A 144,179-nucleotide genomic window follows, 5' to 3' on the forward strand; every position below is an offset into this window, starting at 1 on the left:
TTCAAATGCTTAGGCACATGAAATTTTGACTAAATCCTAAATATATAAATATAATATGTAAGGTAAGGGAGTTAGAGAAGGCGAGGTTTAGAAAAAGAATGAAACAGGCACTTTTAATGAGGCGAGAAGGGGCAGCAGTCAGATTAGTGAGCTGCTGCACTAACCTAAGAAATGAGTAAGTATGTATAGGCATGTATGTCAAAAGTTACTGTCTTAAGGGGGCCTGTTCTTCTCCAAGGTTGTTCGAAGTAGTTATCTCTTAAACGGCTGGGGCAAGGAATTTTGGAGATCGGCCAGAGGCTGGACCAGCTGGGAGCTGGGTGTAATCAACCTTAATGTCCATTTTTTTCTTTGGGTGAGAGAGTTCTTTGTTTGCATAGAATGGTGGGGAGGACCTGGAGGGGAGTTTTTAACTCCAGGCTATTTTGAGCCATGTAACTTTCTTTCATTCCAAACCCTAAGGAATATATAGAAAAAGAGAAAGAGAGGTGGGTGCCGTTAATGTTCAGGGCTTCTTCATGCTGATAAATGAGGGTGAGAGATTTGTGGTCTGAGAGGAAGGAGGTCTAAGGCCCACAGTGTTGATTTTTTTATTTTAGCCATCAGGGTCTCAAGCAAAAGAACAGTCTTGACTTAGTCTCGGGAAATGGCTGAGATTCTGTCTTGGAGGAATCTCTGGAAAAGATTAAACAAACAAGGGCCAAAGGTGAGTCACAGAATGATAAAAATGAATGGTCCAAGAAGGGGTAAAAGTTATAAAAGGTTTTCTGTAGTCAGAGGGTGGAGATGTAATCTTCAATGTAATCTTCAATGTAATCTTCAATCTTCAATGCTTAACATGGATCTTTGAGGACTCAAGACCCAGATATCTGTTAGAAGTTGTTCCAGGAATAATTGTACCCATGAAACCAACAGGCTCATTCATTGCCAGCTGGGGCCAGTGAAAACTGTGAGAATTTTAGAGGTGTAGGGCCTATGTGAGAAACTTGATAAGTATTAGTCTGGCAAGCATTTTTATCATTTGGGCTGTATAACCTTTTTTAACCAGGTGATGTGTACCCAAGGGGTGATTTCTTTTAATCTTGTAGAGGTAGGGGTCAGCAGAATTACCATGTAGGGTCTTGGCCATTTTGGGGTTAGATCTGTGTGGGATTGAACTGTCATATAGACTTTGTCTCCAAAAGGGATAGGTATGGAAAACTGGGGTGTGGTCGAGGGAGTAAGTTATCCACATGTTGCTAAAGGGCATCTTGTATCTGGGCAAGTAAAGGAAAAAGAAGGTGGGAAGGCAGTTTGGGGCTGTCCTGGGAGGGGGGAAGACCCAAAAGTATTATGGGCCTCTCATACATGGCCTCAAATGGACTGATATTTAAGGTTTTGTTGTTGTTGTTGTTTGTTTGTTAAGCCCTGGACCTTTAAGAGGGCTAAAGGGAGGAGTTTAGTTCAGTCTTGATGAAGTTCAATCATTAATTTGGTCAGAGTTTCTTTTAGGACTCTTTGCCTTTTTCAACCGTACCAGAAGACCAGGTATGATAACGAATGTGAAACCTCCAAGGAACCTGAAGCCCTCATGCAATATTCTGGGTGATTTGGGATGTGAATTTGGGCCCACTGTCAGACTGGAGAGAGAAAGGCATTCCAAACCTTGGGAAGATTTCAGTAAGAATAAGCTGAGCCACAGTAGAGGCTCGTTTGTTAGTAGCCAGGAAAACTTCAATCTGTCTAGAAAATGTATCTACAAAGACTAGGAGAAATTTAACCCTTTTTACGGGTGGCATGTGGGTGAAATCAACCTGCCAGCCTTTTGTGGGAAGATGTCTGTGAATTTGTTGGGTAGGGAAAGGAGGGGGTGAATGTTAGAATTAGGATTTGTCCTTTGAGAAACGGTATAAGTTTGGGTCAGATTATTTAAATAAGTCACATCACCTTAGTTTAATAAAGTTCTGAAGGAAAGCCTTAAGTACTATTGTAGAGGGGTGGAAAAGGGAATGTAAATATGAAAGTAATGTGTGGATGTTAGGCTCACCAGTTTGGGCTATAGTAAAGACAGGACTCCTCTCGGCTGCTTTGGCACTGTTGCAGCCTGGCACTCTCGGCCACCGCCCCTGACCTTGGATGTGGGGTAGCTCCTCTCGGCCATTCCTGCGCCATCACAGCCTGGCACTCTCGGCCGCTGCCCCTGACCTCGGACGTGGGGTAGCTCCTCTTGGCCGCCACCCCTCGGGTATGGGGTCTAAGGTCAGGGGCGGTGGTCAGGAGGAGCTACCCCACATCTAAGGAGCGGTTGCTGTGTGGGCGCAAGAGGGCCTAGAGGAGCTATTCCACGTTCAAGGTCAGGAGGGGCAGCGGTAAGGAGATACCCCTCATCCAAGGTAAGGAACAGCGGCTGCACTTTGCTGGAACAGTAGTGAAGAGATACCCCATGTCCAAGGTAAGAGAAACCCAAGTAAGATGGTAGCTGTTGCAAGAGGGCATCAGAGGGCAGACACACTGAAACCATAATAACAGAAAACTAGTTAGTCTGATCACACTGGGACCACGGCCTTGTCTAATTCAAGGAAACTAAGCCATGCCCAGTGGGGCTACCCAAGATGGGCGGGTCATGGTGGAAAGGTCTGACAGAATGTGGTCCACTGGAGAAGGGAATGGCAAACCACTTCAGTATTCTTGCCTTGAGAACCCCATGAACAGTATGAAAAGACAAAATGATAGGATACTGAAAGAGGAACTCCCCAGGTCAGTAGGTGCCCAATATGCTACTGGAGATCAGTGGAGAAATAACTCCAGAAAGAATGAAGGGATGGAGCCAAAGCAAAAACAATACCCAGTTGTATATGTGACTGGAGAGAGAAGAAAGGTCCGATGCTGTAAAGAGCAATATTGCATAGGAACCTAGAATGTCAGGTCCATGAATCAAGGCAAATTGGAAGTGCTCAAACAGGAGATGCCAAGAGTGAACATTGACATTCTAGGAATCAGCGAACTAAGATGGACTGGAATGGGTGAATTTAACTAAGATGACCATTATATCTACTACTGTGGGCAGGAATCCCTCAGAAGAAATGGAGTAGTCATCATGGTCAACAAAAGAGTCCAAAATGCAGTACTTGGATGCAATCTCAAAAATGACAAAATGATCTCTGTTCATTTCCAAGGCAAACCATTCAATATCACAGTAATCCAAGTCTATGCCCCAACCAGTAATGCTGAAGAAGCTGAAGTGGAATGGTTCTAATGAAGACCTACAAGACCTTTGAGAACTAACACACCCCCAAAATGTCCTTTTCATTATAGGGGACTGGAATGTAAAAGTAGGAAGTCAAGAAACACCTGGAGTAACAGGCACATTTGGCCTTGGAATACGGAATGAAGCAGGGCAAAGGCTAATAGAATTTTGCCAAGAGAACACACTGGTCATAGCAAACACCCTCTTCCAACAACACAAGAGAAGACTCTACACATGGATGTCACCAGGCAACACCGAAATCAGATTGATGGAGAAGCTCTATACAGTCAGCAAAAACAAGACCGGGAGCTGACTGTGGCTCAGATCATGAGATCTTTATTGCCAAATTCAAATTTAAATTGAAGAAAATAGGGAAAACGACTAGACCATTCAGGTATGACCTAAATCAAATCCCTTATCATTATACAGTGGAAGTGAGAAATAGATTTATGGGACTAGATCTGATAGATAGAGTGCCTGATGAACTATGGACTGAGGTTGGTGACATTGTACAGGAGAAAGGAATCAAGACCATCCCCATGGAAAAGAAATGCAAAAAAGCAAAATGGCTATCTGGGGAGGCCTTACAAATAGCTGTGAAAAGAAGAGAAGCAAAAAACAAAGGAGAAAAGGAAAGATATACACATCTGAATGCAGAGTTCCAAGGAAGAGCAAGAAGAAATAAGAAAGCCTTCCTCAGCGATCAATGCAAAGAAACAGAGGACAATAACAGAATGGGAAAGACTAGAGATCTCTTCAAGAAAATCAGAGATACCAAGGGAACATTTCATGCCAAGATGGGCTCAATAAAGGACAGAAATGTTATGGACCTAAGAGAAGCAGAAGATATTAAGAAGAGGTGGCAAGAATACACAGAAGAACTGTACAAAAAAGATCTTCATGACCCAGATAATCACGATGGTGTGATCACTCACCTAGAGCCAGACATCTTGGAATATGAAGTCAAGTGGGCCTTAGAAAGCATCACTACGAACAAAGCTAGTGGAGGTGATGGAATTCCAGTTGAGCTATTCCAAATCCTGAAAGATGATGCTGTGAAAGTGCTGCACTCAATTTGCCAGCAAATTTGGAAAACTCAGCAGTGGCCACAGGACTGGAAAAGGTCAGTTTTCATTCCAATCCCAAATAAAGGCAATGCCAAAGAATGCTCAAACTACCACACAATTGCACTCATCTCACACGCGAATAAAGTAATGGTTAAAATTATCCAAGCCAGGCTTCAGCAATATGCGAACTCTGAACTTCCTGATGTTCAAGCTGGTTTTAGAAAAGGCAGAGTAACCAGAGATCAAATTGCCAACATCTGCTGGATCATGGAAAAAGCGAGAGAGTTCCAGAAAAACATCTATTTCTGCTTTATTGACTATGCCGAAGCCTTTGACTGTGTGGATCACAATAAACTGTGGAAAATTCTGAAAGAGATGGGAATACCAGACCACCTGACCTGCCTCTTGAGAAACCTATATGCAGGTTAGGATGCAACAGTTAGAACTGGACATGGAACAACAGACTGATTCCAAATAGGAATAGGAGTACAATGAGGCTGTATATTGTCACCCTGCTTATTTAACTTATATGCAGAGTACACCATGAGAAACGCTGGACTGGAAGAAGCACAAGCTGGAATCAAGATTGCCGGGAGAAATATCAACAACCTCAGACATGCAGATGACACCACCCTTATGGCAGAATGTGAAGAGGAACTAAAAAGCCTCTTGATGAAAGTGAAAGAGGAGAGTGAAAAGGTTGGCTTAAAGCTCAGCATTCAGAAAATGAAGATCATGGCATCTGGTCCCATCACTTCATGGGAAATAGATGGGGAAACAGTGGAAACAGTGTCAGACTCCAGTTTTCTGGACTCCAAAATCACTGCAGATGGTGATTGTAGCCATGAAATTAAAAGACGCTTAATCCTTGGAAGAAAAGTTATGTCCAACCTAGATAGCATATTGAAAAGCAGAGACATTAGTTTGCCAACAACGTTCTGTCTAGTCAAGGCTATGGTTTCTCCAGTGGTCATGTATGGATGTGAGAGTGGGATTGTGAAGAAAGCTGAGCGCAGAAGAATTGATGCTTTTACTGTGGTGTTGGAAAAGACTCTTGAGAGTCCCTTGGCCTGAAAGGAGTTCCAACCAGTCTGTTCTAAAGGAGATCAGCCCTGGGTGTTCTTTGGAAGGAACAATGCTAAAGCTGAAACTGCACTACTTTGGCTACCTCATGTGAAGAGTTGACTCACTGGAAAAACTCTAATGCTGGGAGGGATTAGGCACTGGAAGAAAAGGGGACGACAGAGGGTGAGATGGCTGGATGGCATCACCGACTCGATGGACATGAGTTTGAGTGATCTCCGGGAGATGGTGATGGACAGGGAGGCCTGGCATGCTGCGATTCATGGGGTTGCAAAGAGTCAGACACAATTGAGCAACTGAACTGAACTGAATTGAAAGACAAGACTAACAGAGGCAGCTTGTCGTTTTGTTTCTTGATTTGTTATATTGTTATAAAAGGAGATAGGACTATGTCACTGATGTCTCCAACAATGTATTATAGCTGCTTGTTTTGGGAGCTGAGCCTCATGGAGGAGTTCAGAAATAAAAGAAGCACTGAGAGTAGGTTTGTCCTTTTGAGTGAGCAATCTCTTATTTTTCCAGGTTGTAGTGTTAGAATGTAATATGTTATAGATATATTTGGAGTCAGTGTAAATGTTTATCTTTTGGTCTTTTGCTAGGGTCAAAGCTTGTGTAAGATTTATCAGTTCAGCCTGTTGTGAGGATGTGTGAGTTGGGAGTGTGGCTGACTTGATGAGTCGAGGGAGGATAACTTTATTGGGCTGTCTCTGAACTATAGCATATCCAGCCCCAATGGGGCTTGTTTTGGGGCATTGTCATCTATGAACCAGAATGGGACTTTGGGGTCAGTAATGGGCTGATCAGTTGTATGTTTAAAGGGATTAAGTGTCATATCTAAGGTCTGAACACAGTCATGAAATAGGTGTTCTGTTTCTGGATCTGGTGTAGGGAGTAAGCTAGCAGAATTAAGAGGTTTACAAGGCATAAAAGAAAGGGCTGAGTTGATGAAGTGTGTGTGGAGGATTTGTAGTCAAACAGGAGTCAGAGAAAAGAAAACCCAATGAGAGAGTAAATCTTTGAAGGTATAAGGTAAGCATACATTTAGAGGAGCATTTGGGGTTAGTTTTTGTGCTTCAGGTATTAAAGAGGGTGGTTGCAGCTATGTAGGAGAGGGTCTGTTGTAGAAGACGTTGGTAATAAGCTGGCGGGTTTAAGGGGAGAGCAGAGGGAGAATGAGAGCTGAGGGTCGAGGAGAAAGGTATGTAGGACCTGTACCCTGAAAGGGGGAAGGGAGAGGAAAGCCCGATGTGATAGTAAGTCTTGGAAGGTGTGTGGGGCATGTCTAAAGAGTTTATTTGCTTCAGGTATGAGGGCTGCGACAGCAGCCATGGCCTGTATGTAGGGAGGCCACTCCTTGGTGACCATGTCAAGCTGTTTTGTCAGATAGATCCAGGTTTCTCTGGCCTGCCCGCTGACATAGAAGTCCCAGGGCCTGTCCTTGGTTGGAATGGGCAAAGAAAAAGAATGGTCTGGTGTGATCTGGCAGGTGGAGAGTTGGCACTCAGAGGAGGCTCTGGATGAGCTGACGAATAGGATTGGCCAGCGAGGAAGGGTTAAAGAGAGGCTCATCCAGACATCTTTTAGTTGCCTCATAGAGCAGTTTTGTAATGAGGGAGAAGTTAGGGATCCAGATATGGAAAAAGTTTAGGAGGCCAAAGATAGACAGGAGTTCTCTTTTTGTTTTTGAAAGTGTACAGTTAATTAAGGCCTGGATTTTATCTAGGGGAATAGTTCTTTGTTGGTGGGATATGGAGACCCCCAGGTGGGTGACGTTTGTCTGTACTATTTGGGCTTTGGATCAGGATACCCAATAACCCCAGGATCCCAGGGCCCCAAGGAGTTTGGCAATATGTTGGAGGCAGAGTTTGGGGGTTGGGCAACAAAAGAGAAGGTCATCTACATATTGAAGATTACTTGGGGCTAGGTCAAGTGTTTGTAGGTCCTTTTGTAAAGCCTGTCCAAAAAAGTGGGGGCTGTCTCTGAACACCTCGGGGAGAACTGTCCATGTTGGTTGTTGGGAAACATGAGATTTGGGGTCTTGTCAGGTGAAGGCGAAAAGGGGTTGGGAGAGGGGGTGGAGGGGGGATGGTGAAAAAGGCATCTTTGAGATCTAATACCGTGAAGTGGGTTACAGTAGGGGGTATGGAGGACAGAAGGGTGTAAGGGTTAGGGACTACTGGGAATGTTGGTGTAATAGCCTCATTGATTTTTCACAGATCTTGGACCAATCTCTAAGAGTTTGATCTCTTTCTTACTGCAGAATAGGGGTGTTGTGTGGTGAATGGGTATGAATTAAGACAGAGGCTTGAAGAAGATGGTCTATGATAGGCTTAAGTCCCTTGTGGGCCTCCAGGATGAGAGAGTACTGTTGTGGGGTGATTATAGTCGAGGGGTCTTTCAGGGCAATGTGGACTGGGGGATGATGTTTGGCTATGGATGGGTGATCAGTGTCCCTGACTTGGGGGTCTAAGGCGGGTAGATCCAAGGGAAGGTAGGGGTGAGGTGTAGGTGTCATCTGCATGTAGAATATAGAGACTGTATCGAGGGGAAGTATGGTAATAAAGACCCCCAATTTGGATAACAAATCTCTCTCTAGGAATGTCACTAGGCACTTAGGCATTATGAGGAATGAGTGTATGAGGGTCAATTTTTTTTTTTTTAATTGACAGAGTAATGGAGGGCTGATTTTTGGCCTTAAGGGAGTCTTGAGTTGGGCCAGAGTAGGAAGTTAAGAGAGAGAGAAAGCGGCTCCAGTGTCTACTATAAAATAGGTCTTTTTTCTGACCATTACCCCATCTACCTTAAGTTCCAAGCTCGTGTCCGGGACACTGACTGGGGGGCTGGAACCTGGGTCCCATCATTGGAACAACTCTCCTAGGGTTGGGCTGGGGTTTTGGGGAGAAGTGGGGATCTCTCCAGGGGCACCAGGGCTTCCCTGTGGACATTTCACTCTCCAGGTCTGGGAGGTGTGGACCTCCCCAGGGGTGTCAGGGCGTCTCTGGAGACAGTCCACCTTTTAGTGTCTCCACTGACCGCAGGGTGGGCATGCTTTTGTCGGGGGCCACAAGTTCGGACATGTCTTTGTCCAGTATTCTGACTGGTTGCATCGGAAATAGGGTCCGTGGAGGGGCAGGGGGGTCTTAAGTTTCAGTCTGGGATGACTTGGGCTGGGCTGATCTTAACTGCTGCAGCCAAAAAGGCATATTTAGCTTTTCTCTCACAGCCTTTTCCTCTCTTAGCCTCTTCCTCTCTATTATTGAATTTCTTGAAGGCTATTTTTAGAAGGTCTTTTTGCGGAGTTGGGGGGGTGGTGTCTCAGGGCCCTTCTCTAACTGGCATAGTTTTTGGTGAATATCAGGGGCTGACTGGCTTATGAACTGGACATGTAGGTACAGAAGTCTGACAGGGGTGGAAATATCTACATTAGTATATTTTTGGACTGCCTCAGTAAGCCATGAAAGAAATAGGGCAGGATTTTTATCTTTTTTTTTTTTTTTGAGTCATTTTCTAATCTTATTGTAGTTAACATGAATGTGAGAGCTTTTTAGCATTTCATTTAGTAAACAGGTGATCATATGATGCAGGTACCAGATGTTGGCATTGCCTGCTTGATATGTCCACCATGACTCAGTTAAAGGGACTGTATCATCAGTCACCAGATTAGTCTTATTTTGATTATGGAGCTGATCAGTATGAGTCCAGGCTGCCTGTCATATCCATTTTTTTTTCCATCAGGGGTTAAAGTGGCATTTAGGATGCAATAAAGATCATTCTAGGTTAAATTATATGTTTGTGTAAGGCGGAGGAATTTTTTCTATATCTAGTAGGATTTTTTGAAAAGGATCTAAATTTTTCTTCAATTTAGCTCATATCAGAAATTGAGAAAGGCACATGAACCCATGTAGGGCCCTCTGGTCTCGCTATCTCTACGAGAGGAAATGTGTTTGCTTTGGGTCCTAGCCAATGCAGGTGGGGTAGAAATCTCTTTTGGGGTTGGAGTCATCACTTTCTGTTTTGGAGGAGGAAGGGCTAGAGGATAGGGTCTCGTCTCTGGAAGCTTTTTTGGGGGGATGGTAGAGAGAAGGCTCATCTGTCTGGTCAAAATTGGGGGCTAAGGGTTTAGGGGGCCTTTTAGGGGCTTTAGATTTGGATTCTTTTGTAATGGAGGGGGAGAGAGAGCAGAGGAGGATTTGATAGGTAGAACAGTCGTTTTAAGCGGTTAGCTTTGAGTTCAGTGAGTAAGAATAGTTTGAGATTTTTGAGAATACAGTCCAGAGGGGAATCTTTTGGGACAGATTGGCCAGACCCCATAAGTGAAAGGCAAGCAGAGGCTCCTACTGGGAGCTCAAGTCGTCACCCATAGTCGCAATACGAGTAATGAGAAGTGAGCACTGTGTTGAGGTGGAGCATCTCCCACCATCGCCTACAGAGTGGCCCTAGGCCTGGCGTCTCTGGGATCCAGAGAAGACTGGGTTCTAGGGCACCTCTAGAACACTGTCTGGATCTTACCGTAACCTAGGGGCTGGTTCGAGTAGAATATTGCATGTAGAGTGGTCGAATGGCAAAAGGCCTCTGTCCTGGAGTTAGTTGGTCTTGTGGAAAAGAAAGCATAGAGAAAAAAGGAAGAGAGAGAGAGAGAGAGAGAGAGAGAGGACAATATTTTTCGGGTTACGTGGAAAACCAATAAAGCCCTTACACAGGACTTGTACCTCTCATGAAGGCACAGGGCATCCTCTCGAGGGCGGGAAAGTGAGCTTGGCAGGGTTGCACACCCTGAAGAGCTGGCTGTGGAGAACAAGAAGGAACCTCAACCTCCCAGGTTTCGGCACCAAAAATATAAGGTAAGGGAGTTAGAGAAGGCGAGGTTCAGAAAAAGAATGAGACCAGCACTTTACAGGAACAGGTCACCTTTAATGAGGCGAGAAGGGGCAGAAGTCAGATTAGTGAGGTGCTGCACTAACCTAAGAAATGAGTAAGTATATACAGGCATGTATGTGGAAAGTTACTGTCTTAAGGGGGCCTGTTCTTCTCCAAGGTTGTTTGGAGTAGTTATCTCTTAAACGGCTGGGGCAAGGAATTTTGGAGATTGGCCAGAGGCTGGGCCAGCTGGGAGCTGGGCATAATTAACCTTAATGTCCATTTTTTCCTTCGGGAGAGAGAGTCCTTTGTTTTGCACAGAATGGTGGGGAGGACCTGGAGGGGAGTTTTAACTCCAGGCTATTTTGAGCCATGTAACTTTCCTTCATAATAGACATTAAAATATGACTGTAAATATATAGAAAATACAGCATGTCAAATACCCATTTAATTAATCTCCACTATTAACTACTAACTATAGAAATACTTCTCAGTTATGAAAGTATGAATTAACTGGATGTTATTAAACTGCAGACTCTGTTTCAGTCTGGGGTGGGGCCTGGGCATCTGCTTTTCTATCAAGTTCCCAAGTGATGCAGATGCTGCTCATGCCAACTGCTCTTTGATAATGGACTAAAGAGTCTACTGAGTGCTGTGAAAGCAAATATAGGCCATCATAAAAGCATATGAAGAAAATGTGACACAATTATCCGTATACTCACTGCACTGGATTTTGCATCATAGATAACACACAGATGTAGGCTTGATTCCAAGTGGATTGGATGTTTTGGTTTCATGCCATTCTTCTAGGAGACTAATAAATTGCACTAAAACAGGATGGATGAAACAAGCCCTCCCAAGAGGACACTGAGGTATAGAAAATGGGAGTTTGAGAACCGAAAAGACCCGGTTTACAGTTCTGGTTCTGTTTACTAACTAGTGGCTTAGGGCAAGCCACGTGTGTTTTCTGAACTCTGATTTTTATCTCCAAAGTGGAAATGATAATACCAGCTAACTGAGTGCTTCTGGGTTCCAGGCACAGATCTAAGTATTTTAAATGTATTACCTCATTTCATCTAAATAACTGTATGTGGTAGGTACTATTACAATGTCCATTTTATAGATTAAGAAATTTATCATTACCATCTTTCTAAATTCCATATATATGCGTTAGTATACTGTATTGGTGTTTGTCCTTCTGGCCTACTTCACTCTGTATAATAGGCTCCAGCTTCATCCACCTCACCAGAACTGATTCAAATGTATTCTTTTTAATGGCTGAGTAATACTCCATCGTGTATATGTACCACAGCTTTCTTATCCATTCATCTGCCGATGGACATCTAGGTTGCTTCCATGTCCCGGCTATTATAAACAGTGCTGCGATGAACATTGGGGTACACGTGTCTCTTTCCCTTCTGGTTTCCTCAGTGTGTATGCCCAGCAGTGGGACTGCTGGATCATAAGGCAGTTCTATTTCCAGTTTTCCAAGGAATCTCCACACTGTTCTCCATAGTGGCCGTACTAGTTTGCATTCCCACCAACAGTGCAAGAGGGCTCCCCCCTCTCCACACCCTCTCCAGCACTTACTACTTGCAGACTCTTGGATCGCAGCCATTCCGACCGGTGTGAAATGGTATCTCACAGTGGCTCCGATCTGCATCTCTCTGACAATGAGTGATGCTGAGCATCCTTTCATGTGTTTGTCAGCCATCTGCATGTCTTCCTCGGAGAAATGTCCATTCAGATCCCTGGCCCATTCTTTGATTGGGTCACCTACCTTTCTGGAGTTGAGCTGGAGGAGCTGCCCGTATATTCTTGAGATTAGCTGTTTGTCGGTTGCTTCATTTGCCACTATTTTCTCCCATTCTGAAGGCTGTCTTCTCACCTTGCTAATAGTTTCCTTTGATGTGCAGAAGCTTTTAAGTTTAATTAGGTCCCATTTGTTTATTTTTGCCCTTATTTCCAACATCCTGGGAGGTGGGTCATAGAGGATCCTGCTGTGATGTATGTCAGAGAGTGCCCTGCCTATGCTCTCCTCCAGGAGCTCTATAGTTTCTGGTCCTACACTGAGATCTTCAATCCAACAATGGAATTTAGAAATATGGTAACAATAACCCTGTATACGAGACAGCAAAAGAGACACTGATGTATAGAACAGGCTTATGGACTCTGTGGGAGAGGGAGAGGGTGGCAAGATTTGGGAGAATGGCATTGAAACATGTGAAATGTCATGTATGAAATGAGATGCCAGTCCAGGTTCAATGCACGATGCTGGATGCTTGGGAATGGTGCACTGGGACGACCCAGAGGGATGGTATGGGGAGGGAGGAGGGAGGAGGGTTCAGGATGGATTTTCTTTTAAAAATTTAGAAAAAAAAAAAAAGAATTACAAAATATTGGTCTTTTGAGACTGTTTTCTTATACCTAGCATAATGTTTGTAACACGTATTAGAATTGTGTTCCTTTTATTGTCAAATAACATTCCATTGTATGGATATAATCACTTTATTAATTCATTTATCAGTTTATGGGCATTTGGGTTGTTTCCACTTTTTGGCCACTATGAATAATGCTACTATAAACATACTTGTACAAAAAAAAAAAAAAACATCCTGTGATAAACCTTAATGGAAAATAATATAAAAAAGAATGCATAAATATGTATAACTGAATCACTCTGCTGTATACCAGAAATGAACACAACATTGTAAATCAGCTTACTTCAATGAAGAAAAAATAAAGAATAAAAAAATGTCAAAAAAAAAAAGAAATTTAAGGACAGAGAAGTGAAGTAAAATTTAGCTCAAAATCACAATTCCTAGTATGTGGTATAAGTCCCATTCAATATAAGTCTAGCAGTTTAATTCCATGGCCCACTCCTAACGACTATGCCATGTTGCCCCTACAGGGCTGCTGGCAGCATCAGAATGAATTAATCACTGAGCCACACAAGCTCAGTTCCTTTCCCCAAACTCATCACTCATAAAAATCACTAGTGGAATTTCCTCCACATGGATGAAAGCAAAGGCGGGAAGAGAACAAATGTTCTTCTCCAAAAATAAGATCTACCTTTAATCTCTAGCTAAAATTACGTAAGTAACATTTATTATACAACTATCTTGTTTGAAAATCTCCAAAGGACCTACCATACTACTTTCTGCTACCAATTGCTGCTGCTGCTAAGTCGCTTCAGTCATGTCCGACTCTGTGCGACCCCATAGACGGCAGCCCACCAGGCTCCCCCATCCCTGGGATTCTCCAGGCAAGAATACTGGAGTGGGTTGCCATTTCCTTCTCCAATGCAAGAAAGTGAAAAGTGAAAGTGAAGTCGTTCAGTCATGTCCGACTCTTAGCGACCCCATGGACTGCAGCCCACCAGGCTCCTCCATCCATGGGATTTTCCAAGCAAGAGTACTGGAGTGGGGTGCCATTGCCTTCTCCGCTGCTACCAATTAGTCAGGCATTAATCATAAACAATCAAGAGATATAACTGATCCTGGCAGGGTACAAAATGCTAGCAGGAAAAAAATTTGTCTACTATTATACATAAAAAAATATTATATATAAATATATATATATATATATATATGATATAAAAATTTAAAATTTAGAAAGGAGCATCTGTTAGTAAAATCTTTTATACAGAGGGACTATTAAAAGTGACATTTAATATTTTTAACATTATTCAGTTCAGTTCACTCAGTTGTGTCCGACTCTTTGCAACCCCATGGACTGCAGCATGCCAGGCTTCCCTGTCCATCACCAACTCCTGAAGCTTGCTCAAACTCATGTCCATCAAGTCAGTGATTCTATCCAACCATCTCATCCTCTGTCATCCCCTTGTCCTCTTGCCTTCTCTTCCAGCATCAGGGTCTTTTCCAATGAGTCAGTTCTTCATATCAGATGGCCAAAGCACTGGGGCTTCAGCTTCAGCATCAGTCCTTCCAATGAATATTAAGGACTGATTTCCTTTAGGATTGACTTATTTGATCTCCTTGCTCTCCAAAGGACTCTCAAGAGTCTTCTCCAACACCACAGTTCAAAACCATCAATTCTTCAGCGCTCAGCTTTCTTTATGGTCCAACACTCACATCCATACATGACTATTGGATAAACCATAGCTCTGCCTATATGGACCTTTGTTGGTAAAGTAATGTCTCTACATTTTAATATGCTGTCTAGGTTGGTCATAGCTTTTATTCCAAGGAGCAGGCACCTTTTAATTTCATGGCTGCAGTCACCATTTGCAGTGATTTTGGAGCCCAGGAAAACATTACTACAAAATGTTTTTTAAGTTTTTATAAATAGCTATGAATTTTTGAAAAACATTCATATTAATAGCATCATATAAATGTTTATACCAGTATAAAACAGTAAAAAAAAAAAGTTGGTAAATAAGAGTCTCTAAAAAATATAACAGACTGGTTCCAAATAGGAAAAGGAGTACATCAAGGTTGTATATTGTCACCCTGCTTATTTAACTTATATGCAGAGAACATCATGAGCAACACTGGGCTGGAAGAAACACAAGCTGGAATCAAGATTGCTGGGAGAAATATCAATAACCTCAGATATGCAGATGACACTACCCTTATGGCAGAAAGTGAAGAGGAACTAAAAAGCCTCTTGATGAAAGTGAAAGTGGAGAGTGAAAAAGTTGGCTTAAAGCTCACATTCATAAAACGAAGATCATGGCATCCGGTCCCATCACTATATGGGAAATAGATGGAGAAACAGTGGAAACAGTGTCAGACTTTATTTTTTTGGGCTCCAAAATCACTGCAGATGGTGACTGCAGCCATGAAATTAAAAGACACTTACTCATTGGAAGGAAAGTTATGACCAACCTAGATAGCATATTCAAAAGCAGAGACATTACTTTGCCAACAAAGGTCCATCTAGTCAAGGCTATGGTTTTTCCTGTGGTCATGTATGGATGTGAGAGTTGGACTATGAAGAAGGCTGAGCACTGAAGAACTGATGCTTTTGAACTCTGCTGTTGGAGAAGACTCTTGAGAGTCCCTTGGACTGCAAGGAGATCCATCCAGTCCATTCTGAAGATCAGCCCTGGGATTTCTTTGGAAGGAATGATGCTAAAGCTGAAACTCCAGTACTTTGGCCACCTCATGCGAAGAGTTGACTCATTGGAAAAGACTGTGATGCTGGGAGGGATTGGGGGCAGGAGGATAAGGGGATGACAGAGGATGAGATGGCTGGATGGCATCACTGACTCGATGGATGTGAGTCTGAGTGAACTCTAGGAGTTGGTGATGGACAGGGAGGCCTGGCATGCTGCGATTCATGGGGTTGCAAAGAGTTGGACCCGACTGAGCAACCGAACTGAACTGATTGCTTTGCTAGGCAAAGGCGACCACAGTGATCTAATGCCCTCAAAACTGTGTGTCTTGACCCGGAGGGGTTAGTGAGGAGCTTTATACTAATGGTTCAGAGAGGAGGGCATGATCAGCTCATGGATATTCTTTTGATTGCTGGTGGTATGGTAATTAATAGTCAGCATTATCAACCTGGTTCCAACTGGTCTGGGGTCTGTGTTTTTGGGCAGCACACAGTTTCAGTATCTGCAAAATAGCTCAAAGATATTATGTGAATCCCTTCAAAGGGAACCAGGACCCTGCCCCAAGGTTGCACTATTGTTTATTTACTGCTCCTCTCTTGTTGCCCATCCCCACCCTCCCATGATTAGCAACTGTTTGAACCTACCCTTTGAGATTTAGGGAAGGTCATATAGGCTGAATGAAGCCTATTTCTTGAAAATAAGAAACGGGGGACACAGAAAGGCTTTTGTGCCCAGGAGCCAACAGCAAAAGAGCTATTATTATCAGACATTAGGCTTTAAGGTTTCTGGGACCTGAAAGAGTTAATTGCTTTCTAAACCCCTTAACACTGATTGCTCCTCTTCCCTCACTTTCAATTGCTTTCTGTAGGGAACTTGAACAAGAAAAGGCTGCTGATTCTCATTCTGCATACAAGGCAGGTTTTTCCTGAAAGAAGACTGCAGCATTTTCTCATTAGGAATTCAAGGCCACATCTCTCTGCAGCCTCACAGTTAGAACTCATCTTTTTGAGCAATCAATTTGTGAGACATCTTGAAAGGCACAAGTCCAGATATAGTTACTCATTTTGTAGGTATTGGGGTGGGGATTGTTGCACTTTTTGTTTGTCTATCTGTCTGTCTTTGGGAGAAAAGTAAAGAAGGAACCAAACTGCCTTTAGGTTTAGAGAAAAGTAAAACATCTATATTAATTCAGTGTGCGGGGGTGGTATTGTCTTATGGGAAATACACACACAACACACCACCTCTCCTTTCCCTAAGCCCATTCTCTGTCCACAGCATGAGTGAATCATCCAGCATCATCGTTACTGCCTGCACAATAAATAGCAATAAACTGGGTCTCCTCTGTCACTGCCAGCAACACTGGACTCAAGTGCTCTCTCGTGGCCTGCCACTTGCTGAGAAGGCAGCACAGTTGAATGACCCTGACATTTGTTTTTTACCATTATTGCATGTTCCATTTCAACATCTTTTCACAGAGCTTCTTGAAAAACAGTGCACTTCAACTTGTGCTGTGCTTACATTTCAGCTTGTACTGATGAAGTAAATTAACCATGCATAGCCCTCCTTTCTCTCTCTCTTTTTGTTTTTCTTAGATGTGTGTCTTGTGTATGTGTGTGGGTGACTTAAGAATTAAAAGAGCCCTCTTTTCCCTGACGTTTTTAATCAAAAACTACTTTCCTGGCTCTAACTCATTTTTTATATATGATCATTCCCGTTTATCCCTTCCTCCATCTGTAAGCTCATATAAAACAGTTGAAGCAGTTAATTTAAAAAGATTTCTGAACTTGGACGTCATCAAGTGGGGATTAACCCTGAGGGAGCTCTGGGCCTAACAGAAGGCCTAACCAGAAGCCTGACACCACCCATCTCCACAGGCAAGGAGGTATGACCAGAGAATGCTCCTAGCAACCTCAGTTTTCACAGCACTTGCAGTCATTATGTCTCGACCTCCTCCACCTCTCACTGGGTGAGCCCATCAGATCATGTGACTCCTGTATGTATAACATATAAATAAGGGCAAGGAGGAGTTGGTTCGACATTTCGTGGATGTTGGGCGTGTGAGAGGATCCTGGAGTGCCAGGTGGAAGGGAACAAACTGGGAAAAGTTAGCTTAGGTTGTATGGATTTGTACCTCCGCATTTCTAACCTAAGATCTCTAAATGTATCATGATTCCTATCCATTGGACTGTAAAGTTTATGTAGGTAATCCTGGAAATAAAGGTAACGAGTCTGAATTGGAGCGAGCTTTTGACAATTATCGTCCACTCTGAAGGGTCTGGGTTGCTTGGAACCCTCCCAGCTTTGCTTTTGTTGAGTTTGAAGATCCCCACGATGTAGCTGATGCTGTCTGAGAACTAGATGGGGGAAAACTGTGTGGCTGCCCAGTGAAGTATAACTGTTGAATGGTGGAAAGAGGAGTCAAAATCATGGCCTACCTCCTTCTTAGGGTCACCACCTTTGAGATTATTATCAGAGGAGGAGTCCTCCACCTTGGACGCAGATCTCCAAGATGGAGAAGCTTCTCCCACTGCTGGAGCAGATCCTTTTCTAGAGATGGGATAAGAGAGAGATACAGTCATCAAGACAGTATGGTACTGGCACAAAGACAGAAATATAGATCAATGGAATAAAATAGAAAGCCCAGAGAAAAATCCACACACCTGTGGATACCTTATCTTTGACAAAGAAGGCAAGAATATACAACAGAGAAAAGACAATCTCTTTAACAAATGGTGCTGGGAAAACTGGTCAGCCACTTGTAAAAGAATGAAACTAGAACACTTTCTAACACCATACATGAAAATAAACTTAAAATGGATTAAAGATCTAAATATAATACCAGAAACCATAAAAATCCTAGAGAGGACATAGGCAAAACACTCTCTGATATAAATTACAGCAGGGTCCTCTATGATCCTCCTCCCAGAGTAATGGAAATAAAAGCAAAAATAAACAAATGGGACCTAATTAAACTTAAAAGTCTTTGCACAACAAAGGAAACTATAAGCAATGTGAAAAGACAGCCTTCAGAATAGGAGAAAATAATAGTAAGTGAAGCAACTGAAAAAAAATTAATTTCAAAAATATGCAAGAAGCACATGCAGCTCAATTCCAGAAAAATAAATGGCCCAATCAAAAAGTGGGCCAAAGAACTAAACAGACCTTTCTCCAAAGAAGACATACAGATAGCTAACAAACACACGAAAAGATGCTCAACACCATGCGTTATCAGAGAAATGCAAATCAAAACCACAATGAAGTACCATCTCACCCCAGTCAGAATAGTTGCTATCAAAAAGTCTACACACGATAAATGCTGGAGAGGGTGCAGAGAAAAGGGAACCCTCTTACACTGTTGTTGGGAATGCAAACTAGTACAACCACTATGGAGAACAGTATAAAGATTCCTTAAAAAACTGGAAATAGAACTGCCATATGACCCAGCAATCCCACTGCTTGGCATACACACCAAGGAAATGGGAATTGAAAGAGACACGTGTACGCCAATACTCACTGCAGCACTGTTTACAATAGCTAGGACATGGAAGCAACCTAGATGTCCATCTGCAGACAAATGGATAAGAAAGCTGTGGTACACAAAAAAGAAAACTACACACCAATATCACTGATGAACATAGATGCAAAAATTCTTAATAAAATTCTAACAATCAGAATCCAACAACACATTAAAAAGATCATACACCATGACCAAGTGGGCTTTATCCCAGGGATGCAAGGATTCTTCAATATCCGTAAATCAATTAATGTGATACACTACATTAACAAATTGAAAAATAAAAGCCATATGATTATTTCAATAGATGCAGAGAAAGTCTTTGACAAAATTCAACATCTATTTATGATAAAAACTCTGCAGAAAGTAGGAATAGAAGGAACATACCTCAACATAATAAAAACTATATATGACAAACCTACAGCAAATTTTATCCTCAATGGTGAAAAAATAAAAGCATTTCCCCTAAAGTCAAGAACAAAACAAGGGTGCCCACTTTCACCACTGCTATTCAACATAGTTTTGACAACAGCAATCAGAGCAGAAAAAGAAATAAAAGGAATCCAAATTGGAAAAGAAGAAGTAAAACTCTCACTATTTGCAGATGACATGATCCTCTACATAGAAAACCCTAAAGACTCCACCAGAAGATTACTAGAGCTAATCAATGAATATAGTAAAGTTGCAGGATATAAAATCAACACACAGAAATCCCTTGCATTCCTATACACTAATAATGAGAAAATAGAAAGATAAATTAAGGAAACAATTCCATTCACCATTGCAAAGAAAAGAATAAAATACTTAGGAATATATCTACCTAAAAAAACTAAAGACCTATTTATAGAAAACTATAAAACACTGGTGAAAGAAATCAAAGAGGACATTAATAGGTGGAGAAATATACCATGTTCATGGATCAGAAGAAGTAATATAGTGGAAATGAGCATACTACCCAAAGCAATCTACAGATTCAATGCAATCCCCATCAAGATACCAATGGTATTTTTCACAGAGCTAGAACAAACAATTTCAGAATTTGTATGGAAATACAAAAAACCTTGAATAGCCAAAGCAATCTAAAGAAAGGAGAATGGAACTGGAGGAATCAACCTGCCTGACTTCAGGCTCTACTACAAAGACACAGTCATCAAGACACTATGGTACTGGCACAAAGACAGAAATATGGATCAATGGAACAAAATAGAAAGCCCAGAGATAAACCCACGCACCTATGGACACCTTATCTTTGACAAAGGAGGCAAAATATACAATGGAGAAAAGACAGTCTCTTTAACAAGTGGTGCTGGGAAAATTGGTCAACTGTTTGTAAAAGAATGAAACTAGAACACTTCCTAACACCATACACAAAAATAAACTAAAAATGGATTAAAGATCTAAATGTAACACCAGAAACTGTAAAACTCCTAGAGGAGAACATAGGCAAAACACTCCAACATAAATCACAGCAGGATCCTCTATGACGCACGTCCCAGAATATTGGAAATAAAAGCAAAAATAAACAAATGGGACCTAGCTAAAATTAAAAGCTTCTACACAACAAAGGAACTATAAGCAAGGTGAAAAGACAGCCTTCAGAATGGGAGAAAATAATAGCAAATGAAGCAAAGGACAAATAATTAATCTCAAAAATATACAAGCAACTCCTGCAGCTCAATTCCAGAAAAATAAATGACCCAATCAAAAAATGGGCCAAAGAACTAAACAGACATTTCTCCAAAGACATACAGATGGCTAACAAACACATGGAAAGATGCTCAACATCACTCATTATCAGAGACATGCAAATCAAAACCACAATGAGGTACCATTTCACGGCAGTCAGAATGGCTGCTATCCAAAAGTCTACAAGAAATAAATGCTGGAGAGGGTGTGGAGAAAAGGGAAACCTCTTACCCTCTTACACTGTTGGTGGGAATGCAAACTAGTACAGCTACTACGGAGAACAGTGTGGAGATTCCTATCTGGAAATAGAACTGCCTTATGACCCAGAAATCCCACTGCTGGGCATACACACCGAGGAAACCAGAATTGAAAGAGACACGTGTACCTCAATGTTCATCGCAGCACTGTTTATAATAGCCAGGACATGGAAGCAACCTAGATGTCCATCAGCAGACGAATGGTTAAGAAAGCTGTGGTACATATACACAATGTAGTATTACTCAGCCATTAAAAAGAATACATTTGAGTCAGTTATAATGAGGTGGATGAAACTGGAGCATATTATACAGAGTGAAGTAACCCAGAAAGAAAAACACCAACACAGTATACTAACGCATATATATGGAATTTAGAAAGCTGGTAATGATAACCCTGTATGCGAGACAGCAAAAGAGACACAGATGTATATAACAGTGTTTTGGCCTCTGTGGAAGAGGGAGAGAGTGGGATGATTTGGGAGAATGGCATTGAAATATGTATAATATCATATAAAAAATGAATCACCAGTTCAGGTTCGATGCAGGATACAGGATGCTTGGGGCTGGTGCACTGGGATGACCCAGAGGGATGGTATGGGGAGGGAGGTGGGAGGGGTGTTTAGGATGGGGACCACATGTACACCCGTGGTGGATTCCTGTTGATGTATGGCAAAACCAATACAATCAGATCAGATCAGTTGCTCAGTCATGTCCGACTCTTTGTGACCCCATGAATCACAGCATGCCAGGCCTCCCTGTCCATCACCAACTCCCGGAGTTCACTCAGACTCACGTCCATTGAGTCAGTGATGCCATCCAGCCATCTCATCCTCTGTCGTCACCTTCTCCTCCTGCCCCCAATCCCTTCCAGCATCAGAGTCTTTTCCAATGAGTCAACTTTTCGCATGAGGTGGCCAAAGTACTGCAGTATCAGCTTTAGCATCATTCCTTCCAAAGTAATCCCAGGGTTGATCTCCTTCAGAATGGACTGGTTGGATCTCCTTGCAGTCCAAGGGACTCTCAACAGTCTTCTCCAACACCACAGTTCAAAAGCATCAATTCTTTGGCGCTCAGTCTTCTTCACAGTCCAACTCTCACATCCATACATGACCACAGGAAAAACCATAGCCTTGACTAGATGCACCTTTGTTGGCAAAGTAATGTCTCTGCTTTTGAATATGCTATCTAGGTTGGTCATAACTTTCCTTCCAAGGAGTAAGTGTCTTTTAATTTCATGGCTGCACTCACCATCTGTAGTGATTTTGGAGCCCAGAAAAATAAAGTCTGACACTGTTTGTTGCAAAGTAATTAGCCTCCTAGTAAAATAAATAAATTTAAATGTGAATTTCAGATAAGGAACAAATGATTTTTTGTTAAATTTAAATTTATTTATTTTAATTAGAGGCTAATTACTTTATTTAAAATAAAAATAAATAAATAAAATGAAAAGAGAAAAAAGAATGCTGTGGTATATATACACAATGGAATTTTCTCAGCTATTAAAAAGAATGCATTTGAATCAGTTCTAATGAGGTCAATGAAACTGGAGCTTATTATCCAGAGTGAAATAAGTCAGAAAGAAAAACACCAATACAGCATATTAATGTATATATATGGAATTTAGAAAGATGGCAACAAATACTCTATATGTGAGACAGCAAAAGAGACATAGATATAAAGAGCAGACTTTTGGACTCAGTGGGAGAAGGCAAGGATGGGATGATTTGAGAGAATAGCATTGCAACATATAATATTACCAATGTGAAATAGATCACTAGTCTAAGGTCAATGCATGAAATAGGGCACTCAAAGCTGGTGCACTGGGACAACCCTGAGGGATGGAATGTGGAGGCATGTGAGAGAGCATTCAGGATGGGGACACATGTGCACCCATGGCTGATTCATGTCAATGTTTGGCTAAAACCACTACAATATTGTAAAGTAATTAGCCTCCGATTAAAATTAATTAATTAATTAAAAAATAGAGAGATCACTGTCCCAGAAGAGAATTCATAAGCCATCCCAATCTTTCTCTAGGTCTTGTAGCCAATCTAGGTCAAATGAAAAGAGATAGAAGACCAGTTTTCAAGAGGAGTGGTGTATAGGAAATAACTTAATTTGACAGAAAATCCAACTTTTGTTTGAGACATCACAGGTTTGGTGCATTTAAAAAAAAATTAGCTGTTCACATGTGTTTGTCTGTTGGAACAGTGACACATCAAGGTATACTTCTCTATGGTTTGAAATGGATCATATGAGGCATATAATATCAAGAACTGTTATTTTACAACATATCCTTAAGCAAAATTGAATTGTCTTAGAATTTTAGCCTGGCATAAAGTGATAATAAACCTCTATCTCCAACTCAGCTAAAGTGTGATGCTTAATATTATGGAAACAAAAAGTAGCAAAAATTGTGAGACTTTTTGATAGCTGGGATATGGTATGCAGCTTCAGTGAAGCAAGCAGTCTTTAAAAGCTGCTGTGAACACAGAGCCAGCAGGTAAAAATTAAAACTGCACCCTTAAGCTAGGTTAGAGGTTGAAAAATTCTACTAGTCTTTTCACTGGATCAAAGGTTGTCCCGTTGGTGTAGAATCTAAGAAGTTTTTAGAAAGCTAGTTTGCTTTAGGTCTTAAGTTCCTTCTGTGATTGCTGTATATGAATACACAGCTCTTTGTGACATTCTTTATTTAAGCATTTGAGACTACTCAAGTTACCAAACGTCCTGCGAATTTAAAGGTATATTATAGAGCAGAACTCTGAGTTACTGTGCAATATTTTTTTCATGCTGTCATTTGTAATATGCTTTGTGAGAATTCTTGGGATTAAATTTTTGGTTACAAAAGTAAATAAAAATATTTCCTGTTCCCTTTCACAGTGCCAGACACTGTACTTGGCACTGATAATTCAAAGAAGGCAGAGATCTACTCCTTGCCTTAAAGGAGCTTATACTTTAGGAAAACGGGTTGCCATCTCTTAGCTAGCGTAATACCATGGAATCAGTGAAATTGGTTATCTTGAAGTCATTTAGAGATAGGGACATCAAGAGGAACACATCATAATGCTTACTTTTAACTCAGGAGATAAACACCAACTCTATCCAATAATATACAATTTTCAAAAATTGAATTGGCCTTGTTATAATAAGATAAGCCAGAAACAGCCAAAGTGTTGTTTGTTTGACTAGAATCTCAAACAATTCTTATTCCATGCCAGTAGTGTTTATTTTCATTTATCTCAAATAATAGAGTGAAAGAATGAAGTTATAGAACACATTTGGATGTCATTAGAAAGATTTGACCCAACTCAGTGTTTAATTGTTAGGAAGCTCATTTTCCAACTGTAATGGGAATGTGTTGCTATTCATAGGTAGATAGACAGAGATAGAGATAGAGATACAGATGTCATAGATGGTTCAGAGTATTTCCAGTTGGATGAGTGGGATGGAGGTTGGATAGAGGTACATGGATAATCTACTTGTGCCCAATTCCCCTTGTAATCAAAAACAGATATGTTTGCTTAAAGATAGCTGGTTGGTATGACTATGAGTCACAGAAAAGATCACTTGGTCATCAGGAAAATAAATTGAACAGCTCTCTAGAACTGGATCTGTATAAAAAAATAAATTATGTGATAGTGAAATTTGATAGAGCCCTTCTTGTGCATGCTCAGTCTTTTCAGTCATGTCCAACTCTTTGCAACCCTCCAGGCTCCTCTATCCATAAGATGCTCCAAGCAAGAATACAGGAGTGGGTTGCCATGCCCTCCTCCAGGTGATCTTCCTGATCTAGGGATCAAACCTGCATCTCCTGTTTACTGCATTACAGGTGGATTCTTTATGCACTGAGCCACCTGGGAAGCCATAGCCCATCTTACCATTTTAAAAATATTTGCCAGACTTTTTATTTGTCTTAGATATCAAGTGCCTTCCTGCTACACTTACTGCTCTTCTATTCCAGAAAAAGAAAGCATCAAATATATTAATAATTACCAATAAAGTTCTCTTTATCAAATATTCTTAGTAGTCTCCTCAAAAATAATTGCACTTCAAAAGAAGACTTTTGAGGGGGAATAATGTTTAACATGATGCCTTTCATATCACACCATGCAGCTGGTCATAAGTCTTTAGGTTAGTCCTTATAAGCTCATTAACTCTGAGTTTTAACCAGCAGATATTTAGGAAGTGCTGCAAAGTCTGTACTAGTCCCTAGTTATCTAAGCCCAAATAGAATACAAATGAGTTCGTGGATGTAAATTCTCCTTGCCTCATTAGCACCTCATAGAAGCACACCATATAGTTTATGGTCATGAAGAATGCAGACCTGGCCATTTCAGAATAATCTGAGACAGTCCTTGAGGAGAACTAAGGGTCCTTAACTTTTTAATGGCTAAAGTATTATTATTTTTTTCTTGCTTGACTGTTTTCCTTTCTTTCTGCATTTTCTCATTTCTCTGATTAAATTTATTCTTTGAAGTTTTTCTACATACAAAAGGCAGGCAAAGGGCATGGATGGAGGTCTATTCTGGGAAGACCTCATAGGGTCCTGCTTGGCTACATATATATATATATATATATATATATATATATATATATACATACATACATATGTATAAACACACAAACACATAAGCCAAAAGTTCAAAATAATACTTATTACTTGAGATGTACTCTTACATCTTCAATTCTCCTTTATTCTATTTAAAAATGAAAACAAATTGCCATGATCCACTAAATTGATTAATAAGCAGTTAAGCCCATATTTGTTTAAAAAAAAAAAAAAGCACACACTATTACTGATACAATGTAATTCCACCTCATACCAATTTCCTTGATCTCTTTCTTAATGGGTCTTTCTTGAAATCTACAGCAAAACCACTGCTTACCAAACATCCTAACTAGAAACTGGAGGTGAGTCCTTAACTATTTGACTACCTGACTTGTTACTAGGGGATAAGAAGAACAAAAAGCAGCATTGTTTATTATCAGGTTAATTGTCACAGGTTTACTTCACCCCACATTCTATAGCATTATTAGAGACTACAATCTGATTTTTTACTATCTTAGTAAGAAAATACACAATCCAAAGCTATTGTCTACTTTTTAATCCTTGAGGTATAATTTATTTAAAATATAATTTGCTCCTTAAAAATGCACATTTCAATGAGTTTTGACAAATGTATGCAGTCATATAATCAAAATCATAATCAAGCTATAAACTATGTCCATTATCCCAGAAAGTTTCCTTATGCTTCTTTGTAGTAAATTTCTAGGTTCTGGAAGCTACTCAGCTATTTTTTTTTGTTTGTTTCTATAATTTTGCTTTTTCTAGAATCTCATATATAGAGTCATACATTATGCAGTCATTTGTCTAGCTTGTGTCATAGCATAATTCTTTTAAGATTCATTAATATCATTGCATGTTATTGCTGACAAGTAGTATATTGTATGTATATAACTCAATTCTATTAATCCATTATCCATTACCTATTGATGGACAGCTGAGCTGTTTCTAATTTATGGCTATTATGAATAATACTGCTATGAACATTCATATAAGGTCTTGGAATAGACATATATTTTTCTCTTGTGTAATTACCTAGGAGTGCAATGGCTAGATCATATGATAGGTGTATGGCTAACAATTTAAGAAACTGCCTAAGTGTTTATTACAGTGGATGTACCATTTTTCACTCACAGTAGCAGGGAAGAAGGACTCTAATTACTACACATTCCTGCCAAAACTTGCCATTTCCAGTCTTTTTAATTTAGTCATTCTAGTTGTGCATAGTTCTATCTCATTGGAATTTTTGTCTTATTTTCATAGTAGTAGCTGAGAAAGAAAATTAATTAACTATTTATACTACAATTGTCGTGTTTAAATTATCAGAAATACTTATTCCAGTTCAAGAGATAGCCAGACGACAGAACACACTGCTAAAATGTCCTTCCAAATTGTTCTCTCCTTATGATACAAGGTTCTGAAGCCCTAAAGATACATTGATTTTCAATGCATTTTTTGAAAACTTCAATATTATATCTTAAATGTATTGTAGGAGTACAACTAAAGCCTTCAACCTGCTATTTTAGGAGGTTTGTTGTTTCTTTTAATATCTGACGAGTTTAAGCATATGAAGAAGGAATAGATCACAAACTTTAGTCTCAAGGAATTAAAACAAAGCTACAATAACAAAACAGAAAAGCAAAATTAGAACCTAATAATTCTGTTTTATGATTAAAATATTGCCTAAACTGAGAAGGTTTAGGATTGGCAGGATTGTGAAAATGAGATTGGAAGGGAAGGGAAGCAAAAGGTCAAAATGGTGCTTGATCTTAAATGGCATGCCAAGGAGCCACAATATTAAATGACTTTTGTCTGCATGTGTGTGTATGCATACTACCTCATGTGTTGCTCTCCATATATTTCTCCAATACTTCCTTTACCCATTTAATAGATACTAATTTAGTAAAATCTTCTATTGAAAATAAAGATGTGGTATATACATGTTACAGAATATTACTCAACATGAAAAAGAATGAAATAATTGGAGAAGGCAATGGCACCCCACTCCAGTACTCTTGCCTGGAAAATCCCATGGACAGAGGAGCCTGGAAGGCTGCAGTCCATGGGGTTGCTGAGGGTTGGACACGATTGAGTGACTTCAGTTTCACTTTTCACTTTCATGCATTGGAGAAGGAAATGGCAACCCACTCCAGTGTTCTTGCCTGGAGAATCCCAGGGATAGGGGAGCCTGGTGGGCTGTCTTCTGTGGGGTCGCACATACTACCTCATGTGTTGCTCTCCATATATTTCTCCATTACTTCCTTTACCCATCTAATAGATACTAATTTAGTAAAATCTTCTATTGAAAATAAATGAGATGTGGTATATATATATTACAGAATATTACTCAACATAAAAAAGAATGAAATAATACCATTTGCAGCAAGATGGAAGGACCCAGAAATTATCATAAATAAGCCAAACAGAGAAAGGCAAATATCATACGATATCACTTAAATGATAAATAAAAAAAACATACAAATGAGCTTATTACAAAACAAAAATAGACCCACAGATATAGTATACAAACTTGTGGTTACCAAAGAGGATAGATTGGGGAGGAGGGATATTAGGAGTTCAGGGCTATGTATACACTACTATATATTAAATAAACAACAAAGGCCTACTGTACAGCACAGAGAACTATACTAAATATTTTGGAATAACCTATAATGGAAGACAATCTGAAAAAGAAGATAGGTATATGTGTATGTATGTATGGAACAAAAGAGTGGTTCCAAATAGAAAAAGGAGTACATCAAGGCTGTATATTATCACCCTGCTTATTTAACTTATATGCAGAGTACATCATGAGAAACACTGGACTGGAAGAAGCACAAGCTGGAATCAAGATTGCCGGGAGAAATATCAATAACCTCAGATATGCAGATGACACCACCCTTATGGCAAAAAGTGAAGAGGAACTAAAAAGCCTCTTGATGAAAGTGAAAGTGGAGAGTGAAAAAGTTGGCTTAAAGAGCAACATTCAGAAAATGAAGATCATGGCATCCAGTCCCATCACTTCATGGGAAACAGATGGGGAAACAGTGGAAACAGTGTCAGACTATTTGGGGGGCTCCAAAATCACTGCAGATGGTGACTGCAGCCATGAAATTAAAAGACGCTTACTCTTTGGAAGAAAAGTTATGACCAACCTAGATAGCATATTGAAAAGCAGAGACATTACTTGCCAAAAAAGGTCCGTCTAGTCAAAGCTATGTTTTTTCCTGTGGTCATGTATGGATGTGAGAGTTGGACTGTGAAGAAAGCTGAGCGCTGAAGAATTGATGCTTTTGAACTGTGGTGTTGGAGAAGACTGTTGAGAGTCCCTTGGACTGCAAGGAGATCCAACCACTCCATTCTGAAGGAGATCAGCCCTGGGATTTCTTTGGAAGGAATGATGCTAAAGCTGAAACTGCAGTACTTTGGCCACCTCATGTGAAGAGTTGACTCATTGGAAAAGAGTCTGATGCTGGGAGGGATTGGGGGAAGGAGGAGAGGGACGACCGAGGATGAGATGGCTGGATGGCATCACTGACTCGATGGACGTGAGTCTGAATGAACTCCGGGAGTTGGTGATGGACAGGGAGGCCTGGCGTGCTGCAATTCATGGGGTCACAAATAGTCAGACACGACTGAGCGACTGAACTGAACTGAACTGCTATCTAGCTCAAGCATTTTAACAAAACTCTTCAACATCTTTCAAAGATATGGGTAATACTGAATTATTCATCAAGTCATGTTTTCAGCATTTTGGGGTAAGATGTCAGCTGTCTTCGTATCAAACAGTGTTTCTGCATCTATATCCTATCACACTCCCTCTATTATCTGCTGCAATGTTTTAAGTATCCATGACATATTTCAGTAATATCCTTAACTCAGTCTCAGAAAAAGAGGAGCTTGATCCAATGATTCTGTAAACCTGGCATCAGTCACCACTAGAGGCTGCAGAATACTTTCCTTAACTAAAGTTTTTCTTTATTCTATATTCATGTGTTCCCTATGTGCTATTTTAAGATGCATCTGCCATCCATTTTCTGTTTCTAAATTGATTTTATCTGTGTGTATGTCTTCCCAACTTAGAGTTAGCAGCTTGACATGAATAAATCGAAGGAAGCATCAATGCAAATGTTTTTTTCTTCCTCCTATATCTCCTTATGCCTGCATATGTGGCACACACCATACCACTGTCTAATTATGTGAACCCTCCTTGACAACTGCTCCTCTCATTTCATCAGAATCTTCCTTCATAGTGTCCCCCTTGTCCAAATGATTTCAAACTGCACAGAAACTCGACACTAAATTTAGATACATGTGCTTTTACAAAGGCAAAACAAATAAGACAGACAAACAAATAAAACTCTGAAATTTAGGTAATTAAGGAGAAATTTTAGAATATTTTTTCTTTGAAAATTTTTAAATAGTATTGCTTCCATTCTTTCAGAGAACTGATATAATAAATGGCCAGAAATAAAAATCATGACTGTAAACCTACATCAATTTCAGGTGGTAATTGATTTTAACAAATACCTTTCATAACTTGCTGCTCTTAAAGCATATTTTTATTCATGCTCACATAGCTGCAAAAAGAGCAGAACTGATTTACCTCTTTCAAATGATTAAAGTTTGATGCAGGATTTGATGTTGATGCAGAGTTAAGAAACTCTGCTTGTTATGGGGTCTCAACACTCCAGGTGGTTGCATTCTAATGTATCAATCAGAAAAATATGAAATTAGTTGGTAAGCTAAGCAGAAAACTGATAAATAACTAAAATAGGGAGGTTTGTATTTATATGGCATAGTGAGCAAAATAATTGTCTTTGCAACTGGGTATGTAAAACAAATGAAGTAAAAGCTTGAGTCCAACAGAGCAAAAGGTTTATTGTGTGTGTGTGTGTAAACAGTGTTAAAAGCAAGAAAAGAAGAAAAGAAAAACCTATAGATTGATGCTAAGAGGAAATGGTTTGAGGAGAATTATTCCATGAGGGAAGATTCAGGGAACAGAATTTGATAATCCACTAAGTCTCCTATTGTTCATCAAGATGAAAGCAATATTTGAGAAAAGGGATATGGGAGGAAAAAATCATTCAGAATGTCCCACTTCTACCTTCTCCAGGTGTAGATCTGAGGTATGTTTACATACAAAAGGTTAGATTCAGAAGCAAAGCACAATACAGTAGGAGGATAAGTAAACACATGGAATATCTTACCCAAAAGGAAAGGTATGCTTTTAGATAATGCCTTCTAGTTCTTCATCCTCATTTCAGAAATCAAGAAATAAACTCTTAAAAAACTAAAAATAGAGCTACCATATGATCCAGCAATCCTACTCCTGGGCATACAGCCAGAGAAAAAATGTAATTCACAAAGGCACATGCACCCCAAATGTTCATTGTGTAGCTGCTTACAATAGCTAAGTCATGGAAGCAACATAAATATTCACTGATATATAAATGGATAAAGAAGATATGGTACATACAGAAGCAATGGAATTATAATAGTCAGTCATAAAAAATGAAATAATGCCATTTTCAGCAACTGGATAGACCTGGAGATTATCATATTAAGGGGATATGTCAGACAAAGAAAGACAATATCATATGATATTATATATATGACATCTAAAAAAATGATACAAATGAACTTACAGTAAGTCCCCTACATACAAATGAGTTCCATTCCAAGAGCACATTCATAAATCCACTTGTTCGTAAGTCCAAGAAAGGGAGTCTAGGTACCCAACTAATACAATTGGCTATACTGTACTGTACTGTACTGTAATAGGCTTAAAATACTTTCACACAAATAACACATAAAAATGGTCACAAAAATAAAGTTTGAATCTTACAGTGCCATGAAAATTATAGTAGTACATTACAACAGCTGGCATACAGGGGCTGGCCTCAAGTTAACAGGCTAGAAGAGTTACTGACTGGAGGGGGAAGAGGAGGTAGAACATGATAGAATTGAAGAGCAATAGGAGACAAATTGCAAGCTGCAATTTCACCCGTGCCTGATGTTGATGGAGACTGACGCTGATGGAACCCATGTTTGCATCTTTGAAAGTCTGCAACTTGAAGGTTTGTAAGTAGGAAACTTACTATATTTACAGAACAGAAATGTACTCACAGACTGTGAAAACAAACTTATCATTACCAAAGAGGAAATGTGTGGGGGAGGAATAAATTAGGAGTTTAGGATTAAAATATGCACACTACTATGTATAAAATAAACAACAAGGACCTAATGTATAGTACAGGAAACTATATTTATCTTGTAATGACCTAGAACAGGGAGGAATCTGAAAAAGAATATGTACATATATAACTGAATCACTTTGCTGTATATCTGAAACATTGCAAACCAACTATGAAAGTGTAAGTTGCTCAGTCATGTCTGCCTATTTGCAACCCCATGGAATGTAGCCTGCCAGGCTCTTCTGTCCATGGAATTCTCCAAGCAAGGAAGCTTGGGGCTGGTGCACTGGGATGACCCAGAGGGTTGGTATGGGGAGGGAGGTGGGAGGGGAGTTCAGGATTGGGAACACGTGTACACCTGTGGCAGATTCATGTTGATGTATGGCAAAACCAATACAATATTGTAAAGTAAAAAAAAATTAATAAAAATAATAAAAAAAGAAAAAAAGAATACTGGAGTGGGTTGCCATTTCCTTCTCCAAGGGGCAGGGGGAAATCAACTATACTTCAACTTAAAAAAAAAAAAACAAAAAAACTTAATGTAAATCATTGGGCTCCCATCTCAGAACAACTGAATCAAAAATGTGATTGAAGGCCAACAATTGCTTTAACATGCCTTCTAGAAGATTCTGATCCATGCTAAAATTTGAAAGGAAAAAACAAACAAACAAACAAACCTGCATTAGAAAAATGAAGGAAATAATTTAAGGACTGATTGCCTTGAATGGGCAGTTATCTGCTTAAAGACTTTTATTTTTCCCTTTAATTCACATTTAATTAAAACACCATTGACCTCTGCCTGTTAAAAAATGGCTACATATTAGGAAAAGTGGATGCATCTATTGGATTGGCCCAAATGTTCACCCAGGCTTTTCCAATATTTTATGGAAAAATACTAACAAACGTTTTGGCCAACTCAATAGGCTTTTCAATAGCTGGCTTGGGATCCCTAGAAGTCTGGTCATGGCCTATCTGGAATATCAAATGACAAGAAGTTTTTGAATAAAATAGGAGGTGATATGTTTTATGATGATGGGAGAAATGTAGTAATTAATCATTTTCACTTATATAAGTAAGTTGCCTTTGATGTTTGTTTACTGCAAAGTCATATAGATGACTGACACTATGTTGGGGGAGGGAGTGAAACAAAAGAAAACCACTACTTCCATAAAGTTCACTTTCTTGTGAACCTTGGTGAAAATGTATGTTTTTCCTTCTTTTTATCTCCTTCACTATCAGTCATACTTGAAATAGGACTTGACCTCATAGCTATGGCATTGAACACACTGTGAATTCATTAAATATTTTAATGTTATGTTTGCCAAGTGTCTTTGCCTTCAAGTTACCCGCAAAGCTCCAAACGGTCATGATTGAGGTGGAGGATATCTGCTGCTAGTTGCGTATCGGCTTCAAAGTGCCAAATAATATTGTTACTGACTCCAGTAATAACCAGTTCAGTTCCGTTCAGTCACTCAGCCATGTCCGACTCTTTGCAACCCCATGAATCGCAGCATGCCAGGCCTTCCTGTCCATCACCAACTCCCAGAGTTCACCCAGACTCACGTCCATCAGGTCAGTGATGCCGTCCAGCCATCTCATCCTCGGTGATCCCCTTCTCCTTCTGCCCCCAATCCCTCCCAGCATCAGAGTCTTTTCCAATGAGTCAACTCTTCGCATGAGGTGACCAAAGTACTGGAGTTTCAGCTTTAGCATCATCCCTTCCAAAGAAATCCCAGGGCTGATCTCCTTCAGAATGGAGTGATTGGCTCTCCTAGCAGTCCAAGGGACTCTCAAGAGTCTTCTCCAACACCACAGTTCAAAAGCATCAATTCTTCGGCACTCAGCCTTCTTCACAGTCCATCTCTCACATCCATACATGACCATAGGAAAAACCATAGCCTTGACTAGACGGACCTTTTTTGGCAAGTAATGTCTCTGCTTTTCAATATGCTATCTAGGTTGGTCATAATTTTCCTTCCAAGGAGTAAGTGTCTTTTAATTTCATGGCTGCAGTCACCATCTACAGTGATTTTGGAGCCCCCCAAAATAAAGTCTGACACTGTTTCCACTGTTTCCCCATCTATTTCCCATGAAGTGATGGGACCGGATGCCATGATCTTCATTTTCTGAATGTTGCTCTTTAAGCCAAATTTTTCACTCCCACTTTCACTTTCATCAAGAGGCTTTTTAGTTCCTCTTCACTTTCTGCCAATAAGGGTGGTGTCATCTGCATATCTTAGGTTATTGATATTTCTCCTGGCAATCTTGATTCCAGCTTGTGCTTCTTCCAGTCCAGCATTTCTCATGATGTACTCTGCATATAAGTTAAATAAGCAGGGTGACAATATACAGCCTTGACGTACTCCTTTTCCTATTTGGAACCAGTCTGTTGTTCCATGTCCAGTTCTAACTGTTGCTTCCTGACCTGCATACAAATTTCTCATGAGGCAGATCAGGTGGTCTGCTATTCCCATCTCTTTCAGCATTTTCCACGGTTTATTGTGATCCACACAGTCAAAGGCTTTGGCATAGTCAATAAAGCAGAAATAGATGTTTTTCTGGAACTCTCTTGCTTTTTCCATGATCCAGCGGATGTTGGCAATTTGATCTTTGGTTCCTCTGCCTTTTCTAAAACCAGCTTGAACATCAGGAAGTTCAGGGTTCACATATTGCTGAAGCCTGCCTTGGAGAATTTTGAGCATTACTTCACTAGCGTGTGAGATGAGTGCAATTGTGCGGTAGTTTGAGCATTCTTTGGCATTCCCTTTCTTTGGAACGACAACTGACCTTTTCCAGTCCTGTGGCCACTGCTGAGTTTTCCAAATTTGCTGGCATATTGAGTGCAGCACTTTCAGAGCATCATCTTTCAGGATTTGAAATAGCTCAACTGGAATTCCATCACCTCCACTAGCTTTGTTCGTAGTGATGCTTTCTAAGGCCCACTTGACTTCACATTCCAGGATGTCTAGCTCTAGGTCAGTGATCACACCATCATGATTATCTGGGTCATGAAGGTCTTTTTTGTACAGTTCTTCTGTGTATTCTTTCCATCTTTTCTTAATATCCTCTGCTTCTGTTAAGTCCATACCATTTCTGTCCTTTATTGAGCCCATCTTTGCATGAAATATTCCCTTGGTATCTATAATTTTCTTGAAGAGATCTCTAGTCTTTCCCATTCTGTTGTTGTCCTCTATTTCTTTGCATTGATCACTGAGGAAGGCTTTCTTATCTCTTCTTCCTTTTCTTTGGAACTCTGCATTCAGATGCTTATACCTTTCCTTTTCTCCTTTGCTTTTTGCTTCTCTTCTTTTCACAGCTATTTGTAAGGCCTCCCCAGACAGCCATTTTGCTTTTTTACATTTATTTTCCGTGGGGATGGTCTTGATCCCTGTCTCCTGTACAATGTCATGAACCTCAGTCCATAGTTCATCAGGCACTCTATATATCAGATCTAGGCCCTTAAATATATTTCTCACTTCCACTGTATAATCATAAGGGATTTGATTGACGTCATAGCTGAATGGTCTAGTGGTTTTCCCTACTTTCTTCAATTTAAGTCTGAGTTTGCCAATAAGGAGTTCATGATCTGGGCTACAGTCAGCTCCTGGTCTTGTTTTTTCTGACTGTATAGAGCTTTTCCATCTTTGGCTGCAAAGAATATAATCAATCTGATTTCAGTGTTGACCATCTGGTGATGTCCATGTATAGCAACTAGCAAAGTATTTACTTTGCGTTAGGTACTAGTCTAAGTTTTTGCATTTAAAAATTCATCTGTGTCTCTTATATGTGAAACGAACCACCAGTCCAGGTTTGATGCATGATACAGGATGCTCGGGGCTGGTGCACTGGGATAACCCAGAGGGATGGTATGGGGAGGGAGGTGGAAGGTTCAGGATGGGGAACACGTGTACACCCGTGGTGGATTCATGTTGATGTATGGCAAAACCAATACAATATTGTAAAGTAATTGGCCTGCAATTAAAATAAATAAATTTATATTAAAAAAAACCCTCATCTGATTGTCACAGTAACCTGAGCCAGGTGCAATTATTAATGTTCCCATTCTACAAATTGGGATACAGAGGTACTTTGTAACTGCCAAAGTATTCACAGACTGCACGGAACCAGGATTCAGTTCTAGACCATCTCTCTTAAGAAACTGGGCTCTTAATCAATGTACTGGTGCTCCTTTTTTATGTCAAGGAGATCATTTCCTAAGAACTCTATACCAGATAAATCTTCCTGAAGTGCTTGTGACAAACAGTAGAAGTTTCCTCTGATGATGTTGAGAATAGAATGGGTAATTCCTTCTGTGAACTGTCAACCAAGTAACTAGCACTGTCTCCTTAACAGCACTGACTTTGCAACTAAAGCTATTACCTCAGTCTTGGAAGAATTCCTCACATGTTCACTCAACTTCTCTATTTTCTTTCCATCTCATAATATATACATGTAAAACCCCTTTTGTATGTGTACATGCTTCTTTTTTAGCTCTCATTCTCTCCCCAAAATTCACCATCAAACTTATCCAAATAACCTTTTGGAAGTGCTGAAATAAGGCTGTTTCTATAGCAGCAGCTTTCAAATAGCTGACTTTTTTTTTTCTTTTGCAACTGGCACAGCCTTTTAAGGTCAATCAGAAAATTAAAGCAGCTATTCATGAATATGCTGATATTTCAAGAGCCGCCTTGTTCTTTTTCTGATGAAATTCTATTAATGGATTCTAGCTAGAGGAGGACAGAGTCAAAAACTTGAAGAGAAACAGTTCTTTTAAGAAGGAATATAGCTTAGACTTCTCGAATATCAGAATTTAATGAGATTTTATTCTTCATTACAAAGACTACCAGCTTCTTAAGATCAGGAACAATAACCTATCTTTTTTTTTTTTTGTCTGGTATCTCACAGTACTAAGTGCATAGAAGTTACTCAGTAAACACTTGCTTTTTTTTTTAACACTTGCTTTTTAATTAATTAATTAATTAAAAATCAAAGATTAGGAATTCTGCTGCCAGTCAAGATTCAGTGAGTCAACTATAGTCTCTCTTTTCCACTGACTTCAACTAAGACCTCTGGGAAAACTGTAAAAAGCAACTACCAGAGGTAAATATAAAAGTATTTTTCTTCCTGTTAATTTACTTAAAAAATTGAAGTAGTTAGAATGGCCACCAAAGATGCCCATGCACTAATCCCTGGAACCTGTAAATATGGTATGTTACAGGGGAAAAGGCACAGTGCAGATGCAATTAACGTCATGACTTATGTTGAAATTAGAAGTAAGGGAAGTCAGAGAAATTTAAAGTAAGTGAGGTCTCAATGTACCACTGCTAGAGGGAGACACATGGATAGCATGAGAAAGTATGCAAGCAGCTTCTAGAAGAAAAGATCGACCTCAGCTGACAGTCAGAAAGGAAATGGGAACTCGAGAGGTCCAGATTCAAGGAAATGTACTCGGCCAACACCTGAATTTAAAGCAGATTCTCCCTCAGACTCTTCAGTAAGGAATACAGCTCTGCTGACACCTTGACTTAGGTTTTGTGAGAACTTGTACAGAGGACCCAGCTGAATGATGTTGTGCCTTTATTTCTAACCTACAGAACTGTGGAATAATAAATGAGTGCTGTTTTAAGATTTGTGGTAATTTGTTAAGGCAGCAGTGGGAAAAGAATGCATGTCTAGGTATCAGAAATGAGGTAGTTATATTAAAAAATACAGGAAAAATAGGCAAACAGGTTTGAAATCTGAGAAACTGAGAGTGGTGGTTTGAAGAATTTGAGATTGGTGGTTTGAAGAATTTTGAAGAATGTGATAGGAAAAAAGTCTATATTGCTCAAACACCCTCTCAGTAGATATATGGATGCTGCTTGTAAAGGCTCAGAAGGAAGGGAGGAAATTTCAAAGAAATTCTAAACAATTTGGAGAAAGTCCACATCACCATGAAATATGGACTGGAGAATACTACTGGTGAAGGCTAAAAAAAAAAAAGAAAGAAAGAAAGAAACATGTTCTTAGAAACTGGAGGACAATGGACCCATGTCATGCATTGGCTGACAGTTCAGTGGAATTGTCCTGCAGTGATATGGAAAGCAGAATTTGTAAATGAAAGTCTGGAAAATTAGATGTGATTTCCAAGGAAAGTGTTGAAGATGGTTTTCTCTTGATGCTTATGGTAGAATGCAAGAAAAGAGACAAATTAAAGGAAGTACTGTGAAAGAAAAAGGAATCAAGACTTAATGATTCAGGAAATTCTTAGCATACTCAGATGCCAAAATGTCAGAATATTCAGTCAGACAAAATATTCTTTGAAAACATTGAGGGCATGATTCAGATTCCCTGGAAGAAATTAGGGAGAGTCTAGGAATTTTAAGAGTATTATCTTTTAGACATCTCAGCAGAAGCCAAAAATGGAGAAGGGATCTTCTCAGAAAGATGTGTAGGCCTAACTTCTGTTTAATGAGCTGAATTTTTGTGACATCCACAGGAGACCCATAAAGTTCTTAAAATTTCATATCAGCAGAAACACTGCCAACTTAGATTGAAAAGGATAGACAGAGTACAGAATGGAAGAAGGCTGCTGAACCTTCAAAATGCTACTGGTGGTAACCAGGCTGATAAAACTACTCAGCTGCAAACATGTGTTACTTTTCATGAAAAAGAAAAGATGACTCAGAGGGCAGAGCCAAGAGACAAGAGAGAAAAACTTAGAGGGCAAATCTGAAAGCTACAGAAAATTACTTCCAGGTATTGAACAATAAGGGAGCTTGAACAGCTGGATTTCAAAACTCATTTGGACGGGTGATTCTTTTTTACAATCCAATATACCCTTTTGGAAATGTAATATCTATAATCTGCTATCATATGCCGATGCCACAAGTGTATGTTGGGAGCAGAAACTTGTTTTTTCAGTTTCACAGGTCCCCTCATGTAACAAAACTATGCCCTAGGAGTTGAACTTAATGGGTTATAGTCACAGCCTCATCCACATCTGGTTTAGATGATGAGACTGGAATTACTGAGTTGCTGAGATTTGTATGTGAGCTTTGGATTTGGAATTGATGCTATAATAGGATGAGAACTTTGAGGACCTTTGGGTGAAGTAAATATAGTTTTCAATTGGAAGGGACATGGATCTCAGTGGGCCAGAGGTACTATGGTAGACAGAATATCTTCCAAATGGTCCACAATTCTAATACCAAGAATTTATTAATATGTTACATTATGTGACAAAAAGGAATTTACAGAAGTAATTAATGTCACTACATTAAAATATAGAGATTATCTTTGATTATCTAAGTGCCTGTGTGCTAAGTCACTTCAGTCTTTGCGACCCTATGGACTGTATGTGGGCTGACAGGCTCCTCTATCTGTAGGATTCTTCAGGCAAGAATACTGGAGTGGGTTGCCATGTCCTCCTCCAGGGGATCTTCCCAAGCCAGGATTTAATCTGAGTCTCCTATGACTCCTGCGTTGCAGGCAGATTCTTTACCGCTGAGCCACCCGAGAAGCTAGATCATCTAAGTAGACCCAATGTCAGTACATGAGCCCTTAAATGCAACAATTTTCCATTTTCATTTGAAGTCAGAGATGTGACATAAGGGAATGGCAGATTTAAAGAATGAAAGGGGCTCAACTCCCTGCTGCAGAAGGGGAAAATATGGGAAGCTTGAGAAATAGCACAGGTGTCATTTATAAGCAAAGTCCTGCCCCAGCTGTCAGTCAGCAAGGAAACAAAGATCTTGGTACCACAATAGCAATTGGATATCCTTTGCAAATTAATAAATAAGTAAACAAACTCTGATCTAACCTGGTAATAAAGTACAATAATTATCACGAAGAATGTAAGTGGACAAGATCCACCCATTAAATCATGCAGCACCTCAGAGTGAGTTAAAAATAAAACTCAGTAATATGTTAAGTAGTTAGAAAATACTAGAAACAAAGAGAAATTGATGGAGACAAAATTGTAGCATGATATGTTCAACTTATCAATCTACAACAGATAATACAAATAAAAAATTAAATAACCTGGAAGAAATTAAATCAAATAAATAAGAGAATTAGCAAGCATACTTTGAAGCCTGTAACCCACTGAGATTATACCTTTTTTTCAAAATGTTTCTCTTTGTACATAAAAATTTATATTGTTACCAATAAAATGTAAATAAAGTCAACTGTGCAGAAATAACACAGGCTAACTTTTGATAACAAAACTTAAAATTAGTAATATCAAAAGAGATCAAATGCATAGAAACAAAATGATGCACTCCGAAATGATTTGGTCACATGCTATATTAAATATATCTTATTATCTTAATATTTAGAAAATATGTATGTATCCCTTACTAGTGGTCTTCCATGGTAGCTTAATTGCTAAAGAATCTGCCTGCAATGTAGGAGATCCAGTTCGATTCCTGGGTTGGAAAGATCCCCTGGAGAAGGGATAGGCTACCTCCTCCAGCATTCTTGGGCTTCTCAGACGATAAAGAATCCGCCTGCAAAGTGGGAGACCTGGGTTCTTTCCCAGGGTTGGGAAGATTCCATGAAAGAGGGCATAACAACCCACTCCATTATTCTTGGCTGGAGAACCCTATGGACAGAGGGGCCTTGTGGGCTACAGTCCATGGGGTCACAAAAAGTTGGACAAGACTGAGAGAATATGCACAGCACATCCCTCACTATACATGACATTGTTTCAAGATCTTTATTAATATGCTAACCTTTTTGTACCTCTCCATGACTCTATGTGATATTTGTGTGTATAATTATTCCTATTATAACAATTCTCACTGTATAGGAAATAATACAGGCAAAAACATTCAAAAGTAAATTATCTTTAGAGGCTTCTTTTATAGTGAGGAAAAGGAAATTACTGACTTTCCAGAAACACTCATAAGGTTGAGAACTCCAAAAATTGTGTAGGGATAAAACAAGTTCACCTGAGGCATCTCAGGTTAGAAGTGCCTGTGAATATGATAATAAAGTTATCCAACAGAGGTTTTGATATATAGTTTAAGGCTTAGGAGAAGATATTATGGCTAAAATTTTAAAGCTAGGGAACATCAGCCTCTAGTTAACTGTTGGAATACTTTACCTTGCTATGTAAAATCAATCTCTTTACCTATATGTCTATTAAAACTAGACTTTGAGCTCCTTCAGGGTAAAGACTGTCATATTCATAAATAGATGTTATACTCAAGTAGAAAGTAAAGAATCAGTTCAGTTGCTCAGTCATGTCTGACTCTTTGCAACGCCATGAACTGCAGCACACCAGGTCTCCCTGTCCATCACCAACTCCTGGAGTTTACTCAAACTCATGTCCATTAAGTCCATGATGCCATCCAACCATCTCACGATCTCACCAGTCCAGGTTTGATGCATGATACAGGATGCTTGGGGCTGGTGCACTGGGATGACCCAGTGGGATGGGATGGGGAGGGAAGTGGGTGAGGGGGTTCAGTATGGGGAACACATGTACACCCGTGGTGGATTCATGTCAGTGTATAGCAAAACCAATACAATATTGTAAATTAATTAACCTCCAATTAAAATAAATTTATATATAAAAAAAGAAGTGTAAGTTAGCACTATTCACAATAGTCAGTACATGAAAACAATCTAAATGTCCATCAATAGATGAATGGATAAAGATGTGGTAAGCATATACTAAGGAATATTATTCAGCCATAAAAAATAAAATATTGCCATTTGCAGCAATATGGATGGACCTAGAGATTCTCATACTAAGTGAAGTAAGTCATAAAGAGAAAGGCACATATCATATGATATTATTTACATGTGTAACCTAAAATATGACACAAATGAACCCATCTCTGAAACAGAAATAGAATCATGGACATAGAGAACAGACTGGTGGTTGCCAAGGAAGAGAGGGTTGGGGGATAGATGGAGTGGGAGATCGGGGCTAGCAGATGTAAACTTTTATGTAAAGAATGGATAAATAACAAGGTGCTACTGTATAGGACAGAGAACTATTTTCAATATCTTATGATAAACCATAATGGAAAAGAATCAAAAAATAAAGAAAAATAAGGATGTGCAAGTCTTATTAATTATGCCCAGTATATCTATGTATGGAAAGTGGTGTTTCCCTTTGTTCTAGTAAAAATTTGGTAAGATGCATTAGATTCTCTTTCATTTTATAAACCTTGAAAATATTATGCTAAGTGATAAAAGCCACATATTGTATAATTTCATTTATATGACATCTATAGAAACAGAAAGTATGTGGAGTCTCGAGGGTAATGGGGAGGATAGGATTTCTTTTTTGAAGTGATTAAAATGTCCTAATGCATTGTGGTTATGTTTGTATATATCTGTGAGTATACTAAACAAAACACTGAATTACACATTTTTAATATGGATTTTATGACACATGAATTATCTCAATAAGCCATTTACAAACTGAGTCGGGGAACAGATACATAGCAATGGTACACTGCATTTATTCAGACTCTCATTTGTCCAAGGGCTTTACCAGCTAATTCGATTTAATGAAAGTTATGAGGCACCTATCATATGCAAAATACTGTGTACCATCATTGCAATAGATAAAAGATGAAACAGCCTCTACTTTTCAGGAGACTACAATGAAGAAATAAAATGATTATATAATAATAAAATAATGGTGATGATGATGATGTTAGGAAGAGGAGGAAAGAAGAAGTAACATTCATTGAGTATTTGCTATGTCCCAAAAACTGTATTAAATGCTTTAAATGTTATTTTATCTAATTCTCATAGCAGTCACGGAGATAGATATTGTTGTTTTTCTGATTTTGTATCTGAGGAAACACACATAACAGGTGAACTAACTTACTTAGGGTCACATACCAAGAAATGGCAGGGTGAGAATTTTAAACTAGTACTTATCCAAGAACCAACCCTCTTAACAACCTGAGCCTGCAGATATGCAAAATATGTAATACAACATTTTATAGAACTAACACCAAAAAAAGATTTCCCTTTTATCACAGGGGATTGGAATGAAAAAGTAAGAAGTCAAGAGATACCTGGAAAACAGGCAAGTTTGGTTCTACAGTACAAAATGAAGCAGAGCAAAGGCTAACAGGGTTTTGTCAAGAGAACACGCTGGTCATAGCAAGCACCTGCTTCCAACAACACAGGAGATGACAACACTCAATATCGAAATCAGCTTGATTATGCTCTTTGTAGTCAAAGATGAAGAAACTCTATATAATCAGTAAAAATAAGACCAGGAGCTTATTGTGGCTCATATCATGAGCTCCTTATTGCAAAATTCAGGCTTAAATTGAAGAACATAGAGAAAACCATGAGGTCATTCAGGTATGACTTAAATCAAATCCTGTATGATTATAGAGTGGAGATGATGACTAGATTCATGGGATCAGATCTGGTAGACAGAGTCCCTAAAGAACTATGGACAGAGGTTTGTAACATTGTATAGGAGGCAGTGAACAACAACAACAAATCCCAAAGAAAAACAAATGCAAGAAGGCAAAGTGGTTGTCTGAGGAGGCTCTACAACTAGCGAAAGAAAGAAAAAAAGCAAAAGGCAAGGGAGACAGGGAAAGATATACCCAATTGAATGCAGAGTTCCATAGAATAGCAAGGAGAGACAAGAAGGCCAACTTAAATGAACAATGCAAAGAAACAGAGGAAAACAAAAGATTTGGGAAAGACTAGAGATCTCTTCAAGAAAATTGAAGATATCAAGAGAACATTTCATGCAAGGACCTAAAAGAAGAAGAGATTAAGAGTTGGCAAGAACACACAGAAGTACTATACAAAAAAGGTCTTAATGATCTGGATAACCACAATGGTATGATCACTCACTGAGAGCCAGAGATTTAGAGTGTGTAGTCAAGTGGGCCTTAGGAAGCATTACTACAAACAAAGCTAGTGGAAATAATGGAATTCCAACTGATATATTTCAAATCATAAAAGATGATGTTAAACTGCTGTACTCTATATGTCTGCAAATTTGGAAAACTCAGCAGGGGTCATAAGGCTGGAAAAGATCAGTTTTCATTCCAATCCCAAAGAAGGGTAATGCCAAAAAATGTTCCAACTACCATACAATTGCACTAATTTAACATTCTAGTAAGGTTATGCTCAAAATCTTTCAACCTAGGCTTCAGCAGTATGTGAAGCCAGAAATTCCAGATGTAGAAGCTGGGTTTTAAAGAGACAGAGGCACCAGACATTAAATTACCAACATTTGTTGCATAATGAAGAAATAAAGGGAAATCCAGAAAAATACTTCCTTCTGCTTCACTGACTATACTAAACCTTTGACTGTGTGGATCACAACAAACTAGAAAATTCTTATAGAGAGGGGAATACCAGACCACCTTACCTGTCTCCTGAGAAACCTGTATGCAAGTAAAGAGGCAACAGTTAGAACCAGACATGGAACAACTGACTGGTTCAAAATTGGGAAGGGAGTAAGACAAGGCTGTATATTGTCACCCTGCTTATTTAACTTATTTGCAGAGTACATCATGTGAAATGCTGGGCTGGATGAAGCACAAGCTGGAATCAAGATTTCCGGGAGAAATATTAATAACTTCAGATATGCAGAGGATACCACCCTTATGGCAGAAAACAAAGAGGAACTGAAGAGACTCTTGATGAGAGTGAAAGAGGAGAGTGAAAAAGCTGGCTGGAAACCAACATTAAAAAAACTAAGATCATGATATCTGGTCCCACCACTTCACAGCAAATAGAAGGGGAAAAATTGGAAGCAATGACAGATTTTATTTTCTTGGGCTCCAAAATCACTGCAGACAGTGACTGCAGCAATGAAATTAAAAGACTTGCTGTTGGGAAGGAAAGCTATGACAAACCTAGATAGTATATTAAAATGCAGAGACATCACTTCACTGACAAAGGTCTGTATAATCAAAGTAAAAGTGAAAGTCACTTAATCGTGTCCAACTCTTTGTGACCCCATGGACTATAAGTGTGAAATACAGGATATTTCACACTTATCAGCAATAATAACTGTTTAGGAAGTAAAACTACTTCATTATTCCTCTGATTATGGCCAAAACAATCTTCTAGTAAAGGTTTTTGGAAGGCAGTTTTAAAGCACTCATAGGAATCAGTGAAGAATAGGGATTCTATTTTTTATGTATAAGTATAGACGGTTAAAAAAAGTGATAAGGAAATATAAAGTGTGAAATAAGTGTGAAATTCGGTCCATGGAATTCTCCAGGCTAGAATACTGGAGTGGGTAGCCTTTCTCTTCTCCAGAGGATCTTCCCAACCCAGGTATAGGACCCAGGTCTCCCACATTGCAGGCGGATTCTTTACCAGCTGAGCCACAGGGAAGCCCAAGGACTGGGTAGCCTATCTATTCTCCAGCTGATCTTTCCAACCCAGGAATCAAACCAGGGTCTTCTGCATTTCAGGTGAGTTTTTTGCCAACTAAGTTACCAGGAAAGTTTATACATAATCAAAGGTATGGTTTTTCCAGTAGTCATATACAGATGTGAGAGTTGGACCATAAAGAAGGCTGAGTGCTGAAGAATTGATACTTTTGAATTGTGGTGCTGGAGAAGATTCTTGAGAGTCCCTTGGACTGCAAGGAGATCAAATCAACCAACTCTAAAGGAAATCAACCCTGAATATTTATTAGAAGGATTGAGGCTGAAGCTGAAGCTCCAATACTCTGGCCACGTCATGCAAAAAGCTGACTCATTGGAAAAGGCTCCAATATTGGGAATGATTGGAGGTAAAAGGAGAAGGGGGGAACAGAGGATGAGATGGCTAAATAGCATCATTGACTCAATGTACATAAATTTTAATCAATTCCAGGAGATGGTGGAGGACAGAGGAGCCTAGGATGCTGTAGTCCATAAACTTGCAAAAAGTCAGTCATGACTTAGTAACTGAACAACAACAAGAAAAAGATAGATTGATGTATGTGTCATAAGAATCAAAAGTGATAGAGTCATGAAGAAAGAACACGTCTTATTTGCAGCTCAAGTAGGGTTAAGAAAACTAGTTCAGCTCTGAAGTACATAGGTATCCTTGAATGTTTGACTACAATTTTCATTAGTCATGAAATAGATTCAAACCTACATCACAAATTAAATACTTCTTTTTTTCGGTAAAATAAATATGGTCAAACAGAAAATGACCACAGAACTACAATGTCAAAGGTGAATCTTTCTCAAAATAAATTTGTAATAGCCAAATAAAGTATCACAAGATACAAAACCAGAACCCCCAATTCTATTCATTCTCCTTATCTCCAATATAATCTTTATCTTCAGTCTGAGATCTTTTAATTTTTTTCTTTTTCTGCTTGCAATTACATTATTAATCTAGATTGTATTGGTTTCCCCCCATCTCTTGTCTACTTTCTTATTGACTTTCCCACTGCTTCCCATCCCACAAATTTACTTAAATATTTTGTCTAAAGCTATTCTTATGAATCACATAGCATACATTTACTAGTAACAATTGTAGTGCTTTTCACATAAGGGATAACTTATTCAGCTTTTAGTCTGTAGGCAACATATTAAATGTTCACCTAAATCTATTTAGTCTATTGTCTTCTACATATTTCCTTATCACTTTTTTTAAACCATCGTCTATACTTATACGTAAAAAATAGCATCCCTATTCTTCATTGATTCCTATGAGTGCTTTAAAACTGTCTTCCGAAAACCTTTACTAGAAGATTGTTTTGGCCATGATAAGAGGAATAATGAAGTAGTTTTACTTCCTAGGCAGTTATTATTGCTGATAAGTGTGAAATATCCTAGGCCACCCTCTTCTTCAGTCATTACATAAAAACCAATGCAAATAAAATAACATTTCCTTCTGTTATAGGATAACTGATTTACTTTTGAATCATTCTGCTGACTACATGAAGATGTGATAGAAATAAGTGAGTTATTTTATGTAAATAATGAAACAGACATTCTAGAGTTGTATGTTACTATTCAGAATACGATAGTTGATTGCTGCAGTAATGAAAAGGAAGACCCGAAATCCCAGTGGCTTGACGCATAACAGTTTATTTCTCACACTCAAAACATTCACCCCAAGTCCATCAGCTCTTCAGGGCAGGTCCCTTACAAACATAGATACAGGTTGCATCCATCTTGTAGGTACACTATTTGGAGCACACTGCTTTCAGGTCCACATGGCAGGTAAAGAGAGCTGGAGGGTCACACAAGACTTTTTACTGCACCAGTACTGAAACGACACATCACTTTTGTTTACAATCTCTCTGTAATCCTTCTGCTAGAAGTAATAAATGGCATTGCCTAACTACAAGGGGCTGGGAAGTGAATGCGAGCCCATAGATATTTGATAGTTGTTAATGTCTTTGCCACATTCTACAAATAATACATGCTTTTTAATATTTTAATAAAAAATAATTTTGGAAAACTCTATATGGATAAAAATTTCCCTTAAATATAATATTTTTATTGGCATATAGATATAGCTATATTTTAGGAAACAGCTACAGTTATGAAGCTTCAGTGTGACCTAACAAGGCATTACATTTATAATGTTCCAAGAATGTTACTGAGAGAATCTGGTGTATGCACTGAAAAAATTGGGGGAGTCAATATGTTATTTATGTACCAGATGTTTTCTATCTTTATAATAATTTTACTTGTGACTCAAGGGAGCTGACATAAAATCAGCTACTTAAAAAAATAGCTATCTATTCTCTCCTCATGCCAAAATACTTTGTACATATGACATTACAATTAGCACATCTTCTGTAATGGGTGTTTTTAGGCATCAATTTATAATTCATATTGCTCTTATATAAAATATGTAAAGCAAAAATAAATTTCAACTTATTTCAGCATAGTGGTAAACATGAATCAGCAACAAACATGAGGCAACAAACTCCAAATCTTAGTAAAATATGAAACAGACTATATTCTCCTAATTTAACTCTTATTTTAATTCAATATTAATGCTTAAGACAACAAATTTTTAAACAGCATACTAAGATTTTGGCAGTAGTTTTATGTAACAAGACATACAGTGTACTAGAGGTCTGGCACTCAACTTGCTTACAGTAAACCAGCTTCAATATGAAGGCATTAAATATTTTTTATAACCTTCTTTTTACATGCTAAATATTTTGGAAAGTATGCAGTCAAACACAGTAATGAAATTAATATAGTAAGATTAATAAATTAAAAGCTTGAAACTTGTACCCTAAGTGTAAATCATATTAAAAAAAGGATTATTGTTTATATAGAATGTCCCTGGATAATCAAAACTTAATAGTATGAAACATGCAAAACATTTCAGGATAAAGATTTATTAATAAAAAAAAATACCAGGGTCTATTTAAAATGATTCTCCTCCAAAGGGTATCAAAGTTAATTCAAATCATGTAACACTCTAACACTAAATATTATTCACTACTGTGGAAGTGGAGATAAGTTTTATAAAACTGGAGTTTTACATATACTGTAAATTGCTGTCTTTCTTGTTCATGTGAAGCAGCATACATTACAAAGTAAAAAGAATGGCTGCTGCACTAGCAAAAATAGGATGTGTAAGTATCAAAGGCACACTATTCAGCTCGCCAAAGTGATAGCAAACTCTTTCCCCCCCACAGCCCTTTCCCCATGTAAACAAAAGTTTATTAAGGAGGAAAAAAACCTAAATTTTAATCTTCAAATGTAAATATTTTGAGACATTAATGTTAAGTCCATGCTTCAAAAAGGTCAACTATTGTTGCCTGGATATTTCTGAATATATTTTAAAGATGTATCCAAATTAGATACTTTTGACATTAGATACATTGTTTGGTCAGAATTATTTATCATCTAAAACATTTAATTTAATTCTAAACATTTTAACCCCTAGTATGACGACACGATTTTAGCTCTCAGAGAAATTAGCCAGTGGAGGGAAAAACATGTAAACAAAACAAAACCCTACATTTAAGCTGCAGGCAACAATTAAGGCCCTTTCTGGCACAGTGGCATTTGACTGGCAACAAAGTCCAGGAATAATTCTACTAACACAGGGAAACTCATGCATTTTGGTAAATATGCTCTAACACTCACAGTTGAATTTTCCTATAGACCTTTCTTGATTTTTTCAACAGGTAAATCTTCCTATTTTTTTCTTGATACTATACTGATTTGTGACTTGAATCTGATTTCTTTTTCTTCTTCTTACTATGTTTTTTGTACTGTTTCTTCTTCTTCTTTTTTGCCTTTTCTGTTCCTTTTTCTTGCTCTTCACGTCTTCTCTTCTTTTTTGTTTGCATCTCTTCTTCATAATCTGATTCTGATGAGGACTCCAATGATAAAGGTTTATCCTCAGGACAAGTTTTCTTTCTTTTTTTGCTGAGATTTCTAATACACTTTTCTTTCTCTGTTTCATCCTTTGACTTCTTTTTCTTTTTTACAGATTCCTTGCTCTCTGATTCAGAATCACATGGAGAGCTTTCTGATGATTTGTATGAATGGTTCTTCTTTTTCTTTCTCTTTTTTCCTTCTTTCTTTTCCTCATCTTCAGAATCTGGGGAACTGCTTGAAGAATCAGAGCTTAATGAAGAAGAAGATGAAGACCGACAAGATTTCTTCTTTTTCTTTTTCTTTCTGTCTCTTTTTTTGGATAAACTCTCATTTCCACTTAATAATTTCTCTCTGCTTTTTTCTAGTTCCTTCTTCCAGTTCTCATTCATTTTTTCTTCAAATTCAGCTAATGCCTTGGAGCCTTTCTTTTTATTTTCTAATTGTTTCTTCACTTCTTCCCAGGTGGGCCTTGGTCGATTCAGATAATCTTGTATTGTTGGGCCTGCAGATTGAGATAGGCCCCTCCATCTGGCCATTGCTATAGGATTCATATAGGCCACCCGATTGTCCCGCTTCCCCATGGTGCCTGATGGTTCCCAGAGCAGACTCTCAGTTTCTAAAGAGAATAAAGGCAGACACCCTCCTTAAATTCTTCATCTGCTGGTATACCAAGCAGGTTTCATTCTGTGAGAGAAACAGATGGAATGATTACAAAATGCCCTTAATATAAGACAAAGTAAGCACATAAGTTTAATTGTTCACTGTTTATCACATAGTATGGTAGAAAGATTTACAAAATCTTAGACTTTGAGAAAAAATAATATATACACAAAAGTTTTACATGTTTTAGACATTGTGGTATAAATATAACATGAAGTGTTTTTCATATCTCATGTAAGGTTCTGACTGTTATCTAAATTTTAAATAACTATTTCTTTTTATATTGTATGGTACTTACCTTCCTTTTTTCTTTCTTTCATTCTGCCTTATATGGTATAATGAGAGAGAAATTTCTGTGGCCAAATTCTGTACCAGGCACACCGTCCCCATTTTAGTAGAGTGCAGCACAATCCATTCCACTCTTTGACAGAAACCTAGGAGTGATGCCTGAAAAATCCTTCTCCCTCAATTCACATATCCAATTCATTAATAAAACTTGCTGCTTAAACCCCCACAACAAAAGGTTTCATGTTTGTTCACTTCTCTTCAAATAGGCTGTCATCAAAATAGTGCAGGTACTGTCACCTGTCATTTGGATTATTAATCTCTATTAGATGCCGGGGACTGCTCAGTGTTGTGCAGTGGATTATCTTATTCAGTCTCTAGACTAGTCTAGAGGTTAGTCATAGATCAACATCCTATGAAGTTGATCCCGTCATTATCCTATTATACAAATGAAGAAACTGAAGCTTAGAGAGTTTGAGTAACTTGCATAAAGTGAAATAATAAATGGCAAATGGTAAAACCAGGATTTAAATCAAGGCAGCATGAAGCCAAACCCTGTACACTTAACACATTATATTGCCTCTTGACATCAACTTCTTGATAGCCCTATTTTTTGCCCTTATTCTCTTCCCTCTCTGTCCCACACTGAAATCAGAAGGATTTTAAAATAGTCTAGTGGCTTTATATTTTAATGAAAATCAATCCAAATTCCTATAAAGATCCAATACAATCTGTCCTGCTTATAGCTCTTACATTTCAACAGTTTTCTCAATTCTATCTTTTCCAGTTTTCTCTTGGTTTCTGGAACATGCTAAGCTTCAAGCTTAGCCACCTTAGCCAGTTTACCTTATCTTCAGATCTAAGTTTAAAGTCAGTTCCTCAGAAAGGCAACTATTAGGTTGAACTATATAAAATCACCAATTATAATAAACAAAAATAGTCAAATACTAGCAATTTCACATGGTTCAACCTTATACTATGTTGCTTCTGTATCTATCCCTTACACTCATTATTCTGTATAACAGTTTCTTGCCTCTTATATTCATAGCACTTAGAAAACTGATGATTATTTTCTTTATCTATTTGAATGTGTATTTGTGTGTGTGTGAATGCATGTGTGTGTTCACGTGCATATGCATATGTGTATTCATTTCTAAACATAAGGCCAAGAAGGGTAAAAGTCACATTTGGCCTGTCTTCTAGCCATGATGTTCCCAGTACCTTACATGGCATCTGGTCCACACTAAGTACTCAATAAATATTTGCTCAATAATAAACAAACAAATGAGTGGATTGATGGATGGGTAACTCTGTGAGAGAGGTGCATTCAGAGAAGGCTCCTGAAGTTGGTGATGCCAGTACAAGGTTCTGAAGAATAAATAGTTCACTGAGGAAATAAGGAACTGAAAGACATTCTAGGCAGAAGAAACAATACATGGCTTCTGCACAACAAAGGAAACTCTAAGCAAGGTGAAAAGACAGCCTTCAGAATGGGAGAAAATAATAGCAAATGAAGCAAAGGACAAATAATTAATCTCAAAAATATACAAGCAACTCCTGCAGCTCAATTCCAGAAAAATAAACGACCCAATCAAAAAATGGGCCAAAGAACTAAACAGACATTTATCCAAAGAAGACATACAGATGGCTAACAAACACATGGAAAGATGCTCAACATCACTCATTATCAGAGACATGCAAATCAAAACCACAATGAGGTACCATTTCACGCCAGTCAAAATGGCTGAGATCCAAAAGTCTACAAGCAATAAATGCTGGAGAGGGTGTGGAGAAAAGGGAACCCTCTTACACTGTTGGTGGGAATGCAAACTAGTACAGCCACTATGGAGAACAGTGTGGAGATTCCATAAAAAACTGGAAATAGAACTGCCTTATGATCCAGCAATCCCACTGCTGGGCATACACACGGAGGAAACCAGAATTGAAAGAGACATGTGTACCCCAACGTTCATCGTAGCACTGTTTATAATAGCCAGGACATGATGGATATCTAAACTAGATATCCATCAGCAGACGGATGGATAACAAAACTGTGGGTACATATACACAATGGAGTATTACTTGGCTTTTAAAAAGAATACATTTGACTCAGTTCTAATGAGGTGGATGAAACTGGAGCCTATTATACAGAGTGAAGTAAGCCAGAAAGAAAAACACCAATACAGTATACTAATGCATATATATGGAATTTAGAAAGATGGTAATGATAACCCTGTATGCGAGACAGCAGAAGAGACACTGATGTATAGATCAGTCTTTTGGACTCTGGGAGAGGGAGAGGGTGGGATGATTTGGGAGAATGGCATTGAAACATGTATAATATATAAGAAACGAATCACCAGTTCAGGTTCGATGCAGGATACAGGATGTTTGGGGCTAGTGCACTGGGATGACCCATAGGGATGGTACGGGGAGGGAGGTGGGAGGGGAGTTCAGGATGGGGAACACGTGTACACCCGTGGCAGATTCATGTTGATGTATGGCAAAACCAATACAATATTGAAAGTAATTAGCCCTCAATTAAAATAAATAAATTTATATTAAAAATAAATAAAGTGTAAACTTGGAAAAAAATAAAAAATAAAATTTGGATTTACCTGAAAAAAAAATACGTGAAAAAAACAAAGAGACTTGAAAGATCACCGCATTTAGTGTTAATGGAGCCTAAAGCGAAAGAGGGCAGTAGCAGGAGGTGAGGCTGCATAGGAAGTAAATAGCCTGATCGTAGAGGCCTTCTTAGATCATTTTAACATCTTAGATTTTGTTCTATATTTGTTAGGAAGCCAACACAAAGTCTGAAGGGAAAGATAAGATATGTCACGGATTTTTACATCAGTCTCCATCCTGACTTGACCCTTTAAGTCGACCTAATACACCTACCCACCATAAGCTCAATGCCACAGATTTTTACAGTTACTCTTGGTAATAGTTTCTGGATTTGATTTGTTCTGTTAACTTACTCTCCCTCCTCTTCAGTTCTCTTAAGTATTTTTGTCATTTTCCCTCTTACTGGAACCCAAAGGTCTGTCAAATATCATTGTTTCACATACTTGATCATCAAATGCCTTTAAGGATTTTAGTTCACATTCAATTGGTGGTTGTTTCCACTACTGCACACTTGAAATAGCATAATCCATTCTAATTACATTTCCTTGAAACTTAGTCTTAATATCATCTAGAAAGACAGGCAAAAACCAATTCACAAATGTTTGAATGAGATGCTGAGGTTTTAATTTCTTCTATGGAACTTATAATGAAGCTAATGGGGAGACAGTGACTATTTTAAGCAGGAGAGTGATATGATCACGTTTGAGTATTTAAAACACAATTTCTTACAGCATGAAAGATGAGCTGGAGGTAGGTAAACCTGAAGACAATGAGGTTAATTCAGGTATTCATACAGATAAGGAAAGAGTCTGAAATAAAAATAGTGGTATTATGAGTGAAAAAGGGGGAAATATGAGACATACTAAGGAGATTCTACTGCAATTAACGAGCAATTAGATACAAAGCATGAGGAAGAGAAAGGAATCTAGGGAAAGGTTCTGCCTTGTTGTAGTTCAGTCACTCAGTGTCCGACCCTTCGCAACACGATGGACTGCAGGACTGCAAGCTTCCCTATCCTTCAATATCTCCCGGTGTTTGCTCAAACTCACATCCATTGAGTTGGTGATGCTATTTAATCATCGTCCTCTGTCTCTCCCTTCTCCTCCTGCCCTCAATCTTTCCCAGCACCAGTCTTTTCCAATGAGTTGCCTCTTCACATCAGGTGGCCAAAGTATTGGAGCTTCAGCTTCAGCATCAGTCCTTCCCATGAATAGTCAGCGTTGATTTCTTTTAGAATTGACTGGTATGATCTCTTTGTAATCCAAGGGACTCTCAGCATTTCAAAAGCATCACTTCCTCGGTGGTCAGCCTTCTTTATGGTCCAACTCTCACATCTGTAACATTACAACAGGAAGAAACATAGCTTTGACTATATGGACTTTTGTCATCAAAGTGATGTCTCTGGTTTTTAACATGCTGTTTAGGTTTGTCATAGCTTTCCTTCCAAGGAGCAAAATGTCTTTAATTTCATGGCTGCAGTCACTATCCACAGTGATTTTTGAGTCCAAGAAAATAAAATCTATCATTATTTACAATTTTTCCAAATCTATTTGCCATGAAGTGATGAGACTGGATGCCATGATCTTAGTTTTCTGAATGTTGAGTTTTAAGCCAGCTTTTTCACTCTCCTCTTTCACCCTCATCAAGAGGCTCTTCAGTTCCTCTTAGCTTTCTGCCATTAGAGTGGTATCATCTGAATACTTGAGGTGGTTGATATTTCTCCCGGCAATCATGAATCCAGCTTGTGATTCATCCAGCCTGGCATTTTGCATTATATACACTGCATAATACTTAAGCAGGTAACAATACACCTGCTTAAATAATCCTTTATTTATTGAATCCTTTTCAATCCAGCCTTGAAATAATCCTTTCCCAATTTTGAACCAGCCTGTTGTTCCATGTCTGGTTCTAGTTGTTGCTTCTTTACCTGCATACAGGTTTCTCAGGAGGCAGGTAGGGTGGTCTAGTATTCCAATCTCTTTAAAAAGTTTTCCACAGTTTGTTGTGATCCACACAGTTAAAGGCTGTAGCATAGTCAATCAAGTAGACTTAGATGTTTTTTTCTGGAATCCCCTTGCTTTTTCTACGATCCAACAGATGTTACCAATTTGATCTCTGGTTCCTATGCTTTTTCTGGCTTGTGAGACAAGATAAAAGGCCAATGACTGGATAATATAGGAAATTACATAGACTTTGAGTAAAGTTCTAGGTTCAATGTTAGATTTATAAAGCTTGAAACATGTGAATGAACCTACATGTAGGAAATTGGATGTATGGGTGATAAAACTCTGGAATGTGACCTGAGTTAGAGATACAGGATTGGCAGTCACTGCGTGATGGCTAAAGTCATGAGAGAAAATTAAATAACCTTGAGGGAATATTTCATATGAAAAAAAGGTTTGAGCACTGGTTCCAAATGAAAAACACACAAGGGGCTGGCAGAGAAAGTAAAACTTACAAAGAAGACATCAGAAAATTAGCCAGAGTGGTAAGAGCTACAGCAGTATCAGAAAATAAAGTAGGGTTACAGAAAGACAGTGGGGAGAGTAACATTTCAAGGTGAGGGCAATCATCCTTAAAGGTTCATAAATTTCACTTGAGGGATTTCTAAACATTAAAATTTGAGGAAAAAACCTAAATGCTCATCAAGAACAAACAGGTTGTATGAATTATAGTACACACATACAGAAAGTTCACCAATGTAACTACTGGTTATCTCTGCATATGAGAAGGCATTATTTCCTTTTATAAGTTTTCCTATACTATTTATACTTTTTACAATGAGCAGGTATTAAGTTTAACTTTAAAAAAATCCAGAAAAAAATGATGTTATGGACAACTATACTAAGTCAAATAGGTCAAATAAGATAAAATCTGAAAATGCCCATTATATTTGACTGTGAAGAAATTATTGGTAACTTTTGCTAACACAATTTCAATTAGTTAGGGCAGAGACCAGTTGACAGAGGGTTAAAGAGTAAACTGGAGGTGAGAAATTACAGACATAGGGTATGTGTTAGTTGGTCTGTCATTTCTGACTCTTTGCAACCCCATGGAGTGCAGCCTGCCAGGCTCCTCTGTCCATGGAATTCTCCAGGCAAGAATACTTGAGTGGGTAGCCATTCCCTTTTCCAGGGGGTCTTCCTGACTCAGAGATTGAACCTGTGTTTCCTGCATTGCAGGCAGATTGTTTACCAGCTGAGCCACCAGTGAAGCCCAAAGAGAGATGAAGAATTTTCAAAAAATGATTTTTTCCTCATGTTTGTTTTTATCACAGAAGAAACTTAAACATATTTAGAGGCTGATGATGTTTAAATAGAAAGACTTTAAAGAAGACAGGAAAGAGAGGCAATAATTCTTTGTGGCAAAACCATAGAAGAAACAGAGAGGAATCAAAGGCATAGTTGGAGGATCTCCCTTCTTGAAAGAGCAGAGGAAAAGAATAAAGAGTATGGGTATAGTTTTTTTTTTTTTCTTTTGTTAGTGACAGGGAAGATGAAAGGGGGAAATTTGAAGCATTTCTCACATAAAGCCTTCATTTTCACTCAATCATACATGCCAAGATCATCTGCTACGATTGACAGGTTGAGATAGCATAGGAGTTTTGAGAACAATAGTTACAATTTGGAATAATACCAGACAAGTGTTGTGGGAGGCCTTCAGACTTGCAGAATCTGTGTGCTCTTTTCTCAGAAGATAATACTGAGAAAAAAAAAATAACAGCAACAAAGTCTCCTGCTCAAGTACTCTGTCTTAAAAGTACTGTGGCTTACTTTCTGTTTCTATTTTAGAAGAGAAACTTTATTTTCTTTATCTCTATTCATTTGTACGAAGTATGCTGATTTTGTATAAATAATGGATACAAACTGTAACAGCCTTTCTCATTATCTAAGTATTATAACAATTATCCGTTCATTCATTTTTATAGCAACTCCCATTTGATCATCTATTATGCACCAGATACTATGCTATATCCCATGGAGATTATGATCTAGTAAAGGTAAAAGTCATTATACAAATATCAAACAAGTGAGTATTAATTATAATCATGACTAGAATGATAAAGGAAAAGCACAGGACACTATGAATAATAGGTGAACTAACTTAGAATAGAAGGTCAACTCTGAGATACTAACATACAATTAACATGTAATCTGAGACCTGATGGATAAATTAGAGCTAGCCAGATGAAGGTGTGGAGAAGGCAATGGCACCCCACTCCAGTACTCTTGCCTGGAAAATCCCATGGACAGAGGAGCCTGGTAGGCTACAGTCCATGGAGTCTCTAAGAGTCGGACACGACTGAGCGAATTCACTTTCACTTTTCACTTTCATGCGTTGGAGAAGGAAATGGGAACCCACTACAGTGTTCTTGCCTGGAGAATCCCAGGGACAGGGGAGCCAGGTGGGCTGCCCTCTATGGGGTCACACAGAGTCAGACACAACTGAAGCAACTTAGCAGCAGCAGCAGCAGCAGCAGATGAAGGTGACTAAAGAGTAAAGGAGTAATAAAAGAGCCAAAGTTGACTGTATGTTCCAATCACAAGGAATATCAGATGCTAAGGCCCTAAGGTGAAAAGGAAAAGCCAAATGCAATGCATATATTCACATTACTACACTGTTGTAAACCAGATATCATATCCACTTCTCCATGTTAAAAGTGACCATTTTTCATTGAACATGCTCAGGTGAAAGTCAATATGAATTCAAATTAATTAAAAGCATATTTTAATGTTTCACAGTCTTAATTTCAATTGTCACTATCATTAAGGCTAGTTATTTTAAAGAGCTACTCTATTTTACAAATCATTTCATTCAATTTTTAATGATATATCAAACTGTAGGCAACATACTCTCTCTCACAGACATAGGAACTTCAGCTAAAAAATCTTTGCAAATAGTTGGCAATAGCTCTGAGACTTTACCCCACGTCCGACGTCAGGGATGGTGGCCAAGAGGAGCTACCCCACGTCCAAGGTCAGGGGTGGCAGCTGAGAGGAGCTACCCCACGTCCCAGGTAAGGGGCGGCGGCCGTGAGGAGCTATCCCCTGCCCAAGGCCAGGGGTGGCAGGCAGGAGGGGCTGCCCCATGCCCAAGGCCAGGTGTGGCAGTTGGGAGGAACAACCCTGCCGGGAGCCGGTGAGGCATTCCGCTCATGACAAAGGTCATGAGGAAGGAGGCTCGGCATACGCAAAGGCGGGATCGAGCCTCAGGAGTCCACCCGGATATTCTCGAGCATTTTCCCCCCAAAAAACCAGAGTCTGCCTACTTTATTGCTTTGTGCTCTCACCTCTGACTTTACTGGGGGCTGTCCCCCACCACCATCTCATTCTCTTTGTCAAAGAGTTAACTTACAGCTCCAATTAATAAAGTTCCTGGGCAATTAGGAGTGTTTAAATCCAAACCCCTCAGATGGCTCTCTAACTTGCCTGACAAGTTTACCCGGACTCCTGCAGCTATGCATACGATTGTTTACAGTCTCCCAGCCTCGAGAGGCATGGGAAGCTTAAGATATTCAAATAGCTTAGAGCCTCTCAGAGAGTTAGAAACTGTCAGAATAAGACTAGTAAAGGATTTCATTGATGAGCCAATGTTTGTTGCCAAGTTTTCACATCCCCTGAATTGTATCCTTGAATGTGTATTAATTAATATAGTTGGTATGTAGAAAAAATAAGTAGTGGCCTTGGTGTTAGTAACTTTAGACCCTTAAGGTAATAAATTATTTTCTTTGTTGTAAACCCATTACACATCCGCCCTATAGGAATGCAATTTTATCTTTGGAAGATGGCGCCAAACCTTAAAATAATAACTCTTAGAGAAAATAAGTCTTTGTTGATAAGTTCTTGTCAAGAGTCATAAAATGTTAGTAGGCCTTCTGGCCAGAAGATGATGTAAATCACCTAAACCATTTGTATACGATAAATTTGCAGGAAAGAAACCCTGGTTTTTGATAAGAATCAAAGACTGCTGACTTTGCATCCCCTATTATCCTCTATGTGTAACTTAGGGTATAAAAGCCCCTGTTAAAAATAAAGCTACGGGCCTTGTTCACCAATGCTTGGTCTCCCCATGTCATTCTTTCCTTTAACTTCCGGCTGAAGTCTCCATCTGGAGCGTGGATATCCTCTGCGACCACTTATTCGCCTGGGCTTCTAAGACCCACTCGAGAAGGTGTCTAAGGTGGGGCACCTTCCGCTATTCGAGAGGGCGCCTGCAGCCTCCGTGGTCAGAGCTAACCTGGTGTCATGGGTTATATTGATTTTCCGCGTAAACCAAGCTACTCAGCCTCTTTTCTCCACTGAATTTTCCTACTGAGCTATCCTCATTCTATTACTCTTTATATCTCTAATTACCATTTGAATAGGTCGCCGACGCCGTCTCCCCTTCGAATACCCTGGATCAGCCGGGGCTGGTCCTCGGCACAACCCCACATCCAAGGAGCCATGGCTGAATGGGAACAGGAGGGCCTAGAGGAGCCTTGACCACATTCAAGGTCAGGAGGGGCAGTGGTGAACTGATACCCCTCATCTAAGGTAAGGAGCAGTAGCTGTGCTTTGCTGGAACAGCCGTGAAGAGATACCCCAAGTCCAAAGTAAGAGAAACCCAAGTAGGATGGGAGGTGTTGCAAGAGGGCATCAGAGGCAAGACACACGGAAAACATAATCACAGAAAACTAGTCACTCTGATCACACTAGGACCACAGACTTGTCTAACTCAATGAAACGAAGCCATGCTCTGTGGGGCAACCCAAGACAGGCAGGTCATGGTGGAGAGGTCTGACAGAATGTGGTCCACTGGAGAAGGGAATGGCAAACCACTTCAGTATCCTTGCCTTGAGAACCCCATGAACATTACGAAAAAGCAAAATGATGGGATACTGAAGAGGAACTCCCCAGGTCAGTAGGTGCCCAATATGCTACTGGAGATCAGTGGAGAAATAACTCCAGAAAGAATGAAGGGATGGAGCCAAAGCAAAAACAATACCCAGCTGTGGAAGTGACTGGTGATAGAAGCAAGGTCCGATGCTGTAAAGAGCAATATTGGATAGGAACCTGGAATGTTAGGTCCATGAATCAAGGCAAATTGGAAGTGGTCAAACAAGAGATGGCAAGAGTGAACGTCAACATTCTAGGAATCAGTGAACTAAAATGGACTGGAATGGGTGAATTTAACTAAGATGACCATTATATCTACTACTGTGGGCAGGAATCCCTCAGAAGAAATGGAGTAGCCATCATGGTCAACAAAAGAGTCCAAAATGCAGTACTTGGATGCAATCTCAAAAACGACAAAATGATCTCTGTTCATTTCCAAGGCAAACCATTCAATATCACAGTAATCCAAGTCTATGCCCCAGCCAGTAATGCTGAAGAAGCTGAAGTGGAACAGTTCTATGAAGACATACAAGACCTTTGAGAACTAACACCCAAAAGAGATGTCCTTTTCATTATAGGGGACTGGAATGCAAAAGTAGGAAGTCAAGAAACACCTGGAGTAACAGGCAAATTTGGCCTTGGAATACAGAATGAAGCAGGGCAAAGGCTAATAGAGTATTGCCAAGAGAATTCACTGGTCATAGCAAACACCCTCTTCCAATGACACAAGAGAAGACTCTACACATGGACATCACCAGATGGTCAACACCTAAATCAGACTGATTATATTCTTTGCAGCCAAGGATGGGGAAGCTCTATACAGTCAACAAAAACAAGACCAGGGGCTGACTGTGGCTCAGATCATGAACTCCTTATTGCCAAATTCAGATTGAAATTGAAGAATGTAGCGAAAACCATTAGACCATTCAGGTATGACCTAAATCAAATCCCTTATGATTTTACAGTGGAAGTGAGAAATAAATGTAAGGGACTAGATCTGATAGAGTGCCTGATGAACTGTGGACTGAGGTTCATGACATTGTACAGGAGACAGGGATCAAGACCATACCCATGGAAAAGTAATGCAAAAAAGCAAAATGGCTTCCTGAAGAGGCCTTACAAATAGCTTTGAAACGAAGACAAGTGAAAAGCAAAGGGGAAAAGGAAAGATACAAGCATCTGAATGCAGATTTCCAAAGAATAGCAAGAAGAGATAAGAAAGCCTTCCTCAGCAATCAGTGCAAAGAAATAGAGGAAAACAAAAGAATGGAAAAGACTAGAGATCTCTTAAAGAAAATTAAAGATATCAAGGGAACATTTCATGCAAAGATGGGCTCGACAAAGGACAGAAATGGTATGGACCTAAGAGAAGCAGAAGATATTAAGAAGAGGTGGCAATAATACACAGAAGAACTGTATAAAAAAGATTTTCATGACCAAGATAATCACGATGGTATAATCACTCACCTAGAGCCAGACATCCTGGAATGTGAAGTCAAGTGGGCCTTAGAAAGCATCACTACTAACAAAGCTCCTGAAAGATGATGCTGTGAAAGTGCTACACTCAATATGCCAGCAAATTTGGAAAACTCTGTAGAGGCCACAGGAATGGAAAAGGTCAGTTTTCATTTCAATCTCAAAGAATGGCAATGCCAAAGAATGATCAAACTACCGCACAATTGCACTCATCTCACACACTAGGAAAGTAATGCTCAAATATCTCCAAGCCAAGCTTCAGCAGTACATGAACCGTGAACTTCCAGATCTTCAGCTGGTTTCAGAAAAGGCAGAGGAACCAGAGATCAAATTTCCAACATCCGCTGGATCATTGAAAAAAGCAAGAGAGTTCCAGAAAAACATCTATTTCTGCTTTATTGACCCTGCCAAAGCCTTTGACTGTGTGGATCACAATAAACTGTGGAAAATTCTGAAAGAGATGGGAATACCAGCCACCTGACCTGCCTCTTGAGAAACCTATATGCAGGTCAGGAAGCAACAGTTAGAACTGGACATGGAACAACAGACTGGTTCCAAATAGGAAAAGGAATACATCAAGGCTGTATATTGTCACCCTGCTTATTTAACTTATATGCAGAGTACTTCATGAGAAATGCTGGGCTGGAAGAAGCACAAGCTGGAATCAAGATTGCAGGGAGAAATATCAATAACCTCAGATATGCAGATGACACCACCCTTATGGCAGAAAGTGAAGAGGAACTAAAAAGCCTCTTGATGAAAGTGAAAGAGGAGAGTGAAAAGGTTAGCTTAAAGCTCAACATTCAGAAAATGAAGACCATGGCATCTGGTCCCATCACTTCATGGGAAATAGATGGGGAAACAGTGGAAACAGTGTCAGACTTTATTTCTTGGGGCTCCAAAATCACTGCAGATGGTGACTGCAGCCATGGCACGGGTAGGGAGGAGGGAGGGGGTTCAGGATGGGTAACGCGTGTATACCTGTGGAGGATTCATGTTGATGTATGGCAAAACCAATACAATATTGCAAACTAATTAATCTCCAATTAAAATAAATAAATTTATATTAAAAAAAATAAAATAAAAGATGCTTACTCCTTGGAAGGAACAACCTAGATAGCATATTGAAAAGCAGAGACATTACTTTGCCAACAAAGGTTCGTCTAGTCAAGGCTATGATTTTTCCAGTGGTCATGTATGGATGTGAGAGTTGGACTGTGAAGAAAGCTGAGTGCTGTAGAATTGATGATTTTGAATTATGGTGTTGGAGAAGACTCTTGAGAGTCCCTTGGACTGCAAGGATATCCAACCGGTCCATTCTAAAGGAGATCAGCCCCGGGTGTTCTTTGGAAGGGATGATGCTAAAGCTGAAACTCCAGTACTTTGGCCACCTCATGCGAATAGTTTCCTCATTGGAAAAGACTCTGATGCTGGGAGGGATTGAGGGCAGGAGGAGAAGGGACGACAGAGGATGAGATGGCTGCATGGCATCACCGACTCAATGGACGTGAGTTTGAGTGAACTCCTGGATTTGGTGATGGGACAGGGAGGCCTGGCATGCTGTGATTCATGGGGTCGAAAAGAGTCAGACACGACTGAGCCACTGAACTGAACTGAACTGAGACTTTAAAACACCCAACTCTTCTGCAAAGCTCTGGAAATTTAGATGCAGCCTCTATCAAATAAAATTAATGTTCTTTATTACCACTAGTTAATGTAAGTTTAAATATCATGCTACTGAAATAAATGCCTTGTAAACCTACTTAAAGGCTTTAAGATTACAATGAGTCTACTATATTATAAAATAATGATAATCATATGCACATATGCTAGCAAAGTGATGCTCAAATGTATCCAAGCCAGGCTTCAACAGTACATGAACTGTGAGCTTACAGATGTTCAAGATGGATTTAGAAAAGGCAGAGGAACCAGAGATCAAGTTGCCAACATCGCTGGATCATCAAAAAAGCAAGAGAGTTCCAGAAAAACATCTACTTATCCTTTATTGACAATGCCAAAGCCTTTGATTTTGTAGATCACAACAAACTGAGGAAAATTCTTAAAGAGATGGGAACACCAGACCACCTGACCTGCCTCCTGAGAAATCTGTATGCAGGTCAAAAAGCAACAGTGAGAACTGGACATGGAACAACAGACTGCTTCCAAATCCTGCAAGGAGATGTCAAGGCTATATATTGTCACTCTGCGTATTTAACGTATATGAGGAGTACATCATGAGAAATGCTGGACTGGATGAAGCACAAGCTGGAATCAAGATTGGCAGGAGAAATATCAATAACCTCAGACATGCAGATGACACCAAACTTATGAAAGAAAGCAAAGAAGAACTAAAGAGCCTCTTGAGGAAAGTGAAAGAGGAGAGTGAAAAAGTTGGCTTAAAGCTCAACATTCAGAAAACTAAGATCATGGCATCTGGTCCCATTACTTCATGGCAAATAGATGGGGAAACAGTGAAAACAGTGGCAGACTTTATTTTTGGGGCCTCCAAAATCACTGCAGATGGTGACTGCAGCCATGAAATTAAAAGACGCTTACTCCTTGGAAGGAAACTTATGAGCAACCTAGATAGCATATTAAAAAGCAGAGACACTACTTTGCCAACAAAGATCTGTCTAGTCAAAGCTATAGTTTTTCCAGTAGTCATGTACAGATGTGAGAGTTGGACTATAAAGAAAGCTGAGCGCTGAAGAATTGATGCTTTTGAACTGTGGTGTTGGAGAAGATTCTTGCGAGTCCCTTGGACTGCAAGGAGATCCAACCAGTCCATCCTAAAGGAAATCAGTCCTGAACATTCATTGGAAGGACTGATCTTGAAGCTGAAACTCCAATACTTTGGCCACCTGATGTGAAGAACTGATTCCTTTGAAAAGACCCTGATGCTGGGAAAGATTGAGGACAGCAGGAGAAGGGGATGACAGAGGATGAGATAGTTGGATTGTATCACTGACTCAACGGACATGCGTTTGAGCAAACTCCAGGTGCTGGTGATGGACAGGGAGGCCTGGTGTGCTGCAGTCCATGGGGTTGCAAAGAGTCAGACACAACTGATAATTGAACTGACTGACATGAGATATGCACATATATACATACATATATACTACCAATACCTTTAATTATCATTATATTCTGCTATTTCATACTGACTGATAATATAGTGTATTGTCAGTTTTATGGAATTCACGGGGACGTTTAATGATATTTGACAATTTCCTGAAAATACTAGTTTTAGCAAGTATATATAAAATGATATCTTTCTTCTAAGTAAAACTCAAGCAACAACACATTCTATTCTAGTTGGCAACATGACTGTTCTGAGGGAGAAACTATCCCTTATTTTGACTGGAATCAACATGATACAAAGCTGTGCTATGTTAAAAGCCTTCACTTCAGGTGAATTCCCTCTGGCATAGCTGTGTCATGGCACTTTTGTCATTCAGGGAAAAGGTGTAGAATCTGAAATACTGCCTCTTTTTCTGTCTACAGAATCGTCAAATGGCAAGGGATCAGTCTCTAATATCTTAACGATCATACCAGGAAGTTTAGAGCAGCAATAAAATATTGCAGATACAAGACATAAAATGGAAAAGAAAGGCTATGAGAGGATAAAGTTTTAAGTATAAATTTTAGCTAATTGTTTATTTTAAAGAAATGAGTACTTCACCATCTTACTTATCTTAATATAGTAATATATTTTGGATTTTATATTCAGAAAAACAAATCATTGTTATTATTTAGCTTTTATGATGATGAAGTAAAATGTTTTTTAAAACAAACTTTCTGTTTTAGAATATCTTTAGATTTATAATAAAGTTGCAAGTAAAGAATCTTTTGCATCTAGTTTTCTTATTGATAATATCTTACATTACTATGTACATTTGCCACAACTAATGAACCAATACTGACACATTCATATTAACTAAAGTCTATTCTTTATTCAAATTTCCTTAGTTTTTAAGTTAATATCCTTTTTCTGTTCCAGGAATCCATCCAGTATACCATATAACATTTAGTAATCATGTCTCCCAGGCTCTTCTAGACTGGCAGTTAGTCAGAATTTTCTTCGTTGAGAGGAGTATTGATCAGATGTTGATTTTTCAGGACACTCTTCAATTTGGGTTTGTCTGAGGTTTTTCTCATGTTTAGAATTAGACTGCAAGTTCTTGGAAGAAAGAACACAAGTCAAAAACCATTCTCACTGCATTACATTGAGGGTACACGTGAAGGTGACTTATCATTGATGTTAATGTTGATCACAAGACTGAGGTAGTGAATGTTTGCCAGCTTTTTCCACTGCAAGATCATACTCTGTTTCCATACTGCACTCTTTGAAAGGATGTCACTATGTGCAATCCACACTTAAGTAATGTAGATTTATGCTCTACCTCCTTGATGGGAAATAGCTACATAAAATATTTGAAGTTCTTTTGTATGGGAGATTTGATCACTGTATCAGTATAAATCATGAGTATTAAGTTTGTACTTTGGGCAATATTTCAATACTACTTTACTTATTTTGTTGTTGAAATTATTTCAGCATTGGCCTTCAGGGGCTCTTTTAGTTGGCTTCTGTATCCTTTTGACACACTCTTATCATTTTGTCTCCTAAATACTTCCTTACTTTCTGATTCTACAAGACACTCTAGGATTATCTTGTATATCCTCTGCATTAGCCCCCATTGGAATATTGCTGCTTCTGGACTCTTTCAGCAGACAGAGCTAGGACATAGGAAATTATTTTAATTTATTCAGTCACATACTAAGCTTGAACTAAGTACCTTGCACTTGGATGACACATATAAATTATTTGGAGATGGAACACAAAACACTGTGATTACTATAATGTGGCATCTAGGTGACATGACTGACTCATCATCAATAGAGTCCATATCATGGTTATTTCTCAACTAGTAGGAATGGCACTCTCCTGCATATATTTCTGAAAATGTTTGAAAATTCTGAGTATAGTTAAAGAAAAGAGCAAAGGCCCTCAGAAGAACAACTTTGCCCCTTTAACATTTTGCCCTAGTCAAGAAGCCATGAACAAAATAACAGACACTCTGTAGAAAACCATTTTATATATATATATATAAATATATTATAAATATATATACTATATATATTAATAATATATAATATATTTATAATATATTATTTATTATATATAGTATATAGTATTATATAATTATTATATAATATAATTATATAATGCCATTATATATTATATATAATATATAATAATATATATAATGTACATATAATATATACACACACACACACACATACACCCCCCCAAATTCAACTAAGCATTTGCCCAAAAAGTACTTATTTTGTCAGTGCACTTGATAAGTTTTGGATGCTCACTAATGACTTTCTTGAGTCTTCTTTGACAACAGATTTTGCCCTGTTGTGTGTTTAGATGTGGTAACTCATGGTTATACATACGCAACCAAAACATCCTAGGACCACTGAAAATTCAAGTTCCTCTACACAAGGGATCACCTTACATGAACCAGTGCTAACTGAATACTAGTTCCTTTCCATCTGTGTGATATTACTTCTATTAAAAATACTCCTCAAGTAAGGTTTGCCACATCTTTTCTCCCCATTGTCCCAATTTCTATTTAATAAATAAGTTTTATGTAAACCCTTGACAAGATACTTCAAGTCACAAAGCTTGTCTGTGTTTTTCAGCACTGAACATATATAATCAATTTCACTCACATCTGACCAGTCATGCAAATGGAATATAACTCATATATTAGAAGTTCAAAGTGAGATAGACTTGTGCCTTTCATTTATTCCTTATAATTTTATTTACATTTTCTGTTAAAAGTGATATATTTTATATAAGAGAATCATGAGATGCTTATTGAGGCAATGCACTGTGAATCCAAACTCAGTTGTAGTTTAAAATCTGTCAACTTTTCCCTGGATCTAGTTGTGCCAGGATACACTTGTCAGCTCTTCCAACAACATATGAAAGATAAGTCCTAAGCATAGGAAGCAAACCAAGGAAACTATTATTTCACCAGGGAACACAGTTCAAAACACATTTATTTATGCACAGCTTTAAATAGCTTTAGTTGTTTTTTCAGCTATCAATGCTTCAATTACTACCTTCTGTACTCTGCCACTGTTACATGAATTTTTTAAAGTATATTTCTAAAAACAGAATAGATAATTTGATGCAATGTGTACATATGAATATACTGGCTATAAACTAAAAGTAGCATAGCTAGGTGCATTTACATGAGTCACCTCTCATCTCACAAATGACTACATATACAAATTTCCTAAAAATTCAAAGGCCAGATCATACAGACTTGTTATAATAACTAACTTATAGATGCTTATTTGAAACAATAATGAGGAATACTGAAAAGCATTGGAAAGTGTGAAAACTTGTATTAATAATAAGTTTAGTATGCTGGACTTGCCTGATTTGTAAAACCATGTGAAATAAATAACTCGGTATTCATCTCAAGGGGGAGAAAACTTAGTTTTCAATTCCAAGAAAAACACTAAGGAAGAGTTGGCTTGATGAAGGCATATAAAGTATTTTAGGAAAATTCACTAGGCAGGCTGTTTAACTTCACTGATGCAGCAATCATCATTAGAATTCAGTATCATTATAGAGGTGAAGGACCAGTTTCCCTATTAACTTACTGAGTGCTCTCAGACAAATTACATAACCTCTCTGTGTCTCAGTTTTCAATCCTGTCACCTGTTCCCAGGTTCAAATGAAATATTTTTTGGCCATAGTCTGAAAAGTATTAAAGTCTATATAAATGTAGACTTGATATTCCTATGACTACTTCCACCAATCATGTAATAATGATTACAATTATTCAGTATTCACCACGAATGGGTGTTGTTCCAAGTGGTCTACATGGATTATCTCATTGAATTCTCACTACTTCATGAAGTAGATGCTATTATTTTCCCATCTGACAGATGAGCAAAGTCAGTCTCAGGAAGGTTAAATAATTTTTCCAATGTCTGATAGTAGTAGAGCCAATATTGGACCCCTGGAAGCCTGATTTAAAGCCTGCATTATTAAAGAATGTTATATTAATAGCATGAAAAATGGCTACAAATTCTAGCTGAGGACTCTAATGAAAATATGATGATTATTTGTAGCTATACATCTATCCCTTAAGTTCAGAAGGTCATAGGACAAATGCTCCCTTGAAAGAGCAGGAAAGTGTCTAATGTTAACAAAATTTAAATTGGTTGATGATATCAGTTTCTACAAATTGGGACAACCTGTAGCAGATGTTCTATTAATTGCCATATTAATCTAGAATTTTCAGATACATGAAGCATAAATCTTTCTTGGATGTTGGAGAATAGCTTAAACTAGTCAATGTGTTTTTATGCATAACCATGTGGTGGATACAACTAACTTTAACGATAATGAAGTAACTTGGGAAACTAGAAATGTATAGAAAACTCAAAAACACCATTTCACTCACTATTTTCATTTCTTTCTTTACCCAACCTGGTTAACAGAGTTCCTAAAATGGACTGATTTAAGTTTTCCCATCTCTCTTCACATCTGCAAGTATGGGGATGCTTAAGGAACAGTGTTAATTATAATCAGCAAAAAGCAAATGGAAACTATTCAAATCAGCCTGGATAATCTATAAATTACTAAGAGTTTCTTCCCTTTACAGTCCAGATTGTGTGTGAAAGTCGCTCAGTCATGTCACTCTTTGAGACCCCATGAACTATACGAATTCTCCAGGCCAGAATACTGGAGTGGGTAGCTTTTCCTTTCTCCAGGGGATCTTCCCAACCCAGGGATCGAACCCTGGTCTCCTGCATTGCAGGCGGATTCATTACCAGCTGAGTCACCAGAGAAGTGCACAGTCCAGATTACTTATTACCTGTCTCTGTCCCTTTGCATAGCTATTTGTGTTCCTGCCATGTATATGTAGAATGTCACTTGTAATTTCCTTTTCCCTCACTGGATTGCAGATTCCTAAAGAGTAAAGACTGTAGTACGGCCCAGATTATCATGCTCTCTATCCACTACTTTCACAGATATTCTGAGTCAAAGAATTTGCTAACCTGATATTTAACATGTCATATCAGTTATTTTTACCTATTTGTCATATCATTGCCAGCAACAGTTATCATGCAGTAGTCAAGAATATAGGAAATTTCCACACTAGGAAGTCAGCTGTTTTTACCTAGACTCCCCTGAATCTTTTTCACCCTTTGACAGACACTGAAATAATCTGCCTATATCATTGTCTGAATCAAGAACTTGAAGATCTCAGTACATTTTCTTGATTTACTTCAGACTCAGTAACTCTAGATAACTGTTTTTCTCTATTGAACAAGTCAATTCTAACCCCAAATTGCTGAACAGCACTGAATGTGAGAACACAGATTACTTATGTAATCCTTTAACTCTTCTGATAAGCAGGCCTATCAAAATTTTGTAATCTATTTGGCTGATCTACTCCAAATTGTTTTAGCATGAAATTTCTCATCTTGAAAATAAATTTGATATCCTAAAAATTAGAGAAACATCTAAAACGTGTATCTGCCTGAGAGTGCTCAGTCATGTCTGGCTCTTTGCGACTCCATGGACTGTAGCCCACTAAGCTCCTCTGTCCATGAGATTTTCCAGGCAGGAATACTGGAGTGGGTTGCCATTGCCTCCTCCAGGGAATCTTCCCAACCCAGGGATCAAACCCGAGTTTCCTGCGGCTCCTGCATTGGCAGGCAGTGGTACCACTGAGCTACCTGGGCATGCTATATGTGTACAGCATGCTGAAAAGGAAGAAAACTTGCCTTTCATCAGCTTGAATTACTGGATTATAGGTTCTATAAGGAAAAGATTTGTATGTACTGTGTTCACTACTGAAGCTCTTGAAAAACACATTAGTATAGAAACATGCTATTATATCACTTAAACCAATGAAAACCACCTTGAGGCTTTTTCACCTCAACCACTCCATGGGAACAATTTTCATTTTCTATCTTAACTTCATCAATCAGCATCAACTGACACATTGGATTACTCCCTCCCTCCTCCTTGAAACACTTACCTCAAATGGCTTCCAAGACTACAAACATTCAATTTTTCTCTCACTTTCCCAGCTGCCTTTTTCCAATCTCCTTTTCAGGTGCTTCCACTTTGACCAAAGATAAGAAATGAGATAATATTTGTTAAAGTCTTTGCATAATTTGGCAGCAAGTTTTAGGTTATAGAACTAAAACTTAAAGTAACAACAACAACAAAAAATAACCAAATTTGAAGAGGTGTGCTGACCAGAAGAAAGGGTTCTTTTATTCAGGCAAAGTAATAACTCTCATTAAAAGGTTATGATTAGCACTTTCTCACCATTATAGTTATTTATTCAATTGCAAATATCCACTATAAACAACTCCAGATTATTTGCTGCTTTTATACTTTTCCTACCTATGTATTCCTATGTTCACCTAATGTATTCCTTCCTCATTGCCTATTGATATTCCTCTACCCTGAAGGAAATCTTTGTTCTTAATCCCAATTTCTTTAAACAAAATTCTGGCCAAACACCTGGACTCCTATTTTATATTTCTATAGTGCTTTGAAAAGTATAAAGCAAATTAATAAAAGAGAAATATTGGGATACATTTTATGAAATAATTTAACAACTCCAAACAGTCTAAGGAACAAATTAATTTTTCTACCTTCTTTAGTGTCCCTAAACTTTGATGACCAATACAGACTGAAGAACATAACCATTTCTGATAGCAATAATAGCTATTATTTTAAGACGCTAAGTTAGTGTGATGCCTGTATCCATGGGAGTCTCCAGGATCTTTTCACGTTGTCTGCAAATATGTTGTGTGAGGCTTGAGTTTTGTTTTTGTTTTTTTTTCATATACTTCAACCAAAACATTGCATCACAAAAAATTGAATGTAGACATATATATGAGAATTATTAAGTCAGCATAAAAGAGATTTGAAAAATGTTAAACTAATACAACTCTGTTCATTAGATGTTTTTAATTTTGAAGATATAATTATTTTTCACACAATGTTATCTAGTTAAAATTTAATGGTCTTATTATTGGCATTTTCAAATGGATTAATATTTTAAAATTTCTGTTTAGTTTTTAATACCATACATATCAATAGCTATTATTTATCAGATATTCTTTACCACATAAACAAATGCTCTTTGGGGTTCTCAGTAATTTCTAATAGTGTAAGGGGATCCTTAAACCAAATGGTTTGAGAACTATTCCTCTAGGAAACTTTTCTCAAAATATGTCCACTGATTATCTGCATCAGAATTATTAATATCTGTGATACTTGATAATAATATAGGTTTCTGGACTCCATATAAATCCTACTAAATCATAACTTCTGGGGTCATGAACGTATTTTTAACATGACCCTCAGGTAATTATTAAGTACATTAATGTTAGAAAAATTTAATAAAGAGGTATATCGACTTTGGAGTCTGATGGATTCAAACTCTAGTTCTGCTACTTCTTGTTTGTCATCCTAACCTATACCACTTTCTGCCAACCAATTTCTTACTCTTACTTTCCCCTCACTCCCATCTCTTGAATCCTCCTCCAATTGCACATCAATTAAATACTTCCTCATTTCCAGAGTAAGATGGAAAATTTGTATGCAAGAGGTATTTAGGGGCAGCAATCTGGCTCTGAGTGAAAGTTGCTGTTGTTGTTCAGTCACAAAGTTGTGTCCAACTCTTTGCAACCCCATGAACTGCAGCACACCAGGTTTCCCACCATCTCCTGGAGTTTGCTCAAACTCATGTCCATTGAGGCAGTGATGCCATCCAATCATCTCATCCTCTATCATCCCCTTCTCTTCCTGCCCTCAATCTTTCCCAACATCAAGGTATTTTCCAGTGAGTCAGCTCTTCTCATCAGAGAAAGTTAGGGACTTAAAAGTTGCATTTTCATAGGAAGCACATTGCTTCTACTTAAGATTGTCTCACTTGGAGATGTGGAGATGATAAGAATTTGGAAGGGGGTTATACTGCCTAGGCTGTGCCTTGGCATCAACACTTACCTATTTGCTTCTGCTCTTGAACAGGGAGGACTTCAAAGGATTCTACTTTCTTTTCCTCACTTTGGGGCACACAGTACAGTGAAGATGGCAGCCATTTTGTCTTCCCTTGGTGCTGCCCCTGTCTGTTATCCTAACAAACCTTCCATCCACTTCCTCAATCCTTGCTGTGATTTGAATACACAGTTCTGACTAGAGGTCTGAAACTGATTATGATGTCATTATAACAGAAACCCAACAGAAATCATGAATTTTGCCCAGCTGTGAAAAATCGCTTTAAGAACCCCAGGCTTATTTAAATATAGCAAAATTTTTTTTTGGAAAACAGTGCAATTCAAGATAAAGTCCACTAATGCTCAAGCTCAGAATCATATAGGCTTTTTTTTTTTTTTTTTTTTTTTAATGCAGAGTCCTAGGCTTCATCCCAGGCTAAGTGTTATCAGAGTCTCTAAGTCCCACAAACGTGTAATTTTAATAATTTCCTCAGGTTATTATGGTAAAAAGTCCAAAAACCATTCCATGAGGAAATTTCAACAATAAAAATAAGAGAAACATAAGTGTATTTTGTATAACAACTTAGTTCCTTTGTTGATTGCAAATAGATAAATGATGTTACCCACATGCTTTTCCATACAGTCATAATATTTGCTTCAATTTATGTAAAACTTTATACTATTTTATCAGTGTGCCAGTTGTACCTGGATGAGGGAGGCTAATTCACACTAACTAAAGTCCATGATATCAATGTATAAATCAGATGCTCATGCATTAGTTTATAACTGGAAACATTGTAAACATAGGGTTGTTCAGTTTGATAACCAGCATCCTGAATCCATTAGATAAAACATGTAAAAAGTACAAAATTCAAAGTACATATGAACCTGAAAATCATTAAAAAATGACTCAGTAGATATTCTTAATGATTACTGCCTCAAGATTTAATTTGATCTATCTAGACATGGAACAACAGACTAGTTCCAAATAGGAAAAGGAGTAGGTCAAGGCGGTATATTGTCACCCTTCTTATTTAACTTATATGCAGAATACATCCTGAAAAACACTGGGCTGAAGGAAGCACAAGCTGTAATCAAGATTGCCGGGAGAAATATCACTAACCTCAGATATGCAGATGACACCACCCTTATGGCAGAAAGTGAAGAAGAACTAAAGAGCCTCTTGATGAAAGTGAAAGAGGAGAGTAAAAAGTTGGCTTAAAGCTCAACATTCAGAAAACTAAGGTCATGGCATCCAGTCCATCATTTCATGGCAAATAGATGGGGAAACATTGGAAATAGTGGCTGATTTTATTTTTCTGGGCTCCAAAATCACTGTAGATGGTGACTGCAGCCATGAAATTAAAAGATGCTTACTCCTGGGAAGGAAAGTTATGACCAACCTAGAAACCATATAAAAAAGCAGAGACATTACTTTGTCAACAAAGGTCTGTCTAGTCAAGGCTAGTTTTTCCAGTAGTCATGTATGGATGTGAGAGCTGGACTATAAAGAAAGCTGAGCACCGAAGAATTGGTGCTTTTGGACTTTGGTGTTGGAGAAGACTCCTGAGAGTCCCTTGGACTGCAAGGAGATCCACCCAGTCCATGCTAAAGGAGATCAGTCCTGGGTGTTCGTTGGAAGGACTGATGTTGAAGCTGAAACTCCAATACTTTGGCCACCTGATGCGAAGAGCTGACTCATTTGAGAAGACCCTGATGCTGGGAAAGATTGAGGGCAGGAGGAGAAGGAATGACAGAGGATGAGATGGTTGGATGGCATCACTGAGTTTATGGACATGGGTTTTGGTGGCCTCCAGGAGTTGGTGATGGACAGGGAGACCTGGTGTGCTGCAGTTCATGGGGTCACAAAGAGTCGGACACGATTGAGCGACTGAACTGAACTGAACTGAACCAATATCCACCATTAGGTGGGCAACTAAAGTATTCCAATCTGATAATCAGGGCACTCTCTTTCCTAGACATTGCTGGAAACATGCAGCTAGTTCTCTGATTTTCCCTAATGCATTTTTTTTTTCTTTCTGATAATTCAGTCTTCCATTAATTGATTAGATTTTACCTTTTCAATTTATGTTCACATTCTATTCATGCCTCCCCGGAACTCAACCACAACTTTTAGGTGTCCAAATTAAATTATCTACTAGAAGCAGTCCTTTGGGTTACTTTTGCAGGTGGCTTATCTTACTGTGGCTTCTAATTTTTCTCAACTTCACCTTGAATTTTTGACACCATTATACTGAAAAAGGCAAAACTATTTAGACAATTAAAAAAAAAAATCAGTGGTTTCCAGGGATGGGGCTGTGGGAGAAGGAGATGAATAGGCAGAGCACAGAGGATATGTAGAGCAGTGAAAATACTATGTATGATACTATAATGGTGTATACATGTCACCACTGTTGTTCTGTTGTTTAGTCACTGTCATATCCAACTATTTTGCAATCCCATGGACTATAGCCTGCCAGGTTTCTCTCTCCATGGGATTTCCCAGGCAAGGATACTGGAGTGGGTTGCTATTTCCTTCTCCAGGGGATCTTCCTGACCCAGGGATTGAACCCACACCTCCTACATTGGCAAGCAGATTATTTTACAATTGAGCCACTAGGGAAGCCCATATACATCACCATGCCTTTGTCCAAACCCATAGTATCTGCAATGCCAAGAGTCTACCCTAAGGTAGACTTTGGGTGATTATAATGTATCAGTGTAGGTTCATTTTTGGTAAAAACAAACGAAGAACATACAACCTGGGTCTTTTCCTGGGATGGGAAGATACCCTTGGAGAAGGAAATGGCAACCCACTCCAGTATTCTTGCCTAGAAAATTCCATGGACATAGGAGCCTGGCAGCTACAGCCCTTGGGGTTGCAAAAAGTCAGACACAACTGAGTGACTGAGCACACACACACATGAGCATGTGGAGGGCAGAGTGCAAGGAAATCTCTGTACCTTTCTCTCAATTTTATTGTAAACCTAAAACTTCTCTAAAAAATAAAGTCTTAATGTTGATGTATGGCAAAACCAATACAATATTGTAAAGTAATTAACCTCCAATTAAAATAAATAAATTTATATTAAAAAATAAAAAACAATGTTCTCTAAAAAAACACATTCCAAATGAAATTACTATAAATGATAAGTATGCCATACCATCTTTCTCAAAAGATGTTCAGTTATACTAGTATTTCCATCTTTTAGCATCTTTAATCTTTTTTTTTTTAATCTTATCTTCACTTTCTAAGGAAATGGGATGATTCCTGTTCTACCAATACAATGCAGTTCTTCTATGAGTGCTCATTCTTACCCACAGATTTTTTTTTTAATTAAATATTTTTTAAATGTATTTTTTTACAAGCTAATAATTAACACATATTTTTTGTTAAGATTGTAATCTATGATCATTTATCTACGAAATTCTTTGTTCAGGCCTTATAGATTGTGAAAATGTTTCAAAAGAGCAACTTGAGGGAAGCTAACCTTGTTGTTATTTCAAAGTTATGAAAACTCAGTATGAAACTTTTATTTTAAAAGCATGAGTTGTAAAAGGCAGAACAGTAAAATTAGTAGTAAAATGAAAGGATGTGTACTAAATTGAGAAGGATCTTGGACTTAGAAAAGGGTTGCAATGCTAAATCTTAGCTTTACTAGTTATATAACTGTAGGCTAGTCTTTTAGCCTCTGTGAATCCAGTCTTCACATTGGTAAATAAAAAAAAGTTGTCTCTAAAAAAAAAAAAAAAAAAGTTGTCTCTATTGTATGGCTTTGGGTGAAAATCAAATATAGTCTTATAAGTGAACATACTTCAAACAGTTAAATGTTACAGGCTGAAATAATTTAATATTTTTAGAGTTGTTAGTATTAAGAATTATCATGATATCATGAGGACATAAATGGAGGCCCTGTGACAAATTTTGAAATTCAGGTATATCTGAATGACATCTCTCTCTCTCTTCCTCATGCACATACACAAACAAGCACACAATGGTAAAGTTTTAGGAGGGTGCTATAAAAAATACAGACTGCTATGCAAATATTGTGCATCACATATACCCCACTTGCATACATATTATTCTTTACTCTTTTTTTTCTGTCCTGTCCCTCTTCTACCCTGCCCAATTCTAGTTACCTTTCTTTAAAGAAAATCTGATGTGGTCACTCCCTAAAATTTATTTAATTGAACTTGAATTCCTTAGTTTGGCAGAATGACCCTGATCCTGACCTGCTTCTCCAAACTCATTTCTCCTTAACTCTTCCTCTTATTTTCTTTTTTTCTTCCATGTGTCACTGAAATGCCTATGCTTCAGCAACAGAAAATACCTTACTACTTCTAAAATATATTTCCTAATTCTTTGTACAAACATTTTGTTTCCTTTGCCTAGAATACTTTTGCTTTAACCTCCAACTTTCCAGATCCTCCTAGTGGGAAACAAGTTCTTTATCCCTATGTTACTATGGCATGTTCACTAGTTACTTCAGCCAATATTTATTGAGTGTTTACTATGCACCCAGCACTGTGCTAAAAAATGCTGGTGACATTATAATATAGCCATGGTCCCTCACAGATTTTAGGAATGTTCATTTTAAATAAATAACCTACAAATAACTATATAATTATATAGTTACATATAACAAGTAGTTATAACAAATTAACTACACATACACATACGTATACACACACACACACACACACACACACACACACACACCTATGTACAAGGGCTTTCCTGGTGGCTCAACTGGTAAAGAATCCACCTGCAATGCAAGAGACCTGGATTTGATCCCTGGGTTAGAAAGATCCCTAGGAGGAGGGCATGGAAACCCACTCCAGTATTCTTGCCTGGAGAACCACCTAGGATAGAGGAGCCTGGCAGGCTGCAGTCCATGAGGTGACAAAGAGTTGGACATGACTGAGTGATGAAGCACAGCAAAACTATATATTTATAACTGTTAGAGTGCTATAAAGAAAATAGAAAGGGTTTTATAACAGCACATAACTAGTACTTAGTCAATGGGATCAGGAAGATCTCTCTCTCTGAAAGTGGGAATTAAAATAAGACCTGAAAGAAGAATAGTCATTAATCAGATAAAGAGGATGAGGATTATTAATTCAAGGCAGAAGGAAAAAATATATGAAGGTACTGAGGCACAAATGAGCTTGGTTCTTTTAAGAAACAATAGGCCAATATGACTGGAAAGTAATGATTAACAGTGATGGTGCCATGCGATGATGCTGAGGAAATGGGCAGGAGCATGATCATGAAGCTAGTGGAGGTGATGGAATACCAGTTGAGCTATTTCAAATCCTGAAAGATGATGCTGTGAAAGTGCTGCACTCAATATGCTCCCAGCAAATTTGGAAAACTCAGCAGGGGCCACAGGACTGGAAAAGGTCAGTTTTCATTGCAATCCCAAAGAAAGGGAATGCCAAAGAATGCTCAAACCACGGCACAATTGCACTCATCTCACACACTAGTAAACTAATGCTTAAAAGTCTCCAAGCCAGACTTCAGCAATACATGAACAGTGAACTTCCAGATGTTCAAGCTGGTTTTAGAAAAGGCAGAGGAACCAGTGATCAAATTGCCAACATCTGCTGGATCATCAAAAAAGCAAGAGAGTTCCAGAAAAACATCTATTTCTCCTTTACTGACTATGCCAAAGCCTTTGACTGTGTGGATCACAATAAACTGTGGAAAATTCTGAAAGAGATGGGAATACCAGAGCACCTGACCTGCCTCTTGAGAAACCTGTATGCAGGTCAGGAAGCAACAGTTAGAACTGGACATGGAACAACAGACGGGTTCCAAATAGGAAAAGGAGTACATCAAGGCTCACCCTCCTTATTTAACTTCTATGCAGTGTGAATCATGAGAAACACTGGGCTGGAGGAAGCACAAGCTGTAATCAAGACTGCTGGGAGAAATATCAATAACCTCAGATATGCAGATGACACCACCCTTATGGCAGAAAGTGAAGAGGAACTAAAGAGCCTCTTGATGAAAGTGAAAGAGGAGAGTGAAAAAGTTGGCTTAAAGCTCAACATTCAGAAAACAAAGATCATGGCATCCAGTCCCATCATTTCATGGCAAATAGATGGGCAAACAGTGGAAACAGTGTCAGACTTTGTTTTTCTGGACTCCAAAATCACTGCAGATGGTGACTGCAGCCATGAAATTAAAAGACGCTTACTCCTTGGAAGGAAACTTATGACCAACTTGGACAGCATATTAAAAAGCAGAGACATTACTTTGCCAACAAAGGTCCATCTAGTCAAGGCTATGGTTTTTCCAGTGGTCATGTATGTGAGAGTTGGACTATAAAGAAAGCTGAGCAGCGAAAAATTGATGTTTTTGAACTGTGGTGTTGGAGAAGACTCTTGAAAGTCCCTTGGACTGCAAGGAGATCCAACCAGTCCATCCTAAAGGAGATCAGTCCTGGGTGTTCATTGGAAGGACTAATGTTGAAGCTGAAACTCCAATACTTTGGCCACCTGATGTGAAGAGTTGACTCATTTGAAAAAACCCTGATGCTGGGAAAGATTTAGTGCAGGAGGTGAAGGGGATGACAGAGGAGATGGTTAGATGGCATCACCGACTCGATGGACATGGGTTTGGATGAACTCCAGGAGTTGGTGATGAACAGGGAGGCCTGGCGTGCTGCGGTTCATGGGGTCACAAATAGTCAGATACGACTGATCGACTGAACTGAACTGATCTTGAAGAACCTTATAGGCAATATTAGAGATGAACTTTGGCATAAAACTTATGGGAAGATTTCTGAATAAAGGAGAAAAGAGACCTGCTCATATTTGTATTTTAGAAAAATATGTTTTCTATTTCTCCACTATGTTGAAAATAGAATACCTGTGTCGGATCCATCTCGATATTTGGCAAAACTAATACAATATTATAAAGTTTAAAAATAAAATTAAAAAAAAAAGGTAAGACTGTAAACATGTTGAAGGAACCAGTTCTTGAGAAACTAAGCAGCATACTCGGAGAGTTGCAGATCTCAGGTTTATTACTCCAGTGGGCCCAGTGGAGTTAACACTCCAAGCTCTGAGCCCCAAAGTGATTACAGAGTTTTTATAGACAGACTGTAGTGGGAAACACTAGCTGGTAATAGGCTAGCTTAAACTAAGGGGTTTTGTGTGCATGGGAACAGTGGTCAAGATGGGGAGAATGATGCCTGACCTGGAGAGGTATGGTTAAGCAGGTTTGCAGGGGCTGGGTGACTGGAAAGAGCAGGACAAGGGTGAGTGAGATAAACTTCAGTTCCTAGTATTGCAAGTCTCCACTTTCTGAGACTACGTGACCTATGTGATCTAGACCTTGCAAGGGGCAAGCTGAGTTACAGAGGCAGAAGAGAAGGAGGTTATGTAAAATTTTACCTTTTCCTCTTCAAACAGAAGGAATGTTAATCTAGGTGGGAGATCTAGGTTAGTTGGACTAGGTTGGGGCTAAATTGCCATAGCTCTTGAATAATATACTTAACTGGGCACCACATTGTATATCAATTGAGTAACCACTGAAAATTTTATGCAGGGAAGTGACATGATCAGATTTCCATTTTTCAAAGATTACTGTTAGGTAGTTAGAATAGGAAACAGGAGTCCAAAATGGCAGTGGCTAAAAGACAAGGAAGGGAAAAGCCTGTGAAAATAGAACAAAGGAAGGTCAAAGGAAGGTCCAAGGATGTGAATGAGGACCTCACGTAGAACAAACAGCACTCCTGGCTAGCCCAATTTACATAGGGCAGGCCGGGGCGGTGCGGGGTGGGGGGGGGGGGGGTGGGGGTGGAGGGGCGGGGCGGGAGGAGGAAAAAACATAAAAAGAGGAGCCAAGGGGCCAGGGCTGTCTTTTCTCTTCGCGTGTTTGGATCTGCATGCCTTCACGCCTCGAGGATGTATTTTCCTGCTATTTTCTAAATAAAACTGAGCTGTAACATGGAGCTGTAACACTGATCTGTCTAAGAGCTATAACACGGGCTGTTCAAGACCTGAGAGCTACAACACAGTCTGTTCAAGAGCTGTGACACACTGAGGGCTTTAATGTCTGTCACTTCAAATTTTGTTGAGATGAGACAGAACTGAGGAGATTACACTCGCCTGACATTACTTTGCCCCACATGTGAAGAATTGATATTAGCTGTCTAGGAAGGAATGCAGGGTGATACACTAGGCAGTAGTCCAGGTATGATAGCTTGGAGGGGGTGGTGGCAGTAAATGGACATGGTTTGGACTAGGATGTTGACATTAGAGTAGGAGACAATTGAGCAGATATATATGAGATACTATTTTGGAGGTAGAAGCAATAGGACTTGTTGACTGATTGGATAGGGTGTAAGGGAGGACAAAAACAAATCAAGGATAACTATTAAGTATCTGAAACTTGGCAGAGAGAAGTACCACTTATTGAGATGGGGTCACTAAAGAAGATTAGTTTTAAAAGGTGGGTGAGCAAATTCATTTTTGTGCATGTTAATTTTGAGATGCCCATTAGACATCCAAATAGAGATTTTGAATAGGCAGTTAATTATATGAGTTTGGGGCTCCAAAGGGATTTACACTTGGCTGTCTACTTATACTTCAGACTCTGAAGACTTGTAGACGTGAAGTATACTTAAAGACTCTGACACAACATGGAAAATTTCTTTAGGGTAACACTAATGATTTATTCATCTATCAAATCCTGTGTATTATGTGTACCAAACACATAAGAAGTGCTTGATAGATCTGCTTATTTGAACTAAATTATGCAGTCAATTTTAGTCACTTTCATCACAACTCTAACACATAGTCAATGCTACACAAAAAGTTACCAGTAAGTTAAATGTTTTGTCTTTACAAGACAAGTGGCAGTTTGATATATTTTTTTAACGAATTAGCATTGCTCAGTAGATATTCTATCACTGGGATTTTGGAGTTAGAAGTATTTGGAACACAAATTCTCATAAAACACACACACATGTTGGAACTTCCAGGTATGGCTAAATGAGGAGGTCAGGAAATCTTTCCCTAAAGCATTATAAACCTGGACAAAATTAACAAAATAACCATTTCAGCACTCTGAAAACTGACCAAAACTATATACCCATCTGAGGAGTGTTTATTCCAAACATCTCTGACCTTGGGGTACAAAGAATGGGAATCTGTGGCATTAGGACCTGGAGCTGCTCCCATACCTTCCACCCCTCAGTTCATTCAGCACAGAGATTCTTCCAGGACTTATACACTAAAAACCACAAAACACTGCTGAGAAAAATTAAAGAATATTTAAATAAATAGATATTTCATGCCCTTAGATAGGAAGATTCAATATTACCAAGATAGTAATTCATCCTAAATTGATGGATAGACTAAATACAATGCCTATGAACGTCCCAGCTGGCTTCCTTGCAGAAACTGACATTGACAAGCTGATTGTAAATTTCAACTGGAAACACAAGGGACCAGAATAGCCAAAACAAACCTGAAAATGTGGAACAAAATTGGAGGACTCAGACTTGCTAATTTCAAAACTTAAGATAAAAACCACAGTTAATCAGACAATATGGTATTGACCCAAAGATAGGTACATGGATAAGTGGAACAGAATTCAAAGTTCAGAAATAAATTCTAAAATTTACAGTCAGTTGATTTCCCACAAAGGTACCAAGACAATTCAATGGGGGACAGTGTAGTCTTTTCAACAAACGGAGTAGGACAACTGGATATCCATATTTGAATAAAAATAGAGGGGCAATTTCCTGATGTTCCAGTGGTTAGGTGGAGAAGGCAATGGCACCCCACTCCAGTACTCTTGCCTGGAAAATCCCATGGATGGAAGAGCCTGGAAGGCTGCAGTCCATGGGGTTGCTGAGGGTCAGACACGAGTAAGTGACTTCACTTCCACTTTTCACTTTCATGCATTGGAGAAGGAAATGACAACCCACTCCAGTATTTTTTTTTTTTATTCTTTTTTTTTTTTATTTTTACTTTACTTGTTTATTATTCTTTTTTTTTTCTTTTTTCTTTTTTTTTTAAATAATTTTAAAACATGTGTTCCCCATGTGTTTGTTGGTCTTGTGAAAGAGCTCCTTCCTGTGGGAATCCAGAAACTAGCTGTATGAGCCCTGTAGGAGGCCAAGCCTAAGGCCCCCCACCCCCTACCACTATAGACAAGGCACTCAGGCAGCAGAAAGTAGCCCCTGGACCAGCCGTGGCTGTGTATCTACAAGCTGTTTATTAGATCTGTGATTTGCAAATACTTTCTACTAGTCTGTCGCTTTTAAGTTTATTTTCTTATTGGTGACTTTTGAGGAGCAGAAGTTGATAAATTCAAATTGATCAAGTTTGTCTTCTATGGGTCACACCCTCAGTATTGTATCTCTGCCCTGCTCAAGGTCATGAAAATTTTATCTTTTTTCTTCTATAAGTTACTTATTTTAGCTCTTAAATTTGGGTCTGTGATCCATTTTGAGTTAAGTTTTTATATATGGCTTAGCATGAAGCAAGGGTCTAATTTCTTTCCCTATTTTTTTTTTCTTTGAATGCACTACCTGGCTTGCAGGATCTTAGTTCCCCAGCCAGAGAAAGCACCAAGTCCTAACCGCTGCTGCTGCTGTTGCTGCTAAGTTGCTTCAGTCATGTCCGACTCTGTGTGACCCCATAGATGGCAGCCCACCAGGCTCCCCCATCCCTGGGATTCTCCAGGCAAGAATACTGGAGTGGTGAAACCACTTAGCAGCAACAGCAGCAGCAGCGGTTAGGACTTGGTGCTTTCTCTGGCTGGGGAACTAAGATCCTGCAAGCCAGGTAGTGCATTCAAAGAAAAAAAAAAAAAAAAAAACAGGGAAAGAAATTAGACCCTTGCTTCATGCTAAGCCATATATAAAAACTTAACTCAAAATGGATCACAGACCCAAATTTAAGAGCTAAAATAAGTAACTTATAGAAGAAAAAAGATAAAATTTTCATGACCTTGAGCAGGGCAGAGATACAATACTGAGGGTGTGACCCATAGAAGACAAACTTGATCAATTTGAATTTATCAACTTCTGCTCCTCAAAAGTCACCAATAAGAAAATAAACTTAAAAGCGACAGACTAGTAGAAAGTATTTGCAAATCACAGATCTAATAAACAGCTTGTAGATACACAGCCACGGCTGGTCCAGGGGCTACTTTCTGCTGCCTGAGTGCCTTGTCTATAGTGGTAGGGGGTGGGGGGCCTTAGGCTTGGCCTCCTACAGGGCTCATACAGCTAGTTTCTGGATTCCCACAGGAAGGAGCTCTTTCACAAGACCAACAAACACCACTTTTTACATGGACTAGCCCTGGAAGGGATGCTCCTGTGCAGAAAGTCCCTTTAGTCAGGGTTACTGGTAGCTTTTGGAGCACCTTATTCTGCACCAGCTTTAACTACTAGGCTCTGAATGGAGACCCCAGCACCCAGAACTTTGGCCTCTGTGGGAAGGAGTCTGCTATTCAGGCTGGGTTGTTTGGTTCTTTGAGCTTCTGTATGTTTAATTTCTGGGTTTTTTTTTTTTTTTTTTTTTTGAGAATTTGAGGAGGTAGGGGATTAAAAGAGAAAGGCATATTAAAAAAAATAATAAAATAAGCTTGTATACAGAGTATTTGAATAACACTTATGACTCAATAATTATTAGGAAGAAAAAACAAATTAAAAATAGGCAAATAATTTGATTCAACATTTTGTGAAAGAAGATATGAATGGATTAAAAGGATATGAAAAGATATGCAACATCATTAATCATTAAGTTAATTTACTCGCCAAGTCGTGTCTGACTCTTTGCATCATCAATCATTAGGGAAATGTAAATCAAAATACCAATTAGAAACTGCTACATATCCACTGCTGCTACTACTGCTGCTTGCTAAGTTGCTTCAGTTGTATTTGACTCTATGCAACCCCATAGACGGCAGCTCACCAGCCTCCCCCATCCCTGGGATTCTCCAGGCAAGAACACTGGAATAGGTTGTCATTTCCTTCTCCAATGCATGAAAGTGAAAAGTTAAAGTGAAGTCGCTCAGTCGTGTCTGACTCTTTGCGACCCCATGGCCTGCAGCCTACTAGGCTCCTCCGTCCATGGGATTTTCCAGGCAAGAGTACTGGAGTGGGGTGCCATCGCCTTCTCCAACATATCTACTAGAATGGCTAAAATAAAAAAGACAAACGGTATCAAGGTTTGAGGATGTAGAGAAAGCAGACCAACTATGCATTGTTGGTGGGAATATAACATGGTACAGACACTTTGGAAAACATTTTGACAGTTTTTTAATAAGTCAAACAAAATTTTCCCACATAATAGCCATTTTACTTTATGGCCTCTAATGAGAATAAATAAAAATATATGTCCACACAGAGGCATGTTGTCACTATTCATAGAAGCATTACCCATAAAAAGAAAATAAATGGAAAAAATGTAAATGTCCAGCACCAAGTAAATGAATGGGAGAAGGCAATGGCACCCCACTCCAGTACTGTTGCCCGGAAAATCCCATGGATGGAGGAGCCTGGTAGGCTGTGGTCCATGGGGTCGCTAAGAGTCAGACACGACTGAGTGACTTCACTTTCACTTTCCACTTTCATGCATTGGAGAAGGAAATGGCAACCCACTCCAGTGTTCTTGCCTGGAGAATCCCATGGACGGAGAAGCCTGGTAGGCTGCAGTCCATGGGGTTGCACAGAGTCAGACATGACCGAAGCGACTTGGCAGCAGCAGCAGCAGTAAATGAATGAAAAAAATGTGCTATATTTACACAATGGAATACTATTCATCACTTAAAAGGAACAAGTTGATACATGCTACAACATGAATACACCTTAAAAGTATGCTCAGTGTAAGAAGCTAGGCACAATGGACCATGTATTATAGTATTCCATTTATATTAAATGTACAGAAAAGGCAAATTTACACAGAAAGAAAACAGAAGAGTATTTGCTTAAGCCTGAGGATGGGAGAAGAGATTTACTGCTAATGGGTTTCACAGAATTTCTGGATGATGGAAAAATTTTAAAACTGAATTGTGATGATTGTTGCACAATTCTATTAATCTACTAAAATCATTGAATTATACACTGAAAAGAATAAATTTTATAGTATGCATTGAAATGTAGTATGAAAAAGTGAAAGTATTTTTGCTAGAGAATTCCATGGACAGAGGAGCCTGGCAGGCTACAGTTCATGGGGTCGCAAAGAGTCAGACATGACTGAATGACTAACATTTCCACTTTTTCACTTTTTCATACTAAATTCAAAAAAATCTGTTTTAAAAAACACAGGGATGTTTTAAATGGAAGAACTTGGTGGATTTCCTTTATGGAACCTACATGACTTTTGTTAGGCTTAACTCTATGTACTAATTTTCATAATTTCTCCATTTACACTAACACTACTTACAAAAAAATGAATCACAAGCCTGTATCTCCAGCCCCAATTGCTAATACTTTTCCCAGTTCTGGTTTCATATATCCAGTTATGTTTCTGACTACTTCCTGCTAGGAAGAAAGGCAATGCTGAACAATGTACAAACTAATGCAAAAATGCACTCATTTCACACACTAGAAAAGTAATGCTCAAAATTCTCAAAGTAAGGCTTCAACAGTACACAAACTGAACTCCAGATGTTCAAGCTGGATCTAGAAAAGGCAGAAGAACAAGAGATAAAATTGCCAACATCCACTGGATCATAGAAAATGCAAGAAAACTCCAGGAAAAACATCTACTTCTGCTTCACTGACTACACTAAAGCTTTTGATTGTGTGAATCACAACAAACTGGAAAACTCTTAAAGAGATGGGAATACCAGACCACCATACCTGCCTCCTGAGAAACCTACATGCAGGTCAAGAAGCAACAGTTAGAACTGGACATGGAACAATGGGCTGTTCAAAATTGGGAAAGAATATGTCAAGGTTGTGTATTATCACCCTGCTTATTTAATTTATATGAAGTGTACATCATGCAAAATATTGAGCTGGATGAAGCACAAGCTAGAATCAAGAATGCAGGGAGAAACATCAAAAACCTGTTATGCAGACGACACCACCCTTATGGCAGAAAGCAGAGAGCAACTAAAGAGCCTCTTGATGAAAGTGAAATATGAGAATGAAAAAGCTGGCTTAAAACTCAACATTCAAAAAGCTAAGATCATGGTATCTAGTCCCACCACTTCATGGCCAGTATGGGGAAACAATGAAAATAGTGACAGACTTTATTTTCTTGGGCTCCAAAATCACTGTAGATGATGACTACAGCAATGAAATTAAAAGATGCTTGCTCCTTGGGAGAAAAGCTATGACAAACCTAGACAGCATATGAAAAATCTAATACATCACTTTGCTGACAAAGATCCATATAGTCAAAGCTATGGTTTTTCTAGTAGTCCAATAGTCATGTATGGATGCTTGAGTTGGACCATAAAGAGGGCTAAGTGCTGAAGAATTGATGCTTTTGAACTGTGGTGCCAGAGAAGACTCTTGAGAGTCCCTTGGACAGCAAGGAGATCCAACCAATCCATCCTAAAGGAAATCAGTCCTGAATATTCATTGGAAGGACTGATGCTGAGGCTGAAACTCCAATACTTTGGCCACCTGATGTGGAGTCAATCATTGGAAAATATTCTGATCCTGGGAAAGATTGAAGGCAGGAGGAGAAGGGGATGACAGAGGTTGGGATGGTTAGATGGCATCACTGACTCAATGGACAGGAGTCTGAGCAAGCTCCAAGAGATGGTGAAGGACAGGGAAGCCTGGTGTACTACAGCCTATGGAGTCGCAGAGTCGGACATGACTGAGCAACTGAATAACAAAAACTTTCTGCTAACTCCACTTCTCTACCTCAATAAGACTTCCTTCTCAAATTTTCCATAACTATGTTATTACTGCTTTTTGTATCTTCTCATACCCTTAGTACCAATATATAACATCTCATTATGATACGTTTTACTTATTAATATAATTGCACTTTTGATAATTCATGCTTTTATTTTTTTGCTAGTAAATTAAACTGTGACCTACAAAGGCAACTTTCAATGTTTTTTTTTTCCCCTACATTCTCAAAACAATCATCACAGTGCTAAGTATAGAGAAGGTGATCATTAAATGGATGTTTCAATTTAAATTAATAATTCACATTCTTGCATTCATTTATCCTAAGTTTATGAGCACCTACTATGTGTAAGGCACTGGGTTCACTGTCATCAAGGAAGCAAATAAATATATGATACATAATCTCTCTTATGAAGGCATGTATAATCCAGCTGTGCACGTGAAGATTTAGCGATACAAGACTACCATTCAGAAAAGATGTCAAGAAGCAATGCATGATTAAGAGAAATGAGGAAACAAAATCAGTGATTCTGGGATCAGAAAAAGAGCTAAACTGGGTCTTTAAAGAGATAAAATGTTTCTTTTTATTTAAAACATAGAGAGGTTGAGAATATTTCAGGCAGTAAAAATGGACTAAGTGAGAAGGAAAGAAATTAGAATTCAAGGTTTATGTAGAGGATTGGGGAGAAAATTAAGTTTAAAAAGTTGATTAAGGTCAGAAATTGAACAGCCATGGAGGTCTAATTTAGTTTTCCAGACATAATTCTTTTAAAATAGCCATTTACTGAGCACTTAATATGTGACTGGTGGTTTACATACATACATACATAGCTGGCAATTGTTGCATGTTGGATACTGGGCATCCATTTCCTCATTCTCCTAATACTCTGATTTTCTCTTGAGAAGAATCTAATGGGACTATAACTAGAAGCCTTACCCTATTGTAGTGAAAGGGCAAACAATTAAATTGACAGTGACTGAAGTTTCAGTTTATCTTATCCTAAACCATGATTAGACTACTTTGGTTATGAGGTCCTGTGTTTTTGCCTTCCTAGGTATCCAGAGATACTTCAGTTCCTGCCTGTTTCCAGACCTGACTCACCAGTCTTCAACAGATTCTGTGAGACCTCGTTATTTTCCAATGAATTAAATTTTGAGTCAAACAGCCAGAGTTGTTTTATATTGCTTGTAACTGAAAAGTCCTAAGTGACATATTATTATTAGGAATTAGTTGGGCTTTCCTCATGGCTCAGATGGTGAAGAATCCGCTTGCCAAACAGGAGACCTGGGCTCGATCCCTGGGTCAGGAAGATTCCCTGGAGAAGGGAATGGATCTCCACTCTAGTATCCTTGCCTGGAGCATTCCATGGACAGGGGAGTCTGGCGAGCTACCGTCCATGGGGTTCCAAAGAGTTGAACATGACTGAGCAACTAACATTTTAATTCACTGTTACGAATTAGTTATGTATTATTTTCCACTTTTCATTGATAAAGAGAATGTGGATTGGTGAGATTAAGTAACATTCCAAGGCCATACTAGCAACTGGTAAATATGTGTATGATTGACTCTAATCTAATTCTAAAAAATTATTTACCAAGACTCAAACCCAAGTTTGTCTGACTTCAAAACTGTTGTTTCTTTTTTTCCCTTTACCACTCTGCCTTTCAATGAAGATTCACTGCAGAGTTTCAAGAAGGGTAGAATATGATGAAAACGGCATTTTAGAAGGGTTAGCTTCACAATAGAATATAGGCTAGAAGGGAAGGAAGAGAGCTTGAGGTAGGGAGATAGATGACAAGGATGAGGTAAATGACTCAGATGGAAAATAACAGTGGTCTGAAACAATGAAATCACAGAATGCATGAGAGTACAGAAGGGAATAGTAAATAGAATACTTTATCAGTTGTCATAGCTATATCTCTAAAATGTGCATCCTATCAGTTTATACTATTGTATAATGACTTTGGTTCTGTGGTTTTAAATTTCAATACAGTAAGCATATGTCTTTTTACTGAATTAAACAGAATCTCATAGTAAGCATATTATAAACTTAGAAGCAAATTCATATCATTTGTAGTTAAACTATATATACATCACTTGTAGAAAAAAAATGCACTTTGTCTAGTAATTTTATGATCAAGCAATATTTTATGGCTTTAAATTCTTTCAAATCATCAGAAAGCCACAGGAAGGAAAGGATGTCACAAAATCCAAACAGTTATTTGTAAGGGTTGGCCTAAGTTTTCCCCACAAAGTTAAAAATAAATGGCTCAGAAGAATGGTTAGTCTACTCATGGTCTTCACTTTCCAGGCAACCTGAGCCTCTAGAAGAATCCTTTTCTGCATTAAAAATAGCTGTACATGGGGAGAAGAGAGGAGAGCGTGAAATGTATGAGAAGAGTAACATGGAAACTTACATTACAATATATAAAATAGATAACCAACAGGAATTTGTTCTATAGCTCATGAAACTCAAACAGGGGCTCTGTTTCAACCTAGAGGGGTGGGATGGGTAGGGAGATGGGAGGGAAGTTCAAAAGGGAGGGGATATATGTATACCTATGGCTGAATCATGTTGAAGTTTGACAGAAAACAACAAAATTCTGTAAAGCAATTATCCTTCAATAAAAAATAAACTAAAAAAACAGCTGTACAAGTCAATAGGATATGAGTTTTGAAATAAGTTGAATGGAAACGATTTGAATGAAAGAAATGTATACAGATCAGGCTATATGAGCGTGGCTCAAGCAAAAGCTACTTCTTATTTTGCAAAAGCAATAATTGGGACAGTACTCAAGCTCTTTGTATAAACCTTGTTTGACTAATAAAATACAATGCAAATTTCATTTAAACAATGTTATTCATTGTCACTGCAATTTTTTTTTCTTTTTAGTTATAAAAATAATATGTGCTCATTGTTTAAATTCAAGAAGGAACATACCTCAACATAATAAAAGCTATATGTGACAATCCCACAGCAAACATTATCCTCAATGGTGAAAAATTGAAAGCATTTCCCCTAAAGTCAGGAACAAGACAAGGGTTCTCACTCTCACCATTACTATTCAACATAGTTTTGGAAGTTGTGGCCATAGCAATCAGAGCAGAAAAAGAAATAAAAGGAATACAGATTTGAAAAGAAGTATAACCCTCACTGTTTGCAGATGACATGATCCTCTACATATAAAACCCTAAAGACTTCACCAGAAAATTACTAGAGCTAATCAATGAATATAGTAAAGTTTCAGGATATAAAATTAACATGCAGAAATCCTTTGTATTCCTATACACTAAAAATGAGAAAACAGAAAGAGAAATTAAGGAAACAATTTCATTCACCATTGCAATGAAAAGAATAAAACACTTAGGAATATATCTACCTAAAGAAACAAAATACCTATATACAGAAAACTATAAAACACTGATGAAAGAAACCATAGAGGACACAAATAGATGGAGAAATATATCATGTTCAAAATGGAGAAAAGACAATATCATAACAAGTGGTGCTGGGAAAACTGGTCAACCACTTGTGAACGAATGAAACTAGAACATTCTCTAACACCATACACAAAAACAAACTCAAAATCGATTAAAGATCTAAACGTAAGATCAGAGTCCATAAAACTCCTAGAGGAAAACACAGGCAAAACACTCTCTGACATAAATCAGAGCAGGATTCTCTATGACCCACCTCTCAGAGTAGTGGAAATCAAAGCAAAAATAAACACATGGGACCTAATTAAACTTAAAAACTTTTTCACAACGAGGGAAAGTATAAACAAGGTGAAAAAACAGCCTTCAGAATGGGAGAAAATAATAGCAAATGAAGCAACTCACAAAGAATTAATCTCAAAAATATACAAGCAACACCTGCACCTCAATTCCTGAAAAATAATCGACCCAATTAAAAAATGGGCCAAAGAAATAAACAGACATTCCTCCAAAGAAGACATACAGATGGCTAGTAAACACATGAAAAGATGCTCAACATCATTCATTATTAGAGAAATAGCAATCAAAACCACAATGAGGTACCATTTTACCCCAGTCAGAATGGCTGCGATCCAAAAGTCTACAAGTGATAAATGCTGGAGAGGGTGTGGAGAAAAGGGAACCCTCTTACACTGTTGGTGGGAACGCACACTAGTAAAGCCAATATGGAGAACAGTGTGGAGATTCCTTAAAAAACTTGAAATAGAACTGCCATATGACCCAGCAAACCCACTGCTGGGCATACACACCGAGCAAACCAGAATTGAAAGAGACACATGTACCCCAATGTTCATTGCAGCACTATTTATAGTAGCCAGGACATGGAAGCAACCTAGATATCCATCAGCAGAAGAATGGATAAAAAAGCTGTGGTACATATAGACAATGGAATATTACTCAGCCATTAAAAATAATACATTTGAATCAGTTCTAATGAGGTGCATGAAACTGGAGCCTATTATACAGAGTGAAGTAAGCCAGAAAGAAAAATACCAATACAGTATACTAACACATATATATGGAATTTAGAAAAATGGTAACAATAACCCTAGATGTGAGACAGCAAAAGAGACACAGATGTATAGAACAGTGTTTTGGACTCTGTGGGAGAAGGTGAGGGTGGGATGATTTGAGAGAATAGCACTGAAACATGTATATTATCATATATGAAACAGATCGCCAGTCCAGGTTCAATGCAGGAGACATGGTGCTCAGGGCTGGTGCACTGGGATGACCCAGAGGGATGGGATGGGGAGGGATATGGGAGGGGGCTACATGATGGAAATACATGTACACCCATGGTTGATTCATGTCAATGTATGACAAAACAACTACAATATAGTAAAGTAATTAGCCTCCAATTAAAATAAATAAATTTTAAAAATTAGCAAATGAACACTTTACGTATGATTGTATATCTTTTATAGTTCCTTGAACAACTCTGAGGATAGGGGTGCTGATCCTCTGTGCAGTCAAAAATCTCGTGTATAGCTTTAGTGTGTGCCATAGTATCCACAGCTTTGCATCCTGGGGTTCAACTAACTGTGGCTTGTGTAGTACTGTGATATTTATTGAAAAATATGCATGGGTCCATGCAGCTCAAAACTGTTGTTGCAGGGTCAACTGTACTTGAGTAAAATTGTTTTAAAAAGAACTAATTTTTTTACTCAGAAAAAATCTGTCTAGAAGAACTAAGAAAAAAACCCAGTAAGTCCAAAAATAAATGAATTTGCAATGCTTGGCTTCTTAAACATCTACAACAAAAGATAATGCTAGAGCAGTTTTTATTGTGTATTGTGTTTGTATGGCAGGGGTGGTGGTAGAATTGTGTATATTATAACAGGGAAGGTATAAACAGATGTCCAAGAGTCATGTTCAACCTGAAGTAGATTCTGTGTTAACCATCTCATGTAGAACTATGAACATTTAACCCAGCAAAAGAATATCATATAACAATGGAACAGAGATCATATTACTATACAAGTAACAACTATTTCTGTTTTATTGACTATGCCAAAGCCTTTGACTGTGTGGATCACAATAAACTGGAAAATTCTTCAAGAGATGGGAATACCAGACCACCTGATCTGCCTCTTGAGAAACCTATATGCAGGTCAGGAAGCAACAGTTAGAACTGGACATGGAATAACAGACTAGTTCCAAAAAGGAAAAGGAGTACGCTAAGGCTGTATATTGTCACCCTGCTTATTTAACTTATATGCAGAGTACATCATGAGAAACGCTAGGCTGGAAGAAGCACAAGCTGGAATCAAGATTGCTGGGAGAAATATCAAAAACCTCATATATGCAGATGACACCACCCTTATGGCAGAAAGTGAAGAGGAACTAAAAAAGCCTCTTGATGAAACTGAAAGAGGAGAGTGAAAAAATTGGCTTAAAGCTCAACATTCAGAAAACAAAGATCATGGCATCTGGTCCCATCACTTCATGGGAAATAGATGGGGAAACAGTGGAAACAGTGTCAGACTTTATTTTTCTGGGCTCCAAAATCACTGCAGATGGTGACTGCCGCCATGAAATTAAAAGACACTTGCTCCTTCAAAGGAAAGTTATGACCAACCTAGATAGCATATTGAAAAGCAGAGCTATTACTTTGGCAACAAAGGTCCGTCTAGTCAAGGCTATGGTTTATCCAGTGGTCTTTTATGGATGTGAGAGTTGGACTGTGAAGAAAGCTGAGTGCCAAAGAATTGATGCTTTTGAACTGTGGTGTTGGAGAAGACTCTTGAGAGTCCTTTGGACTGCAAGGAGATCCAATCAGTCCATCCTAAAGGAGATCAGTCCTGGGTTTTCTTTGGAAGGACTGATGCTGAAGCTGAAACTCCAGTACTTTGGCCACCTCATGTGAAGAGTTGACTCATTGGAAAAGACTCTGATGCTGGCAGGGATTGGGGCCAGGAGGAGAAGCGGATGACAGAGGATTAGATGGCTGGATGGTTTCACCAACTCAATGGACATGAGTTTGAGTGAACTCAGGGAGTTGGTGATGGACAGGGAGGCCTGGCGTGCTACAATTCATGGGGTCGCAAAGAGTTGGACACGACTGAGCGACTGGACTGAACTGAATTGAATTTACAGATAGCCTTATGAAGAAAAATAGCATACTATATATTAGCACTAATACTTAAAATAGAAAAAAATATGGTATTATACATAAATTAAATTCATTATATGAATACAATATTTATTTTCTTTTAGGGACCTGCCATTATAAAATTAACTAATAGACGAAAATAAGCTACAGAAGTAAGTGTGTCTTGAGATACCTAAAGTAGTGCATGCACATCAAAAATAGACCATTGTTAGAAAAAGGCACCTAAAATCTATGGCTTGGTGTGTGTGGGGGTACTTCCAATCATAAACCAGCATAGCTCATTAATATATTATCTTTGTATGAGGTTTTTTTCACAAGTATTTTTTCTCTTTTTACTCTCCCTGTTCCATTCCAAATTTTTCTGTATTGGCATGAGTGATTAAGAAACTAATGCTTGAAAAGCATGTAAACAATGCTCTAAGTAGGTAATTTTAGAATGAAAGCTGTGGTTGAGCCTTATTTATCCAATATCATAAATTAGAAGAGAGGTATTTTCTAAAAGAGTCACAGTTGTCTTAAATCAAGGCCAAAATTATTTCACCATTAGGATTTCAACCACTGATTCGTTTTTTCTCAATTCAGCATAAAAACAAAGGAAATGAATAAGCAATTCCCAAGTGGACGATAAACATATGAAAAAGATATTCAATTTTACCACTAATCAAAGAAATACAAATGCATAATAATAAGAAATTAACTTAGAGATGTTTATTAAAATGTGAATGGTGACTATCAGCATGTTTTGAGTTATTTTAAATTTATTTTTTGGAATTCAACATACTGACTTTCTTCAATCCATATTATTTCTAGAAAATATAAAGTTATTTTAAAAACTGCCTCCTTAGTTATTTACAGATAAATTATGGAGATTGGATCAGGCTTTCCTGGTGGCTCAGATAGTAAAGAATCTGCCTACAGTGCAGGAGACCTAGGTTTGATCCCTGGGTGGGGAAGATCCTCTGGAGAAGGTAATGGCTACCCACTCCAGTATTTCTTGCCTGGAGAATTCCATGGACAGGAGACCCTGGCACACTACAGTCCATGGGGTCACAAAGAGTCAGACGTGACTGAGCACCTAACACTTTAACTAACTTTATGGAGAATGGATCAGAAAACAGAATTCAGAAATAGAACCAAATGATTTAGTTAATATAGTGAAGGTGGCACTTCAAATAAGTGTGAGATAGAAAGATTATCAAATAAGTGATACTCAAAATATTAACTAGCTAATAAAAATACATTAAAAAGTCTGAATCCCAAACTCATTGCTCACTTCAAAATACTAATTCTTGTTGGTACAAAACTTAACATGTATATTAAACCATTAAAGTACTATAAAATATAAGTTCCTTCATTAACAAAATATGTCCATCATTTTAAGGGAAAATAATAATTTGTAGAACAATATTTACAGCATAGCTTCATTGATTTACATCATTGTTTCCATAGTATATATTTTAATTAAAATTATAAAAATGAAAGGATATGCACACAGTAAGTTTTAGTCAGCATTATATCATCATCCTCTACCACATGTGCCTAGCAAATGGCAGGCACAGAAATATAATAGTTGAATGACTAAATTAATGAACTGATGCATTGTTGGTGTAATTGCAAATTGTGATAATTTTTTCTGGAGAGAAGTTTTGCACTATGTATCAAAGAGTAAAATGAACAGGCAGTTTATTTCAGGACTCTCATTTCTAGGAATTCATCATATGGCTAATTTTTAAAAGTGCATAGCGTAGGTTTCCGAGATAACTATTTTGTAACAGGAAAAATATGTGTACAAGTAGAGAGGTAGTATAAGTAGCTGCAGTACAATAGGAATCTGGTTAAATTAAGGGAAATATTTCCATGGAATATGCATCTATTTAAAAATGAGATGTTCAACCATTTACTGTGAAAGTATAGTCACAATTAATTGATAAATGAGCAGATTACAAAACACAATATGTCACATAGATAAAACATCATATGTAAACACATTTGTATATATTTACAAAGAAAATTCTGGAAGAAAATGTATCAAAATTCTAACAGTGGTTATCATTTGATTAAGATTGTGTTTGTATTATCATTGAAATTCTCTATGCTGTATTTTTCCTTACAATGCTTACATACTTTGACAATCAGGAATAAATAATAAAAGTAAATTCATTTACAAAATAGAAATAAAAGTGTTTCCTAATTTAAAAAAAAAATACAACTAAATAAGCACAAATTCTGTAATAAAAAGGAAAGATAAGGATTAATCTAACTTTAATACTTTTCCTCATTTGAAATGAATAATTCATCATATTTTATATTTTAATTTGTTACTTGTAGTCTATGAGCAAGTATAGAAAAGTGAATGTGATTAATTAGGTTATTTTCTACATTAGTATTCCAAATCACCTCTGTGGATTTTTCTGCTTCCATGGAACTAACAATATATCTTCCAATTAAAAGACTACATCTTGTGAATTTTTATTCAAATATAGATAGGTAATTCTTGTCATTCATAAAAATGGGCTAAATATGTTCCTTACCTTTCAATGAAAAGTAAACACTGGTCTTTTTGGTTGTACCAAGGGAGTCGTTCTGTTGCAGAAAAGAATCCTGTAAATAAGAATAACATATACCTGTTTTTAAACTTCATTTTGCAAAAATTTATTCATCTATTACTGGACCTGTAAATCATACTTCAGTATGGCTAGAATTTTACAATGTTAGAAGGAAACTGGTGGCAGATGACATTGTAAAGTACACCCTGACAGAGGATGCAGTTTCATCAGCACAGATTCCCCCTCCCATCCTGCTATTCGTGAAATTAAAAGCTGCTGCACGAAAGTATAGAACAAATCATCTGCTTTTAAATAATACTACCTAACATTTGAATGCCCGACTACAAGGTTGTTAAAAGCATGGAGAAGGACTACGTGGCAAATCACCAGCAAGGATGGGGTCTATTATATGTCAGCTTAAAAAGAGAAATACAGTAAAAATGGTGTAACTGACTCACGGTAACATGGGTTCGCAAACATTGTAGACGGATATAAACCAGGCTTGCCAAACATCACAGACAGCACTTATTAAAGCTGCTACGTGGAATTCAATATGCCTGCTTTCTAGCCCCTCCCCCCTTCGCCAATAAACGACTCCCACTTTTTCCCCAGTGTAAAACTACATGCTCTTAAGACATTCAGATAAAAGAAAGAGAATTAAAAAAAAAATCCATAATCATACTATCCAATGATGCCATTTGGAGCATTTTCTTCCAATTTTTTAAAAACAGCTTTTTGTCACGAGGCCCCTGACAAACCAAACGGGAATTAAGGATAAGCGGATGGGAGGATACTCCTCTTCCTTTGTTAGGAACCATGACTAGTATTTTTACCTCATATCTAAGCTTTTTTTTTTTTTTTTTGAAATTATAAATCGATAGAACTTTAAGGGGAAAAAAACGTCTTCAGTGGTGTCTGCCTCAGCAACCAAGGAGCGGCTGGAAAGGAAGGCGGAGCCTAGAGGCGGTGGTGTGCTTGCGCACTTATTGGGCTGAGGCATTGTCAATCAAGGTCAATCAAGTTTGCCCAGCAAATGAGGTGCGAGCTAAAGGCACACTGGGAACTAAATGAACTGGAGGTCTGACTGCGAGGGGAGGGGGCTCAAGATGTAAGCAGCGAAGAGATCTCGGGCTCTCGCAATGCGACATTCAGCTGCGTCACACCTCAGCCGCAGCTGCAGCTCAGAGAGGCCTTCCTTGCCTCCACCACTTTCGCCCAGGCCTCCGCTGCCGCTGCCACCTCTGGTGTAATCACCTCGGCCCAGCCGCGCCCCGCCCAGCGCTCCTGCTGCCTTCACCGCTGCCACCTCCTCAGCCCCGGCTTCCGCCGCCACCACCCAAGCATCCGTGAGTCATTTTCTACCCATCTCTGGGCACGCGGTAGTGACCACCCTAAGAGGTTTGCAGACTTGCAGAATGGCAGAAGCGGATCCTAACAGGGTCTCGGAACCTGCCGCCCAGGGGGTGGATGGAGAGATGGTAGCTATCTCGTCTAGCGATTCTGGGGACGAATCTGACAGCAGCAGTTCTAGCAGCAGCAGTAGTTGCAGAAGCAGCAGTGGCCGCAGCCCCTTCTATAGAAGTATAAATGTACCTGGGCCCTCCAGAAGTGTGTGGCGGGCTCCGTCAGGTAGAAGTTTCGTGGATCAGCTGCCTCGGGCAGTTAGAAATCGTGTGCAGGCTCTCAGAAATATTCAAGACGAATGTGACAAGGTAGACGCCCTATTCTTAGAGGCAATTCACGATCTCGAACGAAAATATGCCGAACTCAATAGGCCTCTGTACAACCGGCGATTTCAAATCATCAACGCAGAATATGAGCCCACGGAAGAAGAATGTGAATGGAATTTGGAGGATGAGGTATTCAGCAGCGATGAAGAGATGCAGGAAGACTAGTGAGATGCCTGCTTTAGAGGGTGAGGAAGAAGAGGATGACCTGGAAGCAAAACTGAGGTCAAGGGTGAAGAATATGTAACACCAAAAGAAAATTCCGAAGCAAAGACTGAAGAAAAAGCAGAATCCAAAGATGCTCTTGAGGCCAGTCCTGAAGTAAAAGAAGATCCAAAAGAAGCCCTCCAGACAAAGGCAGAAGATAAAGGGCAGACTAAAGCAGCAGAGGCTAAGACGAGGACTCCAGGAAAAGAGGCACCAAAAAGAGTTCCTGAGGTCACGCCTAAAGAAAGAGCTCTTAAAAGGGCTTGCAAAGGAAAGCCTAAAAGAGAAGATCCTAAAGGCATTCCCGACTACTGACTGACTGTGTTCAAGAATGTTGACAAGCTGGGGCCCATGATTCAGAAGTATGATGAGCCCATTCTGAACTTCCTGTCCGATGTTAGCCTGACGTTTTCAAAACCCAGCAGGCCTGTAAGTTACACATTTGAATTTTGCTTTCTACCCAATCCATACTTCAAGACTGAGGTGCTAACCAAGAGATATATAATAAAGTCAAAGCCAGATAGCAATGATCCCTTCTTCTCTTGGGGCTGGGAAATCCAAGATGGCAAAGGCTGTAAGATAGATTGGAGAAGAGGAAAGGATGTCACAGTGACAACCACCCAAAGTCACACAGCAGCTACTGGACAAGTTGAAACCCAGCTAAGAGTGGTTCCTAATGCAGAATTCTTCAATATCTTTAGCCCTCCTGAGATTCCTACTATCGGAAAGCTTGAACCACGAGAAGATGCAATCCTTGATGAAGATTTTGAAATTGGTCAAACTTTACATGATAACGTCATCCTGAAATCAATCTATTACTATACAGGAGAAGTCAACGGTGCCTATGATTTTGGTAAAGATTATGGAAACAGGAAATAACAAAAATATAAGAGGCTGCATGAAAGAATTTTCAGGAATCTCAAATTTCAAGCAGAAGTGAAACAGGTTTATATAGCCTTGAAAAAACCTTCCCTGTAATCTCAACACTAGTATTCCTCATAGTCTTGAGTTTTTGTACTTTCTTGGTAGCCTAAAATATTGTCTTAAATTGTCTTAAATCTCAGTTTATTCTATCTAGCCTGTTGTTGTGTAATATTCTTCAAAACATGTAACTTGCTGTCAGTTATCTAAAGCATGTTGTTTGGTACTACAAAGTTTTAATTTTTGTGAAATTTTTTGTTGTGTTCCTATTACAATATAGCTGTGAAAACTATCAGAATTGTTAACTAAGACAATATTTTCTTGAAATAAAACAAAGTTCCTGAAATATCAATGCAAGTGTTTTTTTTCCAGACCGGAAGACTAAGGCTTTAAACCTGCTTTGTACTAGCTGTTCCTTCATTTGCTACAGAAATACAATATTATACTCTTGAACAGCACATTGTGGAATTTGACTGCTTGAAAAAAGATTAGCATATATTTAATAATGTCCATCGAATCATGTATGATATGACTGAGCATGTTAATGTGACATAGTGATTTATAAATTTAAGTATAATGAAGTTACTGTTTACTGCTGCTGCTAAGTCGCTTCAGTCATGTCCGACTCTGTGCGACCGCATAGAGGGCAGCCCACCAGGCTGCCCCATCCCTGGGATTCTCCAGGCAAGAACACTGGAGTGGGTTGTCATTTCCTTCTCCAATGCATGAAAGTGAAAAGTGAAAGTGAAGTTGCTCCATCATGTCCTACTCTTAGCAACCCCATGGACTGCAGCCTACCAGGCTCCTCCATCCATGGGATTTTCCAGGCAAGAGTACTGGAGTGGGGTGCCATTGCCTTCTCCTACTGTTTACTACTGAGGTGTTAATATAACATAGTATTTTTTTTTAAATCTGCTAATCTTATCCTGCATAACTGTGAACTAAAGGTACTAACCACATTTTCTTTGTAATATGTTCTACTTTGCCTTTCATTGAAAATGATCACTTTATATCATTTGATATTTATTTTTCATGTTCTACTGCAACCTAAAATAAAGAAATGTCAAATAAAGTGTATCATGCTATAAAAATCTACAATATTTGCCTCATTATAAAAAACGTGTTGCTTACTATAGAAAAAGTAGGGAATCCTTAGGAAAAGGGATATTTTAAAATATATGATTATAATTAACATTTTGATGCATTTGCTAAATCTTAGGTCTTTTTTAGAGGATATACATTCAAATGATTGGAGAAAAATGGGACAGGGGAGAAGGACTAAAATAAGGGGGAGAGGAAGAGAAGGGGAAGAGGGTTGAAGTAGAGAAAGTGGGGAGGGAGAGGGAGGGTGAGGAGAGGGTGGAAGGAGAACAGAGTGGAAGAGAGAAGGATGGGAAATGAGAGGGGAGAAGGGAAGGGAGGAGGGTAGGGAGTGGAAAGAATGGGAAGAAGTGGGGATGGGGAAGGGGGGAGATTGGCAGGAGTGCCTCACCCAGAAAGGACATCAATAAAAGTTTTCACTTCCCAGAGTAGGATCTGAAATGACCCAAGCCCATCTTCCACTGTGACTTGGGAGAAGGTCTCCCTCCCTTGTGTGGTTTATTTTTCCTTTTAAGTAATATTATGCATGATCCTAAGATTTAGGTTTGAATTTATTTTAAGGAGGAGACCTCTTAAACTCAGTTTACCAGAGTGCTTTGTACTAGGCACAAAGTCACGAGCACAGCAAATAATGCTTTATTTCACATCTGCCATTTCCCCAACTGCATATATTTTCTTCAAGACCTTACAGGAAAGATGTTGCAGCAGGAGGAAGACAGGGTTTGCAAATTTCAGGGTCTCTTGCCATGAAATTACCCAATAATCTTCCCAGATCCCACCATATATAGTTTAGTATCTTGCATTTATCCCTGCTTAACAGTAGCCCATCATGTCTATGTGTTTGTTGTGTGCTCAGCTGCTTCAGTTGTGTCCGACTCTTTGTGACCCCACAGAGCAGAGCCTGCCAGGCTCCTCAGTCCACGGGATTTCCCAGGCAAGAATACTGGAGTGGTTTGCCATGCCCTCCAAGCAGTCTTCGCAACCCAGGGATTGAACTCGTGTCTCCTGCATTGCAGGCAGATTCTTTACCCCTGAGCCACTGAGAAGCCCCTTCATGTCAATAAATGTAAAAATGTTCCAACCCAGGAAATATATGTTTAACCAGTCATGCATGTTTGGATATTTAGGTTATGATATATACAAAATCAGGAAGCAAATGATTGCTTTTAGCAATAGCTGTGCTATTCTAAGAGTGCCTGTATTTTAGTTCTGAGACTTTTGCATCCATCGAGAAAATGGTGTGACAGCAGATTTACTTATAAGCCACTGCCAAATAGAAGACTAGTAAATAGCATGGACCAGGCTCACTATGGGCTACCCAGGTGGTGCAGTGATAAAGACTCTGCCTGTCAATGTAAGAGACTCAAGAGATGTGGGTTTGATCCCTGGTACAGAAAGGTCCTCTGGAGGAGGAAATAGCAACCCACTCCAGTATTCTTGCCTGGAAAATTCCATGGACAGAGGAGCCTGGTAGTCCATGGGGTCTCGTAAAGAGTTGCACATGACTGAACACACACACAGACATACACACACACAACACCTGGGTCACTGCTGCAGAGGTTCTCAAATGGGATCATATACCATGCTTGCCAGTCATCACAGATAGTAGAGCCCTTAAAATTTCTACATGGAATGCAACATCCTTATTGCAGCTTAGCACACTTACTGAAGTATTTAGCCCTTTCCTGCTCTGTATTTTCCAGTATTAAAGGAACACATACCATTATGGAATATTTGCAGAATAAAAGGAGAAATGCAGATAATAATCATTCAGAAGCACACTACAGGAAGATTGGTGTACGGAGATTGGTGTATTTTCTCCCAGTTCATCTCTTTAATTTGGTTCTACCAAAAGTTCTTTTCTCAAATCAAGTTGGGTGGGCATAAGAAACTAATTGGAAAGACAACTTACTGGTCTTTTCAGGTTAAGTCTGGTGGGGGTTGGGGTGGGAAGCTGACAGATGTCCTAGATTTTTTAATCAGTATAGCTAGGATTCTGGGAATGCAAAATGTGGGAGGTGGGTGCTTCAACCACCTAGGCTTAGTCAAAGGTAAAAAGAGCCAGGAAAGCCGATGAGCTTGCACGTTCGTTGGGCTGCAGGTTTGTCCATCACACTCTCAGCCAATGAATGATGCCAGAAAAAAAAAAAAAAGCTGGCTGGGAATGCAGTTCACTGGCAGGGGGCAGAGGCGTGAGAAGGGTCTTATGGGGTCTTCCTCAGTGCTTTCTACTAGTGTGCTGTTTCCTTTGGCAGTAATTAAGGATGAGGCCAGCCGTTTCCTTTCTTCCCCCAGCCCGACCTAAGAGATCTTCACCTCCTCCGCTGCTGCAGTCGTCCCCGCATTCTCTTTTGAGAGTTTTTAGCAACCTGAATTTGGCCCTGAGCGTCCAGGTCGTCACTCTAAAAGTTTGTTGTTTCCCTTTAACACGGCAAACGTAGATAATGGAAGGGCTTTCCTAAGCAGCAGCAGGGGCTTCTGAAGAGGTCAGGGAAGAAGAGTTAATTAGGAAAGAGGCCACACAGATAATCAAATGATGCAAATGCTCCCATTCTGACTGGGTCTAATAGTACAAGTCTCCTAGACCTCAAAGAGCTTCAGGGGTTAAGTGATTACGGTAGAAGCTGAGTTTGAAAAGGAATTGGCCGCTTTGGAAAAAATGATAAATCCTCACTGGATTAGGTGTTCGCGAGGATTAGGACTACCTGCAGTATAATAACTCCAACACACATGCATTCAAATTTTATGTTTTGTGTTTTTTTTTTTGTGAGTGTCTTTTAAATTTAAATATGAAAAATGTAAGTATTGTAACACACAGCATTTAGAAATACACTTCTTTATAAGAGATGTAGAACACAACACATTCTGTAAAGCCTCTGTGTAGTTTAGTCCTTATGATGCCCTTTTAGAGTGTAACTGGGAAAATTATCAGAACTCCACTGAAGCTAATATTTACTTGAGGAAAAAAAAGTACTTTACAGAGCCAGTTTACATGTGTGATGTCTGCTCCTCAGAGATACAAAGAGTTTAAATCAACTTGGACCAGATGTATCTTAGAATTGTGCTATAAATTATGAATTATTTATTATGCTATAGTACTTTACATATAGTACATTATTATCACTGACAAAGTAACATAGAGTTATGAATTTTTAATAACACATTAATACCACTTCTAAATTATTTATGTTTTAAAATTTTGTATGACAGAGGTATTTCCAAAGAAAAAATAAACATAATGGAGCTATTATTTCCTTCTGTGTTGCTAGTAAAAGTGTTTGCAAGTGGTTTTCTCATCTTTTACTCATAAGTTATGTAAACTAAGGTTATTAAGTATATCTTTGCAGTATGCTTCACTGAAAGTTATCACTTTATTGTTATTTTATTATATCTTGATTATAAAATACATCCATTACAGAAAATATGGAAAATATACTGAAAAGTATAAAAATTATTTTAAACAATCATATCTTCAAAGATATCCACATTTCACATGAAAATATTTATATCTATCTTTATTAATATACTGCTATCCCTTTAACTTTTCATTTGATGTATTTTGGAACCCTTTCTCAATCACAGCATGTAAACTTCATTCTGCTTAACATAATATATCATAATGTATTTCATCAGTTTCTTATGGGCATTTAGGTTAGGAGAATCTTTTTTCTTTTTTTTTCCAGGAAACTTTTAGCTTTATATACAAATTGGTAAGATAGCACAAAGTTTACAAATATGCCACATTTAGTTTCACTTGCTATTTAAATCTTATGGTAGTATGGTATGTTTTTCACAATTAATAAAGAGAACATGATACATAATTATTAACTATATATTAATATTTTATTCAGATTGCCTTCATTTTTACCTAATGTCCTTTTACAAGCATATAAAATTTCATTGTATATATTTAATGCACCAGCTATGTCTTACTTTTCCACAATAATTTTATTTTGTCTCATCTTTTCATATAAAATTGTATACCTTGGGTATGTTGTTGAATATAACATAATTCCACTTTGACCATTGGGAACTCTTTCAGTTGGCTCCAGTGTCGCTTTGATAGATCCATCTTTTCTTTTTTTTTTATCACTTTCTTATTTTCTGGGACTATAAGATGCTCGAGGTTTTTGTTTTTGTTTTTGTTTTTTTTTCTGCCCTGGTCCTAAAAACCATTTCTGCAAAGATTATGGTTCCTTTTATTGGAGACAATATTGGAAGCTGGGTATGCTTCTTCCATAGGTTTTCTTGCTTCTAACCCATTTCAACTGAGAGCACAAGGTAATATATGTATATGTATTAACCTAGGCCTATGATGCTGTGAAAGTGCTGCACTCAATATGCCAGCAAATTTGGAAAACTCAGCAGTGGCCACAGGACTGGAAAAGGTCAGTTTTCATTCCAATCCCAAAGAAAAGCAATGCCAAAAAATGCTCAAACTACCGCACAATTGCACTCATCTCACATGCTAGTAAAGTAATGCTCAAAATTCCCCGAGCCAGGCTTCAGCAATATGTGAACCGTGAACTTCCTGATGTTCAAGCTGGTTTAGAAAAGGCAGAGGAACCAGAGATCAAATTGCCAACATCTGCTGGATCATGGAAAAAGCAAGAGAGTTCCAGAAAAGCATCTATTTGTGCTTTATTGACTATGCCAAAGCCTTTGACTGTGTGGATCACAATAAACTGGAAAATTCTGAAAGAGATGGGAATACCAGACCACCTGACCTGCCTCTTGAGAAATTTGTATGCAAGTCAGGAAGCAAGAGTTAGAACTGGACATGGAACAACAGACTGGTTCCAAATAGGAAAAGGAATACGTCAAGGCTGTATATTGTCACCCTGTTTATTTAACTTATATGCAGAGTACATCATGAGAAATGCTGGACTGGAAGAAACACAAGCTGGAATCAAGATTGCCGGGAGAAATATCAATAAGCTCAGATATGCAGATGACACCACTCTTATGGCAGAAAGTGAAGAGGAACTCAAAAGCCTCTTGACGAAGGTGAAAGTGGAGAGTGAAAAAGTTGGCTTAAAGCTCAACATTCAGAAAACGAAGATCATGGCATCCGGTCCCATCACTTCATGGGAAATAGATGGGGAAACAGTGGAAACAGTGTCAGACTTTATTTTTCTGGGCTCCAAAATCACTGCAGATGGTGACTGCAACCATGAAATTAAAAGATGCTTACTCCTTGGAAGGAAAGTTATGACCAACCTAGATAGCATATTGAAAAGCAGAGACATTACTTTTCCAACAAAGGTCAGTCTAGTCAAGGCTATGGTTTTTCCTGTGGTCTTTTATGGATGTGAGAGTTGGACTGTGAAGAAGGCTGAGCGCCGAAGAATTGATGCTTTTGAACTGTGGTGTTGGAGCAGACTCTTGAGAGTCCCTTGGACTGCAGTGAGATCCAACCAGTCCATTCTGAAGGAGATCAGCCCTGGGATTTCTTTGGGAGGAATGATGCTAAAGCTGAAATTCCAGTACTTTGGCCACCTCATGCCAAGAGTTGACCCATTGGAAAAGACTGTGATGCTGGGAGGGATTGAGGGCAAGAGGAGAAGGGGACGACAGAGGATGAGATGGCTGGATGGCATCACTGACTCGATGGACGTGAGTCTGAGTGAACTCCGGGAGTTGGTGATGGACAGGGAGGCCTGGTGTGCTGTGATTCATGGGGTCGCAAAGAGTCGGACACGACTGAGCGACTGATCTGATCTGATCTGATACTCACATTTCTATATTTAACTACTTATTTCTATATTTAGGTACTCATGAATTTATACTGATGTCTCCAACTCTAATCTGTTAACACATGGATTAACATGTGTTGATCTATCCTTCCCCTCTTGTTTCTAACATACCACTCCAACAGTTAGAAGCATGGATTCGACTGTCTGCTATCCTTTTACATAATTGTTCATCCCACTATATATTTGAAGTGAGTGGTTTCAAAATTGTTAACCAGTTATCCATGAGAAATACTTTACCCAAAAGAGGACTGTGCTATGCATTGTTCCTTTTTGCTTTATTATTATTATTTTTTGTCTGAATTTCCAACGTTACCTACATTAGAACATTTTTCCACCACCACCTTCATTGAAATTATTTCATATATTTCTAATACAGTTAGATTCTTGTTACAGTTATCATTTCATCTTGGGATCCAACAACTTCTTAAATGTTTTACTTTATTTACATATATAAAGATTTGTATACATTATTCTTTGTGTCATTAAGTTCTATTGGTTTTAACAAATGTATAGGTGTTATATATGCTATATAGTATTATACTGAATAGTTTCTCTAACCTAAGAAAATCCAGATTCTTTGCCTATTTAACTACACCCTCCAGCCCATGGCAACCACTGTGCTTTTAACCATCTTTATAGTTTTGCCTTTTCCAGAGTGTCATATTAATGGAATTATAGTGTATGTAACCCTTTCAGATTAGCTTCTTTGATTTATCAGTATGCATCTATCATTCATTTATGTCTTTTCATGGATCATTTCTATTTGTTGATGAAGAATATTCCATTTTATGAATGTACCATAGGTTTTGGCTCCAGATCTAATATTTTTGACAACCATATTCCATATCTCTTCCCCCAAACTATAAAAACTCAGGCTATTATTATTTGGGGAATTTTTTTTTTTTTTTTGGATTCTTAAATCTACTCTTAGTCATTTTTCCTCCCTCTCTATCCCTGTGCTTTTGTAGATAATTGTAGTGCACTGAGTCTGACTTGAAGAATCTTGGTTTGTTTGTTTGTTTTGCTCTGATAACAAACAGTGACATGCCAGGAGCAGCCAAAGTGAAATCCAAAACTCTGTTACAAGGGTATAGTTTTAAGAGCAACTTTTTCTAATTGATTGTTAATTTTAAGAACTGTCTTTGAATTAAGGGAAAATGTTGCAGTTGCAAAGACTTGGACACAACTGAATGAATAAGCACAAGCCCAAGCAAGGGTTTAGGTAGCTATATGACTTTTTATCTTTCTTCACAACTAATCTGTTGTTTTGACACCATTTATTGAATATTGAATATCCAATGTAATTAATTGCTGCCTTTATTATGTAATCCATTCCCTTATTTGTTTGTACCTATTTCTGGACTGTTTTGTTTAGTAGTGTTATTCTTGTGCCAGTATAAATCTTCTAAAACACATTTCTCATATACATTTTATTATTTGGTAAGAAAGGTCCTTATAAAACTTGTTTTTAAGATTTTGGAGGGATATGTTCATCTATTTATTTTCTGAGATGAACTGTAGTATCAGTTTTTTTCAGGCTCCCTCCCTAAGGCCTATTGATATTTTGATTATTATTTTATGATTTCATTTACATAAAATCAGGAGTATCATATTATTGTCTTCTTATCCAAGGACAAGCTGTGTTTAATATCCTTCAGTAGAATTGTAGAGTTTACCTGTTAAAAGAGGCTTTTAAAGACTATTCAGAGCCTGTTCTTCAGTTTCTTCTTCCTTCATCTACTTTTTGCTTATGCTGTTCTGCTTCTTATTTTTAAATCATCTGTGCTTAGGCATTGTCCATTTTATTTCCAGATTTGAATGGGAGCAACTGTTTGCTGATGTGTGAAGTGGTAGGAGGAATGAGCCTGTGCATCACAGAAACTTCAATTCAGGTTTGTCTCATTCTCTTTCTGAATTGCCATATTTATTTTCTGCTGGAGGCCATTTCTATCTTCAGTTTATAGTATTCTCTACTTTCTCAGCCCTCACTAGTGCCAGCTTTGCATTGAATAGGTCACCATGACTCAGTGAAATGCCTGCTTTAGAGGTATTCTGTGGCAATCTTCTCATTAATTTCTGCTCAACGGACTGGCCAGCATCTTTAGTTACCTGTTGCTTATCTGTCTCCTCATACTGAAGCAGTCTCTAGCTGCCTTCTGAAAATGAAGATGATGTGTTGGTATAATTTCTCCTTAACTCCAGCTCCCTTTTTGTTCTATATTATGAAGCTATTTTCCTAATGGGTCATTTCTTGCTGCTTTCAATGTCTGTCACAGGCCTAAATCAGATATTCACAGCTTGAACAGTTAAGGGAAAAGCAAGCGTTAGCTCAGAGTCCTACAATATTTTTGTTTAAATTTCATTGTAAGTGGAAGATATTCTTTCCAGTGTGTGGCTAAGGATTGTGATGATTTCTTTGATTCAAAGATCATTTCTGCCTTAATTTTTATTTGGATAATTCTGGTGCACAGATTGCTCACAGAGCAATGTAGAAGGGAATCTCCAAGAGGGGATGGGGTATGTCATGTTCCCTAAATGTACTGACCTCAGAAAGCGTTTCTGCAGCACAGCTATTAACAATTCTCCTAACTTATAGTGTTCTAAAATACCAGTCTGGTGAATTTGGCCTTGGACAAATAAGGAAATTAGCCCAGCTTTATCTACTAGTAGAAGTATCCTTCAGAGAAGGCAGTGGCACCCCACTCCAGTACTCTTGCCTGGAAAATCCCATGGACGGAGAGCCTGGTAGGCTGCAGTCCATGGGGTCACTAAGAGTTGGACACGACTGAGCGACTTCACTTTCACTTTTCACTTTCATGCATTGGAGAAGGAAATGGCAACCCACTCCAGTGTTCTTGCCTGGAGAATCTCAGGGATGGGGGAGCCTGGTGGGCTGCTGTCTATGGGGTCACACAGAGTCGGACACAACTGAAGTGGCTTAGCAGCAGCAATAGCAGCAAAAGCATCCTTAATGAGCATTTAAAAATTTTATTTTGAGATAATTAATGACTCACAGAAAGTTGCAAAAATAGTACAGAAAATTCCTGTATACCCTTCACCCAGCTGCAACTAATGGTAATATCTTACATGACTAAATACCCAAGCCAGGAAGTTAACATTGGATAGTCTACAGATGTCATTCAGATTTTGATAGATTTTACGTGCATTCCTCTCTCTCTGTGTGTATGAGTGTGAGTGTGTGTTTGTGTATAGTTCCATGTCATTTTATCACATGTATAGATTCATGGAACTACTACTAAAAATCAAAATTCAAAACTGTTCCTCTTATCCCTAAATTCTGACAACTATTACTTTGTTATCAATTTTGAAATGAAAAAATTATACAGATTGTTACATGAATGGACTTATACAGCATGTAAACTTTTGAGGATGACATATTTTCACTAAGCTAAATAACCTTACAATCCATAGAATTTGTACCTGTATCAATACGCTATTCTTTGTATTGCTGAGTAGTATTCCAGCATGTTAATCACTGATTTATGACTCTTCTATAGGAGAATAATGGTTTCTCTGGTGGCTCAGTCTGTAAAGAATCTGCCTGCAATGCAGGAGATGCAAATTTGATCCCTGGATGGGGAAGATCCCCTGGAGAAGGAAATAGCAACCCACTCCAGTATTCTTGCCTGGGGAAACCCATGGACAAGGAGCCTGGCAGGCTACAGTTCATGGGGTCACAAAAAGTCAGACACAACTTAGCAACAAAACCACCGCAACCACCATAGGAGAATAAAAACAAGTGGAAAAGAAACAGGACTGCCAGTGGCCAGAACCTCCCATAGGGACAAAAAGAAGAATTAAAAGGTCCTTCTTCCGAAAATCTTAAAGTTAACTTCGTGTTCAGTAGCTCAGTTGTGTCTGACTCTGTGACTCCGTGGACTGCAGCACGCCAGTCTTCTCTGTCCTTCACCATCTCCTGACACTTGCTCAAATTCACGTCCATTGAGACGGTGATGCCATCCAACCATCTCATTCTCTGTCATACCCTTCTCCTCCTGCCTTCAATCTTTCTCAGCATCGTGGTCTTTTCTAATGAGTCAGCTCTTCGCATCAAGTGGCCAAAGTATTGGAGATTCAGCATCAGTCCTTCCAGTGAATATTCAGCGTTGATCTCCTTTAGGATTGATTGGTTTGATCGCCTTACAAAAAATGCTTATGCAGTGCTTACTGTATGCTAGGAGTATACATGTTATTATTTGTATAATCTTTATTACACATCCATTGGATCATCGAAAAAGCAAGAGAGTTCCAGAAAAACATCTATTTCTGATTTATTGACTATGTCAAAGCCTTTGACTGTGTGGATCACAGCACTGTGGAAAATTCTTAAAGATATGGGAATACCAGACCACTTTACCTGCCTTCTGAGAAATCTGTATGGAGGTCAAGAAGCAGTAGTTAGAACTGGACATGGAAGAACAGACTGGTTCCAAATAGGAAAAGGAGTACATCAAGGCTGTATATTGCCACCCTGCTTATTTAACTTATATGCAGAGTACATCATGAGCAACACTGGGCTGGAGGAAGCACAAGCTGGAATCAAGATTGCTGGGAGAAATATCAATAACCTCAGATATGCAGATGACACCACCCTTATGGCACAAAGTGAAGAGGAACTAAAAAAAGCCTCCTGATGAAAGTGAAAGAGGACAGTGAAAATGTTGGCTTAAAGCTCAACATTCAGAAAGCTAAGATCATGGCATCCGGTCCTATCACTTCATGGGACATAGATGGGGAAACAGTGTCAGACTTTATTTTTGGGGGCTCCAAAATCACTGCAGATGGTGATTGCAGCCATGAAATTAAAAGACACTTAATCCTTGCAAGGAAAGTTATGACCAGCCTAGATAGCATATTGAAAAGCAGAGACATTACTTTGCCAACAAAGGTCCATCTAGTCAAGGCTATGGTTTTTCCAGTGGTCTTGTATGGATGTGAGAGTTGGACTGTGAAGAAAGCTGAGTGCCAAGGAATTGATGCTTTTGAACTGTGGTGTTGGAGAAGACCTTTGAGAGTACCTTGGACTGCAAGGAGATCCAACCAGTCCATTCTGAAGGAGATCAGTCCTGGGTGTTCTTTGGAAGGAATGATGGTAAAGCTGAAACTCCAATACTTTGGCCACCTCATGTGAAGAGTTGACTCATTGGCAAAGACTCTGATGCTGGGAGGGATTGGGGGCAGGAGGAAAAGGGAACGACAGAGGATGAGATGGCTGGATGGCATCACCAACTCGATGGACGTGAGTCTGAGTGAACTCCGGGAGTTGGTGATGGACAGGGAGGCCTGGCATAATGCAATTCATGGTGTCCCAAAGAGTCAGACACGACTGTGGGACTGAACTGAAAGAGTCTAACAATCAATAGGTGTAAGAAGGGAAAAAAAAAAAAAAAAAAAAGCTGAAAACGCGGTTTACTCCTAAGCATCCTTGAGCAGAACCCAAGGGACATTTACAGGAATTGGGCAATACAGACGATGAAAGCTCATATTTGAAGTCTAATAGTCTTGGTATTGACTCCCACTTTTGTCACTTATTGCTGTGTGACCTTTTGCAAGTTACTAAGCCCCTCTAATCCTTGTTTTTCCTATCTCTAAAATGGGCCTATTTATCTGAATGTGTGTATATGTGTGTGTGTGTGCTCAGTCAGTCGTCGTGTCTGACTCTTTGCGACCCCATGGACTGTAGCCTGCCAGACTCCTCTGTCCATGGAATTCCCCAGGCAAAAATACTGAAGTGAGTTGCCATTTCCTTTTCCAGGGGATCTTCCTGACCCAGGGATCCAAGTCACATCTCCTGCGCCTTGTGCATTGGTAGGCTTTATCACTGAGTCACCTGGGAAGCTTGTTATCTGACTACTCATAGAATTATTGTAAGTTTTACATGAGATATTGTTTATCAAGTGCTTTTAGAGTGTTTGACATGCAGTGACCATTCAAATAAGAATTTATTGCTATATTTAGGATAATTGAGTTTTACTTGATAACTCCAGGTAATATATCATGATACTAAAGATGTTAGAGTTGATACTAACTTATTCAGGTTTGTCTGTCTTCAAGGAAGAAAATCCTTTCTCTTTCATGGATTTCATGTAACAGCTACTATTCTTTCTTGAATTTTTCCTCCCTAAATCACTAGCCCAGAACTAATTCCTGGTAAACACCCACCTGCCTGCATACTTCCTTACTCCCTATGTCTGAAGTCCTTGAAGGTGAATTTGAAATTTTATACATTCCTCCAAGGAGTCAGAACACTACCCAGTTTGTTTTCTAACAAAAAGTCTGTGACAAATGCTTTTCTTTGGTAATGTTGAATACATTTGGACCATTCCCAGACCCCAGACATGCATTTCTATGCAAGATAGTGGTTTACAAACCATCGCCAGTGTGAACCTCCTCTTAGTTTTGACCAGGATATTAACTGGGGACATAGAAGTCAGATCAGTGATTTTTATTTATTTATTTTTGCCATGGTTTCTAAAAATGTTCTTTTGGTCAGGAAATTCATTTATAAGAACTGTTTGCAGAAGTTTAAGAGAACACAAGAGGTAGCATAGCAGATGGCATCACTTAGAACATTTGCACTGCACTGTATAAGAAACAAAATGTGAGGAAAGTAAAAATTTTTCTTGTAATGATTTCCTTAAACTGTCACGACTATTTACAGCTTCACATAAAATATCAGCTGTAAAGCTGTTAAAATTGGTATTAACTCTCACCAGCCTGTCTTGCTTTAAAGGAAAACATTCCTTTTAATCCAGTAAAAATATGGGAATATGATGCATTACTTATAATTATTTAGGTGTAACTCAAGTTTTAATAGAGTTCATCAGTCTGTGGATTGAAAAACAAATTTAAAAATTCACCAAAACAAATATATAACTTAAACATGTTTTTCATTATTTTTGACTAGGTTCAGGGTGCTAGGAAAACATTTCAACCAGTGTAATATACTTTTGAATAATGGAAAAGTTGAATTTTCACAGCATAATTACTGTCAGCTGGTTGCCAATTAATTGTTAGGACTTCTTTTACATAAAGAATACAGCTGCATTTAATTATGCTGAAGGGCTAGCAAAAGACCATAGGTATTTTTTAAAAATCTGTATAGATGATGAGGCTTTATGGAAATGGATCAACTCTTTGCAATTGCAACTTTACTAAATGATCAGTCTCTAAGCAGCACATGGGAAAGTATCAGAAAATTTCTCTAGCTTAGGGAAATCCCCAGTTGATTTTCTGAACAACTGTTTTGGAAATAAGTTAGATCTTTTGAAATGTTGTGTTTAGGTTTGTTTAGCTCATGTTATTGAATATTCCCATTAGTGTAATTATTAGTGATTTCACAAGGAAGCAAGAGCTCACAAATGGCTTACCTCAATTACTATGTTTATATGTGAAAAATAAAATTTATGGCAGAAACATTTATTTCATATTAAATATGGCTTAAATCTCTGTACTAATGTTATCATTTTTTTTAGTACACGAAAAGTATTTGTGTACTGTAAAGTGCACTTGAGTCAAAGTTTTGTTACTCAGGGCAGATTAACGCATTTTCATCTACCAAAAATGTATTAAACGATTTTTTTAAATACCAAAATTTGTTGATGTTTAAGAGCTTTTATTTGATTTAGGTCATACCTGAATGGTCTAGTGGTTTTCCCTACTTTCTTCAATTTCAGTCTGAATTTGTTAATAAGGAGTTCACGATCTGAGCCACAGTCAGCTCCTGGTCTTCTCTTTGTTGACCGTATAGAGCTTCTTCATCTTTGGCTGCAAAGAATATAATCAATCTGATTTTGGTGTTGACCACCTGGTACTGTCCATGTGTAGAGTCTTCTCTTGTGTTGTTGGAAGAGGGTGTTTGCTATGACCAGTACATTTTCTTGGCAAAACTCTATTAGCCTTTGCCCTGCTTCATTCCATACTCCAAGGCCAAATTTGCCTGTTACTCCAGGTGTTTCTTGACTTCTTACTTTTGCATTTCAGTCCCCTATAATGAAAAGGACATCTTTTTTGGGTGTTAGTTCTCAAAGGTCTTGTAGGTCTTCATAGAACCGTTCAACTTCAGTTTCTTCAGAGTTACTGGTTGGGGCATAGACTTGGATTACTGTGATATTGAATGGTTTGCCTTGGAAATGAACAGAGATCATTCTGTCATTTTTGAGATTGTATCCAAGTACTGCATTTCAAAATCTTTTGTTGACCATGATGGCTACTCCATTTCTTCTGAGGGATTCCTGCCCACAGTAGTAGATATAATGGTCATCTGAGTTAAATTCACCCATTCCAGACCATTTTCATTCGCTGATTCCTAGAATGTCGACGTTCACTCTTGCCATCTCTTGTTTGACCACTTCCAATTTGCCTTGATTCATGGACCTGTCATTCCAGGTTCCTATGCAATATTGCTCTTTACAGCATTGGACCTTGCTTCTATCACCAGTCACATCCACAACTGGGTATCGTTTTTGCTTTGGCTCCATCCCTTCATTCTTTCTGGAGTTATTTCTCCACTGATCTCCAGTAGCATATTGGGCACCTACTGACCTGGGGAGTTCCTCTTTCAGTATCCTATCATTTTGCCTTTTCATACTGTTCATTATACTTATGATTATACAGTGGAAGTGAGAAATAGATTTAAGGGACTAGATCTGATCAATAGAGTAACTGATGAACTATGGACTGAGGTTCATGACATTGTAGAGGAGACAGTGATCAGGACCATCCCCATGGAAAATAAATGCAAAAAAGCAAAATTGCTGTCTGGGGAGGCCTTACAAATATCTGTGAAAAGAAGAGAAGCGAAAAGCAAAGGAAAAAAGGAAAGATATAAGCATCTGAATGCAGAGTTCCAAAGAAGAGCAAGAAGAGATAAGAAAGACTTCCTCAGCAATCAATGCAAAGAAATAGAGAAAAACAACAGAATGGGAAAGACTAGGGATCTCTTCAAGAAAATTAGAGATACCAAGGGAACATTTCATGTAAAGATGGTCTCGATAAAGAACAGAAATTGTATGGACCTAACAGAAGCAGAAGATATTAAGGAGAGGTGGCAAGAATACACAGAAGAACTATATAAAAAAGATCTTCATGACCCAGATAATCACAATGGTGTGATCACTGACCTAGAGCCAGACATCCTGGAATGTGAAGTCAAGTGGGCCTTAGAAAGCATCACTACGAACAAAGCTAGTGGAGGTGATGGAATTCCAGTTGAGTTATTTCAAATCCTGGAAGATGATGCTGTGAAAGTGCTGTATTCAATATGCCAGCAAATTGGAAAACTCAGCAGTGGCCACAGGACTGGAAAAGGTCAGTTTTCATTCCAATCACAAAGAAAGGCAATGCCAGATCATCCTCAAACTACCGCAAAATTGCACTCATCTCACATGCTAGTAAAGTAATGCTCAAAATTCTCCAAGCCAGGCTTCAGCAATATGAGAACCACGAACTTCCAAATATTCCAGCTGGTTTTAGAAAAGGCAGAGGAACCAAAGATCAATTTGCTGACATCCACTGGATCATCAAAAAGGCAAGAGAGTTCCAGACAAACATCTATTTCTGCTTTATTGACTATGCCAAAGCCTTTGACTGTGTGGATCACAGTAAACAGTGGAAAATTCTGAAAGAAATGGGAATAACAGACCACCTGACCTGTCTCTTGAGAAATTTGTATGCAGGTCAGGAAGCAAGAGTTAGAACTGGACATGGAAAAAAAGACTGGTTCCAAATGGGAAAATGAGTATGTCAAGGCTGTATATTGTCACCCTGTTTATTTAACTTATATGCAGAGTACATCATGAGACATGCTGGGCTGGAAGAAGCACATGCTGGAATCAATATTTCACGGAGAAATATCAATAACCTCAGATATGCAGATGACACCACCATTATGGCAGAAGGTAAAGAGGAACTAAAAAACCTCTTGAAGAAGGTGAAAGAGGAGAGTGAAAAAGTTGACTTAAAACTCAACATTCAGATAACGAAGATCTTGGCATCTCGTCCAATCACTTCATGGGAAATAGATGGGGAAACAATGGAAACAGTGTAAGACCTCATTTTGGTGGGCTCATAAATCACTGCAGATGGTGACTGCAGCCATGAAATTAAAGATGCTTACTCCTTGGAAGAAAATTTATGACCTACCTAGATAGCATATTGAAAAGCAGAGACATTACTTTTCCAACAAAGGTCCGTCTAATCAAGGTATGGCTTTTCCAGTGGTCTTGTATGGATTTGAGAGTTGGACTGTGAAGAAAGCTCAGTGCTGAAGAATTGATGCTTTTGAACTGTGGTGTTGGAGAAGACTCTTGAGAATCCCTTGGACTGCAAGGAGATCCAACCAGTCCATTCTGAAGGAGATCAGCCCTGGGATTTCTTTGGGAGGAATGATGCTAAAGCTGAAACTCCAGTACTTTGGCCACCTCATGCGAAGTGTTGACTCATTGGAAAAGACTGTGATGCTGGGAGGGATTGGGGGCAGGAGGAGAAGGGGATGACAGAGGATGAGATGGCTGGATGGCATCACTGACTCAATGGATGTGAGTCTGGGTGAACTCTGGGAGTTGGTGATGGACAAGGAGGCCTGGCGTGCTGCAATTCATGGGGTCGCAAAGAGTCGGACACGACTGAGTCACTGATCTGATCTGATCTGATACTCCTTGGAAGGAAAGTTATGACCAACCTAGATAGCATATTGAAAAGCAGAGACATTACTTTGCCAACAAAAGTCCGTCTAGTCAATGCTGTGGTTTTTCCAGTGGTCATGTATGGATGTGAGAGTTGGACTGTGAAGAAGGCTGAGCGCCGAAGAATTGATGCTTTTGAACTGTGGTGTTGGAGCAGACTCTTGAGAGTCCCTTGGACTGCAAGGAGATCCAACCAGTCCATTCTAAAGGAGATCAGCCCTGGGATTTCTTTGGAAGGACTGATGCTAAAGCTGAAACTCCAGTACTTTGGCCACCTCATGCGAAGAGGTGACTCATTGGAAAAGTCTCTGATGCTGGAAGGGATTGGGGGCAGGAGGAGAAGGGGACGACAGAGGATGAGATGGCTGGATGGCATCACTGACTTGATGGAAGTAAGTTTGATTGAACTCCGGGAGTTGGTGATGGACAGGGAGGCCTGGCGTGCTGAGATTCATAGGGTCGCAAAGAGTCGGACATAACTGAGCGACTGAACTGACAATACTGAAATTTCTGAAACAATTTAAATGTCCAAAAAGAGGGGATTCGATTTATAAGCTATTGTTTATTCATACAGTTGAATAATGTAAAGGCAGTTAAAATAATAATCTATGCTGACATTGAAAGGTATCTCAGATAAATTGTTTAATGAAAAACATCTCATAATATGGAAATGCATGCATATATATGTAAATTATATGTAGTATCCAAAAATGTTGATGGTAGTTATCCATGTGTAATGGAGTTTTAGGCAATTTATATTTGTGATTTTTGGTATTCTAAATTTTATATAATGATCAGAACTTACTGTTGTGATCAGAAAAGACAACATGAGGAATAGGAACATTTTAGAATTATAAACAATTATGTGGATGTGTAGAGTCAGAAAATAAATGATAAATTGTGAAAGTGCCATAAGGCACATATTTGAGCTATGTAATATTGGAAACTAACTTTTATTTATTTATTTTTATATAAATAAGTACATAGTTTTATACACTTGCCCCTTTTATTTTTTAATTAAATTTATTTTAATTAGAGGCTAATTAATTTACAATATTGTATTGGTTTTGCCATACATCAGCATGAATCTGCCACAGGTGTACACGTGTTTCCTGTCCCTAACCCCCCCTCCCACCTCCCTCCCCTTACCATCCCTCTGAATCGTCCCAGTGCACCAGCCCCAAGTATCCAGTATCAAGCATCGAACCTGGACCAGCAATTCGTTTCATATATGATATTATACATGTTTCAATGCCATTCTCCCAAATCATGCCCCCGCTTCTTCTCCCACAGAGTCCAAAAGACTGTTCTATATATCTGTGTCTCTTTTGCTGTCTCTCATACAGGGTTATCATTGCCATCTTTCTAAATTCCATATGTATGTCTTAGTATACTGTATTGGTGTTTTTCTTTCTGGCTTACTTCACTCTGTATAATAGGCTACAGTTTCATCCACCTCATTTGAACTGATTCAAATGTATTCTTTTTAATGGCTGAGTAATATTCTATTGTGTATATATATATACCACAGCTTTCTTATCCATTCATCTGCTGATGGACATCTAGGTTGCTTCCATAATAAACAAATGGGATCTAATTAAAATTTAAAGCTTCTGCACAATAAAAGAAACTATAAGCAAGGTGAAAAGACAGCCTTCAGAATGGGAGAAAATAATACCAAATGAAGCAACTGACAAACAACTAATCTCAAAAATATACAAGCAACTCCTGCAGCTCAATTCCAGAAAAATAAACGACCCAATCAAAAAATGGGCCAAAGAACTAAATAGACATTTCTCCAAAGAAGACATACAGATGGCTAACAAACACATGAAAAGATGCTCAACATCACTCATTATCAGAGGCATGCAAATCAAAACCACAATGAGGTGCCGTTTCACACCAGTCAGAATGGCTGTGATCCAAAAGTCTACAAGCAATAAATTCTGAAGAGGATGTGGAGAAAAGGGAACCCTCTTACACTGTTGGTGGGAATGCAAACTAGTACAGCCACTCTGGAGAACAGTGTGGAGATTCCTTAAAAAACTGGAAATAGAACTGCCATACGACCCAGCAATCCCACTGCTGGGCATACACACCAAGGAAACCAGAATTGAAAGAGACACGTGTACCCCAATGTTCATCACAGCACTGTTTATAATAGCCAGGACATGGAAGCAACCTAGATGTCCATCAGCAGATGAATGGATAAGAAAGCTGTGGTACATATACACAATGGAGTATTACTCAGCCATTAAAAAGAATTCATTTGAGTCAGTTCTAATGAGGTGGATGAAACTGGAGCCTATTATACAGAGTGAAGTAAGCCAGAAGGAAAAACACCAATACAGTATACTAACACATATATATGGAATTTAGAAAGATGATAACAATAACCCTGTGTATGAGACATCAAAAGAGACACTGATGTATGGAACAGTCTTATGGACTCTGTGGGAGAGGGAGAGGGTGGGAAGATTTGGGAGAATGGCATTGAAACATGTAAGATATCATGTATGAAACGAGATGCCAGTCCAGGTTCAATGCACGATACTGGATGCTTGGGACTCGTGCACTGGGACGACCCAGAGGGATGGTATGGGGAGGGAAGAGGGAGGAGGGTTCAGGATGTATACCTGTGATGGATTCATTTTGATATTTGGCAAAACTAATACAATTATGTAAAGTTTAAAAATAAAATTTAAAAAAAAGAAAAAAAAAAAGAAATAGTAGCTATTCCAGGAAATATAAAGTAACCTCACCTCAAAAGATTGAAGACCACAAAATAGACCATGTCTTATTTTACTAAAGACTTTGAAGGATTATAACAAGCTAGAGGTACTATTGAAAATAAATTAAAGGCCCTGATCCTTTTTTACACTGCTTTAAATTACTTCTTAAATTACTTGATCTTCTTATGCAATGTTCGATTTGCCTTTTCTTTGATCGAGGCCCACATGGTTGATGATAAAATTTTCAAGTTTGAAACTCTTCCAGTCTTTAAGAAGAATGGTAATAGATTGACTAGGCTGCTAGAAATTATCCCCTATTAACATGCTTAAAAAAATATGTGCTTATTAATGGGGTGATATGACTATATTGTGAATATCTATAATAAAATCAATAAGGGAGGAGTAGGTATATTGTATATCTTTCTGGTGTGTTTTTAGAAAGGCTAGAAAGAGGCTATATTTATTAAGTCATTAAAGAAAGATGTACTTGTATAAAAAGGTTAAGGGATAGAGATGGAGTGGAGGCAGGAGTGGCGCATGCTTCTCTGAGTACTAAAAACAAAAGAACAGGCCAGAAATTACTTTATTTTTTTATAGTTATATATAAGATTTTGTTTCCTCCCTTCTTTAAATATACATGTTTCTTAATGGCATATGCTTAGAGACATGCCGATAAGGCATGTTAGCTCAACTGCACATTCTAAATCTAAACCAAATATCATTAACTCAATATTCACATATAAAAGAATACTATTGTAGTGAGGTCAGTTATTACTGAGTACCTCATTGGCAGTTTATTTCAAAGATAATAATTTTGTCATTAGGAATACTAATGTTAAGTATGTTAATGTGCTGATTGATGACTTAACTGGTTTAAAAAAGTATCAGTTGTTGAAGTCAATTTACATTGACAAAAAACTGTTAAATATTGAGGTAGATTGAGATATAATCATATTTTACTATTTCCCATTCTAACATATAGTCTTGAGTTTTGGCTGTTGAAAGTAAGGGAAGGGAGAAAAAGAAGAATAAACTGCTGTTAATAAACGGGTCTTTAGATGATAAGTCCTATCCTTTGTCATTGACATGCTTTCAGATTGCTTTTTACTAATCATTCGAAATATCAACACTTCTGTAACAGATTATTTTGGGGAAATGCATGACTTAGAGAAGAGGGATGATGGAATGAAGATGGAAAGAAATGATAAATGCATTTTATAAATAATTAAAGCCCTTTGTTCTCCTTGGGGTGCTATTCTAAACAAAAATATGCCTATAAGAGATTTGAACATTAGGTCACCAAATATATGCTTTCCAGAGTGCCCTCAGTACAACTTTTATTACTTCCCCTCATTTATAAGTATTTGTTCCCTATTATTCCTATTAAGATCCATAAGGGCTGAGGTGGTGTCTTTCATTACTCGTAATTTCCCCAGATCGTACAAAAGAGCCTGGGATATAGGTGGTTGTGACAAATGAAAGTGAACTTCAGATAAACTAATTAAGAAAGTTCAGAGTTTAATCACAGAGCAGTTCCTTGATTACTGTATATATGTTCTCCTAAATTTTCAGTTTATAACCAATCACAGATTAAGCTAGTTCACTAACATAGCATTAAAGAAGTCCCTCTCTTGTATCTTTTAAGATAAACATGGCTAATTTAATGAATATAATAACAATAATGGGTGAAGCACATTACATGCATTATCTCATTTGATGCTAACAATAATCCTGGAAGGAGAGTAATACTATCTTAATTTGACAGATGAGAAAATTGAGATTTAGAGAAGGCACGTTCTCACAATTAAGTTGTAGGATGGCAGACACTGAGCACTGAATCAGCACATCAGCCTGATACACTTTTCTTCCTATGACAGCTCATCCTGTGTTTGAAAAACACTGTCCCAGATTTCTTACCCCTCAAAGTTTTTTTCTCTCTTTTGTGTAGTTTTTGGCAAAGGGAATTATGGAATTGTATAGTTATGGTTTGTACATTTCATGTAAATTTTAAATCAACAGAAAATCTATAAACAAACTCCAGTTAATGAACTACATGCTGGAGTATTCGGGGAAAGTATACTGATAGCTGCAACTTTGAAATACATAACGATAAGATGGGATGATGGATGGATAGAAGGATAGGTTGATGGACAGATATAGCCTAAAGCAATGATAGTAAAGTGTTAATTGCAGAACCTAGATGGTGGCTGTGTTGGTATTCACTAGAAAATTAAACTTTTCTTTGTTTGATAATTTCAGTTAAAACATTGAAGAAAATGCTTTTAATATAGAACTTAAAAACAAAATAAAATTCTCCAAAGCCATTACACAACCTCAAACCATAAGCAGTAGTTAAATACATGAATTCAAGAGTCAGCAAGACCTGATTTTAATTCTTGATCTGTCACTTTCAAACTGTATGACTTAGGAAATAAGTTGATCTCCTTGAACCTCCACTTCCTTATTTATAAAATAATGATAAGATCAAGGATCTAATTAATGTACATAAATCATCTAGTATTCTATTATTCTGTTAAGTATAAATCTGACTATAAAGTAAACATATATATATATATATATATGTCTAAATGTGAAATGTGTAAGTAGTGGAGAGAGGATGCAGGGAACTGGGGGTAAATCTAGAATAAACAGATCTATCAATAGTAGACATACACAGCAATATCCAATAAAAGAGGGTTAAACTGAGTGATTTAAGATTTAATACCTACACTTGACCCACAAAATCTTGGAGACCCTACTAGTCTTCCATGAGATGGTAATGAGGAAAAATGAAATTAATATCAAACTGAGGTAGGACATTTTGTGACCAGAATTTAATGCACACAGGAGATGAGCTAGAAGTGAAGGTTAAAAAAAAAAAAAAAAAAGACTAGCTATCTTATGTAGTTAAGCCTGACTTCCAGGTTTGAGTCCATTTTCTGATAGGTAAAAAAGTGAAAGAAGTTCCTGTAACTCTGCTACATTTCCCCCAAATGACTGGCTTTGTGTGAAACAAGTGAGAATGAATCCTTTGGGAATTTTAGAGGGGAAGAAATGTCTTCCTGTCCTCTGCACCTGAATTCAGAAACAAGTGAGTGAGATGGAGAACAAAGTGGCTATTAACAACAAATGCTGAAAGACAAGCCATGGCTTATATATGAAGTCACAATGGACATCTTAATATTTTACTCTTGAGGAACATACACTTACTAAGCACTAGCACAGAGTGACATTTCAGGGTGTTCATAATGTGTACCACTGTGCACCTCCACAGAAAACCTCCAAGCATCCTCAGTTATCTTTACCTCATGAGTTAGGGAAATTGCTGCACATCTTCTGGGCAGAGTTAGTAAGGGAGTGAAGAGTGTGCTTTCTATATGTTTCCCTCCTGCCACCTATGGACCCAGGAGGCATTGGGAATAAGGGTTCCTTTCCAGCTCTTTCTGATGGGTCTTGATTTAACTGTGCACTCCTCCATGTCAGTTCACTGGCCAGGGTTTGGTTCACTCCAAGCATGGAGTAAATGATTCTCAAATGGTTAGTTTATTCTTAAAACCATCTTGAGAGGTATGAAAAATATTAATATTTTTCCCATTTCACAAATGAGGTATTAGAGGCTGAAAGAGACTGAATGATGTTTTGAGTGGCAGGATTGGAACAGAATAATGGGGAATACTTTTATGCAAATTCGTGAATTATGTCATTCCTTCAATGTCACACCACATATTTTTTCACATGTATCAGGCATGTATATAAATATATATGCATATATATATATATATATATTCTAATGCAGAAGTCTGTTGTAGTAGTGTCTATACCTTGAACCTTAGGTTATCAGTATCCAATGTTTGGTGAGTTATATTGTACTTTAATTTCACAGATAATGATTTCACACTGGAAACTGAGATTTCACTCTCTGGTGATTTTTCAAGTCAACTTTCTTAGGAATGGAAACATCAAAATATAAAATCAACAAACTATAGTTTAGAAAAATCAGATGCTACAGAAAAGAATAACACCTTCCTATTATTTTTCTAATATGACCACTGTTACTATTATTTTTTTGATGCAGTTCTTTGTGAAAACTAACATTGGTTAAGTTCTCCTATATACCAGCCTTGAGTGAGGCCCTTTCATATTTTATTTGATTCATCATTGTAATCCTTTTAATAATCTCCATGCTAAGAAAAATTTCTGAAAAGTAATTGTTCCCCTGGTAGCTCAGCTGGCAAAGAATCTGCCTATAATGCAGGAGACCCCAGTTTGATTCCTGGGTCGGGAAGATCTGCTGGAGAAGGGATAGGCTACCCACTCCAGTATTCTTGGGCTTCCCTGGTGGCTCACCTGGTAAAAAATCTGCAATGCTGGCGACCTGGGTTCTATCCCTGGGTTGGGAGGATTCCCTGGAGAAGGGAAAAGCTACCCACTCCAGTATTCTGGCCAGGAGAATTCCATGGACCACATAGTCCATGGGGTCGCAAAGAGTTGGACATGACTGAGCAACTTTCACTTTAAAAAATTAATCTTATTTTTAAAGTAGAAGGAAGGAGATTTATACTGGTAGTGTTGCAGAAACCAGTACTCGAGAACCAAGCACCACACTCAGAGAGTTGGAGACCTCAGGTTTATTATGCCAGTGGGCCCAGAGGAGTTAACACTCCAAGCTCTGAGCCCCAAACAAAGGGGTTACAGAGTTTTTATACATGTAGGCATGATTAAGCAGATTTGCAAAGAGCAGGACAAGGGTGATTGAGATAAGCTCCAGTTCCTAGTATTGTGAGTCCCCACTTTCTGAGACTACATGACCTATGTGATCCAGACTTTGCAAGGAGCAAGCTGAGTTACAGAGGCAGAAGGAGCAGGAGGTTATGTAAAATTTTAACTTTTCCTCTTCATTCTCCTCTCTTGATGCTTCTGTCACTCATTGTAGAAAGCATCATTTCATATTCTGGTAGGACATTCAGAGCTCCCCATCATTTATAGGGCTATATTGAGCTATTACCATTTGTAACTTTATGGATTCAATTTGAGAGGTTTTGAACTGGGTAATAGCATTGAGAATACAAGAGCCAAACAAGAGCACCACAAAAAAACATGAAGAGAGGACGGGGTAAAGGGAGAAGCCACGATGCCCAGCTCCAGATATTGTTCCAACTACCCCAGGAATTTGCAGGTTCCTCTCTCCTTTTCATGATTCATTTCCTTAGCTGTTGGGCCATGTCCCTGACTATTCCTGATTGGTTTACATAAAAGCAGCATTCTTCATTCAAGAGGAGGCAGAGTCCTTTCTTTTCAGCTGTCAGTAGATCTAGCCCTCTCCTACTCTGTAAAACCACCTCAGCCAGGGACTCTAGTTGGTCCTGTAATGAAGAGCACAGCAATAATACTGATTAGGGATAGAGGCCATGGTTGACAATGAAAATCCATTGATAATTTGAAAGCTGGATCCTCAAGCTTCTGCCATGCGTTGACTAGTCAGCTTCCGGAGTGACTAGAGCAGGGCTTAGCGTCCTTCATGGGTGAAGAGTGTTGTTTTTGGAACTGGACTTTGAGGGGACTTTCGGGGTCCTGCACTGCTTTCCAGGTGTCCTCACCACAGGAAGCCACTACATTTTTGACTCTGGTGTGGTGCATCCAAGAGATGACAGCTGTAACTTTAACAGCAGTAGGAGTTGCCAGGACAACAGTGTGAGGTCCTGTCCAAACTGGCTGAAGTGGTTCTTTTTTCCAGTCTTTAACCCATACCTCACCTCCTGGCTGATAGGGATGAACCCAATTGCCCAAAGGAATGGGTGTCCTTTCTAAGATTTTCTCAGGTGATATGGTGGAAGACTTTTCCCAGGGCCTGGAGGTGTCAGGACATCTCCAGGTCAGCTAGTTGTTGGGGGTTTCCCTTGAGTTTTCCTATCACTGGGGGTGTTCTCCCATATAAAATCTCAAAGGGAAAATAGCCTAAGGACCTTGGAGTGTATTTACAGAGGGAGGTGAATGTCCACAGAATGATAAGGCAGCTTGTTTCAGCATTGTCTGGGTGTTGGCTGGGGGATATTCTTGTCATACTACAACTTGAAGAAGCAAACTTAAGAAGAAAGTTAAAGATATATGGCCCAAAGATTAACAAGTAGGAAAGCTGCTGAGGGGCTAGTCAGGAGAACCAGGTCCAGACATTGGTTCCTGACATTAGTGTTTCTCTAGGTATGAGAAGATGCAAGAATTTGGACTCATAAAAATCTTTACCAGAAAACATCTGACTATCTGAAGGCCTGTTTTTCCAGGTTTCTCCCAGAGCAGAGAGTGCTTATTTTTTGTCTCCACCCTGAACTCCTTTCAAGGGGATGTTGAAGGTTAGCATCTTGTAGTAGTCATGATTTACTCTTTGTAGAGGCATCTGGCAAAGGCCAACTTCCAGTCAGCAGGGCCCTTTCATAGCCACATATTTGGCCATGTTTTAGGGGCATTTCATGGTCATTGTGTCCCACAGGGCTGGGAAGGCTCATTCCCAGGTCTAACAAAGATTCCATTGACAGGCCACTCAATGTATTGTCACTAGACCAGGCCTTGTAAGTAGCAAAAGTCTCTGGACCATACCTGATTTACTAGCCTCTTGGTCCAGGAAAATATTTCCTCTTGTTGCTTCTTCCCAAATCTAGAGTTACATTATTACAATTATTGATCTCATATGGAACTGCATATTAGCATTTTATCAAAGGCTCAGTCACATATTTGGTAACATAAATAATCTTTTGAAAAAGCTACATAGAAAATAATATAGCTAGCAGTTTTTAGTAAGGTCACAAGCAAGAATTTAAGTCAAGAGCTTTCACTGGGTACAGCCCGGTATACCCCAGGTCATCTGACTAAGTTAAATGATTATAGCCAAATGTTAATCTCTTGGTTGTACATCATGGAGCATCTGACCTTTAGCCAAACATTGGTTACCAAGATAAGCTTTAGAAATATTCTTAGAGCATCCTTTTTAATAACTTAATTAAACTTTTTAGCAATATAACAAGGAGCTATCTCAGAAGTGAGTCTTAGTAAGCACAGACCTTAATTACAAAACTGGAAGTTAATATTGAGTGAAACATATTTTTTTGAGAACTCATTGTGAGGGCATTAACACTGTAGCCAGGGAAGGCTTTAACCCATCAAATAAAATGAGGTCTGTCAGGGAGCTGGGAAAAGCCAAGCAGCTGTCCTGGACTTCCCATAGCCCTGGCTTTGATTTTCATCTGTTTTTTATCCATTTTTAATTTCCTGATTTAGGAGCAGACTATCACCATGTTTTAAGGACATCAGGATAGCAAAATCTTACTGTGAGGGATTATTTTTTGTAGAAGCATTATGAGCTTTGTCTACATGTACCATAATCTTAAATAATGCTTATTTACTTTACCAAAGTAACAAAAAGATTTTAAAAAAATATATAAATTGCTTAAAGGCAAAGAAATCCATAATCTGTTATCAAAATCTGCATTCTAAGAAAACTTTGTTCTCTAAACAGAGAGAAGACCAAATTCTAATCTGGTGCCAGCTTACTGTTAAAAACAAAATTTATCTATTTAATCTTAGAAAGTCTTTTCTCATAAATCTTGAAGAACTAGCAGTATTCTCCTAAAGGCATGAGAATAAAACCATAGAAAGCATGTTTAAAATCTGATTCTATTGCAATTCACAAAGAAACCTGGCCATTGTTGTGATGTATAGAACAGTCTTTTGGACTCTGTGGGAGAGGGAGACGGTGGGATGATTTGGGAGAATGGCATTGAAATACGTATAATATCATGTATGGAACGAGTCGCCAGTCCAGGTTCGATGCATGATACTGGATGCTTGGGCTGGTGCACTGGGATGACCCAGAGATCCATGGTATGGGGAGGGAGGAGGGAGGAGGGTTCAGGATGGGGAACACATGTATACCTGTGGTGGATTCATTTCGATATTTGGCAAAACCAATACAATATTGTAAAGTTTAAAAATAAAATTAAAAAAAAGGAAAGTTTTAAAAGTGAAGATGGGAAAAATAAAATATTTAAACTGTTAAAAAAAAGATAACTAGAATTACAATTGACCATATTTTATCAGGGCATATCAAATCTATAAATTTCACACCATTTTAGGATATCTATTAGTAACATCAACCATACAGTATAATCTGAAAAGATTTATCACCACTTTAACAGTACTTCCCATGTAATTTAACATGTCTAATGAACCCAGGTAGCTTAATAGCTCTTTGGGATGTCTCAGGGGCTCTCTGAAGCATCCCAAAGTTAGCTAGAAGTCAAGTTATTTAGGAAGTTTTGTCAATAAATATCAAAAGGGTTTATAACACTCAGTCAGGTAGGATCATATAAGTTACTGTGAAATAATAGTTATTTACTTAGCCAAAGTTAAAAAAAAAGTTTTCAAAGTAAATATAGAATAGATCAATTAAAAGGTAAAGAAACTTAAATCTATTATTAAAAGCAGTTCAACATCTGAACTCTCTTAACAGAAAGAAAGGCTGAATTCAAGTTTTGCACCAGCTTACTTTAAACTCATTTAGGTAAGCTTAATTACATATAAGAAATGAATCACCAGTCCAGGTTCAATGCAGGATACAGGATGCTTGGGGCTGGTGCACTGGGATGACCCAGAAGTCTGGTACGGGGAGGGAGGTGGGAGGGGCGTTCAGGATGGGGAACACGTGTACACCCATGGTGGATGCATATTGATGTATGGCAAAACCAATACAATATTGTAAAGTAAAAAAACAATAAAAATAAATAAAATAAATAAATAAATTAGAGCTGTAAAAAAAACTGTAAAAAATAAAATAAATAAATTTAAATTAAAAAAATATAAAATAAAATTATTTTAAACTTCATCAGTCCTAACCATGCACAAAAGTTTTTTTTTTTTTTTTCCAGAGTCACTTTCCACAAACCTTCTAATCACTTTTTGTAACAGCTACCTGTAAGTCAGACCTACTTTCTTTTCCCTTCATAAAATGTAATTTTATTTTTTATACCTTTTTTAATTAAAAACATACATCCTACTTCCTTGTTAGATTGGCAAACAAACATTAATACTAGATATTTAATATTGAATATTTCCCAGTTTATGTTAATCTGAAATTTATTTAGGTTAATTTTTCTTGTCTTTAGAATTGTTTGATTTGTAAGTGCTTAGTTTTCTTTAGGCCAATTAAATTACAACTCATTTACAACTTCAACAATATTATTAGGAAAAAAAAAAGACTTACACTGAGACATATATAAATCAAGACAGACAGACTGACAGAGATCTTATAATTTTCTGCTTGAGATATAAAATATCTCTTTGACCCCCCTTTTTTTTCTTTGTTTGAAGTTCTAATTTGCCGAAGGCTAAGGTCTCAAGCAAAGTTGGCTGTGTATTTCAAGGACATGGAAAGGGTTAACTTCAAGCTTTTTCCTAGGCAGGGCTTTTAACAATCTAGTTGTTTTTAACTGTATATGCAAAAATAATTGGTTTTGCAGTTTCCAAAAAGAAAAATTTCTCTCACTCCATTCAGTCAGCAATCACACACTCACAGTCATTCAGAGGCTATCACAGTGCTTCACTGCTCCCGAGTGCCCAGGTTTCCTTAACTGTTGCTCCCTTCCTGGGAGGTTATCAGTCACAATGCCTCCCTTCTCCTGAGTCCCCAGTTCTCCCTATCTGATGCTCCCTTCCTGGGAGCTCCAAGGAGGTGATCAGTCTCCTCTTCTACCCGTTGGGGTAGGACCTGACTGGGGACTGGCCCTGGGGCCTTACCTGATCCTGTGGCCATTCCTGGTGAGTTGGTCCGTCCCTCCAATGAGTCTGGTGGGGGCTCAGCTATCTGGAGAGTCAGAACACTGGTCTGAAAGAGAACCCGGATTACCATCAGGTGGTGTACCTCCTCGTTCGTCTCAGACCCCTCTGCTCCAACCCAACAGAGCCACCTGTCAGGCGGCTCAAGGGGCTGGCATGATTGGAATCTCGCTGGGGCCTCCAGAAATGTTGCAGAAACCAGTACTGGAGAAACCAAGCCCCACACTCAGAGAGTTGGAGAACTCAGGTTTATTATGCCGGTGGGCCCAGAGGAGTTAACACTCCAAGCTCTGAGCCCCAAACAAAGGGGTTACAGAGTTTTTATACATGCAGGCATGATTAAGCAGGTTTGCAAAGAGCAGGACAAGGGTGATTGAGATAAGCTCCAGTTCCTAGTATTGTGAGTCCCCACTTTCTGAGACTACATGACCTATGTGATCCAGACTTTGCAAGGAGCAAGCTGAGTTACAGAGGCAGAAGGAGCAGGAGGTTATGTAAAATTTTAACTTTTCCTCTTCAATAGTTTTCCATGGAGGTAGCTGTTAATTGACAGCCTCTTTCTAGTGAAAACACAGCCGCATTTCCTGAAAAAGGAACCTTCTACTATTTTGACCTTGCTTCTTATTAACTTTTCAACCCATTACAGTGTGGCCTCTTCCAACATTAATCTCCTAAAGCCAGTCTTGGAAATTTTGCCAAGAACCCTAGAAGTACCAAATTCCTAGGCAATTTCCTGTACTTATTTTAGTTGACTTCTAGTCTATGGAAACAGAAACCCTTAAGCCTTCCTTTCTCATTGAAATGTCTTCCTTTGTTTACATGAAAGGAATTACTCCTACTTATTCTACCTTTCTGGCTGCTTGTTATCAGAATTTTTTGTGGTTTGCCTTGTCTCCACATTTGATCCTAAATATTAGTATTTCTCAAAATTGTTATTAGGACACTTTGCATCTAATATATTCTCTGGGCTAACTTATCCATGTGTGCTGCATGCCAAGTCACTTCCATTGTGTCAGACTCTTTGCAACTCTGTGTACTGTAGCCTGCCAGGCTCCTCTGTCCATGGGATTCTCCAGGCAGAAATACTGGAGTGGGTTGCCATGCCCTCTTCCAGGGGATCTTCCCAACCTAGGAATCAAACCCATGTCTCTTATGCCTCCTGCATTCGCAGACAGGTTTCTTTTTACCACTAGCACCACCTGGGAAGGGCTTCCCTGGTATCTCAGAGAGTAAAGAACATGCATGCAATGTAGGAGACTCAGGTTTGATCCCTGGGTCAGGAAGATCCCCCAGAGGAGGGAATGGCTACCTACTCCAGTATTCTTGCCTAGACAATTCCAAGGATAGAGAAGCCTGGCAGGCTGCAGTCCGTGAGGTCTCAAAGACTCGGACATGACTCAGCAACTGACATTTTCAGGGGAAGTTCATCCATGTACCTAACTTAGTCTGCAATTTAAATGCTAAGTACTCCAAGTCTAGGCCCTTCTTCAAAGATTTATATATTCATGAGGGTAACAGAGATATTTGTTCATTCTAAAAATCTAGAAAATGCAGACATATAGAAAAGAAAAAAATACTCCCATCTGTCTGAGATAACCACTGTTACTTTTTGGTGTTTTATTTTTTAAATTTTTGTTACTCTTTGTTTTTACATAGTTTTAAATCATACTGTTCACATATTGCTTTAATCATTAGAGAGTAGCATTGACCTATATACACTACCATGTGTAAAGTAGATAGCTAATGGGAAGCTGCTGTATACACAGGTAACTCAGCTCAGTGCTCTGTGATGACCTAGAGTGGTAGGATGGGGGATGGGTGGGATGAAGGCTCTAGAGGGAGGGGATATATGTATACTTATAGTTGATTCACATTGTTGTATAACAGAAATCAACATAATGTAAAGCACTTATCTTCCAATTAAAAAAATCAGTACAAAGCTGGCCACCTTGCCTTTGCTTTGAACTTCTAGTACAGGGTTACATTCAAATGAACTTTAGTCCAACTCTAAAATTACATATTTGTAGGTTTTCTTCAAGGAGTGTCACAAGACTGTGAGTCCAATCAATGGCGCAACTTCTGAAATTCCTTTTTAGATCTCTTCCTTCTCAGTGTCTTCCACTGTTCTCCCTTCTCTTCTTCCTCTTTGGTGCCAAGCAGCTCACAAATGGCCCTTTGCCCAAAGGCTCTCAAAATTGCACTCTCTTTTGACCTGTTTTTCTATTTTTCTACAAAAAAGTAATTCTCCTAACATGCCCCCCAGGTATTGGGAAAAAAGCCTCCAACTTGGTACAGTACTGTCTTGCTGATTTCTTTTACTGTTGTATCATAGTTTAATACATGTTTATAGATAAAATTTTGGACTATTTTTCTAAATTATCATTATTCATGCAACTTTTCACCTTAAGATCTTTCATTGATTGCTCCACCCCACCTCTCATAGCCTCAAGGGTAAATTTCAAACTTTTAGAATAGAGTATAAAGTCCTTCACGACATAATACAAAATTGTTCCTAGCACTTAGCATATAGTTACATAATACAGATTACCTTTCCCCTTCATGATCTGGCTCTTGTCCATCTTTCTAGTATTATTTCCTGTCAGTCCCACTTGAACTCTGTATTCCAGTAGTTCTGAATTATTTTGGATTTTGGACAAAGTGCTATGTTTTTCTTGCCTCCATAGCTCTGGGCTACTTTTCAGATGTTTTTCCCTTTCCTTGCATCCTACCATCCATCCCACCCCATGAACACATTCCATTAGGATTCAGGAGAAATATTATATCCTCAGAAAGCCTTTCCCTATTGGTTTCCATATTTATAGTGCAACACTATGTAATTATTAGGTTATGGTTCTTAAGTATTATAATAACATGAGAATTGCTTATAGTATAATGCTAAATAACAACAACAAAAGCTGTAGACAGAATTCTATCAATAGTATCTGAGCTGTATAAAGAAAACCATCCAAAATACATCAGAATATTACAGGAGATTATGTCTGGATAGTGTGGTAATTATGATATTGAGTAATTTTATTTTTTCTTTATAACCTTTTAACCATTTCCAAAATTTAGACAATGATCATGTTCTACATTTTTAATAGGGAAGATATATTTTAAAAAGCCTTACACTCACAAAACAGATTATTTAAGTACCACATCTTACTTATTCTTGAATCTCTAGTATGAACTCACTCAGTTCCTAGCGGAGAGTAGGAACAAAAAATTAAAAAGGAAGAGAAACTTATTTACTTTTGAGTTTTGCTTAAGTAAGATTTGCTATGAATTTATTATCCCCATAAAATTTGGGGTGATAAAACTAATCTTATGTGACTTCAGTTCAGTTTAGTTCAGTTCAGTTGTGCAATCGTGTCCGACTCTTTGCAACCCCATGAATCGCAGCACTCCAGGCCTCCCTGTCCATCACCAACTCCCGGAGTTCACTTAAACTTATGTCCATCGAGTAAGTGGTGCCATCCAGCCATCTCATCCTCTGTCATCTCCTTCTCCTCCTGCCCTCAATCCCTCCCAGCATCAGGGTCTTTTCCAATGAGTCAACTCTTCACATGAGGTGGCCAAAGTATTGGAGTTTCAGCTTCAGCATCATTCCTTCCAATGAACACCCAGGACTGATATCCTTTAGGATGGAGTGGTTGGATCTCCTTGCAGTCCAAGGGACTCTCAAGAGTCTGCTCCAACACCACAGTTCAAAACATCCATTCTTCAGCGCTCAGCTTTCTTCATAATCCAGCTCTCACATCCATACATGACTACTGAAAAAACCATAGCCTTGACTAGATGGACTTTTGTTGTCAAAGTAATGTCTCTGCTTTTCAATATGCTATCTAGGTTGGTCATAACTTTCCTTCCAAGGAGTAAGCGTCTTTTAATTTCATGGCTGAGATCACCATCTGCAGTGATTTTGGAGCCCCAAAATATAAAATCTGGCAATATTTCCACTGTTTCCCCATCTATTTCCCATGAAGTGATGGGACCGGATGCCATGATCTTTGTTTTCTGAATGTTGAGCTTTAAGCCAACTTTTTCACTCTCCTCTTTCACTTTCATCAAGAGTCTTTTGAGTTCCTCTTCACTTTCTGCCATAAGGGTGGTGTCATCTGCATATCTGAGGTTATTGATATTTCTCCCAGCAATCTTGATTCCAGCGTGTGCTTCTTCCAGCCCAGCGTTTCTCATGATGTACTCTACATATAAGTTAAATAAGCAGGGTGACAATATACAGCCTTGATGTGCTCCTTTTGTCTGTTATTAAACTGCATTGGATGCTAAGACAAGAAATTAATAAGAGGATGATTTCATGTTGAAGGATTGGTTGCCTAGAGACAAAAAAGCACTGAATCTTTGTTCCAGATTGCAGGATGAATCTGTTAAGGGCAGTCATGTTGTGTGAGATAAGATTAATTCGTTTCATTGACAAGAGTATTTGTCTGGTCATTAATGATGGTGTTGTCTTAAAAGGAATGACTGTCAAATTAGAGAATCATGACAGGAAAGTAGAGCCCACTTTAAAAAATATAATCTTGTTGCTTTTAGTGCTTACAGGAGAAGGCATGATTGATCATTTGGACTGAATTTTAAATCACATCTACCATGCTTTCATTGACAGCCATTTCACACTTTTAAAGCCCCATGGCATTTGTTGCACTTTGATTCCATTTCAGATGATAAAAAAGCCATATCCTCTTTATTATTTTAATTTCAAAATCTGTTAGACAAGTATTATACTAATTTATCCTTACTGTAAAATGTTCAGAAGTCTATAGAGTAATGTATGAAAGTCTTTCCTTACTGCTTTCTTTACCTGACCCTCTTTCCCAAATACCTCTTTCTCCTAATAGGTAGCCATTGTTAGGTTTGGTGTGTGTCCTTCCAAATGATCCTCTCTATATGTACATAAACATATGTGAGCAAATCAAACATCTGTCTACCCACTCACCCACCTACCTACCCTCTATTTGTTTTTGTCTCTCTCTCTGTCACACACACATGCACATACACATATGAACACATACAAATATCTGTATGTATATCTCCTCCACAAATGGGAGCATTTTGTGTGTGGTGTTCTGGAACTTAGTTTTTCAATTAATGTTTTTTTTTTTTTTTTCCCATGTTAATAGAAATTAACAGATCTACCTCACTTCTTTTAAACTACTGCCACATATCTAGGCACCCTTTGTCCCAGCCAAGTTGACACCTAAAATTAACTGTCACATCTGTTTATTCCTATGTGGCTTGATTTTGTTGTTCTAATATTATATATTTGTAATGCATCAAGATTAACACATGTAGAGGTAGTTTATTTTCACTATTCTATTTTTTGAATATTCCACAATTTATAACTTTCACTGTTGATGAACTTTTAGGTTATCTCATTTATTTATTATATGGGCAAAACTATAGACACTTTTCTACATGTGTCTTGATGTATATGTAAAATAGTTTTTAATGTATACCTCAGAGAAGAAATGTTGTGTTATAAGGTATACATATATCCAACTTACTAGATAGTGCCAAACTGTATTTTTTAAAATAAGTGTTGCTATCTTGTAAGTTACAGCCTTCCAATTTACTCTTCTTCTAGACTGTCTTGAATCCTCCTTATTTTTTGCTCTTCCATATATTTTCTAGATTTAGCACGTCAGGTGCCAAAAAGTCTCTCATTCTTCTCCTTTACAGCTTCTGCATAAGAAGTGGCAAAACTAATACAATTATGTAAAGTTTAAAAATAAAATAAAATTTTAAAAAAGTCCTTTCTCATGTTAAGATTATATATATATATATATATATGTTCATTCAATCTTAATACTGTTTTTTATAAAGTACTTTTAAAATGTTCATGTTTGGCTGTGTTTGGTCTTCGTTGCTGTACATGGGTTTTCTCTAGTTGTGGCAAGCAGAGGTTACATTGTAGTTGTGGTGCACAGGTTTCTCACTGTTGTGGCTTCTCTTGCTGCAGAGCATGGGCTCTAGAGCATATGGGCTTCAGTCGTTCCAACGTGTGGACTCAGTAGTTGTGGTGCATGGGCTTAGTTGCCCCAGGGCATGTGAAATATTCCTGGCAAGGGATCAAACCCATGTTCCCTGCATTGGCAGGCAGATTATTAATTACTGGACCACCAGGGAAGTCCTCTTCTAATATTTTTTTTTATGTTTATGTTTAAGCCTTTAACCCCATCAGGAAATTATTTTTGTGCTTGGTTTAATTTCAGGGTTGATTAACAAAAGTATTTGTCCAAATGTTCCCAAACAATTTATCAAATTTACCATAATTTCCATGCTTATGTGAATAACCACTTTTATCACACACTGAATTCCTTTATACAAATGGATTTAGTTTCTATTGAACTATTTTTGTGTATTTTGTGCCAGTACCATACTGCTGTTGCTGCTGCTGCTAAGTCGCTTCAGTTGTGTCCGACTCTGTGTGACCCCAGAGACAGCAGCCCACCAGACTCCCCCGTCCTTGGGATTCTCCAGGCAAGAACACTGGAGTGGGTTGCCATTTCCTTCTCCAATGCATGAAAGTGAAAAATGAAAGTGAAGTCGCTCAGTCGTGTCTGACTCCCAGCAACCCCTTGGACTGCACCCTACCAGGCTCCTCCATCCATGAGGTTTTCCAGGCAAGAGTATTGGAGTGGGGTGCTACTGCCTTCTCCTACTTTTATACATTTTGATCTTTGTAAGGTTTTTATTAGTTTCTTCAGGCTTCTGTTACGTATTCCCACACACTGGTTGGCTTCTAAATAGAAATTTATTCTTTCAGTTCTGGGGGGCAGAAGTCCAAAATCAAGGTGTTGACAGAGCCACTCTTCTGCCAGTGGCTTTATGGGATTTTTTGTTCCTTGAATTTTCCATCTGTATCACTCCAATCTCTATTTCCATCTTCCCATTACCTTTTCCTCTTTTATCCCTGAAATCTCTCTCTCTTCACTCTTATAAGGACACTTGTCTTTGAATTTAGGGCCTACCCAGTTAATTCAGAATAATCTCATCTCACAATCCTAATTTAATTATATCTGCAAAGTTCCCAAACACCCCTTCTTTCCAAGTAAGGTAATATTCACAGTTCTGGGCATTAGGCTGTGTACATATCTTTTGGGAATCTATCATTCACCTCACCACAAAGGACAAAGTACCCTCTTTTTTTTTTAATCGTATGTATTTTTTGTTGTTGATAATTTTCTCCCTTATGTAAATTTTAGAATAAATCTGTGAAGCTAAAAAATTCACATTGGTATTTGGTTGTAATAGGATTTAATTTATAGAATAACTTTGGATTACTACTAAATCTTCCCATTCAGGAATGTGCCATGTCCCTCCATTTCTTTAGAGTTATTTTTACTTGTTAGAAAAGTTATATTACTTTCTTCTTACACATCTTACATATTTACTTTTTAAATTGAGTACTTATACATAAGATTATTTTACTAGTTATATTTAGATTTATTGGTATTGAGAATAGGATCTACTTTCATGATATTATCAACTTGGTTATTTTTGGCATGAAGGAAAGGTATTGACTTCTTTTATTTTCAACTTTTATATAGTTTAAGTTTCCATTCAGCTTTTCAGCTGATTTTCATGGATTTTCTTGGAAGATTATCATAACATCTGCAAATAATCACAGTTTTTGTCTTACTTTCTAGTGTTTATCTATTATTGCTTCCTTTTTTCTTTCCAAACGCATTAGCCATGATCTCCTTTACAATGTTGAATATATTGAGCATGAGAAACATCATTATGCTGTTTATATTGGGAATATTTTAATAATAACATTTAGGAAGTACGTTTATTTTTCACTCACATTTTGTTGGTTCTTTGCTTGTTTTCTTTCTTTGTTTAAAATCAGGAATTAGTACTGGATTTCATTAAATGGGGTCTTCCCTGATGGCTTAGCTGTAAACAATCTGCCTGCAGTGCAGGAGATATGGGTTCAATCCCTGCGTTGATAAGATCCCCTGGATGAGGGAATAACAACTCACTCCAGTATTCTTGCCTGAAAAATCTAATGGACAGAGGAGCCTGGCAGCTATAGTCTAAAGGGTTGCAAAAGAGTCGGACATAACTGAGCATGCACACTGTGTTTTTTAAATGTGGTACCAATTGAGATGTTCATGTGATTGTTTTCTTTTAATCTTCAAATTAATTGTGTTAATGTTGAACCACACTTGACATTCTATGACAAACTTATTTAATCGTATTATTCATTATATGTTTAAAATTTTGTCATCTGTGTTTCTAAGTGAGGTTCAACTATTATTTTCTTTACTTCCACCCACTTCCCTTATGTTCTTTTTGTGTTCTGCTATTGGATTTTGCCTTTAGGGTGTACTAGCCTCATGAAGTGAGTTTGATAGCTTCTCATCTTTTCCTGTGTTTTACAATAAAGGTGTCTGACCCTGGTGGCTCAGTGTGAGCTTTGACAGACAGTTCATACTTTGACCACTTCTGCTATAGTTATTACAATGTCCAGATAACCTACCTCTTCCTGAATGACTTAAATGTCCCTAGAAAACAATTGATTTAATCTAAAATTTTAAATTAATTGGTATAAAATTATACATATATTTTTACTTTTTAAACTTCTCCTTATTTGCCATTATTAATTGTCTCTGATGTTCCTAGGGTAGCCTTCTGCACTATGTGTGCTCTCACTACCTTGGGAATTTCTCTTAAACCTTCAAAATTTTCTTTCCTGATTATTTTAAGCTGTTGATATTTTTCTTCTTCTCCTGTTTCTCAGTAAAAATGCCATGCCATAAGCTCTTACTTTTCTAAAAAGTTCTGTTTCTAGCATTTTATAGTCCCCTCTCTTGTTTTCCAGTGCTCTCAGGGATTTATTCTTTTTAAAATTTTTTTCTGGTACTTCAAAAGACTTGGAACAATAAAAGAGATGAACTTACATTTTGAATCTTACATAAAAATATCCAACCCCATCTGCTAAATGTTCCAATACCTAGTTTCATTTTATTTGGATTATGTGATAAACCACAAAACTGAATTTCTTTAGTATCCCATGTAACTAACTTTACTATAGTTCCTTTAAAAATAGTATACAATCATAATCTTCTATGTAGAGAAGCTCAAGCATTAGGCAAGTATAAAGGACAGCTTGTTGTAACTTGTATTTGAATGTGAGTGATAAATAGTAGGATTAAGGAGCTAAGTGACTGAGAAGTTAATACTTGGATAGTTTATATTAAAAGAAAGTTTGGGTTTTAGACTAATACCAGCTGCCCTTGATTCTGGCTCTCAGATTTCAAGTAAGACACGTTTCTTCTTATGGCTTCTAGAAGCCTTGTAATGCTACCTGTGCCAAGTCCCATCACACCACAGTGGAATAATAATAATAAAATAGTATGTATAACCACAGCATTTTATGTTTGCTCAGCACAGGGTCATCTTTGTGGCTTGAAGGATCCAGCAGAGGGACTTTCAGTCAATAAATATTTGTTGTACTTAAATCTACTCTTGGATTTTTGTAACTCAGATGCCAGCTGGTATCACTCTGGCAATTAAATCTAGGTAAGATCATCTCAAATATCCTTTGCTCATCTTGTGGAAAGTCTAATGCTCTTGCAAAGATTTCCGTAAATTCCTGGTGGCTTGTATTTCTCCCAGTCAACTTTGACTGTGATTCTGCTAAATTGTAACTTCTGCTGAATTCTCACTCTGCATTTTATGTCTTACTTTAATTGTATATGGTATTGGCTCCCCAAATGACACTCATGTGAAACGACTCTGTGTTGTGGCCTTTTATTAAAGACTCAGTGCTGTTAATGAGAGGAGTTATACCAAACTAAATACATAATTTAAAATAGAATATTTTATTTCCATATGTTTTGAAAAGCCCCTTGGACATTTTTGTCAGTTCAGGTATTGACCTTTCATCATACTGTCTAACCCTCTGTCTTTTTCTAGCTCCCTCACTATTCCTAACTCTTCTGCTCTCTCTACCCCACCTCCAATTCTATTAATGTATTATAAAGAATAGTTTGAAAACCTCATTATTGAGTCCTTCCAACAGGTGTCTAGAACTTTGTGATATAGAGACTTGAGTGTATCATTTTTTTCAGAGGTGATCAGGTTCTGGAGAATTATTGCTAACCAAACTCCCATGAATCTGACATATCCAAAATGTTTCTAATATGCAATATACTTTTTCAGTAATCTGTGAACATGGTCTGAATCCCAGGTAAGCTTCACTGGCTCCAAAAGTTAACTCAAACTTTCCTCCTCATCAGTGGAGTTCACAGGTAACTTTCTCTCTGAAGAATTAATTAGATTTGTTTTCTTAAACTCATATCACATATACAGGTTAACTTCAATCTCCAGGAACATATGCAATTAGACAAAAGATAATTTTCTTTCAGAATAGTCTGTGTAGTACATTTATCACATTTGTATGTCACAGAGAAAGGCCCACTTATCTTGACCCTAGATTTTGGAGTCCATTATTTTACTGTGGGGCCCAAATCGTCCTATTTATCTATGTCAGTGACCCTAAGCTACTAATATTGACATCCAAGTTCAAAAATTGAGTTCATGATCTTGAATTTAGTACCAGCTATACTGTAGAAGTTAAAAGACAAGAGGAAACAATCAGATATGCTATACATGTGATTGAGTCCGTCAAATATATATGAAGTGTCTGGTATCTGATAAGTACTGAGAAGAATTATTAAAACAAAATTCCTGTCTTTAAGAAAACTATAGCTTGTAGGTGACAGAGGAATTCCATGAAGGAGCTTCTAAGAAACAGTGCCTATTCTTTGGATAGCAGTCTCCGTTCCCCTGTTCTTTACAATTACAAGCATTTATTTATTTATTTATTTAAGATAACACTAATAGAACTATTTCTTAACATTTTGGTCTAAAACAATTGTAGCCATCTTCCTGTTTCTTGAATGCATGAACTGGTGCTCTTGCGCTTGAGCCTTTGTCCTGATAATTCCCTCTGCCTGGAACATCACACCCCCAGATAGCTCCATGCTTGTCCCCTCACTTTATTCAGATCTCTACTCAAATGTCATCTCAACATGCAAGATTTCTCTGACCATCCTAGGTGTCATTCTCTAATTTAATCTGCTTTATTTTTCCTCTTGACACATCATCATGTATTCTTTATCCTAACTTGAATATAAGCTCCTTAAAAAGGACTTTTTATTAATACATTTTTTTCAATGTTAAATCTCCAGCACCTAGAATGTCTGGCATAATAAGCACCCAATATTTGCTAATGATGAATTATTAATATATAATTTCTTGGATTTGTCTAGGGGATAAAAAATTCATTTTGTAATTTTTTCTGATATGTGATAGAAAAGTGATTTTAAATTAAAAATTTTTTTAGGTCAGTCCATTATTAAAGATTTATTATATAAAATACATTAAAAATAATTTTTAGTCATACTAAGTATATAATACTTCTGTTTCTCAATATTTAATAAACCAAGCATATTCTCTAATTTAATTATATAAGAGGGCTTCCCTGATAGCTTAGTTGATAAAGAATCCGCCTGCAATGCAGGAGACCCTGGTTTGATTCCTGGGTCGGGAACATCTGCTGGAGAAGGGATAGGTTACTTGCTCCAGTATTCTTGGGCTTCCCTTGTGGCTCAACAGGTAAAGATCCACCTGTAATGCGAGAGACCTGGGTTTGATTCCTGAGTTGGGAAGATCCCCTGGAGAAGGGAAAGAAAGAGAAATCATGATATGTGGACTGATTTTTTTTTTTTTGGAATAAGTTTGAATGCCCGTCAACAGGGCACTTGTTTAATTAGTTATGGTATTTGCACAGAGTAGAATATTGTGTATCTCTTAAAAAGAACAAGACAGATTTTTATGGAACGATAGAAGAACTATATGGAATCCTGCCATTTGTTTGGGTAAGAGTGGTCTTTGGGTAAGAGTGGACTCTATCAGATACCATCTCTGGACTGATTTTTAAGTTATGTATGGAATTCTTATATATCACTCTAACATATTTAGCTCATTTATTTTTATAATTTTTCTTTCATAAATCAAAATAATGAAATAATAGTAATGCTAGGTAACAATAATGTGTAGCTTATTATTCCCATGCACTGTTCCAAGCATTTTGCATATAACTCATATAATCCTCAAAACAACCCCATGAAATATATGCTATTAATAATCCCATCTTTGAAAGGAGAAAGTTAAGTTGCTGGTATATTGTATTTGTATGTTCCCACAAGTTCAAACCCAGAATTTAGGCTGGTCTTTTATGCAGTAAGTTGTTTACAAATAATAAATTGCACGTGTGGGTTTTTTTATTGAAGTATAGTTGATTTACATTATTAATCAATAATTTTATATATTATGTTCCATATTGTTACTATAAAATGTTGGCAATATTCCCTGCGCTACATATTATATACTTGTATCTTATTTATTTCTACTACGTTGTACCTTTTATGCTTTTTTCCCTATTTTGTTCCTTCTTCAGTCCCTCTCCCCACTGATAACCACTAGTTTGTTCTCCTATATGTGTGTCTGTTTCTGTTTTGTTATATTCACTTATTTGATTTATTTTTTAGATTCCACATATAAGTGAAAACACAGTGTTTGTCTCTTCTGTCTGCTTTAGTTAACTAAGCATAATACCCTCCAGGCCCATCCATGTTGTTGCAAATGGAAAAAATGCATTATTTTATGTGGCTGAGTAATATTACACTGTGTGTGTGTGTATATGCACACACAAAGAGCCTGATGCTGGGAAAGATTGAAGGCAGGAGGAGAAGCTGATGGCAGAGAATGAGATGGTTGGATGGTATCACCGATTCAATGGACGTGAGTTTGAGCAAACTCCGGAGATAGTGAAGGACAGGGAAGCCTGGCATGCTGCAGTCCATGGGGTCACAGAGTCAGACACGACTGAATGAATGAACAACAACAAATATATATATCAGATCAGTAGCTCAGTCGTGTCCGACTCTTTGCGACCCCATGAATCACAGCATGACAGGTTTCCCTTTCCATCACCAACTCCCGGGGTTCACTCAGATTCACATCCATCAAGTCAGCGATGCCATCCAGCCATCTCATCCTCTGTAGTCCCCTTCTCCTCTTGCCCTCAATCCCTCCCAGCATCACAGTCTTTTCCAATGAGTCAACACTTCACATGAGGTGGCCAAAGTACTGGAGTTTCAGCTTTAGCATCATTCCTTCCAAAGAAATCCCAGGGCTGATCTCCTTCAGAATGGACTGATCTCCTTGCAGTCCAAGGGACTCTCAAGAGTCTTCTCCAACACCACAGTTCAAAAGCATCAATTCTTTGGTGCTCAGCTTTATTCACAGTCCAACTCTCATATCCATACATGACCATGGGAAAAACCATAGCCTTGACTAGACGAACCTTTGTTGGCAAAGTAATGTCTCTGCTTTTGAATATGCTATCTAGGTTGGTCATAACTTTCCTTCCAAGGAGTAAGTGTCTTTTAATTTCATGGCTGCAGTCACCATCTGCAGTGATTTTGGAGCCCCCAAAAATAAAGTCTGACACTGTTTCCACTGTTTCTCCATCTATTTCTCATGAAGTGATGGGACCAGATGCCATGATCTTTGTTTTCTGAATGTTGAGCTTTAAGCCAAATTTTTCACTCTCCACTTTCACTTTCATCAAGAGGCTTTTTACTTCCTCTTCACTTTCTGCCATAAGGGTGGAGTCATCTGCATATTTGAGGTTATTGATATTTCTCCCGGCAATCTTGATTCCAGCTTGTGTTTCTTCCAGTCCAGCGTTTCTCATGATGTACTCTGTATATAAGTTAAATAAAAAGGGTGACAATATACAGCCTTGACGAACTGCTTTTCCTATTTGGAACCAGTCTGTTTTTCCATGTCCAGTTCTAACTGTTGCTTCCTGACCTTCATACAAATTTCTCAAGAGGCAGATCAGGTGGTCTGGTGTTCCCATCTCTTTCAGAATTTTCCACAGTTTATTGTGATCCACACAGTCAAAGGCTTTGGCATAGTCAATAAAGCACAAATAGATGCTTTTCTGAACTCTCTTGCTTTTTCCACGATCCAGCAGAAGTTGGCAATTTGATCTCTGGTTCCTCTGCCTTTTCTAAAACCAGCTTGAACATCTGGAAGTTCATGGTTCACATATTGCTGAAGCCTGGCTTGGAGAATTTTAAGCATTACTTTACTAGCATGTGAGATGAGTGCAATTGTGTGGTAGTTTGAGCATTCTTTGTCCTTGCCTTTCTTTGGGATTGGAATGAAAACTGACCTTTTCCAGTCCTGTGGCCACTGCTGAGTTTTCCAAATTTGCTGGCATATTGAGTGCAGCACTTTCACATCATCATCTTTCAGGATTTGGAATAGCTCAACTGGAATTCCATCACCTCCACTAGCTTTGTTCGTAGTGATGCTTCCTAAGGCCCACTTGACTTCACATTCCAGGATGTCTGGCTCTAGGTCAGTGATCACACCATCATGATTATCTGGGTCATGAAGATCTTTTTTGTATAGTTCTTCTGTGCATTCTTGCCATCTCTTCTTAATATCTTCTGCTTCTGTTAGATCCATACCATTTCTGTCCTTTATCAAGCCCATCTTTGCATGAAATGTTCCTTTGGTATCTCTGATTTTCTTGAAGAGATCCCTAGTCTTTCCCATTCTGTTGTTTTCCTCTATTTCTTTGCATCAATCGCATGAAGAAGGCTTTCTTATCTCTTCTTGCTATTCTTTGGAACTCTGCATTCAGTTGTTTATGTCTTTCCTTTTCTTCTTTGCTTTTCGCTTCTCTTCTTTTCACAGCTATTTGCAAACCCTCCCCAGGCAGCCATTTTGCCTTTTTGCATTTCTTTTCCATGGGAATGTTCTTGATCCCTGTCTCCTGTACATTGTCACGAACTTCTTTCCATAGTTCATCAGGCACTCTATCTATCAGATCTAGGCCCGTAAATCTATTTCTCACTTCCACTATAATCATAAGGGATTTGATTTAGGTCATACCTGAATGATCTAGTGGTTTTCCCTACTTTCTTCAATTTAAGTCTGAATTTGGCAATAAGGAGTTCATGGTCTGAGCCACAGTCAGCTCCTGGTCTTGTTTTTGCTGACTGTATACAGCTTCTCCCGCTTAGCCTGCAAAGAATATAATCAATCTGATTTCAGTGTTGACTATCTGGTTATGTCCATGTACAGAGTCTTCTCTTGTGTTGCTGGAAGAGGGTGTTTGTTATGACCAGTGCATTTTCTTGGCAAAACTCTATTAGTCTTTGCCCTGCTTCATTCTGTATTCCAAGGCCAAATTTGTCTGTTACTCTAGGTGTTTCTTGACTTTCTACTTTTGCATTCCAGTCCCCTATAATGAAAAGGACATCTTTTTTGGGTG

At 38.2% G+C, this 144,179-nt stretch overlaps 2 protein-coding genes and 1 pseudogene across 7 annotated transcripts; 2 read left to right on the plus strand and 1 right to left on the minus strand.

The window, feature by feature from the left end:
• Window positions 1-17,472: 17,472 nt before the first annotated feature.
• LOC113887017 lies at window positions 17,473-22,844 on the plus strand (annotated as a pseudogene).
• A 23,696-nt stretch (window positions 22,845-46,540) lies between these two features.
• Window positions 46,541-96,758, minus strand: FAM133A (family with sequence similarity 133 member A). Of its 6 annotated transcripts, none has more exons than XM_027534196.1 (4): window positions 96,650-96,758; window positions 95,802-95,871; window positions 69,836-69,922; window positions 46,541-49,512 (listed from the first exon to the last, which is right to left on the minus strand). In XM_027534196.1, the coding sequence occupies exon 4, from the start codon at window positions 49,407-49,409 to the stop codon at window positions 48,660-48,662; it is 750 nt and encodes a 249-aa protein (XP_027389997.1). In that variant the 5' UTR covers window positions 49,410-49,512; window positions 69,836-69,922; window positions 95,802-95,871; window positions 96,650-96,758; the 3' UTR covers window positions 46,541-48,659. The 6 variants fall into 6 exon arrangements, 4 of the variants coding, with proteins under 4 accessions (XP_027389997.1, XP_027389996.1, XP_027389995.1 ...); XM_027534195.1 differs by lacking the exon at window positions 96,650-96,758 and adding an exon at window positions 96,499-96,642; XM_027534194.1 differs by lacking the exon at window positions 96,650-96,758 and adding an exon at window positions 96,275-96,448.
• Window positions 96,759-96,863: 105 nt separating this feature from the next.
• On the plus strand, window positions 96,864-98,728 carry NAP1L3 (nucleosome assembly protein 1 like 3). The gene is given in 3 exon segments (XM_027535438.1): window positions 96,864-97,707; window positions 97,709-97,748; window positions 97,751-98,728. Coding segments are annotated over 3 exon segments (1,494 nt in total). The 5' UTR covers window positions 96,864-97,231.
• The last annotated feature ends 45,451 nt before the right edge of the window (window positions 98,729-144,179 follow it).

Source organism: Bos indicus x Bos taurus, chromosome X (assembly GCF_003369695.1).
Source record: "Bos indicus x Bos taurus breed Angus x Brahman F1 hybrid chromosome X, Bos_hybrid_MaternalHap_v2.0, whole genome shotgun sequence".
Lineage (NCBI taxonomy): Eukaryota > Metazoa > Chordata > Mammalia > Artiodactyla > Bovidae > Bos > Bos indicus x Bos taurus.

Excerpts from the sequence above, each read along its gene's own strand:
- FAM133A (XM_027534196.1), bottom strand. The coding sequence starts at position 49,409 with ATGGGGAAGCGGGACAATCGGGTGGCCTATATGAATCCTATAGCAATG.